Source organism: Abramis brama (assembly GCF_963993115.1).
Source record: "Abramis brama genome assembly, chromosome: 14".
Classification (NCBI taxonomy): Eukaryota; Metazoa; Chordata; class Actinopteri; order Cypriniformes; family Leuciscidae; genus Abramis; species Abramis brama.
This window is the reverse complement of record NC_139976.1, coordinates 14,609,135-14,753,313: the sequence shown is the minus strand read 5'-3', so window position 1 is coordinate 14,753,313 and position 144,179 is coordinate 14,609,135. Positions and strand designations below refer to the sequence as shown.

Sequence of the window (144,179 nt, the reverse complement as noted above, 5' to 3'; positions counted from 1 at the left end):
AAAAAAATATACAAAAAGCCTAAAATATATTGTTAATACAGAATTTAAAATATATTTACTTAAATATAGGAACTAACATTTTCTAATTAATGTTTTTTTAATAAATAAAAAAAACTGTCCAAATATATTTTTGATTAAGCACAATAAAAAGTTTATATGACTCATGCACTCTATTCTGAGTTTTCTAAAGTCAAATGATAGCTTTGTGTGAGGAACAGAATAAAATTTTAATCATTATTCCAGACTAAATTGAAAATTCAAAATGCACCTATGCTACAATTTTCTGTCATTATCATTTTTTAACAAACAAGTATCCATTACTTCAATGCGCTCATTGTTTCTGCCTTAAATTATTACATTGTTAAAATTAATAAATTTTTAGCTAACTGTACATTAGTACATTTCATCTAAACATAATGTACATTTCTGAAATACATAACTTAGACAGTTACCTCTGATAACATATCACTCTAAATTGTAATGTGGACTCGTGCATTTTCTGTAAAGCTGCTTTGAAACGATGTGTATTGTGAAAAGCGCTGTACAAATAAATGTGAATTGAATTGAATTGAAATTCATATGATTTATGAATGAATCATTAAGACCGGTTCTGTGAACTACACCAAATGATCTATAGAAAAGATCTCATTCAAAATAATAATAACTTTTTGTATTATTATTATTATTATTATTTGTCCTTTTTTAAGCTTAACAGACATGGTCGCTATGTATATATCTGCAAGAATATTCTTAGTAGCAGCTGTTAAGGTATCTACCTGTGTCTTTTGACACAATGTTTGGCCTTCAGAGTGTTCACTGAGATTTTTTAGATAATGCTAATTAGCCGCGCATTGTATATTAATCCATTATTCACAAAATCCTCAACCTCCTTATTGTTTAACTCTCCCACTGCCATCTATTTGACCTTCTTCGTCTCTCAGTTTCCACTGGAAATAAAGCCTTTTTAATAATGGAGATATCCTTCAGCAAGTTCCATTTTGTTCAAAGTAGCTTGAGAATGAAACGGCATTTATAAACCTTCTTTTTACGGCAAAGGCATGCGTCTTACAGCAGATACTTGATGGTGGGGTGAAGGGCTTATACCTCCACAGTGACACCGTAACGTGCTGAATGAAAGAGCTACAATGTAAAACTAGGCTTATCCTGTGGCAGGTTAGCAATTTGCATAGACCAGAAAATGGGATTTCATACCACATTAAGAAACAATGGCTGATGAGTTTCCGATGTGCGTATTTGTGTGCTCTCAAGAGAGCGAGAGGGGAAATCAGAGATTGTGGCTAATTTTATGCCTTGAATTCAGCAGTATCGCATCTTAATGTATTTGCTAATGTTAACCAGACAATTTCAGGGCTGCATTCACACAGCGGTCTTCGCAAAACTTGATAGTTTCCTATTGGTGTGCTGATCCACACTTCAGGCAAGCTGCCAGAGTATCTTATCTTTTAATGCCTTTGCCTGATCTTCCAATTAGCTATGCCACCTAATAGGCTAGTTTTGGGGGTCTGCGCTTGGGTGGGAAAAATTGGGGGTTGGATTCTGCGGTGGTCTGTGAATGAGTCTGGACTGATCTGGGGGATGGTTTTGGGGGGTCAGGGTTTCGTGATAGTTCTGCTTGAGAGGCTGTCTGAGGGTTTTTTTTTTTTTTGTGCTCAGGGCAGGGGCTGGGCTGTTTCCAGGTCGCCCCGTCTCAGGGCTGGCCGATAACAGAGCCTCAGCCCTTGAGTCCCCATTCTGCCTGTGTATTAACACTGCTTATCTGCTCTCCGATAGGGCTGTGTGCCATTTGCCTTTTGGAGGAATTAGCTTGTCTTCCCTGGCTAACCAGGCAGTGGTGATTAACCTTTCCACTGTTCAATATCCTCTCTGCTGTCTCCCTGTTCAGATTAGACCTGACATCATTACTGTAGGTATGACTCCAGAAATGAGCTGCTGCTAGTTTTGAGAGGGGGAGGGGGGGGGGATGCAAGTCTTGGAGGAAATCTGACCAAACATTTATTTCTCAAAGGCACTTTGCTCAAGTAAACACACACAGTTTTCAATCCAGCTGAGACTATAAATATTCAGCATCACTGAGCGCATAGCATCTTTATTTCACCTCCGCTGAATAAGTAATCAGACAGGCACAATTTGTCAATGTGACCCAACTGTCAATCACTTTTTCTCCATTAGTCAGTAATCCATTAACCAGCCCTCCCTCCCTGCAAGTGATTATTTGCTATTATTCAACAAATATCATAATACGTTTTTCACACACACCCCGAGGCACATCCACAAATCAATTATTTCCTCACAAAGACTTGAAAGTACTTAGCAAGATGCCTGACGGAAAAGCTGCGGGTTATATCAAATTGAACCTCTCATTTGTTTCTCTCACGCGCACACACAATCTCAGAGCATAATTAGCCAGTGCCCGCCGCGTTTGTTTGGCCCACTTTAATTCTGCCTGGCATATCTACGTTACTACAGAATAAACCGGCATACAAATACCATTGTTGGGGGTTTTAGGAGAATCAATAGAATGTAGGCAGTGAGTAGACAGAGTGGGTTCTCTCAGTCTGCTGTTGGCAGGAGATAAAGACCCAGGTTGAAATGTACCATGAGCAGATGCTCCCATTATTAACACCATACAAACAAAGCAACGTAACATGACGGTGACATTTGACGTGTGCAGCTAATTGGTAATATCATTATTGTCTTGTTCTTCGGCTCTCATTGGGAGGTACAGGAATTACCTTTGTGTGGCTGGAAGTGACATCTCACTTCACTATTCTTGATAGATATGCTTCTGCATAACTGTGTGCACAAGGGCGTTCGGCATCCTATCGAGAGTAAAAAAGACATGGATGAATGTCTCTTCTTGATATTTGAAATTTTGAAGAATGTTTCAGCTGTTTTTGTCCACACTCTAAAAACAAATGTGTTGGCTCAAAAAAGAAAAGAAACGAAAAGAATAAGGTTACACTTTATTTTAAGGTGTCCATGCATGTTACAGTGCAATTATACATTTAAGTAATATTACTGTAAGTGCATGCACCTTATGATTAGGGTTCAATTTGGGGTAGTTTATGCATGTTTATTGTTATTATATAGTAACTATACGTGTAACATATTATGTATGTAACAAGGACACTGTATAATAAAGTGTTACCAAAAATAAGTAAATAAAAAAGTTATGACATCTACTGAAATTACATATGTTTAACCAACAAACTACACTGAGTTAGAGGAACGAGCATAAACAAACTTTATTACTAAAAAAAATTAAGTTGTTCCAACTAATTTCAACATAATTAAGTGGTGGTCCTGAACCCAATGAATTTAATCTATTTCATTTCAAATTACCACCTAGCTTTCCACATCTCAAACAAGCATGATATTAATGGTCACTGGCATTAGCACAATCATTGCTCTTATGGTCAATGCAATACCATCATGTAGCCACCATCAACCTAACCACACTACTCTTCAGCAAAATGGTAACTAAAAAACTTTAACATCAGAAACTCTTTTAAATGTCAAACATAACAGCATTAAACACTAACAAGTCCGTCTTATCCAGTATATGCAAAGCATGGGATCTAGAAAGCCGCTGGCCAAATCAAGTTACAACAACTTTTTTAAATCAATAAATGCAGTTAATGTTTAAATTACACTATATTACGTTTATGTAATGATTAACATTGTGAACAAAGCACATCAAAATCAATAAATTAGATTTTTTAACTTGCAACCATGCATTTTTTTAAGTTTCTTTAGACTGCATTCAATCAAAGTCACTGCTGTCCGGTGTTGTTTTGGACAGCAGTGATTTTCACTGTTTGGACAAAAAAACACAGAAGAAACTAAAGTCAGTCATACATGTTTTGAGTAAACTATAATTTTAACTTTAAAAAAGCATTAAAAACACATTATTGCATTTCATTTTAAAGTGTTTTATTTTAACATTCGTTTAATGTGAACAGATGCTGTCCTTCGTCGCATCTATTTCGTAATAAGTTAAACTTACTTCAAAATTAGAGCAAGATAATAAAATATTGGTGTTACGTGGAACTTTATCTTGGCTCCCTAGAAAATTCTCCTTTCCACAACATCCTTCACCTCAGCTCCTCTGCGAATGAAACTTTCATGTGAATGTGTCAAAGCTCTCAGGATACCTGCCTATTTATATACAGCTCTGCCTGCACTGCAGACCCAGGTGAGACCTGCAGCCCTGAGGGAGTTCACTGCTGGAGAAATCTTTTGTTGATGTCCAAATAAGAGATGTTGCTAGAAAAATACACCATTGATGAGAGGAAAACCAATGAAATGACTTATAGTTACAGAATCCTCCCCCATTCAGCCTACTTGCCCTGATCGATGTCATTATGGAACATAAAAACTCCATTAGATACTACAGGAGCTCAAAAGATCACTTGCTAATGCAATCTGATTAATATTGCACATCATCTATGTGTTTTTAAGGACTGCTGTCTGCTGTAATTCAACATTATCAGCTGCTACATCATGATACCGAGGGAGAGATTTCTCTGCATTCTTCCTGCGATACACAGGAGCATGAAAAGTATGTCACCAACAAGACATGTCTTTCTAGCATGAAGGTACTGTACTTGTATGCTCATTATGTGCATGTCTGTATGGCTGAAGCTTAATGAAAGCTTAATGAAATCATTTCTAATGTGAAAGATCCACTTTGCATTTGTCTCCCTTTGTCGCATTGTGGTATCACTTACCCTTACTAACAATAGTCCAATCTATATAAAAGTATCGATATAGATTTATTTTATTCTGTATATACAAGCACACATTCCGTGCTGTCGTGATGGGGTTAAAAGGCAAAGATGCATATAGATTCTCGGGTAAATTAATGGTGGTTATAGGACTTGCTGACTCCGGTGTTATTGTATGGTCCTTGTGTGCTGACAAGATGTGTGTCTCAAGTATCTGTGACTGTGACAAACTTATTTTGTCTGTCTGTCTGGGAAGTTGTTCTTGCTCCATCTGTGGAGGATTTTTCCTCAAGAGCTCTCAAGATTCTCTGGGACAAAAGAGCCCAACAAACATATGCGCAGACTCACAAAACAATGGCAATGAACTGACTCATTACCTTCCCTCCCATATGCTCAGAGAATGAACGCTTGAGGAAATTATATAACTCTAGAAAAGTTTGTCACACTGCGGTAGCCAATAATACACTTAGGGTGTTTTACTTGAATCTGTGCCTTTCTATCTCCTTCAGCAAGAGGGGACCTGCAGGCAAGAGCTTCAGGCCAGCCCTCTAACAGGACAGATAACACTGTGGTCAATCAGTGCTTCATTAACATTACTAAAGGAGCCTCATTCAGGACTAATTGATTCAGGGGCTTATTTGCCTCAGCTGTAGGGCGTTGACTGCTGATATGTTTACGCTAGCTGGCTAAGAACAGGTCTCATGCTGAAAGAGACTAAACTCAAATAGTAACAGTGTGTATTGTGTAGCAGGAATTCTAGAATTTCTGACAAAAAAGAAAAAAAGAATGATAGTTCATTTCCATTAACTGTTCTCGTGCATTCGTTCTTCCACCAGATTGGACCATGCTGAATTACTCTACAGAGTTTCTTGTAATACTCAACATTGACACAACTTTGCTGAAATCACAATGCGAAACATGCTGTACTAAACCAGGATTTACCGGTGCAAGTCTGATTCCCGAATGATTGACTCTTGTGAACAGGTTCTTTTTAGTGAATCAAAAACATACAGCACAACCAGTGTGGTTTGAATGATTCTAATGAGTCAGGGTTTTTTAGTGAATCAAACACATACAGCTAACAACTGTGAGACACGGCCACTGACTGGTTGTATGTGAAAACGTGTATAAACACACACATTATGTATTTAGTCTGTAGCATTTTATAAAGATAATGGTAACACTTTATTTTGATGGTCCCTTTTGAACATGCTGTTGACTATAAGTAACTTTGCAACTATATGTCAACTAACTTTCATTGGAGTATACGTAGACTAAGTAGATTAAGAGTCTGCTTAATATCTGCTAACACTTTATTGTGATGGTCCTCCAACAGACACTCTACTGAAATTACTGAAAGTAATTTTGCAACTACATGTCAACTTAATCTAACCCTAACCCTACCAGTCTACTAATACTTAACTAACACTCTAATGAGAGTTAGTAGACATGTAGGTGCAGCGTTACTTATAGTCAACAGAACGTGTTAAAGGGACCATCAAAATAAAGTGAAACCAAGATAATAATCATTAATAATATATAAACAAAATAGTGTTTTAACATTTTGATATTGTAAATTATAAAGTTAAGGCCAGTTATTGTAATGTATTTAAAAGACTGCACTGTAGAAAGTTACACAATCAATAAGTTGTCAACATTTTTTACATCAAAACAAGCTGTTAAAATATTTTATTATTTATTTGATTAGTTATAATCAGATTCAACTAATTTTTTAAGTCAGTTTAATGTTTTTTAAGTTGAAATTACTAAAACATCAAAGTTGATTGTACTTAAAAATTTAAGGCAGCAACTTTTTTACAGTTTGTGTAAACGTACCTTTTCTGAAAATTATATAAAATGTATTATAATTTCTATAATTAATTTAAAACATATATCATAATTTATCAATGGAATTTCAAATATTTTTTTGCCTTAAAAGTACTAAAAGGTTTGTTTGGGAACCCAAATTTGAACATGAACTGGAAGTGTTAAATTCTTTATGATTCCTATCCCTCGTATTGTCTTTGTGTCTTGTATTTCTGCATGAGTTTCTAGAGCAAATTCGATTTTTGCCTTTATATTTAATGTCATTCATGCAGTTGAATAATTCAGGCAGGTTGTGTGTGATCGTTGACACAGTGACACTCATGACATCATATACTTGACGGCACATTCACTCTGGTCTCAAGGGCACCACATGTACACCTCGCTCCTGCCTTCCACATGAACAAGTGCATGAGTCCCAGTACCAGTGATATGTTGTAGCATTATCCGTATCCCACCGGAGTATGGTGGAATTCTCACCTCATATTTACGTCGCTTACCGCCAACAAGCTTGACTTGGCCCCTTTTGGCGTCAACAAACCTACTCAACGCCCATCCGCGTCCATTCCCCCCTTCCCCGTGACACTTTCGAGAGGTTTACACCAGTATTGTGATTCACTGACTCGAACTCTCTACCCCCTCTGAACAACTTTGGAGTACAGAGAGTGCGGTGGACTGTGAATAGTGGGAGAAGACAGCTCCCGGTGAGTCGTCTGTTATCGTCTCTTTGTCCTGGAATAGTCAGACAAGATGAGTCACTCCCTGACATTGCACACCTCTCAATGAATTCCCTCACACTGCGCTCTATGGCCAATGTTCTCACTGAGACTGCTGGCTGTTCATGCCTCTGTGTTTGGCCCGTTGAGTCAACGCCAGTATGATCTAGGAGAATAGACACGTGTGGCAGGCAGCTCTTTTCAGTCCAGAAATGTACCCAGTTGGTTGCTGGTGAATTATTTACATTAGCCAAGCAGAACATGGTGACCTAGAAGCTGGTGTAAGAGGCGGTAATTAAAATACTTGTTAGAAGTGTCTTGCATGGGGGAGGGCGAGGGGGTTGGAGGATAAAAGTGTGAGAGATGAACACCAATCTGATGTTTTCCTGTTTTATTTTAGCTTTGGACAGAACCTCACCATAAAGTTTAATATTTCATCACCTCCCCCCCCCTACTGTAGTCTCTTCTATGTCATTTCTCCAACTTGTTTTTGCTCACTTGCCAAGCTCACACTCAGATGTGGCAGGATAGCTGTGAATTCAGGTTCCTCACTATGAATGTCCAATCTGCCTCCTGCTATCCAAGGATCTGTCAGAGGAACGCAGTGTGAAGGTTGAGCTCTCTGGCACGGCAAGGTCAGTAAACTTTTACAATACTGTAAAGCATGAAAGTGGTATGAAATTGATAAACCGGATGACAGCCTTCAGTCTAAACTTGACATGCACCACTCCCTCTCTTTGTTTTCTTATAAATGATGCAATCAACCCTCGCTGCTTGGCTTTCACACCAGGAGACTGAAAGTGGTCAAATTGTCATCAGGTTCGAGGGGGGAAAAACAATTTATAAAAAGGCGAGTGCTGTTTAATACGTAAAGGACCTTTTGCTTTATATGGTAATGAATTTCAAATGTCTCCCTCACTTCAGGAGCAAGAGGCTGCGGTGAGGGCCTTACAGCTGTTTCGTGGAGATAATTGATTTTGGAATAGGCCGACAAGAGCGCGGGCAGGCGGGGTTGACGCTGCTCTACAGCGGGGTCCGAGCCAATTTCCGCAGGCCTCGTCCCTTTAATTACAACAGTGCTGGAGCGCAGGACATGGCAGCACTCTTCCTTGGGCAAATTAAACCCCCTCACCAGTCTTGGCTCTGCCCTCCCCCCGCCACACAGAGGCCTTATGAATGTTTCATGACTCTGCTTCTTTCTCCCGGCCTATCACTATGGCTGCCGGCAGCACTCCCGGTGCAGCTTCCTGTGACCTCCATGAGTGGCAAGGAAAGAGTTGTCATTGGTAAAGCTGAAGAAACAGACACAACAGAGTACCCCAAGTATTAATTTTAAATGCCCTGACCATCACAAATCAGCCTCGAAGAGAGGAAGAGGCAATCTCACATATTGAAATAGTCCAAAACACTTCTGAAATATACTAATAATCCTCCTTTTTATTCAAATTCCTTCTGTGTGATTAAGAAAATGGTCAATTTTCTTCTTTAGAATTGATTTAGATTGCAGCCCTGTTCTCTGAGGCTAGACAAGCACTTATGTTTGTTAACAATGTCTGTACAAGCATATTGCAGGTCTTGGGCTGATGCATATTGTTTTTGACTTGCAATGTTTATTTTTAACCTTTTCTCACAGATCTGTTGCTCACAGATTATTCATTATAAAAAGTGATGTGTTCTTTTGATTTGACTTTGATTTGACTTTTCAGGAGTTGATCTTCTGTGATCAACAGTGTTCAGCTGTGTATCGTGTCACATCCCCATGCCAAGGTATGTTACAACCCAATTTAGGACAAGTACCAGGTGTTTTCAAACTGGGGGCCACTAAGGTGTCTGCAAAACAAACATTTAGAGAGTTTTATGTCGTTTCTGTGGTCTCAGTTTATATTAGGTGTCTTTAACTACTATGTACTTAATTTAAAAAAAAAGAATAATAATAATAATTGTTAGGTACAATGTTGTGATGTGGCACAAATGTGCCAAACTTAAAGAACCACACTAAACAGTTTTGTGAGATCTTTATTTTGTGTTTATTTTACTTTAGTGGCAGTCACATGAAAGGTGCACATTCCATGGTGACTGTTATCAAAGTGGAACATACAAGGTGAAGTTAAACAAACAATGTTTTAATATTAATGTGCATGTCTCTTTGTCTTTCCGGTTCCTGGAAATGCCTAGTAGGCCGCGAACAGGAAACCGATTATATGTCATCCTGAAGGGGAGGAGTTGGTCTATTAAGAGTATTTAGACCCAAAGCTCATGAATGTTTATGTGTTTGTATTGTTTTCTAAGTGGTAATGTAACTGGTAAAGATAGACATTATCAATGTATAGTTGGTAAGGTTGCCAATACTTTGTGAACTATGAAATGTATAGTTAATTACTGATTACTAAAATTAAACATAAAAGAACAGATGAAATGTTTGGGGGAAAAAAAGGTGTTTGGTATCAGTAGCCAACTGTGTAACTTATTTTTCCCTTGAGTTTGTTTTGTTTGTTCTTTTGTGTTGTACCTTGAACAAATTCCTTTTGTTAGTATGTTTTCCTGCAGAATTTCTGAGTTAAACTTGGACTTGCAATGGACATTTTGCTTTGGACTGTGTTGCACCTTTTTGGAATTTGTGGCATCCTGAATAAACAAGAATTTTCCATGGACATTTCTGAAGTTTTTCCAGGTTTTTTTTGCTGCTTGTTTAGCCAACGCACTGACCATCCTACAACACATGTACTTATTGTGTTTATGTTGTATTGCAAAACAATTGTGCTGCTATTGAGGTGGGATACGGGTAAGGTTAGGGACAGGTGTGGTAGTCATGGCTTGGCTTCGCGAACGAAGATTCAGAAAGGTCATCCACATCTTCTACAGGCACGCTGGTGGCTGACGAGGCCTATGCGGGACGGGCAGGTCCTGCCACAATGACTGCAGGTAAAAGTCTGGTCCAGGATGGGTGCTGAGGGGACACGGTTCTTCCTTTTCCTTATGTCCTCCATGCTGGCCCTGCGGGTATCTTCAAAGAGGGAGGTGGCCTGATGGACTGTGCACCGTCAGGAGTCGCGATCAGCTGCTTGTGTTGCCCACTGACGGTGATCGATGCAGCAAGCAGTGAGGGACTTCTTCAGGGAGTCTTTGTACTGCTTTCGTGATGCCCCGATGTTGCGGTAGCCAGAGGACAGTTCCCCGTACAGCACAATCTTAGGTAGGCCACGCACCCAAAGTAGCTGAAATGGTGGACAGCCTTCAGTTCTGTTCGTTCGATGGAGATGCTTGGTGGATTGTACTCTTTTTGTGGTGCAGGCTGATGCAGAACTTCAGTCTTCTTCAAGCTGACTTCAAGACCGAAGATCTGAGCAGTTTTTGCGAAACAGGACGTGATTCGCTAGATCTGTGTGTGAGCAAGGAGGGCGGCATCATCAGCAAACAGCAGCTCCCGGATCAGTAGCTCCATGGTCCTCAGGTTGAACGGATGTATATGCCATCAGCGTCGTCAAGGTCCTCTGTGGTCTGCTGGAGCATCATGCTGAACAAAATGGTGAACAGTGAGAACAAGAACACAGCCCTGATTCACACTGTTTGCAATAGGGAAGGGCTGCGAGAGGTCGTTGCTATTTTCCAGAATTTTCCAAAGTCCCAGTCTGCTCACAGTATCAAATGCTTTTGTCAGATCCACAAAGGTGACGTACAGCGCTTTGTTTTGTTCCCGGCACTTCTCCTGAATCTGCCTCAGGACAAAATGTGGCTGTGGTTCCCCGGTTGGCTCTGAAGCCGCACTGTGTCTCTGGAAGGTGATCTTCTGCTATCGCGGGTACCAGTCGATTCAGCAGTACCCTTGCAGGGATTTTGCCGGCGACAGACAGAAGTGTTATGTCACGATAATTGGAACAGTCTGACTTCTCCCCTTTGTTCTTGTACAGAGTGATAATGACTGCATCACAGAGGTCTTGAGGGAGTTTTCCCTGCTCCCAGCAGCAGACGAAGAATTCATGGAGTTTGGTGTGCAGCGCTGGGCCTCCGTTCTTCCATACCTCAGGAAGGATGGCATCAACTCCTGCAGCTTTTCCACTCTTCAGCTGTTTAATGGCTTCCTCAGTCTCTTGTAATGTTGGTGCCACATCCAGTTCAGTTTTCACTATTTGTTGTGGAATGCGGTCAATTGCTGGTTCTTGGACTGAAAGGCTAGCATTGAAAAGGGTGTAGAAGTGTTCAGACCAGCGGTTCAGGATAGAGTCCTTTTAGGTGAGCAGTTCTTTTCCGTCTGGACTCCGCAGGGGCTCAGGATTTGGTACGCTTTTAGAGCTTCGTAGAATCCCCTGTAGTCACCAGTATCAGCGCAAAGCTGAGTTCTTACTGCGAGGTTGGTCCACCACTCATTCTGAATCTCTCAAAGCTTAGGCTCAGCCTAGCAAGTTCGTGTGCAATTAAAACAGATCGTCGCTCAGGTTGAGTGCTGTCAGCTGAGTCTAGCATGGTTCTGATGTCCCAGCATGCGAGTTTGAGTCGTGGGTATTTCCTTCTTGCCTGCGCGGAGGAGCTTTCAAGTGGAGTGCAGTGTGCGCGGAACTGACCCCACCCTTTATACCCGGGGTTCATCTGCCATGGCCTAGCAAGCTGGGACAGTGACAACGAGGTCCTCGGCCCGTTTTACATCAGAGTTCCCCTCTCCTAGGCAGATGGCCTGCTAAGGCTGAAGAGATCTGCCTTCCATGCTATTTCAAACCATAGCTGGTTGGTGGCCGGTGACTCCGTCGTGGGAGTTCATTCGCCCAGTGATGCAGTATAGACATCACCCCCTCACGCAGCTTAGCTCGCCAGCTGAAGCTGTGTACCGGGGTGTGGCACTAGGAGCCAGACGTAAGAGATTTAGGAGATGGATGAGGACCAGTGCTTCCATCCACTCAAAAGTTGAGTGCAGCTACCAGAAAACAAAGGTACTACCTCTACCCAGAGCTCCCTACACCCCAAAAGATACCCCAAAAAATACGAGTAAGGTTAAGGACAGGTGTGGTAGTATAGTTAGGTTTAAGGGTGTGTTAATCATGTAATTATAGATGTAATTGCAGAAAATAATTACAGCTGTAATTACATGCATTGTAATGCATGTATTTTCTAAATATAAGTACAATGGAAAAGCATGTTAAAATGCTGTTAAAAATGTGTGCATAAAGACACTGAATATAAAATATTTCTATTTTATTGTGCTTTCTGAAGACTGATTGGAAGTCATGAGATTAATCATGATTATTTTATCCTATTTACAGCCATAGAAACACGGTGACCTATTACTTTAATAATGTAGAAAAAGAGACACTACTGGTCATGAGTTTGGGTCTTTGAAAAAAAAAAGTTTTTGAAAGAACTCTCTTATCCAAGGCTTGATTTATTTGATTGAATAAATAAATAAATAAATAAATAAATACAGTATAGTAAAACAGTAATATTGTGAAATATTATTACAATTTAAAATAACTGACTATCCAGCAGCCAATATTCCAGTCTTCAGTGTCACATGATCTTTCAGAAATCCTTCTAATATGCGTGATTTGTGCTCAAGAAACATTTCTATTGTGAAAATTGAAAACAGTTGTGCTGTTTAATATTTTTTGTGGAAACTATGATACATTTTTTGCAGTGTTCTTTGATGGATGGAAAGTTCAAAAGAACCGCATTTATTTAAATAGAAAACTTTTGTAACATTATAAATGTTTTTACTGTGATTTTTGCGCAATTTCATGCATCCTTGCTGAGTAGAAGTATTAACTTTATATAAAAAACAAATCTTTCAGACTCAAAACTTTTAAATGGTAACAAGTTAAAGTTCAAGTTCACTTTATTTGTATAGCGCATTTACAACAGCCACTAGGCTGACCAAAGTGCTTTACAGAACAATCAGATTAAAAGATAGTAAGACCTGCATAACAACACATAAAACATAAGAGCAGCAAAGCTAAGCGAAACCTTAAAACAGGAGTGATAAAACAGTATCAGACTCAAATATAATTTAGTAAAACAGGAGTAGCAAAGCAGTGTCAGACTCAAATATAGAATGAAAAAAAAAAAAAAAAACAGGAGTAACAAAGCAGTATCAGACTCAAATGTGAATACAGGAGTGGCAAAACAGTATCAGATTCAAATATAAAGTAGTTAAACAGGAGTAGCAAAGCAGTATCAGACTCAAATATAGAATGGAAAGACAGTTATAACGTAACTGTCAACATACTACAAAGTAAATAATATAATTTTACATAAAGACATAAAAGCCAGTTTGAAAACAAAAATTTGGAAGACCCCTGATTTAAACTCTGAAAGAGCCATTGGGTTCCCATTATAATACTTGGCCAATACTATCTCAGCATCATTTATATAATAAACTATTTCTTTTTTCAAGACAATAAGTCAGCTCTTGTTTGACTCTCATTACAGCGTGACCTTTGGTGGCTTCAGCACTGCATTTCAACAAAGGACTGAGTGTGGAAGCCTGCCAAGCATGTTAAACGAGGAAGATCAGAGAAAAATTTCACAGACATGCATATGTTAAAAGCCATAATGATTATGTTAGCATTCCATATTCCATATTGATCTACACAGCATGCCTGGATCTGAAGATGAGGGGCTAAAACCTACAATCTCCACCCCAGGCTGTGTATATCGCAGCCCCCTTTTGTCCTGACTCGGCAGGCTTTAGTCTCGCTTCTGCTTGTCCTCAGAGACCCCACAAGGAGGAATCAGAAGGATTACCGTATACGCTGTTAATCGGACGAGACTCCATGAGGAGGTCCTCAAACAGACTATAAGCAGTACGTGCATCATGTTCACTAAAGACACGATAATTTTAAGTCAGCTCCTGAGTTAGAATTGGGACAGACCTTGACCTATCATTATTTTATAAGGCCCGGGACAGGGTTTGTGGTATTGGGGTGCATTTGTCCTTAGCTCTCCAAAATCAGCTTGTCTGAAGAGTGCATTTCCATGTAGATCCAGGCTGTGGTTTCCCTCAGCACTCCACCGACCTGCCTGACCTGAGCCAGCCGTCCTCTTGTCGTCTCAAGGCTTCTCCAGGAATACACACCGACTGAACGGTGAGCAGTCTGTCAGGTCTTTAAATACATATTTTAACAGAGTCCTAATGGGGGAGTCTGAATCAAAGAGCCACTGATACACTACTGTATCTCTTTTGCATCCGAATTCTGACCTTTTGTGATTTATAAGACTGAAGGGGACATTAATCAACTTGCATAATATTAATTACAGCCCCAATATAGACTGAAGGAGTGGTAAAGCACCACTTGTGTTAAATAGGCTACTATAAAGAACATGCTTCTGTCATTTGATTACAAGAAGCAGACGCACGAATTGAAGGGGGGAGGAATCGGTTAGTGGAAGGAAGAGGGGGCTGAGCTTTCAAAGAAATCATGCAGGGGGACTGCCTGTCGAGGTGGAATTGAATGTTTTTGCCGTTTAGCGACTGTTTAGCATTTAATTTCGCACGTGACACTTAATGAGCCCAGCCCTTGCTCTGATCTCTCGGTGCTAGCTGAATTGAGAATTAATTGCGTTCGTCCTCTCTCTCCCCCATATACTCTCTGCTCATGACTCCCGTTTTTAGTCTCCTTTTCGACTTTCTTGTTTAAGCCTACACACGCTGACCTCTTGTGGAGTGGCGCTCGTCCTGAAAGCAGGGATTGGTGCGTTCTGTCAATCCTGAGCTCTGTGTATTAGCATACGTGCGGTTTTTCCACCTGTGGAGTGGTTTATGAGTTCACCTCGATATATGGACCCCAGCACATCAGGCACATTATGGACTTAAAGCAACCATAATGAAGCTTGGACATATTCACTTAACTGTATATTAATAGAGAGACAGTAAATACAATGAATGTCATTGGCTTTGCTTTGTGAAACAGCTGGAGGCTCTTTGAAACATCGTCATTATTAAAGTCATCATGTAAACATCTCATCTTTAATTATGATGTGAATGGATTTAGTGCTTTGCGCAATACATCTGCTACCAGCATAAATTGGCATTAACACCCCTGAAATCTCGCCCAGCTGTTGTGCCACCTCTGTTTGATGTGTTTCCTGGTTAGTGGCAGTGTTTTTGTTCATTTATGTTATTTTTTATTACATCAGTCTTGAGCTCTGAGGTCATTCTTCACACTCATTTATAGCCTCCATGTTGGCATTCCACTGCGTACATCTATTATACACTAGTTTTGTGTTGAATGCCTTGACAAATTCAGTTCTTATTCCTCTGTGAAGCTTTTGTCTCTCACTTTTTTCTCCATTCTATTCATTTTGAGAAATGCTTGGTTTCATCTTCATTATAAAAATGCAAAAAGGTTCATACTCAGCAAGAGTTTATTAATCTCTCAGAAATCATAGGAATAATTAACTATTTCAGAGCAGATTGGTAAACATAGGCATATATCACTGTAATCATATAAATATTTCATATTTCAAAATGAAAATGTTGTGTTTTTTTATTACTTATTATCATATTGGTCCTTGTGACTTTATACCGTGTAACAAATTTTGAAGAATATTCTGGCCATTCATTTCAAAATATTATGAAAGCAAATGACCACTTGGGCTCCAAAATGACAGAGAAAAACACAACTGTAAAAGTATAATGATGGTGGTCAATCCTGCTCCTTCTGAAGCAATACTATAGCTTTGTGTGAAAGACGCACATTATTCATTACTCATTAATCTTGAGAGTTCATGAGAAGTAGTAGTAATGTTGATTTATGAACAAATCTTTCTCTTGAGTCACATCTGTTCAAGGAATCAGTTGATTCGGTTCACAAAATGGACTGAATGTTTCATTCACAAATCAAACTGATCCGATTTGCAAGTCCAACTGACAAACTAAATGATCGCCACAGTTTACAGCTAACTGGGTGAGATTTAAAATTTTGACTTTAAATTTGGGTTTTAAATGTACCGAAATCTGCTCCTCATACAATGCTAGTCATTAGAATTCCCTTTATGATGTAGTAGTATTCGGGCTTCCTTAAAATTGGATATTTGAGTTGACTAAACTTAAAATTTTAAGGCAGAACAAACACTTGTTCTTGTTTTTTTTTTTTTTTTGTTTTTTTTTTTTTTTTTTTACAGTGTACCAAGAGTAAATTTAAACGTGCTATTGGAAACAGAAGAGGATGAGGAGTGTTGCAGAAGGTTTATCAATAATGTTACTGATTTTAACATTTTTATTTTTTTTTTATCTTGGATATAATTTGTTTTGCATTAATTTTACAATAATCAAAATACTTTAATGTCTTTATTTGTTAAAAGAGAAAGCTGATAAACGCTTATATTACCTCAAAGTGCATGTGAATTTACATTCTTCAGTGTGTGAGAATTATTGCTCTTATGATGAACTTTAAAGGAAATTAAGGAAATGAGAAAATGAGAGAGAGAGAGAGAGAGAGAGAGAGAGAGAGAGAGAGAGAGAGAGAGAGAGAGAGAGAGAGAGAGCCTGTACTACAGTGCAAGGACAGGCAGGCTTTTGGCTCTTACTCATGACTGAGCAATAAACATGCCTGAAGCTTCAGTTTCAGGTGCAGATAAAAAAAAAAACTAATTGCATGGCATTGCCTTTACCCATTTATAAGACAGATTTTAGCATGGAAAAACCTCTTGACGCACACAGAATACATCTCGTTGGTGAAATCCATTGTCATATGGCCATTACCGCTATTAAACAAATTATGCTCTGAACCTTGGCCACATGGATCAAGGTAAACTGCACAGTACCATTAAGCAGCTTGTCCCAATGACAATACTGTTAAACACTGGTTTATGGGCCACTGTTGCAGAAAATCTCACTTCAGACAGGATGAGCTTATGTTTCTCTAAGTAGGCAGCCACAATTTACATTTGCAATGGCCCGGCCAGCCACGTTCAGGCCAGAACAGCATTTTTAAACAAAATAAGATTATCATAGTCACTTCTGATGAGAGGTTTGGATTAATAGCTTTGATTAATAGAATAGCTTTGACAAAGGAGGATTTATTCAATATCATTTTACCTCATTCTCACTAAAACACATGCGTGTGAGCCATATGCTACATGGATCAGTGTGAAATGACAATGGCAGATTAATCTCAGAATTACTGTAAACTGGTATTTTATCTCCGCTCAGTTCCAGCCTAACTTATAGTTTCGGAGAAATAAAAAGCATTGTCTTACTCTGTTGACTTTATATAGTATGTGTTTGCTTTTTGATCATGGTTTAATGTGCATGTGCCTAGTGTGCTTCAGACTAGAGGATTGGCTGGTGAAACAAGCAGGGCAGATATAATTATATGCAATAAATATTTTAAATGTGAACTGATGAATATGGTTGGTGGCTGTAGACAGCTGTCCAATATGAATGATTAATTTAGTGCCCAGGTAATGTCTTCTTATCCAGCAAAGCAAGTCACATTCAAACATTCAGATGGCTCAACATCTGCTCTGTGGGAGAGTATTAACACAAGGCAGTCTTTAATTAAATATGTATGGGGTATCTAAAATATGCCATGCAAATAACCTGTCAATTTTGATATCCCATCTATAACTCACTTCTCATTCTCTTCAGTGTTAATGCACGCTCTTGCATCTGCATACACAGTTTTTCTCAATTTTTCATTCACAGCATCTTTATTATGTTTATGTAAAATTTGTGATGTTTTCAAGGGCCATAGTTGTCAAGACTAAGGTATTAAGAATATTCAGCTTATTTGATTACATCTTTGGTACACAAAGCTACCTCTATTGAAGTGAAAAATTAAGAAATTAAAAACAAGCCTTTTGCCAACAGAGGCTGAACTTAGCCTTCAAATATGACTCGATTATAATTTATTCAGGCAAAACCAGAAGAAAAAAAGAGATATGTTTAAAATCAATTGAATTAAAAGCCTAATTCGTTTAAATGTCTGAAGGCCAGCTATCTATTCCTAGTTTAACCGTGGATGGGTGTTTGTTTAACTGTTGGTCTGCAGATTATGGTAGAATGACTCCTCCCGGCGTCAGAGCTAAAAGCTCAGCATTCTGTGAAGGTGAAGGGCGACTTGTTGAATATGTTGATACCTTGCCGTATTGATGCACAGCACGGAATAATTACGCTACAACGGAACTAATTTCACGAAGAACAAGTTCACCAGGCAAATTTACGTTTCGTGTTTATTTTGTAATTCTGCCACAGATTTGTAAGTGTTGTTAAGCCAACCCACACTGATAAGCTGCCTTATAAGCTTTACCGCGTGGATTATTAAGACTTCTCCACCGACGAAAATCCAAAAGTAATCGCAGATTAATTTTGTATCCTGTTATCTGTAACTTTATTAAATGGCTTTGACTGTCGACCTAATGAGTGTTTGCAAGTGTTTGTTTTTGGATGTGACCTTCCCCTTGACCGTATCATTTCAATGTCATTTCAAAATATGGCTATAGCCTACCTTAATATTTTGTTAGTATATTTTGTTGTGTGAGTGTGTGTTTGTTAGCTCAATTGGAAAACAACCAATCAAATAAAACTTTCAATATTTATTATCCAGATTTTAAAAAAAAATACACATTTAGGAAACTGTTGAAACATCAAATAATTATTTTTTTTCTGCATTCAAATGTTGGTATTTTGTTTTAAGTTGTGCTCCGCTAGTAGCTAATGCAGGACTGCATTGACCATAATATAGCCTACTAATCCTAAATGTACATCTTTCAGTCTCTTGCGTGCTCCTTAAAGCGCTTTGGTCAATTTTGTGCTCAGTTCGTGTGTAAATAGAGGTTCATATTTGCAGTAAACACGATATTCAACCAATTAACTAATCCTGATGAACAAAGACGTCTCGTTACTTGTCTACGGGGCGCGAGATTAGTGCTTTTGTTTGCAGTTATTATTATGCCAACACCTATAGCCTAGAAGATAATGTTTAAATCTTGCCTTGGAGCAATGCCGTTTTTAAAATCGTTCAAAACGCATAGGCCTATATTATAGCGCCAGTTTTTTTTTTTTTTTTTTTTTTTTACTAATAGCCAATTAATCACAAATGATAGCTTTGCAAACATCACCCCCCTTTTAACTGTACACATCCATCTTTAATGTAAGACTGTGGTGTGCCCACTGGAGAGAAGGCCATTAAGCGCTAAACCCCAGGATAAACAGACAATTAGGCCAAATGAATTAACTTGTTTGTGGCATTAATTACACGCTTTGTGCAAACAAAAAGCCTTGTGAAAAAATGTTATTTGACTCAGGCCTAACAAGCTGATCTCGTTTCCTCCTGATATTTGCCGTTTAAATTGATAAGGAGACAAAATAACTAATAGCCCAATAATTACACGGAATACGCATTATGTCAGGCTAATAAAAACGCGTTAAAATATATTTAAAAATAAAATAGAAAAAGTTAACAGTTACAGATTGAACAAAGAGCGTAGATGCTTCTGTAAAAGGCTAAATATTTTAAACATTGTACAAATAAGTGCAAAGTTTCTAGAGGATCGCAATTTCTTTTTTCTTTTTTTCAATGGATAAATTCTAGCCTTGGCTGTTTATTATGTTAACGCCTTTGTAATCGTAGTATTGTCTAGAAGAAGAAAAGAGTTGCACGTGCACTAATAACTGTAAGCTTTTTTTATTTATTTTTATTTAGCCTAATTTATAATTATTATAATATTTTTTTCACAAATTTAATTAAATAATTACATCACTCATTCTACGTTATATAAATATTTGGTAAGTAATTAAACGATGTGTTAGCCTATTTATTTGTTGACTAGCTCGCCAACTTTCACACCCATTCGCGGAAGCATACTCGCACTAATATAGCAATATTCTACCTATTAATCCTCCTACCGTCGAGTGAACTGGCGCGCCATTCGCCTGCTTGAAAACATCCCGCAGTGAGTGGCCAGTTCTGATTGGAGCGACGATAAAAACCCTGCGCGCAAAGCGAATGTGCAAGAAGGGCAGCGCGCACTGGCTAATGACGGGCAAGCTTGACAGTGATTGGCAGGGCTGCCATGACAACCACTGCACGACTCAGGGAAGACCAATAGAAAAGCGAAACAAAATGTTTCACCGTTGCACTCGAAGTTGATTAAGGGTAGATATTACGCGTTCGGTGGCACTGCAGCGATAGCAGCGCAAACACCACGTCAGTTTTGCCGTATTTTCCCCGTCTGTTTGTGTCTGTCCGGCGACTCCATGGTGTTCAGGTCTCCTTTAGAGCTTTATCCCTCACATATTTTCCTGCCCAATTTCGCGGATCGCCCTCTGCTTCTAGCGGGCAGCATTCCCAGAGCGAGGTCCCCGGAGGACTTACCAATGTTTCAACTGCCCACCCTAAACTTCTCGGCGGAACAGGTGGCCAGCGTGTGCGAGACGCTGGAGGAAACGGGGGACATCGAGAGACTCGGACGTTTCCTTTGGTCCTTGCCCGTGGCACCCGGAGCCTGCGATGCCATCAACAAGCACGAGTCCATCCAGCGAGCCCGAGCGGTGGTCGCATATCACACTGGAAGCTTCCGTGAATTGTATCACATTCTGGAAACCCACAAGTTCACTAAAGACTCTCATGGAAAGCTGCAAGCGATGTGGCTCGAGGCGCACTACCAAGAGGCAGAGAAGCTGCGCGGTCGTCCCCTCGGACCCGTTGATAAATACCGGGTCCGCAAGAAGTTCCCCTTGCCACGGACCATCTGGGATGGCGAACAGAAGACGCACTGTTTCAAGGAACGAACGCGCGGCTTGTTGAGGGAGTGGTACCTACAGGATCCTTACCCCAATCCGAGCAAGAAAAGGGAACTGGCACAAGCCACTGGACTGACTCCCACTCAAGTGGGCAATTGGTTTAAAAATCGGAGGCAAAGAGACAGGGCGGCAGCTGCCAAAAACAGGTCAGTTTAATGGTTTCGACTGAAATCGGGGAGGAAATAAAACTAATACTTGTGTTGATATAAATAAATAGACGGCATAAGCTGTCACCGAGTAATGATGAGCTCGATCTTGGTTAAAAGAAATCAAGCACATTTTTTTTTTCAGTTAGGCGATATAAATAAACAAAAGCAGCAGTTTGCTCTTGTTTTTTAGCATATAAGAAGTCCAGCCAATCTCTAAGACTGAATTGTTAAATCTTTAGAGAGAATTTTAAGGCGTTTTTTAAAATAAAAGAAGAGAAGTAAATGTGTAGCTCTTTGCTAATTAAGAAAAAGGAATTCATCAGTGATATATAAAGCAACAAAAATATTTCACATTTCTTTATGATTATTATGTTTTTATTTTTCCTCAGACACATTTAATTTCTTCACCTTATTTGTGAATAAACACATTTCATAGAAATATTAAAATACAAATAATATAAATATTGTTAATATAGGCCTATATATATATATATATATATATAGCATATATATATATATATAGGCCATACAGTTTTTTGAAACATGTATATTTGGCAGCGTATTGCTATATAGTGTTTTATTTAATTCACTGTAGGTTGTTTCAACACAAATTTGGGTCAAATATGGACAAACCTAGCCATTGGGTTAAATTGATTAATACAATTTTAACCCAATAGTTGAGTTTGTCCATATTTGCCCCAAATTTGGGTTAAAACAACCCAGCATTTTTTTAAAATGTTGCAACAAAAAAAATTTGACCAAATACAAACAGAAATTTTCATGTAGTGTAAACTGGTAAAATCAAACAGGCTTCATATATCAACTTCATGTATAAAATATAATTAAGGATGTCTAGAGCTCATAACAAGCAGTTCTGTTCACAAATAACACAATTTAAAAATATATATAAATGACCACTTCATAAACACAAACGCTTGTCTACAAATATAAACCACCTTATATAATCAGTGACTTGTGTAATTAAATCTATTTTTACTCTTATTGGTGTGATCCTCTCACATTTCATTGATCAAAATTCGGGTTTGTTATTATTAGAGAGTGTAACACGTCGAATATGCTACTTCAGTCTGTGACGTATGTAGGCTACTGAAAATGATGTTGCATAAATAATCTTAGTTTCTAAACACTTGTGTTTTTTAGGCTTCAGCATCACGGACTGGGTCAAAGCGGCCTGCGCTCCATGTCGGAGTCCGGGTGCACACCTCACAGCTCGGCCGAGTCCCCGTGCGCGGCCGCCAGTCCCACCACCAGCGTCTCCAGTATGAATGAACGAGGCGACGGCGGGACCATCCTCTCAGTTACAGACAGTGACTCTGATTTCGATGTATGATGCACCGTCAGACAAATATGGAACATTTTTGCCCAGAGAAAAATGAACTAGTGAGAAAATGTGGGCAACATGAGGACCGGCCATTTTGCCACCTTGTGTTTGACAAAAGCATGCTGTTTTTCCAGCGCTTCAACGGACTGACGCCCTTTCCTTTCATTTCCAAGGCCTACGCGACCATTTTGCATGTTCATTTGTGAATATTTTGCATTTTTAAAAGGCATTTATGAAGTGGAGTCGGAGAAAGTAGAACTCGATGCTCAAAGAAATGAGTGAACCGGAGAGGCAATTTTGTTATTTTGTGTTTATCAGACAATCGTTCAAGTCAAAAGCACCTTTATTCCCCATCGTCTTTTACTCGGCAGCAGATGTTCATACTAATTTTATCTCGAGATTTATATTGAATAGTCCATGTCTGATTCAAAGTTTTCCTTAGGTCTAGGCTTGTCTATATGCTTGTATATCGCAATTACGCCACTCTCTTTCCTGCAAATTTCTTTATGTTGTGTCCATAAAGCGTGAGTAACTGTCTGTTAAGTGCTTGGAGATTTTAAGTGTCTATTCATTATGCTCGTTTTTATACTGTAAATTGGTTAATGGCGCTGAAAACACAGTGTTATGGGTCACTTTTATGCAAATAAATATAATTTAATATAACGACTATCAGAATATTATTTGTTTATTTAACAAGTTGGCATTGTAGTATTATGTCAGAAAATACAGAAAAATTATATTCTGTACTTTAGTGTCTTGTTCGGGTTTTTTTTTTTTCAGGAGTGTGAATGTTTGTCTTACTTATCCTGAGCGAGAACATAATGCCATACAAATCGCACTCAAAAAAGAAAGAGGTGAAGAATAAGGGTTCTTTTTTTATTTGTTTAATTTTAAAAATGTTTCCGCATTTTTCTTATTAGTCTATTATTATTATTATTATTATTATTACGTTATTATTGTAGAATTGCACATTGGCGCAAACGGTTTTGAAATCACATGAATTTTATTTCCAGTATTAAATTAAATGGGAGAGCTTACAGCTTTCGTGTTGCCAGTGATTGTGCGTTTTTGATAATCGATAATTGTCGGAAATGTTTAGGTAGAGAGCAATAAAAATTATATAATAGTAAGCCTAAATCATAACAAATTTATGTTGGCTAATTTACGCCCGCTTCTTACTGTTGATGTAGGTTTGTTTTATAGTGTACAGCCTAAATAAATTGAAAAATGGACTAGTATTTTGTTGCAGTGTTACCTCACTGAAAAAAAAAAAATTGTTGGTTTAACTTAAAAAAAAAGAAGGCTAAATCTGCTTGCCTTAAAAATTTGAGTTCATTAAAATTAAGAATTTGAGTTAATACAATGAAGGAGACTGGTTTAATCAACAGAACTCGAAATAGTTGTTATCAGAAACATTAAGTTGATTTGACGAAAGAAAAAAAGTTGAGATAGCAAATCATGAAAATAATATTTTTATCATTGTTTTTAAAATAAAATAAAAATAATAAAAACAAAACAAATGTATTCTTAGGCTATACATCAGGCCATCTTAAGTCTACTAAAACCACATTACTTACACATTATTCCAAGGAACTTGTCACTTATCACCTCAATGTTCAATGTCGTCATTTATCTGCCTAATAGTGCCATCATTCAATTTCAGTCTTCTCTCTTACTACGACCATGAGGGTAAATAACAAGAGGATGGTTTGTTTGTAGTTTCCTAATAGCATTCCATATAAGAGAAAGAATGTGTCGTTTACTGTGAGAGGATTTCTGTTCCCTCTTCTCCCCTTTGATTTGATCGCTTAACTGAGCACAACTTTTTATTCGTGTTTATTCACGCGGCAGTTCCCCTTGACCTGGATTCATTGTGCTGCATGGAGCTGCGCTATAAAATAAACGCGACGCACCTCTTTAGCACACCAGAAGTGCAATTTAGTGCAATTTCAAGGTTACACTTAGGCTATTAAGTATAAACTTAACATGTTAATAGTGAAGTAAATGTAGTGAAAATGGACTAGTATTTTGTTACGTCACTGCAAAAAAAATTTTTTTTATATATATATATATATATATATATATATATATATATATATTGTTGGTTTAACTTTAAAAAAAGAAGGCTAAATCTTCTTGCCTTAAAATTTTGAGTTAATGCAATGAAGGAGACTGGTTTAATCAACAGAACTCCAAATAGTTGTTATCTGAAACATTAATTATTTAAGTTGATTTGACGAAAGAAATAAAAGTTGAGATAGCAAATCATGAAAATATTTTTTTTTTACAGTGTAACCTAAATCTGCTTAACAATGTTTGGTTAACTTGATTTAATAGCCTGTTATATTAATCAATTAATGAACCAACCAACCAATTAAGGGTAATTTGATGACATGTAATACATCTGTGTAAATAGTCTATGCGTAAAACACCTTTCAGCAACCACCCAAATCACAAGCTTGCCAAGTTACTTTAGCCTGAGGAAGCAATAGCAACAGTAGGCTACACCAATCGAGCTACTTCCGTTTAGATCATTATCAGACGGTAAGTCTACAAAACTTAAGTAGCCCTTGTCATTATCACCTATTATAGGTTTACAAACTTACCACAACACGTAATAACTAACTGAAGTGTTTGCTTGGGCCTACATTCTCTTTAACATAGCCTAGGTGAGAGTTGGAAAACATGGGGCGACAACAGAATAATGTTTGCGCCTGACTGAGGAACCTTAACAAACTAAGGATGAAAAACTAAACATAACAACACATTTTATAATTCGCACACTGACATGACAGTGAACGCGTCGGACCTTAAATGGATAGTTCACCCAAAAATGAAAATGTTGTTACGTAGCCTACACTGTAAAAAATGTTTTTTTGGTGAAGTAAATACTACTGAAAAAAAACAATGTAATTTACATGAAAAAATTAGTTCAGGCAAGAATTAAAAAAACGAAGTAAATTCCATATCAGTACTTAATTCAAGCGAGTAGAAATGAAAGCGTAAATATCAACTCAATAAAATTAAGTAAAAATTACTCAGCTTTTCTGATACTGGGGTTCCCATCATGCACTGGACCTTGAATAATTAATGAGGTTAATTTTTCACTGGTTTCCAGCTGTATTTACACTGTTTATCATTGCTTTTGTTCACTGTCAGAAATAGGGGTACAGTAGGAGTCCATTTCTGTCCCCCAAGGTACAATCTACACTAACGTACCCCATAGGGCTTAATATTGGACCTCAAGGTACATATATGTACCTTTTTGAGGGTCAAAAAGCATTAAAAGGTACATATATGTACCGTTTCTTTTAAAGGTTAAGGTACAATATTGTACCCTTGAGGGTACAGCCCCAGTGACAAGCCATTGTACCCCTAAAGGTACAATTATGTACTTTATTTTCTGTGAGTGTTGTCAGGATTAGTAACTTGCCATTTTGTGACATTTCGAGTAAATTTTCTGCTCAAAATGACACATTCAAACACAAAAACGATCCATCAAATGTTACCGTCATTGTGTATTGTCTACCAAGTATTGAGGTCTTTGCATTCACATGATGCTTAACATCTGACATGCTGTAGTATAAATTACTTAGATAATCTAAGTAAAGCACATACTATAAATGACTGGTATAATTCAATATTATTGTTTGAGTGAAATGTAATGCAAAGGAAATTTCAACTAAATCGATATTAATCAACCTTTTACTAGCCAAGTTAAAATTACTTATTTTCTGTGTTACTTTCACTTAACTAGGTTAAGTAAAGTTTACTTAATTCCATATTCCAAGTAAATTTAACTTAAAGATTTCTAATTAAAGCTACTGATAAATATGTTTAGGTTTTTACTTGGCAAATCTTTGTAAATTTACTAGCATTTTCTGAGTGAAAAAAGTTGCCTAGCTTTTTTCAAGTAAATCCTACTCCAATTTTTTTTCAGTGTACTCAACCTCAAGTTGATTTTTTTTTCTTTCTTCTGTTGAACACAAAAGAAGATATTTATTTATAGCCTATAAAGAATGCTGAAAAACACTATGGAGGTCAATGGCTATCGTCAACTGTCTGGTTACCAACATTCTTTAAAATATCTTCTTTTGTGTCCAACAGAAGAAAGAAACTCATACAGGTTTGGAACAACATGAGGGTGATTAAATGGTGACAACATTTCAATTTTGGGGTGAACTATCCCTTTAAATTTGCAAATGCAAATGAGACCGCGGCCTATCCGCACAGCTGCTCAGCAAAATAACGTTGAATGCTGATAAACAAGAATTAAGCTACAACGTTTTGTGACAGTTTTACATGTACCTCGATAAAGCACATGTGTGTTATGGAGTGACATGCATATTCTTTGTCATTAAGTAAATGTTTACTCAGGTCTTCGGCCCAAACATTCTCAGCTGAACACACGCTACACGGCGCACAAGACATTTTTAACAATCAAAACTGTCGAATGAAACAAATATATTAGACTATGAATTTGTTAGCAACATAGAAAGGAACTGTTTAAACAAGATGTAAAGCTTTACTAAGAGTAGGCTATAAATCGATAGACATGTCGTGAACTTGTCTTCCAGTAGAAAGCCTTTACATTCGTGTGCTTATGGCGCCATCATGTGGTGAATATTAGATAAAACAATCTAAAGGAAGCTGTAGAAATTTTAGTTTCTGTGTTTATTTACATGATTAATAAAGACTGTAGGCTATATATACTTAATTTAGCCTATCTATCTATAGCTAGTACATTATTATACAAGTAGCATATGTATAACCTATTAATGTAGGCTATAGCATATATTAAATACATATAGCGTAGGCTACAGTCTTTATTAATCATGTAAATAAACACAGAAACGGAATAATAATCTATTTTGTAGATATAGCTGCTTTGAAACAATCTCTATTGTATAATGTGCTATATAAATAAAGGTGACTGACTATAGTAATATTTACACTTTGTTATAACAAACCACGTTGTAACTTTGGCACCACAGTTATTTTACTTAAAACATAATTTTGTTTTTGTTTTAGTAGGTTGAAATTAGTGAAACTGTGAAGTCAATAGAGCCTTGAAAAAAAAATTAAATGTAGCCTATTGTTTGTAATGCAGATGTGGGCCTTTTTAAGGAAAATAGGCTATCGTGATTTATTCTCATTTAAGATGTTTTAAGAAACAGTTTAAAGATATTTAAATAAAATATACATATTTCCCCCTCGTTTTCACCTCTGCATAATTTATGCTTACTTTGATGCTAATTATAGTAACTAATTATAGATGAGATTTTCTTTATAGTGCAGTGCCTTCACAGGAAAACATGTGACCTTGTGATATTTGAATATTATTATTATTTCACAAACAAACTTACAAACAGTGAATAAATACATTTGTATGAGTGTTGTGTGCCTCACATTCTTTTTTTCTCTCATTCCTCCTCCCCTCCTCCCTTCTGGACAGGTTCAATTCTTCAATAGGCTAACCTGACATGTTGAATGTTGATAATATACAGTGCTTAAATCTGCTCTACTTTTTTCTTTCACCACTTTCAGAATGTATTTGAGCATTACAATTTCTAAAGCCCTGTTTTTCCAAAGTTATAATCATTTATTTTATTACCTTCCAGAAATAGCTTTCAGCGCCTCAATGATGGAGTTTAATTTTATTATAGCACACTAAAAAAATGCTAGGTTGTTTCAACCCATGTTTGGGTTAAAATATGGACAAGCACAACCCTTGGTTTATTTTATTTTTTAATTAAACAGTTTAAACCCAACCGTTGGGTTCGTCATATTTGACCCAAACATGGGTTGAAACAACCCAACATTTTTAGAGTGAGGGCTATTTCAAGTTATTTTGTGCTGGTTTGGGGAATCGTTATTCCTTTCTATAAAAACGTACGACAATAGTTAAGATGATCTCAGTAGTGATTTTCAACTTGATGGAACTTAGCAGGTTTAGGCTGCTTATAATGTCATACCGTCACCAATAGGCGGCAGTATATGTCCATAATTTCGGCTTCAACAAAACTATAGGCCTAACAAAATAGTGAAAAGTGAAAAACGTAAAGTTGCAAAAATAGCCTATTCTCTATAAAAAGTAAAAGTCAATTTGTATGCTATAGCTATACAGATTGTCTATTATAAACGGCTTTATTGCTGCCTTCGTTTTTAAAGTCAAAGTTGTGATAAAGTTGCATTCTGTAGCGATAAGTTAATTGCTCCTTTTTCGACCACGCTGAACTTGACTGAAGAAAAATGTACGAAGAACTTGTACAGAAGACAAATTATTGTGAGACGGAAATAAAATTGTTTTAAATAAAGATGTGTGAACAGGTGCCTATGTTTTTGGGATAGCACTGCACTTTATCAGATAATAAAGTTATGCTAAATTGAACATGGCCAGTCATGCCTTTTATCAAGAATATTATGTATGCAAAATGCAAACAAGAAAAAAAAAGAAAAGAATAGGTTTATTTAACCAAATGTGACAAAACGTCATGCGTTATAAAAGACCACCCAAGTTAAAGCGTTTTATTTGTTTGTTTTCTACCATAGGCCTATTGGCTACTGTATTAATGTTATGATGGTTGCATTTATTTAAATGCATTAATGAATCAGCAGAAGAGATTTTCCTCGAGGCTATTAATATTGACAAATAAAGTGCAGTGACCATAAATTAGACCACGAACATATTGTTCAACCGCAAGGACACAACACATTTTGACTTTATTAAATATATATTTTATTAGGTTATTTTATAGCTAGACATATCAAAAACTATCCCTTGATTACACTGAATTGTTACAATAATTTCTGATGGAAACATTGTTCTTGACGTATAGGACCATAATCGTCTGGTAGTTCTGGGAATTTGTTTGGCTAATGTCCTCTACTCTTGACTAATAAAATGTTTGGTATGATAACGAAGCTAGTAATTGGTGGGAGAGTCAAAGAAGCTGTGTTTTATTCCTTATGATCCAAGTTCCACCAGGCTGGCCGTCATGGTGTGGAGGAGGCCGTCGTGCATGGAGAAGTGATGGTGGCTCTGGGAGTCTGAGCCGCTGACGGGGATGATGGAGGCGCTGGGCCCGGGCGGAGGAGCAAAGCTGTGCAGGGGGGGCAGACCTGAACTGGGACCCATGAGGATGGCTGGACTCATGGAGCTGTGATCCGGAGTCGCCGCGGGAGATTTGTCATCCTCTGAACTTTCACATAGAGATTTGTTTTCGTGAGAGGTGAGTTGGTTGTGGCCGCTTGGATTTGCACCATCGTTTTCTCTGTTGGAGCAGATCATTCAAATTCGTTAGCAGGACGGCAGACACAAAAATAACCGCTTACGCTTGCACATACAAACACCTGGATTGTGCATAATTAAATGTAGCAAATAAAATGTATGATACTTTTATTTTTCAGCATTAGGGGGACATTATAGGCATTTTTGATTTTTAAGCAAAAGCTCTATTTAGGCTAAATTAATTATATGGACTATATTTAACAGTTAGTAATTATGTGATTGTGACAAGTCCGTCTTAAGCACCTTCTTTTGCTCCGTTTCTCGATACGGGAGTTGAGATTTTCAAATTACACATTTAAATCAGAAGATTTTAAAAGATTAATAGCCTAATATTAAATATCCTTATCTATATTTTAATAATAGGCTATAAAATGGCTAATATGAATAGGCTATTATTTGTATTTAGTTTTACTTTATTTTTTATAATTTTTTAGGCATAGTTATTTTGTGTGGTCAAATAATCACTTTTGCGTCACTCATTGATTAAAAATTCATAAATTTTCGTGCACTGATGTCATACAATTAAGAACTTTATAGAATGTTCTATTTGCGGTTATAGGCCTCCATATTTTCTAAAAGTCCAGTTGTTTTTAAAATTTTTGACATTCAAATTGTTAATTGATTGTCTTTATTAGCCTTTTTTTATTATTACCACCAAGAATGAATGTAATTTCTTTACATGTTTTACATATTGTATATGGCCATTGTAATTTTGCATATTGATTAGAAAGATATAACAGCTTGTTTAAAATCTTGAGCGTGATAGTGTTCTTCCTACCTTTCCTTTGCTTCTGCGGCACGATCCCTCTGCCTTCTGTTCTTGAACCAGTTGCTGACCTGCGTCGTGGTGAGGCCCGTGGCCTCGGCCAGTTCTCGCTTCTCTCTCGGAGAAGGATACGGGTTGTGAGTGTACCACTCTTTAAGCACACATCGGCTCTTCTCCTTAAAACAGTAGCTCGTCTCCTCTCCATCCCAAATGCTGCGAGGCAGCGGGAACTTTCTGCGCACTCGGTACTTTCCCACTGCGCCCAGAGGACGACCGCGCAATTTCTCCGCTTCGACGTAGTGAGCTTTCAGCCAGAGCTGTTGCAGTTTAGGGTGATTGTGCGGAGAAAACTGGGTACTCTCTAATACTTTGTAGAGCTCCCTGAAGTTGCCTCGATGGAAAGCAACCACGGCTTTCGCTTTCAATACGCTCTCGTTTTTGTGGAGGTGCTCACAAGCAGGTAAGGACCACAGAAAGCGTCCGAGACGTTCGATACTCCCACCTTGCTGAAGGACCTCGCAAACGCAGGCAACCTGCTCTTGGGTAAATCCAAAAGTTGGTGGCAAAGACATAGTTGAGGGCAATGGGATACTTGATGTCCTGTGCGTATCTCACCCACTCTTAACGTTGTTTTTTTAAGGTTATATCCACTTTGGAAACTCAAGCAATGAAGTTCCTCCAACTGAAGAGTTTCAGTTCTTGATGTACATTTTCCATGAAAAAAAGTCCAAAGTAAAAACAAAAGAAAAAACTAGCAGTTTGAGTGAGCGTGTTGCATTGCTCAATCACATTAGTTGCAATATCATGACGCGCTAATCATTCTTACGCGCTCTCGTTGTGCGCAATAGATTGTTTCCTCGACTGTCCTTAGCTATCAGCCCGCCCTCTGGTTATCATATCTCTTACAGACTCAATAGTGTGTAAGGACGGCTAGCGCATCCTCCTGGGGAATCATACGGGCAAGTGTGGAGAGAAGTTGTGTAGCAGAAACTGACCCTGCCTCTTGGATATAGAGTGGCGCTTGGATGACATGCACCTCGGGGGAAGGAGTGCGCGCAACACACTCCAAAAACAGACACCGCCGTGCTCTATTATAATCACAAAATAAGGGGAAATCTAGCTATAGCTACAGTGACATGTTTTTGTTATCATTAACAAAAAGTTTTGTGGGGATTCTGGGGAAACTACTGCCCTTTTGATATACTGTAGTTTCATTTCACCATCAGGCGAGGCATTAATACTGCATTTACGTCATTTTCTAAACTAATACGGAATCATAAATATATTAAAAGATTTGGGCAAATTTGCAAATATAAACATAATGTAAATTTGGGAAACAAAGTAAATCGGAGAAAACCATTTAAATATCTATGCGAATTAATGATTTTATTAGTAATGGATGGCTGGCACCAGAGGTTTGCTGGATTGATGTTTGTGACGAGAAGTCTCTGGTGTCGTGTATCTGACGAGTTATTTTGGAATGTAACGCGACTCCAGCGTACTTTTTCATATGGACATTGTAATTCTAGCATTTGGTTCCAGAGGGACACAGATATTTGGCTAAATCGTTTTATGGGGAGCTAATATATTCAGCTCTCACTGAGTCATGAAAATAATTTGATGTTAGTTTGCATATGAAAGCAAAACATATTAGGCCTTTTTAGATCGAATATGCAGCTCAGTGCTATTAATATATTTTATTGCTTTACAAAATATAGTAGTCATAAAACTATTACTGTAACTATTAATGCATTTTAAATGGAATTCACATCTTGAAATATAATGGTTCTCCACTGGTTATTTTAAGGTTCAGCAAAAAAAAAAAAAATCCTCATCAAGCACAAGTTTATTCATTTTATTCTTTGGTTCTATTGAGATTAAAAACATTTTTTGACGTTACATTATAGGTTCTTCAGATCAGTGTTAGAATAAAGGGTTTCTTTTTTATAACCTTAATTATAAGATTTATTTATTTATTTTTAAAATCAGAAGTAAATCAGAAATCTTTTTTAAGAAGCAGAAAAAGTAACCAGTAACCATATATCTCACATATCTTTATGCATTCAGAACAGTGGTCACGTATTTCCCATAAGTAAGCTACCTTTAAATTTGCATGGCATGTTTCACGTTTACATTGTGGCATAGGCTATTGTATTACGTATTTTACATGTCTTTTTGTAAAAAAATAAAAAATAAATCAACACCTATCTCAACAGCCCGCCGACACACATGCTCATACACACATGTGTATACACAGACGTAAAGGGTTGAGTTTTCAGTAAAAGGACCTGATTGATTATACATGGATGGGATCATTTTTCCAGTGAAGGGGAGGAGGTGTCTGAGCAGCCGTTAGCCAGTCTGAGACCGCCACAGCAGCAGAGATGGACGATGGAGGGCGTTCAGTAAGTGCCTTCAGCTCACAGCACGACAGAAGGAGTCAGTTCAAATCCATTTTGAAAGCCATTCTTTATTCAGGCGAGCTGCTTCACGCTAGCTTTGCTGTGTCATTCTAAACCCTGCATCAGAGACAGTGAGCCGAGCTTGGCTGCTGTCTGGGGCTCCAGCCTCTGACCTTGATGATGGAGAAGTGAGGAGATGATGGAGACGATGTTTGCCTGCTCTTAGCTCTTTAATGAACGAATTACTGTGCACAGATTGCCGGTTTCTCCTATAAGGATATCACCCAAAAATAAAACTTCTGTCATCTGCCTCATCTTCAAGTCGTTCCAAACCTGTATGACTTTATTTATTCTGCAGAACACAAAAGAAGACATTTTGAATATTTTCAACTGTTTCTGTCCATACAGTGAAAGTAAATGGGGTCCAGAACTACAATGGACGCCAGTGACTTATGGACAAAATGATTTTTTTCTTAATCTTCATACAGGTTTGGAACAACATGAAGGAGAGTAAATAATGATAAACTTCCCATTTTTGGGTGGACTATCCCTTTAAAGGTGAATCATTGTACTTAAAGGGATAGTTCACCCAAAAATGAAAATAAGCCCATGATTTACTCACCCTTAAGTCATCCTATGTGTATATGACATTCTTCTTTCAGACTAATACAATCTGAGTTATATTAAAACATGTCCTGGCTCTTCCAAGCTTTATAATGGCAGTGTTTCAGGGTTTATGTTTTGAAGTCAATAAAAGTGCATCTATCCATCATAAAAGTGCTATCCATCATAAAAGTGCTATCCATCATAAAAGTGCTCCACGCGGCTCCGGGGAGTTAATAAAGGCCTTCTGAAGTGAAGCGATGAATCTCTAACTTCGCGACCAGTTTTGTTTTGCTCTATCCTCTGCGCTTTCGCGTTCGTCACCGGAACTTACTCTACGCCTGCGTCCTTCGTCATACGCTGGAACGCCAGTCTCTCGTGAACGCACGTACGACAGTTCGAGGAAGTTAGAGATTACAGTTAAGTTTTAAATATGGATATTTTTCTTAAACAAACGCATCGCTTCACTTCAGAAGGCCTTTATTAACTAACCGGAGCCGTGTGGAGCACTTTTATGATGGATAGCACTTTTATGGACGTCAAAACAGAAACAGCCATTCACTGCCATTATAAAACTTGGAAGATCTAGGACATTTTTTTAATATAACTCCGACTGTATTCGTCTGAAAGAATTTACATTTTTGGGTGAACTATCCCTTTAAAGGGATTAAACCAAAAATAAAAATGTGTCATTTACTCATCCTCATGTTATTGCAAACCTGTATCACATCCTGTTTGACAGCAAAAAAAAAAAAAGAAGATACTTTGAAGAATGTTTCAACTGTTACAAGGAAAGTAAATTGGGTCCAAAACAACAATGGATGGAACCACTGATTTCCCTGTATGGACAAAACCATTTTGATTACCATGACTTCCATTGTATTCCATTTCTCTCAAAACATCTTCTTGTATATTCCACAGAAGAAAGAAAGTTAATTTTTGGGCGAACTATCCATTGAATTTCACTTTTCCATTACAGTGAAACCAGCTGACATTCTCTGATATATGCACCTTTTGATCATCATCCTTTATTTTTTATGAAAAAAAAATAAAAATACTGTATTAAACTTTCAAACTTTTCTTCTTTTAACAAAACAAATCTTGTTGCGTTACAGTAAAAGCATTTTACTCTGTGATTTGCCATCCAAGGAAATGCACATCCCCATCTGAACCGAAAGAGGAAGAAAGGGCAATCCAAGCAGCTCTCTGCACACACCTGCACCTGTCTAATGTTTCATGGGCCATGAGTGAGAAAGAGGTCTGCTAATCTGCCCACGCGGCTGGGCAGTGTTCGTTTTTCCTGGAGGCCCGTTGCTGACCATGCAGTGGCCTAAGCTTTTTTCTTTATTCAAATCAAGGCAGTTGTGTAGGGGGCCATGGGCAGAGACACCCAACACCCGGCAATCACACTGTCCTCCACTCACAGCGCACACTCTAAATGATTAATGAAGCTGGCTCACCTTCCCTCTCAGGAGGGACGCGAAACCTGATAGCGCCGGGAGAGGCTGCGCTCAGCCGCGCGCATGTGTGTGTGTGTGTGTGTAGAGCTCTAGGAGAAGACGTGTAGGGCCATAAGTTTCATCGGTGTTGTATGGTGGTTGACACAGAGAGAATTCACAGTAGTCTACCAATGACAATTTTGTAGAAGACGATGACTGGCTAGAAGCAATATTTGCTTTATAGTTTATATGTTCCACCAACACGTGCATCATTTCAAGCTTTAACACATAATCAGAGTATTGCGCCATTATCTAAGATGCTAAATCATGTCAGTGCTTGTTCTCTTTCTCTCTCACACACACTCTCCTTCTCTTGTCCTCTTGTGTGTTGGCCCCCTGGGTGATCAAGTTTCAGCCCTCTGTCCTCCTGGCAGGCAGAGGGATTAAATGTTCATGCATAGGGAAGTGACACCACCAGTGTCTGGGCAGGAACATGCTTCTCAGACTGTAATCAAAGCACTATCTTTCATTCTCCCTCTCTCGGTCTCATTTACTCACTCTTATATTTTTCTTACTCTTTCATATGCTTGTTTTGGATAATTTTCGGAACTATGAAAGATTATTAGCAATTTTATCCAATAAAAAAATTTCTTTGTCAAAAGATATAATCCCTGGTGTTGCTAATCCATACCAGTTACAGTAATGTTGTTATGGTGTTTAATGTGTTGAAACACCTGTGACATATAAATCTAATGCTGTCACAGATCTTATTAACAGCTGATCCTCCACATTCCCAAGTGTTTTATTGGGAATGTTGGCTTATAGCAGATGAGTAGCCTGGTCAGGAAATGACTCCCCTAATATTTCATATACATTTGAGGAATGCATCCATATGTGTGGTATAGAGTGTGCATTGTACATTTTCCAGTACAGCAAACTGAGCCCATACAAGTGTCACTGTAAAATTCTCTTTAAATGGGTTGATGACATGACACGCCATAACATCTTTTAATTACTTATCCTTTTATTTATTTTATTTTCCCCCCTAATAAAGTCAATTGAGTTTTGGTTCGTAGGTCAAGTCCTACAAAATGTATTGCCGCACAACCGCATACTAGCATACTACTCTTACTTTTTCTGCCATTAAGATATGATAATAGTATGGTTCCGAATTAAGCATACCTCCTGTTTCATTTCTGTCTATAAAATGTATTATTTATTTATTAATTTATTAATATTTATTTATTAATCCGATATACTTATAATTTTCCCAAACAATTTTTTCTAACTATTTCCAGGCTGTTCGAGAAAGAGAAAAAGCACTGACATGATTAAGCATTTAGATTCTTCAAATATTACTTGGTTAACCAAACAGACATGGCCGCCAGCAGCCAATCAAATTAGGCAGCTTATAATGTCAAATCTGAATGGCAGATATGTTTGTGGGTGTGGCCTATCTTGTAAGCATATTATTGCTAACAGCAATTTTTATTTAATTTAATTTTTTTTACAAAATCAGTCATTTATACAAATGGGAATAGGAAATGAAGGTCATAATAATAATGTTGTCCACCATAACAAATCATAACACATGCTTCAAAAATCAAAACAGTTCAAAATCTGTGGATTGACTTGTAGTAAAACAAAGACAAACAAAAAAATGCATGGAAATAGTTTCATAAAGTTTAATAAAGTCTGAAATAATGCAGTTTGACATGAAATCTTTGATCTCAAAAATACTTATAGATCATTAATTGTAATCTTACATTTAATTTGTCCTAATGATATTGAAAACATATGGCTATGTATTGAATGCATTATTGTCTAATTAAAAATAAAGAGACACAATTGAGTCTATTTAATTTTAATATATAATATGTGACCCTGGACCACAAAACAAGTGGTCACACAAGTGGCAACAGCCAACAATACATTGTATGGGTCAAAATTACAGATTTTTCTTTTATGCCAAAAATCATTAGGATATTAAGTAAAGATCATGTTTCATGAAGATATTTCCTACCGTAAATATATAAACAATATGTTTTTGTGAGTGGATGCAGCAAAATCGCGAACATAAATGGACAACTTTAAAGGTGATTTTCTCAATGTTTCGATTTTTTTGCACCTTCAGATTCCAGATTTTCAGATAGTTGTATCTCTGCCAAATATTGTCCTATCCTAACAAACCATGCATCAATGGAAAGCTTATTTATTCAGTTTCAGATGATGTATACATCTCAAATTCAAAAAAATTTACCCTTGTGACTGGTTTTGTGGTCCAGGGTCACATATATGTCTATTTTAATATAGGCCTTGAATAATAATTTCATAAAGATACATTTAAAGACTGTATCACCGTATGAGCAGTTGGTGCTTGAATTATTTCTTTTTTTTTTTCTTTTTTTTTTGGCAATTGTAATAAAACTGCCCTGATATTAGAGTGAGGGAAAAGCCTCATTAAAAAAAATACATTCTTGAAAAGAAAACCTTATTAAGTAGTTATCTTTTGTTTATATTTTGAGAAATGTGAAACGGCTTCTTGAACCAGAAAAAGGTTGGGACTTTTTTGTCCATCGGGAATTGATAGGATCGTTGTCATTTGCTAATTGCTGCGATCGTTTCATGTGAGTGACAGGTTGCTGGAGGGGAGGGATTGAAACTTGTCCGGCTGTCGGACAACCTTGTTGCCAAGCCCTTGTGTCGGCATACACGTCATCAAAGAAGAGATGTCATTGTGAGGGAAAGGGGACATTCATGTGTTTAAGATTACAAGGACACATCAATAAAAAACATTATGTTCATGGATAAATCATTTATATTAAATGCTGCAATATTCCATTAAAATAAGATTTGTCAATTTTGATTTCATGGTGACTTAAACAAATATAGTTTAACAAAACACAAAATCTGCTTTTTAATATATTTAAGGCTTTTAGATTCCAAATGAAATGGGTACGACCATCAAACTCATTTTGTCGAACCAACATGCAAATAATAAATAAGATCTTGACCAAAAATGTATGCACATCTTGATGAAAACAAATGTTGTGATGTTATTTCCATCAAGGGGTGCATCAATTTTTAGTCAAGATCTTGTATTGGCATTGCAAGAGTCAAGCACTCTGTAAAGTCTCCAGCACATCCCAAAGACATTCATTGAATTTAAGGTCTGGACTCAGAGGTGCCAATTCGTGTGAAAATGATTCTTCATGCTCCCTCTAAACCATTCTTTCACAATTTGAGCCTGATGAATCTTGACATTGTTATCCTGGAATATGGCCATGATGTGTCTTCCTACATGGTTGTTTAAGAAATGAAAAGCTACACACTCCATATGTATAACATGCTAGAAACATAATAATCACTGCAATAATGATCCAAAAGACTCTTTTTGCCTATTTAAATCCATACAGCGACTTTTTTTATTTGGCCGGGCAGTGTATTTTTAATTTATGATATTTTTAGGGTCATTACATTTAAACTTTTCTTGAAAATGGAATAAAGGTTTTGGTATAAAATCACACGAAAACAACATGAATGCAAACAGAATGCATTTCTAAGAACTTGGCACATGTGTTTTTAAAAAAAAAAAAAATTTAAAAAGATTTTCCATTTCTTTATCAGGGACTATTTAACTGTTTGTTTATTTGCCTGAATAATTACTTTTTAATACTTTAAATATGTGTACAGTTGGACAAGGATACATAGAGTGTATGGTGCGTGGCTGTCATCATTCCACTATAATTCCATCAAATAATTCAAGCAATAGATCTTTCGCATACAGTGATTACGGGAAACATATTTCATAACCACAAATACGAAGTTTGTTTTATGAAAAGTTTAATATTTCAAAAGAGCAGTCAGAGCCCAAAATCAACAAATTGTTACCATACGCTCTGTCTCTCAATAAAGCTGTCAAGAAAACATACTAACCCGACTAGAATAAGATGGAATGGAAGGAGTGATTGATGTCACTCTCCGTTCTGTTCTTGATCACCATTTGACCATTAATGACCAGTCCAAACCCAAAGATAACCTGTTTAAAGTGACCGGAACCTCCCTGTGTGATATCTCTTGTTGTTTGGGACTGTACTCTCAAAGAGCTTGTTCTGGTGTTATGAAGTGTTCTGTAAATATTTTGTAACCGTCTACCGTGCCAGTGAAACCATACACTTGCTACAATGTGGAAAACATTCTGACTACATACTCGTCTTCTGCTTGCCAGAGACTGAAAGCAGATCTTGGAACTCAGCGACAGGAATCAGTCCAGTTGACTGGGTCATCTGACCTGTTCTAAGGCAGCTGTCCCGCTCGCAAGCCGCTTTCCCCATGCTAAACAGGGGTCAACACATTTAACCATGAAGTTATGAGAGCAATTCGAGGAATAAGCAGAGAGAGGCTTTTGGGGAAATCTGTACATGACGCTTTTCGTGCCATCTGACCTTTCCGCAGTGACACTCTAACTGCTAATTCAAATACCAGCAGCATTTGCAAAGCCCCACAAATTGGCTCCATCAAACTTGGTCATGGAGGCATATAAATCACCAGCAGGGGCCTGTTTTTGGAGTCTGGCAGTGTAGACTGAGTGCACAGAGCTTTGTGCGTAAGATTAGGTCTGCATGCGATGCATGTCTGTGTGCGTGTATGTTTGAAGTTTGTAAGTCTAAACAAGGTTGTTAGGCTTGTGCTGATAGGTCTAAATGTGTGCTAATGATGATGTGTTAATGGAGGGTTGGGTTGATATTGACACTCTAAACCTGTGCTATTCCCAATGGACAAATGGTAGGATTTGACACTGTGTTTGGGGCGGTGCGTGTACGTATGTGTGTCTGTATATGTTTGCTGGTTTGTAAGTGTGTGTGTGCTCATTGTCAATGTCGCTGAGGTTCCTAAAAGCAGTTCTTTATTTGAGTAATGTAAATGAGCATCAAAAAAGCAATGAATAAAAAGTAAAAAATAAAAGTCCTGTATTTGAGTGAATATGTTTACATTCACACACGGTTATTTACAAGAGTTTCAACCGCATTCTGAAACCAAACTCACTGCTGTAAAGGACTCACAACTGCATTTTCTGCATTTTGTTGCTTGTTTTCAAGGGCAGTTTTAGTAAGCTTTATGGTCTGCGCGTTACTCAAATGCTATTGATAATTAATAGATGAACTGCAGGTTTCAGATGTGAAAATCCTATTCATTTTCTGCATCTGGGAATTGATTTTTACTATATAGCCTAACCTATAAATCTTTAAAGAAAGAGCTATTGAGAGCTATGAGATTGTGAACCGATGGTATCGTTGAAACCATCTGTCCATATTATAACATATTTAAAAACAAATCACATTTTACAGTGTAATTCTTGGTGAAATACTACATTACCCATGATTCTGCAAAGAATCTCCACCAATCAGATGAAGCCCTGCAAATGATATAATAGAATCAGTCTCCCTATGCTCTCAAAATACTTAAATATTTGTATATGCATAATTTGCAATAAATGTAAAATGTTGTTATACAAATATATATATATATATATTCATTGTAGTTCTTTCCCTCATTAAAGCCGTCTGATTTTCAAATACTTTTTGCTTCAAATCAAAGTTTATAGTGTTGTGATTCACCTAGCTGGTTGGTTTGGTTCATGGTTTAGAACTCTTTAACAATTTTTTTTTTTTTTTTTAAATCCCTATGGGGAAAAAATGGAATAGAATAGAATAGATAAAATGCTTCCAGAATTTCTCTGTTATAGCAGAAGAAAGGGGATTGACATTGGCTATACTCATTCACACAGTACTGACTCGAATACTGTATGTAAGCTGTTGTGTGAACAGGACAATTTCAGAGTAACATGAGGGCAGTGACATCTTTCCATCTAAACTTTCTACTTTCTTTAGGCCTATATATTTTATGAAAATGCACTCTGCGGATCCTTTTTTGTCTCATTTTCCATTCTTTACAGGGGATTTTTAATGCAAATACATTTGCATGGTTAGACTCATGGCTCCTAGTTGTGTTAGTTTGTGTGTTTTACACAAACAAAGGGTCTGCTGCTTTTAAAACACTATTTCCATACTCACGAACATTTCTCTGTGTCTTGTCTCACCAAATCTTGTGTGTTATTCGACCACCAGAAATGTGGGGGAGCATGTTTGTGGTGGCCTAATAACACGCAAGCTTTGGTGAGACAAGATAAATCCAATAAACACTACACTAGACTAAATGTAGATATTCATAATGTTATTTATTCATGCCTGTAAGTATAAGTCAAGAGAGAAGAGAGACTTGTATATGTAAAACCAGTGAAGTGATTTGTTATCAGTATCACTCATTATACCACAACTGAAACGTTCATTTAAATCAAATGATTTCGTATAGTGGTATACTCACACATAGCAATATACATTCATGAACACATAAAGAAGGTATTTTTGGCCCAGTCGGTTGAACTAAAACGAGTCCTCTGTAATACACGGGAAGAGTTTGGGGTGTATAGGTTTACAGTGTATGCCGCAGGCACATCCTCTCACTAATGTTACAATGCAATGTTATACCACTATTGTTCAGATCCAGAAAATGACACTTCCCTTAAGGGCATGAACATCAACTTACAGGCTCCACACAGCCCCACACCCCTCTTAAACCAACTTGATTTGGCTAAAACATAAAACTTTCTAAAGGACACTATAGCTCTCTTTTGCGCACACTGAGTAAGACTGTGGTTTCAAACAGTAAGCAAAACAACACATTAACTGTCGTACAGTGTATATTGTATTGTATATTGTATATTCAATTCAATTCAATTCACATGTATTTGTATAGCGCTTTTCACTAGACACATTGTTTCAAAGCAGCTTTACAGAAAATGCACAAGTCCACATAATTTAGAGTGATCTGTTATCAGAGATAACTCTCTCTAAGATATGTATTTCAGAAATGTACATATACAAATCACAGTTAGCTAAAAATGTATAAATTTAAACAATGTAATAATTTAAGGCAGAAACAATGAGCTCATTAAACCAATGAATACTTGTTTGTTAACAAATTATGTATTATTTATTATATGTGTTATTTCTTTTTTATGTATACTTGCTGTTTTCAATTGATCATTTTAATTAAAATGTTTATATTTCATAGTTTGACACATTTCGATATTTTAAACATTCATTTCATAACATTGTTTATGCAATGTATTTGTGTGTGTAGTAATGTAATAGTTTGTCATTAGTTTGTCAATAGTTTGTTATTAACCATTTCATGTTTTATGGTCATAATTTCCTAACATTATTTCTCTGTCAATGAATTTATGCCTCATCTGCTGCAGCCTTTCTGTGCAAGTAAACAGTAATTTTTTATATTATTTCTATTTGTATTTACAGTAAGTAAATACAGTCTGCACCTCCGCAGCTTCAGAAGCAGCATTATGGTGTAAAGCCGGAAATAGGCTCCTTACAGTATCTGATGATAGCCATTCAAATAATCTGCACCTGTTTTACATGTTTTGCAGCCCACAAAAAAGTACATGCATGCTAAAATTGCATTTAATTGAGTGGACACGTGTGGTAACCCAAGTGCGGGACCTTTCTCTTGGCCTTGGGTTCCCTTGACCTTTCCACAGTGGACACCTGTGTGGGCAGATTTGTTCACTTGAGGAGGAGCAAGGAGTGTGTTGTGAAAGAACCACACACTCCTGTGCAGCGAAGCCAGCTTTCCCCTCACAATGGCTGGAATTATCCAAATCAATACACCTTTGTGCACCTTAAGCAGAGAGGAACTAATGCCAGTCGAGGTCTCAGACTTTATTTGAAAGCTTTAAAGAGCAAGATCTTGCACATTTTAATAAATCTGTGGCTGGAATTATAAGAACCTTTTTGCCAATCAACGTTCAGATCTAATGCACCTAAACATGTGTGGAGAAATATAACATGTCAGACTGAAATGTTAATCAAGCTTTCAAAGACAACAATTCCCTTTGATCAAAGATATTCCTTGTGTTTTCTTTTACAGTCTAAGACTCAATACTCTGGTGCATCTTGATCCCACAACAACAAAGGATAGAATTAGTTTCATGGATACAAACTCATGAGTATATGTTACTAACCCAAAACAGAACAGTGGACGAAAGCAGCAGTGAAGTTCCGTTGTGCACTGATTTGCTAATCAGTGTGATATGAGTATGATTATAGCAGAATATGTGATTAAAGCAAGATTCTCTCTGTCTTCTGGAACATTTGTGTATTTTAGCAGAAAACTTCAAACTGCAGAAAGAATGTCTGAAAGATGAAATGGAAACTTGTTCTTTTTAGCTTCACCCTGGAAACAGTGCTTTGTACTGGAAAAATATATCTCTATTTTTCAAAAGCCATTCAATGCTTTAATAATTTAATTTTAGACTGATTTTATGTTCTGTTTTCATAAAGTTATACCGATGTTATAACTCTTAAATCGTTTGAAAATTGTTATCAAATTATTGAGGAAATGATTGCATGTTCCCATGCTAATGCCAATGGCTGAGTATCATCCATTTATCTATGCATTTGTGATGATGAATAAAGCTCAATACTCATTTTTAATCTCCCTTCTGGAGTCTGAGCCTAAATAAACACAGCACTACCCCCTGGATGGCTGGCATGGTACTGCAGCCATATGGTGAGGGCAGGGTGAGCCACCCAAGGGGGTTTGGCTATGCTGACATAGTCAGTCTAACTGCCTGCTTAGTCAGGAAGAAACTCTCTGACCTACATGTAAAGCAAACAATCACAGTTTGTTTATGTGTGCCATCACCATACCACAATAATAGACTGGCATGGAAAACAATTATTTAAATAAAGGTGTGGCGGTCTGATCAAACGGTTGTAAAGGAAAATAGTGGAAAATGTGGACAATACACATTTGGTAAGCAAAATTTCTCTCCATCCAGAAGAATTTTTTTTTCTCCATTGATGACCATTCAAAAGTATTACTCTTACTATTTCTTCCATAGAAAGATATGACAAAAAAATTGTAAGAGTAGTATGCAGTAGGCCTATGCGGTTCCGAGTTTGGCAGGAATGGGTAAATGCTGACTTGGCAATATGACCCTTCAAAAATCCAGGCTGCGAAAATATACGTCACATAGAATGTATGCATTTAATTATGTGTAAACCGAAGTATAATTTTGGCTTTAGAGCAGGGGTGGGGGAAACTCTGGCCCTCGAGATCCGCTTTCCTGCTGAATTTAGTTCAAACCCTAATTAAACATAGCCTCCCTGAACAAGCTAATCAAAATCTTCAGGATTACTAGAAAGCTACTGGCATGTGAGTTTGTTTAGGGTTCAAGGTAATCTCTGCATGCAGGAAAGTGGACCTCGAGGGCCAGAGTTTCCCATCCCTGCTTTAGAGGTCCTGATGTTCCACTTGGTAAACTGTAGCCTGAATCTATAGTGCCACCTATTGGAATAATATTCTCATGCATGTCTAAATCATATAATATCTGATCTCTTTGCTATAACTCAATATAGGTTTCCCTTTAACCCTTTAACTGTCACCCCCCTTTTTGAGAATGGACATTAAAATGCACTATTCAAGCTTAAATGGTTGTAATTCAAGAATGCTTTGGAGTATAGACTTAAGTTTGGTCTTGTTTTAAAGGGAAAACATAGCAGATTATTGCTGAAGTGAAAGCACTTAAAAAAATTAAAGTATGAAAAAGTTATGGAAGTTTAAATTTACATTAAATCAAATATAATTTATTTCATATTTTTATTTTATATAAAATATATATTTTACAAAATATGTTTTACAAAAAAATTACTATCAAATCAAAGCCATATATCTAACCAAGTTGTGTTCCAAATTTGAAGTTGATATCACAAAAATTGAAGTTCCCATGAGATTTTGTTTAGGCGAATTACCAAAAATAGCCACCGGGTGTCATTGAATTCCATTGAATTTAACTGTATGCATTCTACCATTACAAATTAATAAATTTCTGTCCAAATATCACTTCTGTCACAAAATATGGAACCTTGAGACTCAGACCTTTCTGACAATATGTGTTTTGTCAAGATTAGAAAATATTTTGATAATAAATTATGAAACATAATGATGCCCAAAAGGGGAGGAGCCTAATAAAATAATTTAGAGTACCGTTTCTATGGTAACACAATGTCCAATTTCAAAACACTTTTCACAGGATGAATTCTGAGATCGTAAGCTTTCAAATGATACCTAATTTATGATAACTACTAAAATATGTAATGTAATAAAAAAAGGCGATAAAAAAGATAATATTATATTTTAGAGGATAATATATATATTATACTTTTTAGAAGATAATATTATTTTATATTTTTTTATTGACAAATACTAGATTAAATGTTTTATTATGAACTTTTAGCATGAAAACCAAAAATTTCAATTATTAAAAGTGTGTGCGTCGACTTTTTGTGACAAAGGTCAGAACTCCTGTTATGATGTAGTTTTTTGAGGTGCGCTCTTGTCATAAATTCATCTATTAATGTTCCTGCATAAATTGTAACAAAAAACAGTGCTGAAATATCTATTAAGGAGCCTTAGACCTTTCCAACGATATATAGTTTGTCATGACTAGATTAGGATTTAATAGTAATATAGTGAAGTAAATTTAGTTTGCCCGTATACGGGCATTCTTTGTTGTTGTTGGGTGTGTTTTTTTTCCCTGTCATCTGTCAATTTGAAAATCCTGTTCTGATTTCTGTTTGCGTGCATGAATAATTAATGTAACGCTACATGTGTAGCTTTAATTTCCACCACTAGAGTTCACTAAATGACATAATTAGAATACTTTATGTTTCAAACAACTTTCTCTTGGAGTAGCTTAAATGAAAGACTTTGTGGCCACATGACACACAGTAGTTTCAAATAACTCAGTGTTGCTGTGTGATACAATTCCTGAATATCATTTTGTCATAAGGGACAGATATGCAACTGAAATGTTTTGATTTGGAGTAAGTCCCAGATGTTGTTATTTGTCTTATCAAAGTCAAGTAGCATGTGACATTTTGGAAATGCAAGTGATGTCTGGTTCACTATCTTTGTGGGGACTCTAGACATAATGATTTTTATACTGTACAAACTGAATATTCTATCCCCTTACACCCTACCCCTAAACCTACTTGGCACAGAAAACTTTCTGCATTTTTACATTAAAAAAAATTATATAATATAAATAAAAGACTCATGGGGCCTCCATCCCCATGAGTCTGTGTGCATTCAGAAACACACACACACACACACACACACACACACACACACACACACACACACACACACACACACACACACTTCAATGGTTCTTATAATCCTCATATTGCCATAAAAAGTGCAAACAAATATTCATGTGTGATCCTCAGGTAAAATTTGACTCACATTGAAAACCCTTTATTTATTATAGATTATTAAGTTTATTTTCAAAGTTCAAACACTTTTTACACAACTGACAAAAGACATTTTTTCTGGTTAACTTTAGGCATTTTATAATTTAGAATCTCAAATGAACACACACATATGATTTTTATACTACAAACCGTATATTCTATCCCCTTCACTAAACCTACCCCCAAGCCTACCCAAAAATATAATAATAATAAAAAAAAAATACATAAGAACGAGTCTAATTAAAATAGACTTAATTACAACCTACCATACACCCTTCCTTTAACAGACACTTTATAGCCTAGACATTTTTTGGTCCATATATGAACCAGGCTCTTAATCCAACCCTCTGTTTCCCCACGCTGCTGCTCCTCTGTCTGTACACACACGCTCCCCCATCCGGTGCAGAGTGGACGCGACGCGGCGCGGCTTAAATCATCTGACGTGTTTTGCGCATTTCCTGAACTGGCGCTTGAGCGCAGGGAGGGAGAGAGGGAGTGAGTGAGAGGGAGAGGGAGAAAGAGAGAGAGAGGGCGAACAGGGAGAAAGGCTGCAGCGCAGAAGACTATATGAGCGTGTAGCTCAAATGCTTTCGTCTTCTCAAATCAACAAAGAAAAGAAGCAGCTGAATATCTCGGCGAGTGGATGGCAATAGTCTCCGAGCGGTTCGTCAGCAGACTGGGAGAAGGAGGTATCCCAAACGCCTCTCCCACTCAACGCATACGGGGAAACGAATAGTACAAGACAAACCCTTCTGAAGACCATCACATTTGGGATATTTTCCTCTATATTATTGCCGATATTTTGCGTGCTGGACTCTTTCCTCTACTCAGCGCTATTCCACACGTAGGGAATCCGATTGTTTACGTATGCTTTCCCATTACGAGTAGAAACGGATCGTAAACAAACACAGGAGCCTCTGGTTTTGCATATCGCGTTTTTGCATCCTATTTGATTGTTCCGCTCAAATGAGAGAATCAGGTTGATCCGTGTAGTGGTTTGAGGAATTTAATCATCACAGCATCCATCTATATGTGCATGTATACTGATGACGTGATGACATCTATGGGTATAGCGACCCCCTGAATCAAAACCTAAAACCGTCTGTTCCTGCAAAGAAGCCAGCTGCATCTCACTTGAGCGTCATCATGGTGGTTTTTAATGGAGTGTTGAAGATCAAAGTTTGTGAGGCACTGGACCTGAAGCCCACTCCATGGTCGCTCCGACATGCAGTTGGACCAAAGACCCAGACCTTCCTACTGGACACGTACATTGCCCTCAACGTGGATGATTCACGTGTGGGCCAAACTTCTACCAAGCAAAAGACGAATAGTCCAGCTTGGAATGATGAGTTTGTAACGGAGGTTTATGATGGGAAGAGAATTGAACTGTCCGTCTTTCACGACGCGCCAATTGGCTATGATGACTTTGTGGCCAACTGCACTATACAGTTTGAGGACCTGCTGCAGAATGGCAGTAGGCACTTTGAAGATTGGGTATGTTTATCTCACAATTTATTGCATGATGTGTAATCACTTCAATCTGGCTCCTGGGGGCCCCTCAACACTACACATTTTGGGTGTCTTACTATTCTCTCACACAGGTTATGGAGCACTTCTAATGAGACATGATTGAGAAACACTGGTGTAATCTAGTGCAGTGGTTCTCAATCCCGGTCCTGAAGTAGCCCAGCACTGGACATAATGGTTGTCTACCTTTATTTATCACACCTGATATATATATAATCCGCTCATATTGCTGCACAAAGACCTAAAGCTGGTGTGGAGACATCCAAAAAGTCTTGCAGACTTCAAAAAAAAACAAAACACTGATCTGTTGTCTAGGCCATAATTTTCATCTGTTGTCTAGGCCATCATTTTCACAGGGACTGGTCGGTTTCGGATTCTCCTCAGCAAAGCCCCTTGTTTCCCAGCCTTCCTCACGGGTTCTCACGCTCTGGGGGTTTTCCCATTTTTTGACAAAACATGTTCTGCTGCTGTTGAATCCAGACCTACATTTACCATTTCCGTCAAGTGAAGCTGTTTTGCAAATTGCCTTCATGCCAGAGAAGGAAATAATCAATGCCCATTATGCAAGCTGTAAAACAAGTTTGACACAGTTTGCTAGATGTATACGTTACAACCTGTCATTTATCTGGCCATGTTTTCTGAAAAATGATGGTACCTGTAGGATAGCACTGCCATATAGACCTGAGTGTCTCACCTTGCCAGTCACCTTATTTTGGATTCTGACCACTTGGTAGAAATAGGCCCATTTAGAGCTCAATTCAATGGCTTTCATTAGAGTTTTAATAGTATTGGGCTCTTTTGTGTCTTCTCTTTTGAGTGTTTCTTTTCTAATGAAAATGACCCTTTTCTAATGAAAAGAAAGGCTAAATGCATTATAGATTGTAATATTGTTTGCAATTACATGCTATTGTGTGTTTTTATAGGGTGTATAACACACATAAAAACTTGTCATAATTGTTTTACAATAGTCTAAAAGTTGAATGTTTTGATGCTGCTGTGTTATAATGTGTTTCAGTGTCATGGAAAAATAGCCAGAGATTAATTTAGCATTCTAATCATGTCTGGAATTATGAGTTGGTCTGTTATATAATCTTCGTCCAGCTGAGAGGCTGCAGTGGGGAGTGCTTTGTATGTTTGGTCGTTAGACACCCAGGGAAAGGTCAGCATATATCGATTATGTCGCTGCATTGGTCAATCTTCCCCTCCTGTTGGCAACTCGCACTGTAAATGTGTTAGGCGAGAGAGTGAGAAGGAAATCAATTTAATCTCTGCATTCCCCCATCACGGCTTTGACGACCTGCCTAATCATAACACACCCTGAGCCCTCTGTCTCACCGTCAGCTCTTTATTTCACCTGTGTACTAAAGAGATTTGACAAGTAAAAAGTTGTTAACCCTTCCCAGAATTTTCCGCTTTTGCAAATATTGCTTCTTTCCAAATGCGAACCTTACAAATGCATTGTCACAAATGTATAGCCTAAGTTTTTTTTCTGTTAGACTGTTAGTCTGGTTTTGGCTGTTGAAAGGGGAATGTATTGCATTCACTATGCCAATGCCAATCATAAAAAAAAAAAAAACATGGCTCAACAAAAAGGGCATATGTTAATTATGGCAAATGCATCTGACATAATTGAAGCTGAACGTTTTGTCAGACTTCATAGCTGCAGATACGCTTGATAACAATGATTCAGACAGAAGCTCTGGTATGTCTAATTTTCCAGAGAGTCAGAGATGTACAATCTTCATCTGCCATGTCTTGTTTATGCAAATTAATAAAGCAAGAGTTTGCTTTCAAGAGACAAGTGACCGGAGACGGAGGGTAATCAGGGTTGTGCGCCATTCAAATTTGAATTGAGAATGTTTAAAAATCAATTCCTGAGCTGAAACAGAATTTGAGTTGAGGTGACATACATTTTAATTGAAATATTAAGAAGTACAATGCAAAGAAATTAATGTAACAGTATTTCTTTTCTAGAAAAGCAACTTAAACTAGTGGTTTGATAAAACCTTGTTTTAAAGTGTTTGAATGTAAAAAGCTTTGAAAGCCTGGAAATGTAGGTTTTTAGGCTTTGCAGAGATCGAGAATAACATTTAGATGGATAATACAGTAGTTAATAATATTAATTTAATTAACTTTTGTGGACTTTTCTTTTAACTGTAATTCAGTAAATTCCTCTTCCTGTCATTCCAGTTCAAATTTTAATTAAACTTCCTGTAGGATATGGTCAATTCAATTCAAATTCCAGCTCATGAATTGAAAGGAAGTCAGTTCTTTAATTCTGGATTTTACACAAACCTGTTGATGATGTGATATTTAATTTGTTGGAGCATTGTTTTTCTATTATATTGCATGGCGTATGATGTAATGAGCCTTAGGATGGAAACTTCCTGAAGTTTTTGGTGTTCTCTCGAATGAATAGAGGGTCAATATATCTGAAAAAGAAACCAAATGAGGCCATTTTTAGGAAGACAGTTGTTTCTTGGCTCGTCATTTGAGCAGCAGAGGCCGGAGCCAGACGTCTCCCGAGAAACCCACACTGTTCACGCAGTGGACTCACATCCAATGAGTTTCATCTGTACATTTACTCCCACTGTTACCCACACAGGTGGAGCTTTATTCTGCTTGGAACAAGGAGAGCATGCTTACTAATTTGGATAACCACCTCTACTTCAACAAACACATACAAACCCACAGAGAAACAGTAGCAGCAGTGTTACAAAACTGTTTAGGGAAAAAAGTAACCAAACAGGACCTCTAACCCTAAAGAAGACGCTATTGTGTCATGTTTGTTGCTTTACCACTTCTCTGTTGGGTTTCTGGCCTGTAATCGTTCCCCAATCATGTTGCGGTGGCCTGGTATGATGCAACACATTTTTCAGAAATTGCACCACTTTTGGACACGCACACCTTCTCTTAAGCTGATGGTTAGTTGGGTTTGAGTAAACGTGTTAGCTGTCTGTGTAGCTTTTAGCGGAAGAGGTAATTGGAGCCTGGTCTTTGTGGATAGTTCTCAGATACTACTAAGACACAGCCTCCCGTCTTTGTTGTGTAAGGGCAGGAACAGACTGAATAATTTACAACCCTTCCATCAGCCTCTTTATGGAATGTCTGACCCTGCAGAGATCACCCACAACACCCTTAGCTCAAGTTAGCAACAATCCCATTATCACCAGCGAAAGTGGCCCTTATCTTTAGATATCTCTGCCTTCAGTTACCAGCCTTTTACTGAGGGGTCATCTGTGGAGAGTTGGAGAAAGAGGGAGAACTTCTGTTGATCTTGTAGCCATTCATTCGCTCTTGTCTTTTTCGGGTTCATTCATTCTGCTTCCTCATATTGTCCTCCTCCTGCTATCCCTCTGCTTCCTTCATTTTCTCTCTACTGGGGTTCCTTCCCTTCCATCTTGTTGTCCGAACTATCCTTGTTAATTTCATAGATATTTATGCTCCTGAGATTATGTCCAGTCCATTACAAACCTGCTCCAAATGCTTAAAATACATTTCACTAGGAGTGTTGCTTTAGCCACAGATAATGAGCTTTAAAGGCCTGCAGTTTCCTTAATGTCTTTCCACTGCATTACAGCTTACATTACAGTTATCGATTGCACTCAGTATTTTACAGGTTTATGCCCAGCAGCTCTCTTTCCATTGTGTTTTCTTAAATGTTGGTGTTAGCTATACAGTTCTTCCTTGACATTGACATCATCTACCCTCACTTCTTCCTGGCCATTTGCGCAAATAGGCCAGGCTGAGGCTAAAACACCAACTGCTCCCCCTACTTGGCATACCGTTGCCAGAAGAACACATATCATCCTTTTGTCAAGCCAAAGCGCATCATAGCTGGGTGTTGATTGAGTTCTTTCCCATCAGCGTATTTATGCTTCTAGACTAAGGTGGCAACATGTCAACTTGCACAGACAGAAACCTTCTCACGTCAATCTGTTCATCGGTTCACAGTGTTTTTCATCAGTTCTCAAATCTCGGGATTTGAGGGGGAAGGGTGAATTGTGGGTAAGCAGGGATCAGTCCATCCAGCAGCACTAATTAATTTCATGAAAGGACTCGATGAGAGACCGGCGAAATGTCTTTATATGTTTGTTGTGTCTGTCCTCATTCGTTCATCTTGTGTAGTTTGGCTTGTGTGTGAGTGTGCTTTACAGTTTTGTGTGTCGCCGGCGGTTGTCTAGCTTTCACATGCTGCGTTGAGCTCTCGCCTGGGGCACATTGAGCATGCTTACAGTGAAAGGGAACAATACAGGTGACATATGAGATACTCTGGGCTGGCAAATATGCCTGATCTGCACCGCTATCTACATGACCCAGTTACACACACACTTATACTCTCAGGTCCACAGCTAAATACAGCACATATGTGAATATCTATCTTCTCTTTGTAGCTAGTGCTAATGGGTTTTAAACTTCTGACTTGTTGATCTTTAGTGTGGATTCAGGGGGAAGTTAATGTAGTACAAAAATTAGTGATGGAAAATGGGATCAATTCCAATGTGATGGATTTCACATTGATCTTAGAACTTTGAGGCCATTTCTCTTGGTTCCAGTGTTGGCATAGTTTTACGTTTTTACTTTTTGGACATAATTTAAGGTCCTTCATGGGGTCAGTACAATTCAAAAGTTTGGGGTCAAGATTGTTTTTTAGAAATTAATACTTTTATTCAGCAAGGACACATTAAATTGGTCAAATGTGACAGTAAAGACATTTATAATGTAACAAAAGTTGACTATTTTTAATAAATGCTGTTCTTTTGAACTTCCTATTCATCAAAGTTTCCACAAAAATATTAAACAGCAAGATACTAACAAAATGTTTCTTGAGCACCAAATCAGCATATTAGAATGATTTCTGTATGATCATGTGACACTGAAGACTGGAGTAATTCAGCTTTGCCATCACAGGAATAAATTATATTTTAATATATATTAAAATAGGAAACTTTAAAAAAAAATTGAACTGTAGTGTATATATTTCAAAATGAATTTCTAATTATCTTTTAGGCACTATAGGAGCATATTATGCTTGTTAATGTTACAAATTGAAGCTGCATTCCGTAACTTTTTTGGGTTAAAAATGATCCAAAATAAATTTTTGAGCAAGTACATAACCAGCCAGTGTTCAAAACTATTTCTTGCCTTAGCTTGATTCAAAACGGTAAGCTTGTAATAATGTTTTTAATTCCAGTGGTACTGGTGGATTTCCGCGGGAAATTCGAGCATGTCTTTGCGTCATTACGTCACATCTGTACACATAAAGAAGGCGTCTCGGCTAGAAGGCCATATTGTGTGTGAGGATGTTGGAGGTGGAGATTTATAGCCTTTTCTCACAGCACTTGATATAATTAAACGTATCAATTTGATGGCGCATCCAGAAAGGTTCAAACGACAATCACCAGTGACAACTGGAGATTCACCCGTTGTAAAATGACTTCGGAGTGGCAACAGAAAAAAAGAGACTGCAACCGGGCCCATGCGAAAACAAGGATAATATTAAGGGCATTAAATGTAGTCACGCTATGCTGATGTTGTTAATATTAACAATTTGAGAACAAAGTATAATTTGCACGGTTTGACGTGATAGGATAAGTGATCGTTAGATTTAATCAGTGCGATTTACTGCAATGTTTTTTTTCCCTTTAGTTGGTCAGAACAAAAGTGAATGTTACAGATTACATTTTCCGGTGAAAATTCTTATGTTGGTCATACTTCCAAAAAGTAGAATCTGTGATTCCGAATTACAGTATCCACACCGGCGCGGTGACTGACAGACGCACATTCTCTTCAAAACATTGGATTCATCTGCACTGTGCCGTGCCGAGGCACAAACCCACGTAAAGTTGATAATTCCGCGAATAACTGCAATTGTAGATTTCGAACAGAGATGGCGACAAAGAGGAAAAACTACGTACTGCAGCTTTAAATGTATTAGTATACATTTCTGCTGAAAAAATTAAAGAACTAAAGAAGTTCTCATATGGCCCACAGAGGGGCCAAAGTCTCCCATCATCACCATCATTATATCTGCAGTCATCTTCACTGCAGGAGCCCGCAACAGACTTGAATCCTCTCAGCACCCTGTTCACACTCTGCATGTGCACAAACACACACACACACACACACACACACACATACCAGTGTACCACAACCATCAGCGTGTGTGTGCATGCTCGCTTTATGCCTGAGATTAAATCAAAGTAATTCACACCTCATGATGTTTGAGACACAAAGGCTTGTAGTCTGTTCCTGTGCTCACAGTTACATGAGCGTTTTATCTCCAGATGGCTGTTTTCATTTTGTCTGGTCTCTTTTTGCGCTATTTACTAAATTAAAGCCGTGAAGCCCCCTCAGGACCCAGTGTTTATTCAAAGTGAATTCCAATCAGGCCTTCAAAGGTTCTCATTATTAGTCTGTATCATGAATAATGCACAATTAGCCCTGGTGTGGTGTCTTATTAGTAATTCATGGAGCTCTGAAGGTTTCACTCAGAGCCGGTGTGTTCACGCAGCTGAATGTACTCGTATGGCCACATTTGTGTGTGATTTCGAGTGTGAATGGGAGCCGTGCGTGCCGCTCAGCCGTCATGCTGAGGCTCTGCTGTTGACAGATGGACGTAGGAGGACTGTTGCTGAGCTCAAACTGTCTTAAAGAGAGGGTAAGAAAAGGATGAGGAGAGTATAAAGGAGGAGAGGGCGAAATTGAGGAGGAGTGGAAAGAAAGTGTTCCTCTGTTTAATCCTAGCAGAGAGATTCATTTAGAAATCAGTGGCACGTGTTTAAAACTTCTTAGACCTAGTTTTGATTTCCCAAGTGCACAGTTAGAAGTGTTTTCAGTCGCACACGGTATTTCTGTCTCTCTCTCCCACATCCCTACAGTGGGCTCTCCTATAGTCAAATCAACAGTCCTAATAGGACTAACAGCTTAATGTGATATCCTTGACCACAGCCTCATCCTTTCATATTTAGTTTTTAAAGAAACAGGCTGTTTTTTTTTTTCTATAGTCAGGAATGGATTGACGCATTACTTTTTATATTTAGTCCTGAGACGCGGATCCATAAATCGCAACCTCCTCCGTGTATACTGAATGTACAAGATAGAAATGCAGCATAAGCTGTCTTCCCAGTGCATCATAAAAACTAATTCAAACTTCATGTTTATATTGAAGGTTTAGTTTACCAAGAAATAAAAAATCCGACATTATTTACTCACCCTCATGTTGTTCCAAACCTGACTTTGTGAAACATAAAATAATATATTTTAAAAATGTCTGTTGTCTTTTTGCCCATGAAGTGAAATTTGATGATTTTCTAGTGATTTTCTTCCCCTGGCTGTCATATATGGATTTGGAACAACCTGAGGGTGAGTAAAGGCCCGTTCACACCAATGATGAGAACTATAACAATACGTTTTTTAATAATCGTTCTAATTCTATGAGAACAGTCCACACCCCAACTATAACGATATCAACACAGAGGAACAATCCATTGCAGTCATTTCAGAATGATTTCTTTTCCAACTGATCAATGATAAAAAAATTGACAGCCAATCAGAATCCATCTTTCTTAAAATACCTTAAGCATTTAAAACCGCAGATGATTTAAAGGGATCGTTCACCCAAAAATGAAAATTCTGTCATTAATTACTCACCCTCATGTCATTCTTCTTCAGAAACACAAATGAAGATCTTTTTGATGAAATCTGAGAGCTTTCTGTCCCTCCATAGACAGCTACGCAACTGCCACTTTGACGCTTAAAGTTCATAAAGAGATCGTAAAACTAATCCATAAGAATTGAGCGTTTTAGTATAAATTTTCTGAAGAGACTTGATCGATTTATATGATGAACAGATTGAATTTAGGCTTTTATTCATATATAAACATTCATCAACTCACACATCAGTTGTGGTAAACAGGTGCTCAAGCATGTTTGCTTGAAGTGCGAGAACCAATGAGGTTCATTCTCGTGTTACGCAGCACGTTTGAACTTCTGCAAGAGGTTTGTTCTCACGCGTCAAGCAGATAATGTTTGATTGAGCTTCTGTTTATGTTCACCGATCAGTGTTAAAATGTGAATAAAAGCCTAAATTCAATCTGTTCATCATATAAAGCAATCTCTTTATGAACTTTTTGAAGCATCAAAGTGTCAGTTGCGTAGCTGTCGACGGAGGGACAGAAAGCTCTCAGATTTCATCAAAAATATCTTCATTTGTGTTCCGAAGATGAACAAAAGTCTTATGGGCTTGGAACGACATGAGGGTGAGTAATTAATGACATAATAAGTGCATGCTTATAATAAACAGGACATTATCTTCTGTTGATGCTAATGTAGTTGTCGTTATAGTTCTCTTTATATTCATCGTTCTTGGTGTGGACTGGCCTTAAATGAATTAATTTTTTTTTTATTTTTTATCTGAAACCTGTTGTTTCAAAAACCTCAGTTTGTTTTTAGACCACTGAGCAGTGCTAAGCATTTTTCCATGGAGACGCGCATCTGGGAGAGCGTGAGCGGCATGTGTTCTCTGTGGCTTGTGGGTATCTGTTTGCACAGCGGTGATTAGAACCGAGAGAGGGCGAGTTAAGGCCAATGAGGGGTGCAAATTCAGGCACTGGAGGACAGTAACCAGAGCAAGAGTTTGTTTTCTTTGTGTTGTACTTGATATCCTTTCCGCATACACGCCACACTGGCATATACGCATGTGTGAAGCAACTGGTCCCGAAGTGATTTTTAGCAGATGTATGAAGTCAGTTCTCACAGGTGTCCTAACAAACTAACCACAGGTGTAGGTCATCACATTAACTATTGAAGATGTTCCACTAACATCCCAGGTACTTTCCAGAAACTGTACAAATACTTCTTGTTGCAACCTTGAACAATATAGTTGTATGTGTTGTTTTGTAATTTTGTGCTTTACAAACATGGAAAGGTATACTTGTGAGTACAACCTTGTCTCTGATAATTATCCTTACATTCCATACAGGATAAATTAAACTAGACACAAATGAGACAATTGTTTACATTCAGTAAGACAACTGATCTTTGTAATCGTTGTGGATAGTATTTCGCAAATAATTTGGTCTTTTGAACGAATTTGAGAAAAGTTCATATTGAAATTTGTAGGATTTGGTATCTTGGCAAATCTGGGTCTTTTAGAAAATCTGTGAGGCAGGAGTCTCTTCTGAGTATCTGTTTGTTCTCTATGTCCTTTAATGTCTGTCTAGGAGAAACAGTTGAGATATTAAAGCGATCTCATATGTGATATATCTTTTCTAAGGGGAGGGACAGTGAGACAGTGAGCCTCCTGAGCTGTGGGTGTGGACGAGGTTGAGCCACAGGGTGTTGCATAAGAGGAGCTGATTATGTCCCACAGCTTATCTCTGGGTTTATCCTCCCTTTCTCCCCATTCTCTCTCTCTCTCTCTCTCTCTCTCTCTCTCTCTCTCTCTCTCTCTCTCTCTCTCTCTCTCTCTCTCTCTCTCTCTCTCTCTCTCTTTGAATTTTCTCGTTTACTTCCCAGTTACGTTCTCATGACATCCATATGATGCCTTTAGTTTGACCCCCAGTAGCATCCACTGTTTTAATTGGTTTTGTGCATGCTACAGTGACTTGAGTGTACTTCAGTGTACTTAAATATGAGGCAGTGAACTACACATCCCATGAAGCATTGCAAATGATACTCCAATCAGAAACAACAGTGCAAAAGAATAAAACTATTGACCTATAGTGAGCTTAGTATGTAATTTATAATTATTAAAGCACTATTTTTGTAATGATAAATGAAGCTTACACAAAATAGGAATGTTTCTGCAAATATATTAGTAGTTATAAAAGCAAATTTGGGCTTTTTTAGAATTGATCAATTAGAATAATTTTTCAAAAGCAAAGTTGTGTGTATTCTATGCATTCTGTGTAGGTGTGAACAGTCAGTTATAGTGGTACATATATATGTGTATGAAAAAGGGGGAGCAAAAAGGACCGAAAGAGAGAGAAAGAGGAAGAAAGAAACAGCACAGAAAAAGATAAAGGCAGTAAGAAACAGTTTCTCTTTGCAAGTAATGTGATCTAACACTAGCAGTGCTGCTGTGCATTATTCAAAAGGGACAAATCAGTATTGATTGACAGACTGTTGTACATCTGTCTGCACTGTGTGTGTGTGTCTGTGTGTGTGTGTGTTTTCTTCACTTGTTCACTGTATAAAAGCTATATTTCTTAAATGTTATCAGTATAATATACATGGTTGGCATGTATGCTTTTGACAACCTTCTGACACAAATTCAGCAGACAGATTAACTACAGTTTGTCCAGTCTCAGTAAGCAAGAGGTTTTAAAGTAATGCACTAATCCACTGTGGGGTGAGGAAGTCTGAGACCACGTTTAAAATTCATCTCATTTAAACCTAGAAATTAAAGTTAATTTATTTATTTATTTATTTATAAATAGAAAAATGTAAAACAAAGAAATGTTATGACTTAAAATTATTTAGATTAGAATTATTCTGTTCTATTTCTGGGTCACTTATTAAATAATAAATGGAACTTTTATTTGTTCTAATGCTGGAAAAAAAATTGTTGGTGATATAATTGTATTACATATTTTATAACTGCAGTTTCACTAGTGATCTCAAACTTTTGGGCCCCATTATATTTTTACAATTCAGATGTCATTAAAATGCAGTTAATGCAACTTTTTAGACTTTTTTGCCCCAGTTTTACTGAGAAAGATATTTAATAGCAGCATCTTTTGAGCCATATAAGAGAGACTGGTATCATGCCACAGGCTCTGTTTCTTTCACATGAGTTCTTCTCTTGTCATTTTTGGCCTTGTCTCAAATGATGTACGTGACATAGACTTTGCTTGCCTGCATTTGCACATGCAAGTAAAGACAACAAAATTGTTTTTCATTTGTCATTTTAGGATTCAGCTGATGCTTATAAGCAACCCTGTATCTCTGCAGATAGAACCAAAAATGATTTCCTTTTGTCTTGGTCCCCAGTAAAAAAAAAAAAGAAAAAAAAAAAGAAAAAAAAAAAAAATATATATATATACAGTGAGGAAAATAAGTATTTGAACACCCTGCTATTTTGCAAGTTCTCCCACTTAGAAATCATGGAGGGGTCTGAAATTGTCATCGTAGGTGCATGTCCACTGTGAGAGACATAATCTAAAAAAAAAAAAATCCAGAAATCACAATGTATGATTTTTTAACTATTTATTTGTATGATACAGCTGCAAATAAGTATTTGAACACCTGAGAAAATCAATGTTAATATTTGGTACAGTAGCCTTTGTTTGCAATTACAGAGGTCAAACGTTTCCTGTAGTTTTTCACCAGGTTTGCACACACTGCAGGAGGGATTTTGGCCCACTCCTCCACACAGATCTTCTCTAGATCAGTCAGGTTTCTGGGCTGTCGCTGAGAAACACGGAGTTTGAGCACCCTCCAAAGATTCTCTATTGGGTTTAGGTCTGGAGACTGGCTAGGCCACGCCAGAACCTTGATATGCTTCTTACAGAGCCACTCCTTGGTTATCCTGGCTGTGTGCTTCGGGTCATTGTCATGTTGGAAGACCCAGCCTCGACCCATCTTCAGTGCTCTAAATAAGGGAAGGAGGTTGTTCCCCAAAATCTCGCAATACATGGCCCCGGTCATCCTCTCCTTAATACAGTGCAGTCGCCCTGTCCCATGTGCAGAAAAACACCCCCAAAGCATGATGCTACCACCCCCATGCTTCACAGTAGGGATGGTGTTCTTGGGATGGTACTCATCATTCTTCTTCCTCCAAACACGTTTAGTGGAATTATGACCAAAAAGTTCTATTTTGGTCTCATCTGACCACATGACTTTCTCCCATGACTCCTCTGGATCATCCAAATGGTCATTGGCAAACTTAAGACGGGCCTTGACATGTGCTGGTTTAAGCAGGGGAACCTTCCGTGCCATGCATGATTTCAAACCATGACGTCTTAGTGTATTACCAACAGTAACCTTGGAAACGGTGGTCCCAGCTCTTTTCAGGTCATTGACCAGCTCCTCCCGTGTAGTTCTGGGCTGATTTCTCACCTTTCTTAGGATCATTGAGACCCCACAAGGTGAGATCTTGCATGGAGCCCCAGTCCGAGGGAGATTGACAGTCATGTTTAGCTTCTTCCATTTTCTAATGATTGCTCCAACACTGGACCTTTTTTCACCAAGCTGCTTGGCAATTTCCCCGTAGCCCTTTCCAGCCTTGTGGAGGTGTACAATTTTGTCTCTAGTGTCTTTGGACAGCTCTTTGGTCTTGGCCATGTTAGTAGTTGGATTCCTACTGATTGTATGGGGTGGACAGGTGTCTTTATGCAGCTAACGACCTCAAACAGGTGCATCTCATTTAGGATAATAAATGGAGTGGAGGTGGACATTTTAAAGGCAGACTAACAGGTCTTTGTTATATATATATGAAGAGTTCAGATGCAAAAGCCTCTAAGTGCCATCTGAAATTTTCTTCTAGAATGATCTTTTTTATCAAGCTTGTATATTTAAATTCAGTAATTTCACTTAAATGGCAATGAAAAATACCTATTCATTGTCATTTAAGCGAAATTACTGAACTTAAATATACAAGCTTGATAAAAGTGATCATTCCATAAGAAGATTTCAGATGGCACTTGGAGGCTTTTGCATCTGAACTCTTCATATATAATATACATGTCATATATATTTACATGTCTTTAAAACAAAAATTTTAATAAAGATTTTTTCTCTTTTTGTTCCTCATGCCAATGGCAAATTGGTTTTATGCATAAATATCATAAAATTTTATTAGATTTACAGTGTGGTAAAAAAAAAACAACAAAAAAACAACTCATTAAAGGGGTCATCGGATGCCCATTTTCCACAAGTCGGTATGATTCTTTAGGGTCTTCGTGTACAGTTTGTAACATACTTTGGTTAAAATCCCTCAATGGTTGTGTAAAACAACACCCTTTTTACCTCCTCAAAAATAGCTCTGTTCACAGCGACCCGTTTCGGTGCATGTCTCTTTAAATGATAATGAGCAACTTCTCTCCCCACCCCTCTCTTCCATGGGCTGTCTTGTTGTGTCAAGTGCTGCTTTGGCTGACATTATTCAAATGGCTGAGGGTGGAAATATGCTAATACGGGACAGTCCGTCAGTGGTTGTGGGCGGGGCATGAGCAATATGACATCATACTGCTCAGAAAATCCCAATGGCTTGATTATTGAGAGTGTTGAAAAAAAAGGAGTGAATGGATTTTTTTCATTGTATTGTGGTTGTGTCCACACACTGCAAAGACACATTTATTTGCAAACACCATATAAAAGTGAATTTTGCATTCGATGACCCCTTGAAGTAAATCTTAACTTAAATTTTAAATCTTTAAAGATTTTAACTTAAAATCTTATAAAAAAAAATTACTGGAGCAAAAGACTAAAAATATTGATTTAAAATTGAAAAACATTGTTTTAAGCATAAATCTAACATAATTAGTAACGTTTATACTTAAATCAAGAACAACTATTTGCAAATGGAACAAGAAAAATAAAGTTTAGGGAAAAAGTTGAAAAAGTCTTTGAAGGATGTTTAGACATTGTTTGCTGGAAAACTAGACAAAAATCTTTTTAAAGAAAATGTGCGCCTTGATGACTTTAACTAGACTGCCGTCTGCAGTCTGTCCTGACAGCAGCTTTGGAAAGAGCTTTCATACACACATACACGACCAGCAAAGCTGCCTTGCCAACATTGTTTAGCAAAGCATGATACTGGTTTCCTGGAGAGTGTCATCGGGGAGACTAGAACACACCGCTCTATCCTTGCACGTTCACACTCACACACATGCAGTGGCCTTTCCTTCCTCTGCTAAATTTAGTGGCCGTTGCACCTCAGAAACAAACACACTCAAGGAGGCTGCTGTTGTGTTGAATGGAATCTCGTGACATCACAGGAAGGGGGGGTGGGGGGGGACTGAATAACAGACATGTCATCACCCTGTTAGCATTTCAGATGACATCACCAGTGGTTCTGCAGTCGTAACTTTCGTCTTACAGTGATTTAAAGGGATAGTTCACTCAAAAATGAAAATTCTGATGTCATCCCAAACCCATAAGCCTTTGGTTAATCTTCCAAACACAAATTTAGGTATTTTTAATGAAGTCTGAGAGTTTGTGTCCCTCCATTGAAAGTCCAGGTAACAAAAACCTAAGATATATAAAGTTGTCATAAAACGAATCAATATGAATTGAGTGATTTAATCCAAGTCTTGTGAAGAGATACAATCGCTTTATATGATGAACAGACTTAAAGGGATAGTTCACCCAAAAATGACAATTAGCCCATGATTTACTCACCCTCTAATCCTATCCCTATCCTAGGTGTATATGACATTCTTCTTTCAGACAAATACAATCAGAGTTATATTGAAAAATGTCCTGGCTCTTCCAAACGTTTCCAAGGGTGGACTATTTTTCATTTGTGGGTGAACTGTTCCTTTAATTTATGTTTTTATTTACATAAGGACACACAAGCTTCCATGTTTGCCGAATGTGATTGTGCTCTTATGTATGTGTGTCGATCATTGTTTAGATGTAAATAAAAGCCTAAATTAAATCTGTTCATCATATAAAGTGATTTTAGCTCTTCACAAAATGACTTTTTCGAAGATTAACCAAAGTCTTGATAATGACTGGATTTTTATTTTTGGTTGAACTATCCCTTAAAAGCTATTGATTATAATTTCATCTGATGACTGCAGGTAGATGGCCTGATGTGTTCGAGAGGGCAGTTTTGAGAGTGCGACACGACAGGCTCGGTTTTCGAAAGTGCAGCAAATTTTGATGATTTCATCAGGAATTAAAGGGATAAATCAGGTTTTTCCCCTTAGCTTAGAGAGCAGGTAGCCTGGAAATCCAGACCCAAATCTGAAAGATTAAGGGTCTGGCATCGACTAATGAAAATCGCCCAGCTCGAGGGGCGGCACCAAGCATGCATTTGAAAATCTCACTGCACGCAATTGGATAATACTACGACCAATCACAACAATAAGCCCTATACGCTTAGCTACCAGCGGAGCTAACTGGTAGATTAGACTCTTGCAAAACAGCAAAAACGTTCTTCTTGCAAAGGAACGATTCGAGCGCCGTCTTCTGTTCCTCTAAAGCCAAGTCTAACTCGTTCATTATAGCGGCCAAAGCCGTTTCAAACAACTGGTGTTCATCCATAGCCATCTTGCAATGTTTACTAATGACTTTGACGTCGCAGTGCTGTCGTCATCTGTTTAGCTCGCCTCTGGCCCACCTATGTCAGATAACCCGATGTGATTGGTGCAGCTCGGATACAAGGGCATATTTAATGAGCATCATTACTTGACAGCAGAGTAACTCGCTGAGCAAATTCAGTTTGTGCTCTCGCGAGAACTCTGGATTTCCAGGGTAGAGAGTAGGTTAAACTTAAGGCAAAACGACAGAACCGCAACCTCCACGGCACAAACTGTGACTGAATCTGGGCGAACGAAATCTGTTCTGCTGCAGAGCTTGTGCTGTTCTTCATGTCCTAATTCCTGTTTTCAGGAAGAGGACCGGTAGTGCTGATCTGGCACCGGGTCCGCAGTGTCCCTGACGATCTAGATCACTGTGAAGAGAAAAATAAAACGGGCCTCCTATTTTGAGACTCTCTATGAATGCAGCTCGATATCTCTCTCTCTCCGACACCTCCATCCACCTCCACATATGCACCGCAGGGCCCGTATTTTTTCTCTCTCTCTCTCTCTCTCTCTCTCTCTCTCTGCATAATAAGCTTAAGCAGTGGTTTCCTGACATTGTGGATCTGGTGCCTCTCCCAGCTCCTCTCCCCCACGCGGAGTTGATGGAGAGTGGGCGTCGAATCTCGGCTAGGCGTCGAGCCCATGTGGGGTCTGCGTGGGTCGCTCGGGGATGTGCTGCACTGGCAGGAAATTGTTTGAAAAGGAATTATAAAACCGAAGCAGTTTCCCTGCCAACTCTCTGCCACCCTCCATCCTTAGAGACAACAAAAAGAGGCAGAGAGCAGGAAGTTAGTGAGCGCGTGTGCGAGGGGCCCATCCCTGTAGAGAGAGTTTCACAGAGGGAATCTATTACTGGGATCGTGAACTTTGGCATCAGCTGATAAAAGTAAAGGTGATGTTGAATTGAGATGTTTACGGAGCGTGTTCACAAAGTCAGTGGATAATGTGCTTCTGGATGAATTCGTCTTCCTTTCGTGCTGAGATGCTGTCCTCTAATTGGTTTCTTTTGTGTTTCCTCTCTACAGATCGACTTGGAGCCTGAGGGGAAAGTGTACGTCATCATTGATCTGTCGGGATCCTCCAGTGAAGGTGAGACTCTTGAGTCCACAGCAGATTAACACAAGAAGTTGACAGAATTGTATGTGTATGTTTTTTTTTTGTTAAATAATTATACACTAACATTCAAAAGTTTGGGGTCGTTCAACGGAAATGAATCCTTTTATTCCACAAGAACACATTAAATTGATCAAAACTGACATTTATAATGTTAATAAAAAAATGTATCACAGTTTCTACAAAATTATTAAGTGCAACTGTTTTTAAATTGATAATAATAAGACATTTGTCTTGATAAAATAAAATGTATTCAGTGCCATATCAGAATTATATCAGCATATCAGAATGATTTCTAAAGGAACATGTGACACTGGAGTAATGATGCTGAAAATTCAGCTTTGCCATCACAGGAATAAATTACTAATTAAAATATATTAAAATAGAAATTAGTTTAATTTAATTCAACTGAATTTATTTTAAATTGCATTAATATTTCACAATATTACTAAATAAATAAAGAAATGCAGCCTTGGTGAGCATAAAAGTCTCAAAAGTAATCTGAAGGTAATATATAAAATGCTTGAATATTTAGTTTAATTTTATGTTAAACAGACTAATGTTAAGTAAAATGAATTAAAATGAAACAAGTATTTACTCAATATAAAAGGAAATCGGCATCCAAAGACAAAAACTGTAAATAAAAGAAAAAAAATGAACATTTATTTTGTGCTATCATTGACAACTGAATAGTAATGATCTGAGAACTGGTTTGTCTGTCCTGATGGTGGGCGTTTGATAGATTCATGAAATCCTCTTGGTTTTGTTATACATCATTAGTGCATCAAGAGAAAGGCCTGTGCCAAGATACTTATGAGAGGAAGTGTGTGTGTGTGTGTGTGTGTGTGTGTGTGTGTGTGTGTGTGTGGAAAGAAGCCGTGTCCATTAGGGAAATCCCACACTTTAACTCTTTGTGTGTGTGTGTGTGTGTGTGTGTGTGTGTGTGTGTGTGTGTGTGTGTGTGTGTGTGTGTGTGTGTGTGTGTGTGTGTGTGTGTGTGTGTGTGTGTGTGTGTGTGTGTGCGGGGGCTGAAGCTGTTCTTTCCTGGGTGTGTATCGAACATATGTTCTGAGATCCCACTCACAGACCTGAGGCTGGTGCTGGGAGATGCCTTTCTCCAGTTGAGGTTAACTAATGATGCAGACTCAAATCAGAAATGTTGGACTGTGATTCAGGAATAGCTTTGATTCCCCACTCCGGTTATAAATGACTGGATGCATTAATGGAGATGATCATGACAGATAATCTTCACTGAATAACAATTCAATCAAAATTCTGACAAAGGAGTGTTCCTGTGTTTTAAAGGGGATAGTTCACCCAAAAATGAAAATTCTGTTATCATTTACTCAAAACCATATGACTTTTGGTAACACTTTACAATAAGGTTTCATAAGTTAACATAATGTATTAACTAACAATTAATACAATATTTGATACAGTATTTATTCATCTTTGTTAATGTTAGTTAATAAAAAATACAGTTGTTCATTGCTTTATGTTAGTTCACTGTGCATTAGCTAATGGTAACATATACAACTTTTGATTTTAATAATGTATTAGTAAATGTTGAAATTAACATTAATTTAGATTAATAAATGCTTTAGAAGGATTGTTCAGTCTTAATTCATGTTAAGTAGTTAACTTATGTTAACTAATGAAACCTTATTGTAAAGTGTTACTGACTTTTTTTTTCCTATTGAGCAACTGCAAATCACATTTTGACGTGTGTATATTCCAACTTGGCAGATCAGTCCATGTTGCACAAGGTTTGACGTCAAGGATATCAAAAGCAAATGAGATGCATACATTTCAGGAAATCGGGATTTTGAAGTCAAGTCATGCTATGCGAATTTGATAATGGTATCATAATTTGTGCTGTTTTAGCTACAGTTGAAAAGTGCAATGCCTGTATCCAGAATTTCTTAGCTCTTTTGTTCAATTTATGGTCAAGACTACAGTCACCATTTTTTCCCATTCATATGTATAAGAGTGAACCATCTCTGCCTTTTACAGTCTGTTTTTAACACAAAGTTACTATATTGTATGTTTTCAGAAAACTTTGAACCAAGGAATCATATATGGACATAATACTGTTATGATTTTTTTTTTTTGTAGCTTAACTGCACTTTTATGACAAATAATAATGGTCTGCTAAATTAGCTAAAAAAAATTAAAAAAAAGTAAACCATACAGATTTGGAATGACATGAGGGTGAGTAAATGATGACCACATATTTGTTTTAGATATAACTAGCTCTATTAAAGCATGAATCATTCTTTTCATTTGACAGATTATTGGTGTTTCGACACACTATGAGCTGTGATAATAGACCTGCAAATGTGTACGTTTACGCACAAATGTAAGGAGCAACAAACAACAACACAGCGCCCACACAAAGGCACATCCACACACACTCTCAACAGAAAATAAAATGCACACATTCAAGCTCTGTGTCTAAATAATAGTTGTGTTGTCTGGATGTTGCGTTAATCACAGGCCTCTTTTCAAAGGTGTCAGTAAACTGAGGATGAGCTTGGCTGGAGATCACTTAATTCTAGCGTCTCCGTGCAAACAGTCAGTTAGTGCTAATGTGCGACTTTGCTCTGGGCATAAATGAGAGCTCAGCATCCCTCCGGTTTATATCCAGTGGTCTGAGCAAAGCCTTGTTCTGTATTATTGTACATACATCTATTGATCTCTAGTTGATCTTTCATATTGATCCAAAGCACTGCTTGTTCTGACCTGCCTGGGTGGGGTGAGTTGACATGCATGAGAATCCCAACAACAAAAAGAAAGATCAGGTCAGTCCAGTATATTAGTAGAGACTGACAAAATATCAATAGATATGCACACTCTAAAGAACTCCCAGAATGTATCAAAAAGCCCTTTCAAAAAAAGAAAAAGAAAAAACCTTTTAAAAAGCTCCCTATTAGATCATGAGTTGGGTTGGGAACCAATAGTAATAATAATTTTTTACATTTATATAGTGCTTTTCTCGTCACTCAAAGCACTTTACATCTCCACCTGGATGATTCAACGGCAGCCATAGTGCGCCAGAACGCCCACCACACACTGGCTTATTGGTGGAGAGTGATGAAGCCAGTCAGTATATATGGGGATGATTAGGAGGCCATGATGATGGACAGAGGCCACTGGGCAAATTTGGCCTGAATGCCGGGGTTACACCCCTACTCTTTTTCAAAAGAAATCCTGGGATTTTTTGTGACCACAGAGAGTCAAGACCTTGGTTTAACGTCTCATTTGAAGGACGGCGCTTTTTGACAGTATAGTGTCCCCGTGACTATAATGGGGTGTTAGGACCCACAAAGACAACAGGGTGAGCACCCCCTGCTGTGAGACAATCAAGAACCAGTTCTAATTAAGAACATTTAAAGAAGCACATTATTTTCTTGTTCTCTTCTGGTAATGGTTCGGAAGTGCCTTGGAAGTTGGAACGTGCAGCTTTGTATGATGCGTTGACACACACGCGTTCAGGAAGCTATTGAATGGCTCCTCCCCCTTTTCAAATAGCCAATAGCATTTAGTTTACCTCACAGACTGCAAGTCGTACTTGACAGCACCATGGAAGCGAATCCGAGCGCTGGTGATATGTTGGATTCAATAGTAGAGGTGTGAATAAAGTCTAGCCATTTCACTCCTAACTCATGTGCAGTTGGAAAACGGATTAAAACTCGAGCGTTTGAGCAACCGAACACACATCTCCAACCCATATTGCTCCGTGACGTGTCAGTGGTCGCTTTGGCCAGGTGGTATTTATAGCACAGGGAGTGGGACGCTTTATATTCTAGAGAGCATTTGATTGGACAGGAGATGTGATGAGAAGCTGAAGTCCGCGGTGATGTCATAAAAATCCGTGATCCATTTTAGTGGAAGTGAGAGACTGTAAGTTTTGAATGCTTATATCTCCTAAATGCGAAATTTTTCATTGTTTTGGAGCAAACCATCTTATTCATAACCTCAGATTAACATTTAACAGATTAATACTAAAAGCTAAAAAACTTACATTTTGATTTCAGGGGGTCTTTAAGTGAAAGACTCTTCTGAACGTTTCTTTTTAATGAATCACACATACATACTTGTGAATAAGTTGGAGCGGTTTCTCAATCATCAATCTCAATCTTTAATCTCTTTAAATTCTGATTGTCTGCGTTGTTTCCATCGTTCATCAGCTGGAAAATATTGTTCTGAAAGGGATTCAACTGTTATTGTTCCTCTGTGTCTTTATCGTTGCAGCTGTGAAGTGGACCTCCCTATTCTCACAGAAGGTATATTGTATATTGTTCTTGAGGCTCTTGAGACCTAAATCGGTGTATTTTATGGCGTGTAAACTAAGATACAGTTTATCAGTGGTGTTATATAAGGATAAAGGAATGAAGTATGCTACCACATTTGGTTTCTTTGTTGATTTGAACAAAGAACAAATTTGAAATGATCCCAGCATTTGGCAACACAATTGCATTTCTGTTTTTCAAAATTTCCTTCCTCAAATTCAAAAGAATAATTAATGGAATGGAATTTTAAAGAACCAGATTTTGGTTTGTACAAAAATTTTTTGTACAAATCCCTCCTCATGACCTTTGATCTTTGCTGCTATGCATCCACAAACTGATCCAATCAATGAGTATTACACACAAACTCACACACAGGAAAGATGCTCTTTAGATGTGAAGGACAGTTGAGCTATTTTCAGTGGTACCTCAAGCTACGCAGACCAGAATAGCTCAGGCACTGCAGCGTCCTTGCTTTCTGTAAAATTACCCACGTTCCTACCTGCCTGACCCACGTCCCACTAGGGTGTGTTATGACCAATTCAGAACACGAATTTTCATTGCTGTTTACAGACTGCGCTGGCCACAGATGTTTCATTTGGATAAATGAAATATATTTCTGTCTGTTCCACTGCCTGAGTGCATTTATATACACATAAATCTTGAGATATTGAAAAGAAAATTGGAGCAATAAAGTATCCCGACTCCCACCTGCTTTGCGTAAGTTTGTCCCTTTTGCCGTTATCAGCTCACCCTTCTGATGTGAGGTGACAGACGCTGTGCTTCTATCTTTACCCTCCTCTATTTATAGTGATCCTCTCATCAGCCAAATGTATTCCTCCTTTCTCAGGATTCTGACTCATCCCACCGTTCAATACATTTAACCATATTAAAGGATAACCAACACAGGTTGATAAAAGGAATAAGTAGGAAGTGTGTGTGTGTATGTGTGTGTATTTGGCTTGGTAAACCCTACATTATGGGGACAAAATGTCCCACAAAGATGGCAATAGCAGAAATTCTTGTTTTTGTGGGGACATTGTTTGGTCCCCATTAAGGGAAAAAAGCTTATAAATCATACTAAGTGATGTTGTTTGAAAATGTAAAAATGCAGAAAGTTTTCTGTGATGGGTAGGTTTAGGGGTAGGGGTAGGGTTAGTGTAAGTGTATAAAATATACAGTTTGTACAGTATCAAAATCATTATGTCTATGGAAAGTCCTCATAAAACATGAAAACAGTGTGTGTGTGTGTGTGTGTGTGTGTGTGTGTGTGTGTGTGTGTGTGTGTGTGTGTGTGTGTGTGTGTGTGTGTGTGTGTGTGTGTGTGTGTGTGTGTGTGTGTGTGTGTGTGTGTGTGTGTGTGTGTGTGTGTGTGTGTGCAGGGGCGTCGGACTGGGGGTAAAACCAGTACTGATTACCAGGGCCCCAAGGAGAGAGAGGGCCCTTGAAAAGTCTGGAATATATTTTATTTGGAACATGGGGGCCCATCAGGACTGCCTATACATAGGGCCCGGGATCTTGTGCTACGCCCCTGTGTGTGTGTGTGTGTCTGTCTGTCTGTGTGTGTGTCTGTGTGTGTGTTTACCCCTACGGAGTGGAAACGTTTTTGTCAGGTGCAGCATGTCAGTTGTTCAGGATTTACTGTCTGAAAATAGCAGGTGGGACTGAGCCATGGATTAACAGACAGACAGACAGACATACACACACCTTATACTGTAGGTGAGACAAAACAATGGCGGCATGTGAGAAAGTTTATATAAAACATATTTATACACTACTGTTCAAAGTTTTGGTCTGTAAGATTTTTTTTAAAGGAATTCATATATTTTTTTCCACAAAGATGCCTTAAATTGATCAAAAGTGACAGCAGGGCATTTATAATGTTACAAAATATTTTTATTTTAAATGCTGTTCTTTAGAACTTTCTGTTCAATCCTGAAAAAAATTATCACAATTTCCCACAAAAATAGTAATCGTCTCAACTGTTTTCAACATTGATAATGTTTCTTTAGCAATGAATCAGCATGACTGGAGTAATGATCAAATCAAAAAAAGGAATAAATTACATTTTCTATTTCACAATATTACTGTTTTTACTGTATTTTATGATCAAATAAATTCAGCCTTGGTGAGAATAAGAGACTTCTTTCAAAAACATAAAATATTTTACCCAGATCTGTTGTGTTAGATTATGGCAGTAGTAACCTAAATGTAAAAAAGGTGAAATGACCCAAATAAATCAATATACACCAATATGTATCCAATATTGAGTGGTACTGATAAATTAAAATATCTCAGATAACCATTATGCTACTTATATATTGTGTATCCCTAGTTTAAAAGGCTGAACACTTTATAAACACATAAAAAACTATTCTATTTAGTTCAAGTCACATTTATTTGTATAGCGCTTTTCACAATACATTTAGTTTCAAAGCAGCTTTACACAAAATGCATGAATCCACATTACAATTTAGAGTAATCTGTTATCAGAAGTGACTGTGTCCATGTATTTCAGAAATGTACATATACAAATCATGCAGTTAACTAACAGTGTAGTAATTTAAGGCAGAAACAATGAGCTCATTGAAGTAATTATTACAAGTTGTGAACATAATGATTACAATACATAGACAATGTAGCATTGGTGCATGTTGATTCAAAGTTTGCATCATCTAAAGTCCTTGACAGAGTTTGAGTCATCTTCACAGTGATGTGCATTCATAGCAATACGAAAAAGACCAAATATTGCCACAGCTGTCCTCTAACAAACCCTTTAACCCCATTTCTGTCCATCTTCTTCTTGATTGGCTGTCCCCGTCCACTTCCTGTTCATCCTACACTTGAACTTTCTCCCAGGGTTCATGTGTTCACCGCTCAGTGAGTGTCAGCATTTGGCTGCTTACCATGCAAATATATGCAGGGCTGCTAGGAGAGGTGGTATTGGCTATTTTTATATTTTTCTTAATGAGTTTCTGTGTCTGAGGCTTCAGTGCACTAAATGTTCCCTTCCATGTTGTCTCCTTCTCTCTTCAACTTCCCCACTCCTCCCTTAAAATCCATGTTGAGGGGATCTTCTGCGGTCGCTGCGTGTGTTTGTTCAGCGGGGCGGCCCAGGCTCTGAGATGGTTTAGATTAAAGGGGTTGCCATGGAAACGAGCCTGTGCGCTCACACTTATAGATGGATAGAGTGGGTGAGAGGTCTGAGAGCAGGAGAGAAAGAAAGAGAGATGGAGTAAAGGGTGAAAGAGTGGACAAGGTCATAATCTGAGCAATGACATTGCCGTTGTGAAGACTTTTCAGATTAGTTAGCATAACCTCGCACGGATATTTGTCATTCAAATCCAGCTCGGTATGTGCGGCATTATGAAAACTCGATATTATGTTCGATAATATCTGTTCTAGGTGTTGGGGCTCTGACTCACTGGTGATCTTAATGTATTTCCCTTCCTGCGATCAAGGACCCTCAACGGAATAATCTGCAATCATTTTGTTAGAGAGATAGAGTCATGTGACAGATGGCTAGTTAGATAACATCTCAGATTACTACGTCACTGCGGCTCAGTAATACTGTAGGACAGTGATATCACCTGCCAAGCTTACCAGATACAACACTCTTGTGACTCAAATACACGACTGAAGGAATCTTTCATACATCCATAGTGAAAGTACACCTTTCAAAAGTTTGGGGTCAGTTTCAGTGTTGATAATATACAACATAACCGTTATTATAACATTTTCAGGATTCCTAGATGGATAGAAAATTCAAAAGAACAGCATTTATTTGAAATGGAAATCTTTTGTAACATTATAAAAGTCGTTACTGCCACTTTTGATCAATTTAAGGCATCCTTACTCAATAAAAGTAGGCTATTTTAAAAAAAGAGAAAAGAAAATAAAGGTCTGACTCCAAACTTTTGAACAGTAGTGTATTCTGTATTCCTTATTTAATTGGATGATGGTGCTCTTTGTGTACGTTGCAGCCACTTATTGTGAAAATTACACACGACTCAAGTTTTAAGCATTTCTAAGCATATTTATTTTGCCGCCTATATTAAAAGGCTACTCTATTCACACAGCAGGAGAGTAGCTGCAAGTACACTTGCAGTGTGTTGAGCCTATTTTTGCTGTCCGTTGTGCGCTGAACTAATAATTGAAAATACTCTTAACCTATTCATTAACACAATCTTTTACTACATATGCTTTTATGAAGCAACATAAAGTACTGGAGTGAACTGCTCACACTCAATACAGGTTACGTGCACATTGACAAGCACAAAGAGCAGTTTCTCTTCAGTTAATCTGACTGAGTCCAGATGATTTTATAACAGATTATAGCTTTTGCAATTTGGGGTTTGAGTTCCATTCTGTGTTGATTAATTACTGTGCGCTTGGTTCACCATCTCATGTAAATTACATTTCGCAACAATCAATTTGTAATAACTCTGAAAGACCAAGTTATCATGTATTTCTTTTAAAGGGCACCTATTATGCCCCTTTTTACAAGATGTAATATTGGTCTTGGGTGTCCCCAGAATGTATTTGTGAAGTTTCAGCACAAAATACCCCACAGTTAATTTATTATAACCATTTGAAAATGTCATTTTTGGGGTCTGTTTTAAAAAGAGCAGGGCTGCGTTCAGCCCCGACAAAACGTTGCACAAAGTTTTTTAAACAGAAACGGTGATGCGTTGAACACACTGTTCTGATGACGCAAGAGTTGCAACTATGGCAGCTGAGAAGGCCATTCTTTGTGTTCTTGTGAATAATTTTCGGAGCCTGATGAAGTCGGTATAAATATGTGTTTATTAATGCTACAAAATATGCCCGATGTTACAGTTACTGCACTTGCCGCCCAGAACAAAAGAGAACATCCCAATCGAGTGAAGGGATTGCTGAAACTGAAATGGAAGCACACATCTTACCTAATTGAGACTAAAACACATCTATTTAGCCTCACATACTGACTTTATTTGTAGTTCATACTGTTTTAATACCCTGTATTTTATTTCTCATTTTTAGGAAAAGCACTTAATTACCATTGTTTATTTCTATACCAAATGTCATACACTTGCAATGAAGCTAAAAATATAAACAACTACATCATTATGTTGATATCCTATATTTTTACAATAAAACTTACGACAAACATGTCTTCTAATATCCTCAGTTGTTGCGTATACCGAGCTGCATCGAACACATTTGTAAATTACTTTCCTTGAACCCATTGTGCGAGTTCACTTTAATACCGCATGCTTTATATACATGTTGCTGCTGATTGGACTGCAGTTCTGACACACCCACCAAACAAGAGAAAACGTATCTCAAACCCCGTTGCACACCGGTGCACGCCGTTTCCAGGAAAAATGACGTTCAACCCGGAAACCGTAGCAAAACGTTGCGCACCGTTTTGAACTTGAACGTGCCCCTGTTTTGGTGTGTACCACCTTAAATGTAAATGAGCTGCATATCCCCGCCCTGCTGGACCCAGATGATGAAGAGAGAAGTTTTTTTTTTTTTTTCTTAAGTACAAACGAAATTATATTTATGCCAGGGGTGCTGTTGCGTCATGTTGACATTACTTGTCGTACAGGTGCTTATGTGGCAAATGTGAGAAGATGGCTATACAGAACCAGAAAACATATGCTGCAGCCTGCAGGGAGATAGACGTTTATATACTGTCTATGGAGATAGAGCAGACCTTAATTTATTTACATTTGTAATTGCTGCAAAAAATGATACGTGACATAAAACTGTCTGACGTTGTTTGTTGAGACATCCTATGACGACGACAATAAATAGCTTTAGACGCATTTGTTGTTGAACTGGCTGACATCGATTGAAATGACTATTTGCTCAAAAATCATAAAATACACTTAAGTTACTTCTTCTGGAGGTGACGCTGGATCGCGAACAGTAGGCAACGATCCACACTTGAGGATTAACTTTAACCCTCGTTCACTAAACAGTCAGTCAGAAAATGATTCGTGCAAACATAAACGTATTTAGGAAGTTTAAGTGGCGCCTTTTCTTCATAAATAAAATCCATCCGCTGCGTTTTCTGTGGCTCTGATGTCAGTGAAGACTACTATGTCCATTCTTACATCCCACAACAGAACACCTACACTTCTTAGGAGACATTACCGGCTGTCGCTGAAACAATGGAGGATGGTGTACAGATCACCGAGGGCGGGGTCTATGCCAAAACCAGATTGTCAATCAAACCACGTCGGTGGGGCTTGGGGGAGGGGGAGGGGATACACCGCTCTACAGTAATTTGAAAGTGATTGCAGTACCAGTTTTGGCCACAATCTTACATACGGTTCCTTTAATAACTGCTATAAATCATACATGAAATGCATGTTACCTAATAGCCTAAATAACTTGAGTCTCTAACACGCCTGTTGAAAAGACCAGCATCGCCAACATACAGTGTGTTGTGTTTTGTTCTGCAGCATGGGTTGCTGGTATGCTGTTGTAAAGGCTTCGGAACAGTTTAACCACACTTTAAAACCGAATGAAATGAAACTGAAATGTGTTCATTCACTCAAATTTTACTGAAACCAAAAAATTAAAAATATCACACATCACTCAAGCTTGCTGAATCACATAATAGCTTTAATATGCAATGTTTCGTACTATATATTTAAAGGTATTTTATATTTCTATATATATATATATATATATATATATACATTACTTGAATATTATACTTAAAGGTAGGGTATGGGATTTGCAAAACGGCCGGCAGATTTTGAAAATACACAACTCAAATGGTCCTACCTTCTTTCCTCCATTGCTGGCCCTGATTCCACCCATTCATGTGGAGGGAGGGGGATGGAGGGAGGGGGATAGGGGGATAGGGGGATGGGGGGAGGGGGGTATGGTACGACCGTTTGATTGACCAACTTACTGTCCAATGATTCTAGGTGGTCTTGGAAATGATTGGCTGGAGTTTTTCGAGTCCTGAAAACATCCTGCAAAGTTTTAAATCTGAAAGTTCACCGTATATAAAGTTATTGTCTTTCAAAAGTAAGAGTCGACTCTGAGTCAATGAAATTAATCGTTTTTTTTAAAAGAGTCATAAGCCGTTTCGTTGTGACGTCAAGGCGAAACATTAGCATATTGCCCACCCACTTATTGGGCGCGCAGACACCATGGAAAACTTGAACCTCAAACCTGCAGCTGATTCCTGTGGATACTGGATAGCAGCACCATGTCGAGAAGATGCTGTGTCTACAATGTGAAAGTAAAGCCAGTTTTTTTTACTGCCCAAGGACGAGCATGTGAAGAATCAGTGGTTAAAATTAACCACAATATTACAGCAGTATAATCCTAAACTTTTGCTTTGTTCCCTTTATTTTACTGACGACTGCTTCTCAAATCAATGCAGGATTCGCAAACCACTTGCTCTTGAAAGATGGTGTTCAAAATACTTAGTTTTGAGTTTTACATTGTGTAGGTCTCCTCATTGTTTGTTACTGTCTTTAGTTTACGGTGTAGGAAGCCTCAGGACACGTCACGCAAAGCTGACATTATGTCAATGGGTGTTTTTGTTTTCGACGCAAGCGCTGTACACGGTAAACCAATCACAACAGACAGAGCTGTCTGGCCAATCAGAGCAGAGTAGCTTGCGGAAAGGAGGGATTTAGAGAGATTGATTCATCTGACGAGTCGTTTGAGAATCATTGAAAATGTGGTGATGTACAAATGTATATTATGAGGAAATTAAACAGTTTTTTTTACCTTTGATGCATGTAGGAGACTCCAAAACAACATAAGGAAACTTTAAAATAGCATAATAGGGGCACTTTAAGTGTTATTTTGTGTGTTTTTGCAATATATTAATATTTGGGAGATATGTGTTAGTGTTTAATGTTCCTTTTATGTTGGGATTTATAGGGGTTTCTGTTATTTTGCAGTTTTGAATGGATTACCATTGTGGTAAAAGAGTAGAGCCTGTTATTAGGTCAAGGATCGGCAGTAAAACTTTTAAAAGACTATTTATGCTTTATGTTGCTTAACTGTGTACATGCAAGTCTATAGTGATAGTATCTTTTATACAATAGCACATATAGTTAACTGCAAAAGATTTGAGTTAACATGATGTTGAAGCATTCAAACTGTATGAATTAGCTTGGACAATATTTCAATTAAATTGCAATGAGCATGTTTATGTAGTACAAAATCAACATTTAAAGTTAATTTTGCCAGAATGTTTTGCCAACTTATTACGGTTTACAGCGCAGCAAACTTTCCTTGGTCAGCCAGTTTCAATAGAAAGAAGGTTACGGTGGCCCACCAGTTAGACTACCACAAAACTAGCACTAACCAGTTTGCACCAGCATGCTCTTTTCCGGCGGTTGCTATCAATCTGCACTATTTGTCCAGCTCAACTCTTTAAACTTTACCTGGGATGATTAAATTGAAAGTTGTGTGGCTCATCTGCCACTCATTGATCAATCTGAAAGTATGGAACTGACTGTCATTGAGTTATAAGCAGATTTGGAATCTCTCTCTCTCTATCCCTCTTTTTCTGATTGATGCCATTTTAATTGGTCCCATGCTGTGCTCTGGCTGGATTGGAGAGTGCTTGTGGGTGGCGTGTCTGGGGCTGAAGTGGCATTGGCGTGGGTGGAGGCTGCCCCAAGCTCCTCTTGGCTGTCTGACCGTGGGCGAATACAACCGTTCAGCTCAAACTCTCATCAGCTCAGCCTTCCACAAGCCAATCAGGAGAATAGTGGTGAAATATACACACATTAAAAAAGAGTAACACAGAGTTGTGGAAGGATGAAAAGGAGAGACCGTGGTTTAGTGGAGCGCACGTGCGCATCGTCCCTGATCACCATGGACACAGTCACTAGGGAAAGTGTTCATGCATTCTCACCTGCTGCATGTCATGAGACCTGAATGAGAGAGATAATGATTGTAAAGGTGCATGTCTACTGTACACCTTCATCACATCTCTTTTACATGTTTCTGATCTGAACTTCCTACAAAATGTCCCTATAAAGACGGCAATGGACATTTTTTGGTACCCATGAGGAAAACAGCTTTTAAATCATACTAAATGATATAAAATGTAAAAATTTAAAAAGTTTTCTGTGATGGTAGGTTTATGGTTAGGGGACAGAATTTACAGTTTGTACAGTATAAAAATCATTATGTCTATGGAACTATATATACATAATGATGACGCCATATTATAGATGTGTCATCACATTTGAAAATTAACCGCGATTCAAGTGTGTGCCAAACCGTGAGTGAAGAATATAACCCCAAATATATTTAATATATAATTATTTCATGTTGCTAAGCTAACATGACATAAAATAGAAGTTCTACTAAAATAAAAATCTGTCGCTTTGTCCATTGTTTTGGGTGAACTTTTTCACTGAGCTTGCCACTGTCTATTCTAGGTTTGTCTTCTCTGTGAAAGATACATGTGATGCTGCCTTGGTCAAAATCTCTAAAGAAAGCATCATTTTGCTGCATAACTGCCTTCATGTTGGGCCTATGATGGCTTAAAATGCTGTCTAGTTAGTCAGCACGCTAGGTTTTAAAACAGAACTATTGATTTCCTCCCTGCCTCATGTTCATGTCAAATTAAATACGGTGACTAGATCTATAAAGTGAATACAGAGAGTATGAACTCCACTGTTATCATGTCTTCTCTTTCAGCGTGTCTGTGTGTGGTATACTAAGGTGAACAGTGTTGTGCTGGGAGGTATAGGTGTGTTCTGGTTAAGCCCTGCTTTTTGAGCAGATGGATAATGTATTATGTAAGCACATCTATCCCACTAATGGCCCTTTTAGCTGCCACGCTGTTCTCCTGAGCAGCTGCCCGCTCCAGAAGACAGGACGCTCTCTGATATCAGACAAAACAAGCACACAACTTGCCTCAGGAGCACCCTGACATGAGACAGAACTCGGATACACACAGACTTTCACGCACACTCTTACCGATTTGTCCCCCAGGATGCTTGCAATGGTAATTGTGCTGAGCCTAGTCGCTCTATGGGGGCTGCTTGCCACCCTATGGGGATTCTTAGCTGTAATCACACCTCTGCAGCAGCTCCTCTTACAGACAGCGTTAAAATAATGCAGCCCACACATACGCTGCTGTACTGAAAGACAAGAAGTGTGGGAGGAGTTGGATGACAAGTTTATTGGAACCAAACAACCGGGAGAAACTACTCTCTTTCAAGGAAACCACTCTCTCCCTCACACTCATTGACGGACACAGGGCACATTATGGACACCGCCACAACACACGTAGTGATGTGAATGTAATTTTGCAGTTGTTTGTCTGATGAAGGAACGCTGTCCCCCTCAAAGGCATCACCTGACTGCTGGAATGCATGGAGCCGTGGTGGTGGGTCACATGGTTGGTCAGGTGGTCCTCGGCCGCCGTTTTCTCTCATGATCAACACACTTACACAATTACTGCAGCCCTCAAATGGGGCAAAGTGAGGGGAAGAGTTGCTTGAGAATCAATGATGTGTTTGTTCACTTTCTCTGCTGGCTGGGTTAACCTTAGATCATGAGGCTTCTTGAGGAGCGTTCTGTTTGGTGGTGGCCAGGGTTCTAGTGTGTGGATATGTGTGCGATTTATCTTTGATGGAGAGCGTAAGGTGACGTGTAATGGCAAAACAGAAGCGCAAAAATAATGATTGTTCTCAAACAGGTTCCCACATGTCTGCTATTGGTTGAACTAACAGGTAGCTCCGCCCCATGCTCACACCATTGGTTGAACCAATTTTACTATGTCAGGCTGGTGGTGATATATGAAAAAATGGCATAGACAGTAGAAGTATAAATTAATTTCATTGAAAAATTCAATTCAATAGAAGTCTCTTATGCTCACCAAAGCTGCATTTATTTGGTCAAAAATACAGTAAAGTATATTGTAAAATTATTACAATTTAAAATAATGGTTATATGTATTTTTATATATTTAATATATTATGTTAATGTAGTTTTTTTTCTGCTATGGAAAGCAGCCATTACTTCAACTTGTGTTGTGTGATCCTTCTGAAATCATTCTAATGCTGACTCAGTTATCAAGCTAAATTTTGAATTATTATCAATGTGGAAAACAGTTGCTGCTTTATATTTTTTTAAGGATTCTTTGACAATTAGAAAGTTCAAAAGAACAGCATTTGTTTGAAATAGAAATCTTTTGTAACAATATAATTGTCTTTATTGTAACCTTTTATCAGTTAATGTGTTCTTGCTGAAAAAAGTAATTATTAATAAAAAAAAAGTAGTGTAGCAATTTTATTTTCCCGTTAGATATCTTTATAATCCACACAAATGTAATATAAAAGGAGAACTAGAAATTGTGCAATATTCTGATGAATGTGTTATGAGTGATGATAAACTAAACATAAAATAAAAAATAAAATTCACCTGCATCCAACACACTTATATTCAACTAACTTATTGTTAAATGTCATTTTATTTTGCAGCTGCATCATCCAATGAAAATGAGGAGAGAGTGTTCCGTGAGCGGATGCGTCCACGAAAACGTCAGGGGGCGGTTCGGAGGCGTGTCCATCAGGTTAACGGTCACAAGTTTATGGCCACCTACCTGAGACAGCCCACCTACTGCTCCCACTGCAGAGATTTCATCTGGTAAGAGAAGATGCGTGTTGCTCCTCACCTGTAGCCCTGTATGTCATCTACAATAGCTACTTCTATACAGGACTACCTTTATTATAAGGTCCTTTTCAGATATATAAAAGGTTTATGTCATTTTCAAAGGCGAAACCTGATGCTAATCACAGGCACTCCTCCTCCTGATTACAACAAAGGAGTTTGTGTAATGAATATTAATATTGAAAGCAAATTAGATCCACTGTCCTTTGTGCCAGTGCGGGGGGCATTTTATAGATTAGACAGATGTTTATTTTTATCTCTGCAAACATTTCCTCCCAGTAGTAATAACTGTTCAGTCTAACTATTTGCATACCTAGTGCATCCCTGTGGCTATACACAATGCTGCTTGTTGCCACTGATAGAATCCGCTATAGAGATTTGAGTTGTAGCACAACCCACCCTCTGCTGGTCGGAAACAGAACTGCTCAATCCTGCTGTGTGTCAGAGTTGTTTAACACATTTATTTCTCTGTGGTTCTGCAGGGGTGTGTTGGGGAAACAGGGGTATCAGTGTCAGGGTGAGTAAGACGCCCTTCTCTTATGTACAGTGATAGTAAAATCAATTATAATATTTCCTGGTTTGTTTGATCTTTATTTTTAAATATCTAATGGAAAAAAGTGGTAACACTTTACAATAAGGTCCCTTCAGTTAAATTTCTGTTAATGCATTATTTAACTAAATAAATAACAATGAGCAATACATTTGTTTAAGTATTTATTAATCTTTGTCAATGTTAGGTAATAAAAATATACAACTTTCCATAGTTAGTTTATGTTAGCTCAGGTCCATTAAATAATATTAACAAAGATGACTTTTGATTTTAAATGGTTCGTTAACCCAAAAATGAAAATTATGTCATTAATTCCTCACGCTCATGTCATTCCAAGCCCGTAGGACTTTCGTTTTTTTTTAATCAAACTTTTTTAATTAAATCTAAGAGATTTCTGTCCCTCCATTGACAGTCTACGCAACTACCACTTTGATGCTTCAAACAGTTCATAAAGAGATCGTAAAAATAATCCATATGAATTGAGCGTTTTAGTCTAAATTTTCTGAAGAGACTCGGTTGCTTTATATGATGAACAGATTGAATTTAGGCTCAAGCTTCTTCTCGGATGTCAAGCCGGTTCGGTTGAGCTTCTGTTCATTTTCGCTGATCAATATCAGTTTATCATATAAAGCGATTGTGTCTCTACAGAAAATTTGGAATAATCAGCTCAATTCATATGGATTAGTTTTACTATCTTTTTATGAACTTTTTGAAGGGACAGAATAAAAAATAATATCTTCATTTGTGTTCCGACGATGAACGAAAGTCTTACGGGTTTGGAACTACATGAGGGTGAGCAATTAATGCTAGAATTTTTCATTTTGGTTGAACTAACCCTTTAATAATGTATTAGTAAATGTTGAAATTTAGATTAAGATACATTCTTTTGAAGTATTTTTCATGGTTAGTTCATGTTAACTAATGTAACCTTATTGTAAAGTGTTACCGAAGTAAACTTTTTGCCTATTCCTTAAATCTCTCAGTGTGTACCTGCGTGGTCCATAAGAGATGCCATGAGCTCATCATAACAAAATGTGCTGGCTTGAAGAAACAGGAAGACACTCCTGAAGAGGTCAGTTCTACTTTTCTCTCAAAAGACTGAGCTATGTTTGAGTTGGCGTACTAGTACTAGTTTTCAGATTATTTTATGAATTACTACATTTGCCAAAATGTTGACAATTATCACAACAGAAAATACAGCGAGGAATACGACGTGGCTAACTTGACCTTCATTTTACAGTGTGAAGCCACAATTCTTCTCTCTTTCTTGTAATATTTACAAACAATTTTGTTTCAATCAAAATTATTTAGGTGATAGCATCACACATAAGATAATTGTACTGTAGTAAGGTCATGATGATTGTTTTAAATGTTAAAGATTGATGCATAATATGTAATGATACACATAGTTTTTTTTTTTTCAATTGTAGGCAGCACACTGTACAGTGTATGCTAGTTTTCTAAACACAGCTCATGCAATGCTGTTTTAGTATCATTTTTCTACTATTATAGTATTTATTTGTTTTTGTTTTTGTTTTTTATTTTATTTTAAATTTATATTTGAAGTTTTCTTTTTAATTTTAGTTTAAGGTTTAGTCATTTTTTTGTTTTTAATTTATTTTTATTCCAGTTTTAGTTTTAGTATAATTATAGTCCTTCAGCTTAAACTTATTTTATTTAAGGTTTTAATTCATTCTAATCTTTAAATGTAATAATACAAATATTATTTTATTTCAGCTTTATTTAAATTAACATCAATTATGATTTAAGGCCCAGGCACCAATGGTGCGAAAACTCAGCTTATATTATTAAAACCACATTGTTATTAAGGTAACACTTTACAATGAGGTTTAATTTGTTAACATTAGTTAACTATGTTAGTTGATATAAACTAACAGTGGACAATACTTCTGCAGCATTTATCGATCTTATTTAATGCTAATCTCAACATTTGCTAATATATTATTAAAATCTAACTTTTGTATCTGTTAACATTAGTTAATGCACTAACATGAACGTTTTTATTAACAAAAGTTAATAAATGCTGTAAATATATATTGCTCACTGTTAGTTTATGTAAGTTAATGCATGAACTAATGGTAACAAATGAGACCTTGTTGTAAAGTGTTACCATTAATAGTTGTATGTTTTAGTTAACAATACCAACATTGAGCGCATGTTCCTAAAACTACTGAACCTGCTCAGGATTTCCTCAGCAGAGAGATCAGTTGAATTGTGGGTATCGTGGCATGAATGATGTTTTGTTTTTACAGGTTGGCTCCCAGCGCTTCAGTGTAAACATTCCACACATGTTCAGCATTCACAATTACAAAGTCCCCACCTTCTGTGACCACTGCGGCTCCTTGCTTTGGGGACTGATGCGGCAAGGCCTGCAGTGCAAAGGCAAGCGTTGCAGATACCAGTGATGAATGATTTGTGATCAAACATCTGCTTTTGTTGCCATATATTCATTTATCTTCCTGTCTGTTTTCAGCCTGTAAAATGAATGTCCATCGGCGTTGTGAAAGTAATGTAGCTCCTAGCTGTGGTGTCGATGCCAGAAAAATTGCTAAAGTGCTTGCTGATCTCGGGGTGACGCCAGACAAAATCTCCAACAGTACCCAACGCAGGAAAAAGGTGAGTAGAATTAAATATCTGGCCAGATGGAACATGGGTCGATGCAAAAACTAAATGATGACTTTATAAGCAGAGGAATAAAAGAAATAAAAGTATGACCACTTTAAATAATGATGCAGTAAAATGAGGCCAGTGATGATTGTGACAGTTATGTAAAGGATTAGGACATTAAAATATTAAAAACCATTAGCAGTAATATTAAAAAAAATGTTTTCTCTTCAGTTGACTCCAGGGCAGGACCCTCAGCAATCCACGACAGAAGCCCCTTCATCAGAGGAGTCTGACCGATGCAAATCAGCTCCAACTTCACCCTGCGACCAGGGTACAGAATTACACAAACTCTCTTACACATACTCTGCAATCTTACTCTTTCACTATTACACATTCATCATTTATTTGCATAATTAAAGGGTTAGTTCACCCAAAAATGAATATTTAATAAATTAACTGAATATTTTTTTTCCCTCATGTTTTTCTGAACCTGTATGATCCCCCACTGTGGAATACAAAAGAAGACATTTTTAGGAATGTGCTGGATGCCCTTCAATTGTTCAATTATTTCAATTATTTCTATTATTTTCTGATTACAATGAAAGGAAACTGGAGCTTCCAAGCTTCAAAAGTGATTTAGGAATATTTCACCCAAAAATTGAAATTATCCCTCAAGCCTTCTTATGTGTACATGACTTTCTTCTTTCAGCTGAACACAATCAGTGTTATATTAAAAAATATCCTGGCTCTTCTCAGCTTTGTAATGGCATTGAATAAAGCCTGAGTTTTTGAAGCTCCAAAAGCGCATCCATCCATCATAAAAGTAATCCATATGACGCCAGTGTGTTAATAAATGCCTTCTGAAGCGAAGCGGTTAGTTTTTGTTAGAAAAATATCCATATTTAAAACTATATAAACTATAATCATTGGCTTCCGACTATGGCTGTAAACATGTTACTGAGAAAGTCGAATTCCGGCGGAAGGGTGACCTCTGACCCGACGTATGACAAAGGCGAAGCTTAGGTGAGAATTGAGAAATGTGGAAGCGCAGAGAATAGAGCGAAACAAAACACCGGTCATGAATTAGAAGTCTAAAAGAGAAAATGTCAGAGGATTACAATATAAGAGAAGAGGAGCTACATCCTATGTCATAGTTCCGCCAGAACTCGACTTTCTCAGTAACACATGTACGGCTGTTGCCAGAAGCCAGTGATTATAGTTTATACATTTTAAACATGGATATTTTTCTTACAAAACCCCATCGCTTCACTTCACAAGTTGTATATTAACCTGAAATCTAAAGTCTTTGGCTGAAATTCAGGTAATGGGGCTTTTGTTTCTAACACATGCTGTAAAGCAGTAGACCAATCACAACCGACTGGGCCATCTGACCAATCAGAGCAGAGTAGGCTCCCGGAAAGGTGGGGTTAAGAGAGAACGAGTCCTTGATCAAACTGTTTCAGACACTGTGAGAAAAGAGGTGATGATGCAATATATATTATGAGAAAATTAAAGGATGCGTGTAAATCTATTGTAGGAGACCTTCAAAATAAAAGTAAGAGCATAATAGGGGCACTTTGAAATGTTTCCATGTGTTTTATGGAAGAAAGAAACTCATACAGGTTTAGAGTGCGAGTAAATGATAACAGATTTGTCATTTTTGAAAGAATTATTCCTTTAAGTCTCATGTTGTTTTTGTCTGTCTGTAGCAGAGCTTGCAGAACTGGAGAGTATCCGCAAGGCCCTGTCATTTGGCCAGGAGCACAAGTCTTCCTCCTCTTCCTCGAGCAGCGGCGTTCAGAGCACAACGACCGAGAGCCGGGAGAATGGAGATGTGAAGACCGTACAGACGAAGAGAATGAGTCTCACGGACTTCTCGTTCATCAAAGTGCTGGGCAAAGGCAGCTTCGGCAAGGTGAGGGTCACGAATCGGTGCTTTTCAGTTTTAGCGTATGAAAACAAATCAACATCTTCACATTGCCCTCTCCGCGCTGTAGGTGATGCTGGCTGAGCTGAAAGGCTCAGATGAAGTTTACGCCGTGAAAGTTTTGAAAAAAGACGTCATCCTTCAAGATGATGATGTGGACTGCACTTTGACAGAGAAACGCATTCTGGCCCTGGCTAGAAAACATCCCTATCTGACTCAGCTTTTCTGCTGCTTCCAGACGAAGGTAAAACAGTCACTAAATCAAAACCCTGATTCTCTCTAATCTAGACATTTCAAGTCATTTTTTCTTCTTATCAGATTAAACACTTAAGTACTGCAGTCTTCCTAATGTCACCTTCATGATGTTCCAAACCCAGTATACTTTCTTTCTACTGTGAAACTGTGATTTTCGACTTAATGTCCACCTGTTGTCCATAGAATGAAAGTGGATGGAATCACACTGTCAATCTCTAAAATACAGCTTTATACAATGATTCATTGTAGCTTAATTTGACTTGCATGATACATAGCTACAGTATGTGTGAGGAGCAGACCAAGTAAATGATGACAAATGGTGAGCTATTTCTTTAAAAAAAATAAAATAAAAAAAAAAAAAACGTTGAATTTGTCATGAACTAACAATACATAATAGCTTTTATTAGTCTAGGTTAATGTTAATTTGTATATTCACCATTCAAACTTTTGAGGTCGGAAAGATTTTTGAATGTTTTTGTCTCTTCTGCTCACCAAGGCTGCATTAATTCGATCAAAAATACAGTAATATTGTGAAATATTTTTACAGTTTAGATTAACTTTTTATTTTAATATTTCTATTTTAATCAAAAGCTGAAATTTCAGCAGCCATTCCTCAAATCTTCGAAGTCACATGATCCTTAAGAAATCATTCTAATATGCTGATATAAATATATAACAATAGTGCATACTAAGTATGTTTTAACATTTCAAGTTCATGACACCTAATGCATTAACCAGTGATCTCAAATTGAAACATATTGTGAAATATCATGTGAAAAATCTTAAACTATTTTCACAGTCCAGCAGATGGCAGAGCCACACAGGATTGATCAGGATTTAGAATAACAGAAGTTGTCCAGGAGGTGGCAGTCTGACCTCTTTCTGACACCCGTGTATCACAATGTGGTTTGAGGTTGACAGTCCAGTATAAAAAGAACGTGAGAAGTCAAATGAGGTTATGAAACTTTTAACAAGCTTAGCAATTATAAGTGGTTCATGATAAATGCAAGTTTTATTTTCTAAGTTAAAAAAAGAAAATAGTTCGAAAAAATAGTTGAAAAATAGCCGTCCAATAAGTTCACAATGCTGGTTACTACTTTTAATTTTGTTTAATCACCCAGGGTTCCCAAACTTCTGCACACGATTGTATTTGCGGATAGGGAAGGCAAGTTGAAGTGGTATGGTTCTATCAATGAACTGTGCCCATTAAAGACTGACATCCTTTTCACTAGGGCTTTTATCGCTTTCATCATCGGTCTCTTCTCTATTTTGCACTTTCACTTCTTTCCGTCTCTTGTTCAGCTTCCCCTCCCATGCCCCAGTTACACTCACAGTGATATCTAGTGTCCTCGTTTCTCTTTTTCACTCTTCGACTACCACCCACTGTATCTCCCTTCTCATTCGCCCGCATCTGAGAACACAGGACAAACTGACGGAGGGCAACAAAGCAAGAAATGCAAAGAAAGAAGGGTTGGAGGCGGTAGTAGTGCGGGAAAGGGGCAGAAAGAAGAAGGAAGACATGATTTGGGAGGGAAGAGGAGTCGTGTACTCTTTTTGAACTGCTGCCTCTGGTTTTAATCAGCTTTGGGATCGCAGCCATATTCTTATCAACTGTAATTACGCTGCAGAAATGTAAATAACATTACACAACTGTTTCTGATGAGGCCTGTTGGGACCATGGGTAGACAGGCTCCTGCACAGAGAAAATAGCCAAAAGAAGGGGCCCTGTAGAAAGACAGTGAGGAGGATTTTGGAACATGGAAAGTCTAAATGATTGCCTGAGAAAAAGAAAGAAGGAGGGGAAGATAGTTAGCTTATGCTGGAGAATTAACTGGGACTATTATATTATATTATATTATATTATATTATATTATATTATATTATACTGTATTATATTATATTATGTTATTCAACGTAATATATTATATTATTTAAAACTTAACATCAGTTTTAATTTAAAAATATTTTTTAAAGGATTCTAGCCTATACTGATTAATAAATATGAATGACTATTATATTATATTATAATATATTATTTTATTTAAAACTTAACATCTGTTTTAATGTAAAATATATTTTTATGACTATTATATTATATTATATTATATTATATTATATTATATTATATTATATTATAAAAACTTAAGCTCTAAGACTTATAAAATAAAATAAAGAATTCTAGCCTATTGATTATTAACACATGAATAATGACATTATGGGCCCTATCTTGCACCCAGCGCAATTGACTTTGTACACCGACGCATGTATCATTCCTATTTTGCACCCACGCACAGCGGACTTTTCCCTCCACAGACACACGTCGGTAAATTAGGGAATGAACTTGCGCTCCCGTGGGCGGTTCAGCGAAAAGAGGAGGCGTGTTCCAGCGCAAACGTTCCCTGGTGCTATTTTGCAGGTTTAGAAAACAATTCCGCCACTGACCAGGAAAAACCTAGTCTAAAGTCAGTGGCGCATTGCGCATGTTATTCATATGCTATTTTAAGGGCGCATGCTTGGCCATAATCAATGTAGCGTGTGGACAACGCGCATACACTTTGATTCTCTCATCTACACAGAAGCAGCAGTTTTCATTTTTGCAAATCATAGACTACATTATTACAAGGAAAAATATTAACATACGAGGGAAGTCATTGTTGTGTCAATGAAGATGTGAAAAAATAGGCATAAATCTAGCTTACACATTTACCCAAATTATCATACGCCTGTTTAACCAAAGCTAATTTGGGTGGGTTTCTCCCATCCCCAATGTCACTTCTCTGTCTTTTATCCCGCAAGAGTCCTTTATCCCGCCGGTATAATAGCAACAGCGCCCAAGACCCGCCCACAAAGTTACAGTTACTTGCGTTTCGCGTTTGATACTTGCGTTTCAGATCATTAAAATAGGGCCCTATATCATATTACGATCTTAACTTAAGTTAAACATACAACATACATTTTATATATATATATATACAGTGAGGAAAATAAGTATTTGAACACCCTGCTATTTTGCAAGTTCTCCCACTTAGAAATCATGGAGGGGTCTGAAATTGTCATCGTAGGTGCATGTCCACTGTGAGAGACATAATCTAAAAAAAAAAAATCCAGAAATCACAATGTATGATTTTTTTAAACTATTTATTTGTATGATACAGCTGCAAATAAGTATTTGAACACCTGAGAAAATCAATGTTAATATTTGGTACAGTAGCCTTTGTTTGCAATTACAGAGGTCAAACGTTTCCTGTAGTTTTTCACCAGGTTTGCACACACTGCAGGAGGGATTTTGGCCCACTCCACACAGATCTTCTCTAGATCAGTCAGGTTTCTGGGCTGTCGCTGAGAAACACGGAGTTTGAGCTCCCTCCAAAGATTCTCTATTGGGTTTAGGTCTGGAGACTGGCTAGGCCACGCCAGAACCTTGATATGCTTCTTACAGAGCCACTCCTTGGTTATCCTGGCTGTGTGCTTCGGGTCATTGTCATGTTGGAAGACCCAGCCTCGACCCATCTTCAATGCTCTAACTGAGGGAAGGAGGTTGTTCCCCAAAATCTCGCAATACATGGCCCCGGTCATCCTCTCCTTAATACAGTGCAGTCGCCCTGTCCCATGTGCAGAAAAACACCCCCAAAGCATGATGCTACCACCCCCATGCTTCACAGTAGGGATGGTGTTCTTGGGATGGTACTCATCATTCTTCTTCCTCCAAACACGTTTAGTGGAATTATGACCAAAAAGTTCTATTTTGGTCTCATCTGACCACATGACTTTCTCCCATGACTCCTCTGGATCATCCAAATGGTCATTGGCAAACTTAAGACGGGCCTTGACATGTGCTGGTTTAAGCAGGGGAACCTTCCGTGCCATGCATGATTTCAAACCATGACGTCTTAGTGTATTACCAACAGTAACCTTGGAAACGGTGGTCCCAGCTCTTTTCAGGTCATTGACCAGCTCCTCCCGTGTAGTTCTGGGCTGATTTCTCACCTTTCTTAGGATCATTGAGACCCCACGAGGTGAGATCTTGCATGGAGCCCCAGTCCGAGGGAGATTGACAGTCATGTTTAGCTTCTTCCATTTTCTAATGATTGCTCCAACAGTGGACCTTTATTCACCAAGCTGCTTGGCAATTTCCCCATAGTCCTTTCCAGCCTTGTGGAGGTGTACAATTTTGTCTCTAGTGTCTTTGGACAGCTCTTTGGTCTTGGCCATGTTAGTAGTTGGATTCTTACTGATTGTATGGGGTGGACAGGTGTTTTTATGCAGCTAACGACCTCAAACAGGTGCATCTAATTTAGGATAATAAATGGAGTGGAGGTGGACATTTTAAAGACAGACTAACAGGTCTTTGAGGGTCAGAATTCTAGCTGATAGACAGGTGTTCAAATACTGAAAGTGACATCTTTCCATCTAAACTACTTTCCATCTAAACTACTTTCTTCTTCTTTAGGCCTAAATATTTTATGAAAATGAACTCTGCGGATCCTTTTTCGTCTCATTTTCCTTTTTTTTACCTAACAGGGGATTTTTAATGCAAATACATTTGCATGGCTAGACTCATGGCTCGTAGTTGTGTTAGTTTGTGTGTTTTACACAAACAAAGGGTCTGCTGCTTTTAAAACACTATTTCCATACTCACGCACATTTCTCTGTGTCTTGTCTCACCAAATCTTGTGTGTTATTCGACCACCAGAAATGTGGGGGAGCATGTTTGTGGTGGCCTAATAACACGCAAGCTTTGGTGAGACAAGATAAATTCAATAAACACTACACTAGACTGACCAAATGTAGATATTCATAACGTTATTTATTCATGCCTACATACTAGTATAAGTCAAGAGAGAAGAGATGACAGACTTGTATATGTAAAACCAGTGAAGTGATTTGTTATCAGTATCACTCATTAGGTCACAACTGAAATGTTCAGCCTACTGATTATTATATTGTATTATATTATATTATATTATATTATATTATATTATATTATATTATATTATATTATGTTATATTATATTATATTTATTATATTAAAATATAAATATATATTATATTAAAATTCTGTCACAGATTACTCGCATAAACATTACAAAATATTTTGCCTAAGCTCATGTAGGATTGGGGTATGACATGATATAGCTTAAAATTATTATGTGAGTGATGATGTGAGTGAGTATTCTTATATTGCTAGGTTCATTTTAATGAATCATTTTGCATAACTTCCCAACATCTAGAAATAGTGTACTGCTATAACTTCTAAACATAAGTGAGTTAGAAGAATTAGATCAGTAGACATTGAAAATGGCTCTGTCTTGACTTGTGGTTTGTTATGGTTATGGACAGTGTGTTAGTGACTCCATTCCCAGCTGAGGACAGACACAGATGAGGTCATTAACACAGCTCACTATCTCTAGCACTGGCGTAACCCAGAAACCCTCATATGCTTCCCTCCGCTACTGTGAAGCAAGACTCAAGTGAGTTCAGTGAACCTGTGCCCTGATGATTTAGAAGATTTAGAACATGTAGTCTTGCTCTGTGTGTCTAAACAGTATGAAACTGCAGATACTTTTAAATACAGATGCACTGCAAACAATTACCGAGGTGAAGACCCAAGATCTAGATTACGTCAATGCTTTTAAGATCTCTTGCTCTTATTCTCTCTCTCTTTAATTTCAAAGTTGTCTTTATTAGGGCAAAATGTGAACTATATTTCTAGACATGCAGTTTCAGATTACTCTCTTTTTGTCAAATTTCAGATTTGTGTCATTGTCTTATACGCCGAGTGTCTGGTCTCATGTGTTCTCTCTGCAATTAAATGGGTGATTTGAGCACACGTCTTGCTTCTCTCTTTCTCTTTCTCTCTTCCTCTTTTTCCAGAGTAAATTGATGAGTTGAATTCGCTCTCAAAACTCTGAACAATGTTGTATTGCAGCCAGACCTGAGCTCATATTTCTCCTGCACGAAAACATCTTTCCTTCCATCTTTTGCTTTTTCTTAGTCCGTCTCTTTGTCTGCATTGCTCTCCGTTCGAACCTTTTTTTTTTCTTTTTTTTTACACCTATCTGTTAGACTGCTGGCTCTGAACATCTTTATTTCTGTAAACTGTCAGTGCATCTAATTCACAATTCTTTTAAAACGTCTTGATCTTTATTTGAAAGAATTAAAGAGCAGTTTTATGTCTATCCTTGTATTGTTCAACTAGTTGATATTAGAAAAGTAATTAGTAATGCAGTACTTTTTAGAGAGAGTAATTAGCACAGTAATCTAATCACATTGTTGAAGAAGCTAGTAATTAATAGGTTTCCATTAACAGTCATAAATTACTGTCACACCCTAATGGCTTACTAGGGAAATGCTTGTTTTGTACAATTCAAACAATTTCTATACACACAATACCATTAAAATTCTGGGGCTGATTCCCAGGATTTTTTTTTTTAATGTTTTTTGGTCCCACTTTATTATATTAGTCGTCTTTAACTACTGTGGTTTAACGTTTAAATTCATCAGGTGATAACTGGTATTTATTTTGCACATACATGTTTAAAGTGTAGTTATATTTTTTAAAAATACCTGCATGTAAGTATAGCTGTAATTAATTGTAATAAATTTTATATATATATATATATATATTAAAAAGTCATTTATTCCTGTCATGGCAAAGTTTAATTTCCTCCAGAAATCTTTCTAATATGCTGATTTGGTGCTCAAGAAATATTTCTTCTAATTATCAATGTTGAAAAATATTTTTTTCAGGATACTTGTATGCATTTATTTGAAATTGAAATCTTTTGTCACATTATAAAATCTTTACTGTAACTTTTAGATCAATTGAATGCATCCTTGCTGAATAAAACGGTAGTGTAATAATGATTAACATTTTAGAATTACCGCTCATTTGACTATTGCCGCATTCAGTAGCACTGCAGAACGTACAGTACAGCTGTATTCCGACACGGATTTGTTGAAGTTGTTGAGTTGTGTATGTGTCTATAGGCTTTCAATAATGCAGATTACAGGTCTTATCATGTTTGTGTACTGTATGTCTGTTTGGTGTTTTCAGCACCGGTTTGTCAGAAGCGTCCTGCACCTGCAGTCTTTAGAAAATAAGCCATTGAAAATGTCTTTCATAACATGTTATATAAGCATGGATGAGACTAAACAGACGTTTCCTTACACCACCCGTCTATCGCAGCATGACAGAGAACTGCCCTGCATAACACACACATTTCAGATGCAACGATACACTGTTCTTTTCTACATTCATGAGTCATGACACGATATCGAAAAGTCGTCTTGTGTCCCCTTTTAAGCTAACAAAACAGAGCCAGTTTTGACTAACCCAAACGGGGCTGTGCTGCGTCCACTATCTTCCAATCGGGGCTGCTGTCTTGTGGTCCAACCCAAACGGAAGAAACTATTTGTTCATTTCTAATTAGGGGCAGGAAATGTTTGTTCATATTGGATTGGGTGGGCCTCCTTCAGATTTCTTGGCACATTTACACAAACTATTTAAGCATCCTGTTTAAATTCCTCCTCTCTGAATGAACAAAATACACAAGTGGGCTTTTGTACACTTACATAAGATAACGTTATTCATCAAAAGTCATGGCTTAAAACAATTTGTGTCAGTCAGGCAATGTTGAATATGTCAGTGCGATATTTCTGGCGGCACTTCATTATGTATTCTGAATTAAATACCAACCACCACTTCACTATTAAGGTTCATTTAATATATCTATATTCTGATTGATTTAGCTATTATTGTCATTAACCTCTCTGCATAATGCTTAAGAAGTATGGCTACAATAATATTGGCACAAAATAATAAGGTCCTTTCATGAAAGTACTTTAAAACTCTGATTCGTTCAAATTTCTTCAAATTCAAACCTAATGTTTATATATACCTCAAATCATGTGGCATACTATGTGATATATGCTTTTACATTTATAAGACTTAAAAACAACAATAAAATGTTTAAAAAAATCGAACCAAATTAATCAACAAAGTGTGAGGGACCTTATTTACATCTAAAGTATAGACACTTGAAAGTCAGAGCTTTTAACTTGAGCAAATAAGAAACCCTCTTCAATCTCAAATCCTACACTTTTGCATATGAATACCACCTACAACAGTCTAGAATGATGTTGTTGACATTTGCACTGGCAAGCATCACTTCTGTACTGTGCAATTGTTGAATACTGTAAATAAAGTATAGTGATTCAGGAGAACTAAGGAGAATCAGCTATTACAACCAATTAACTCAAAGACGGTACAGGACAAAGAACTAAGGAGAACTCAGGGCTTAAATACATGGAGTAATGAGGAAACTAATTAAACAACAGGCGAACGAAAGCAGTAACTAACAAACTAGTGAACTATTGACAGAGAATATAGGCAAACAGAAACTGAACAGAAACAGGACATACACGTTACAGATAAGAGATTAAGGGCCAGATTAACTGACAGCTTGTCTCAGCGCAAACCCTCTTTTGGCGTTAAAAAAACTACTGTCAGGATTCACTAAAGGCACGCAGTGAAAAATTAGCAATGATAAGGCGACTGACCTTATTGCATATACATTTGTAGGAGTTTCCCTTTCTGATGCAAAATTTATGGGAGGGAGAGTATTTAAACAAGTCATGCAATGTGATTTACTTAGGTTTGTGGTAGTTAATGAGATTGATTTACTGGTATTTGTGCCATTATTAACACCCAAATAAAGCATATTTTAAACCATTTTTTTGTCAAAATGGAAATGAGCTACACTCCACTACCATCTGCGCTTTTATGGGATCGCGGTTTAACGCTAATTTGCCCTGTTTGGTAAATCTGGCCCTAAGTGATTATTTAGCAAAGAATAAAATATATGATTTGATATGATGTATTTTACCTTAAACAAAGACTTACAGTAATTGTGTTGTGTGTGTGTTTTTATGTTTTGTTTCCTTATAATCCATTGACCTTTGCTTAGCATAGCTAAGTGTGAGTGGGTGTGTGTGAAACTTTTTGGACCAATGATGTCCTACAATGTTCTTAAATGGCATGCTTAGTCTCCAGATTTAAATCTCATTGAAAATCTTTGGTGGGATTCTAAGAGAGCAGTGGCAACATGGAAACCAAAGATTATCAGTGATCTGAAAGCTTTTGCGCATGAGGTATGGGCTAAGATTCCACTAGAGAGGTGACAGAAGCTTTAATGCACTTAGAGGCAACATTTATTGGAGGTTATAAAAAGTATGTTTTGGGGTTGTTTAGAGACATTTTTAAACAGAGTAACTTAACATTCTCAGAATTACACAAATGTGTATTAATAAACTTTCTATGATAGTTTACTGATACCTTAGTTGAAGTGTTTTCATAAAATGTAATCGAAGACTATAGATATACAAAGACAGTGCGGGCGCACTCCTATTATTTATGAATGGGAGAAACTGCAATGCATAATATGGCAGAATAAGTCCCGCCTTCTAAATAAAAGAGCCAATCTCTAATTGGCAAAGTCATTGCGTCACTGCAGCTGCCGTTAGAAGCTCCGGTTCCCATGTAATCCAGAGACTCACGCTTAGGACTTTTTTAGCGCTATTTGAGGGTAGGAAACAACATTTATAGCACAATTCATGTCAGATTTTGTTGCTGATTTGAAATATGTTACTTAAAGCTACACTGTGTAGGATTTTCTCCCATCTAGCGGTGAAATTGTTTATGACTACCAACTGAATATTACTTTCTAGCCCCTCCCATTCCGAGGGCTTTTTAACTCCTACGGTGGACGTATTATTTCAAATCTGCCGGCAGTCGCGAGTAATCTCCCCCTCGCATTTGTCATTTGCCACTGAGTGTCAAAACGCGAAAGGTGAAGCTTGAATTTCCAGGTATGTCCCTCTTTGGCTAATGTATTTTCAAGATGGAGGCGCAACATGACTGCCGCCATTCGAACGACTCGCTCGTATGTATTCTAAATGGCAGATCCTACGCTTATAAGAATACTTAATTAGTTGGTAGAAGTAATTACACATTAATGAGCACAAATCATTTTGAAAGAACAAAGTGTTTTTTGCCAAGAATCAACTTAAAAAATTACACAGTGTAAATTTAAATGTGAGTTCTGCAAGCTGTTTTTGAGTTTTCAGTATGCCCCCATTCAAATAGATATGACTTGTTCTTGGGTGCCCGAAATAGTTGCCCAGAGGCATTGCACATATGGCTGTGAACAGAGTGAACAGACTTTCCTTGAAAGGGACTTTGATTTACTTTACAACAGCAGAACGTTTTTCTGGTCAGGGGTGTTGAGTAATTTGAAATTTGACAACTTTTTGGGGGATGTTGAATAAGTGGTAAATAACTGCTAAAATATGGTAATTTTATATCATATTTATTATAATATTTTGAAAAACATAAAAGTCTATGAAAAGTCGCCATGGACAGTTGATAGCCGGTTAAACTTTAAACTGCATGATTTCATGTAGCTTTACTGGAAATGCATTTCTTTGAATTGGGGACTTGTGTTGTTTTATTGTAAGGGCAATATAAAAGATGTATCTCAACTTCCTGATCATAAACTACGTGGATAAATAGATCAATGGATTATGATAAGAAGTGTATACGGTTTTTATATTGATATGCCTATTTCCTAATTTATTGGAAGGGAACACGAGAATCCCAAACTTTCTTTTCATGTTTCCTTATTAGAGTTACATTACAAGAAATGTTTCTTACTGTCAGAATGTGAGCTTCATTTTATCATCAAAGTGCCTGTGCTAGAATTATTTTATGTTTTTTGTGTTTTCTGGTGATTATATAAGCAAATTTGCTTTGTTGTCTGTTGGCGGGTTGCATTGCTTAACTGTTATCCGGACAGCTATATGTGAAACTGCAACAGGATTAACAGTGAAACTGTAGATAATTTAAAATCACGCTAATACTGGGTGTGGAGTCCTGTTCTATGAAAATGAACTATCTTTTTTGTCTTCTTTCTCATTCTCTCTCTATCTCTGCAGGATCGATTGTTCTTTGTTATGGAGTATGTAAACGGAGGAGACCTGATGTTTCAGATCCAGCGCTCACGAAAGTTTGATGAAGCTCGTTCCCGTTTCTACGCAGCTGAGGTCACATCAGCACTTATGTTCCTGCACCAACACGGCGTCATCTACAGGTATACTCACACAGAGTAGAAGTCAACAGGAAATGTTATTCAGAGCCTGTTTTACTTTTATAATGTGTCATTTTTATGAATGATTGATGAGTTTTATGAGATAGATTTTCAATGGGAAATAATATAGGGCAGGACTCAATTTTATCAATCAAAAAACTACTGGATTGTGAAAAGTATAGGTATTGCATACCAAAATGGAGCCAGGTGGTTTAGACATTTTGATTGAAAAAAAATTTGTAACACTTTAGTCTAGGGTCCCATTCTCATTGTTAATTGTTTTATTTGCATGCATATTACTAGAATTTAAGCTGTTTATTAGTGCTTATAAAGCACATAATAATGCCTTATTTTGCATGACCATATTCTACATCCCTTAATCCTACCCAATACCTAAACTTAACAACTACCTTACTAACTATTAATAAGCAGTAATTAGGAGTTTATTGAGGCAAACGTTGTAGTTAATAGTTTGTTAATAGTGAGAATTGGACCCTAAACTAAAGTGTGACCAAAAAATTAATAAATGTGTAATAAACATTAATATTTAATAATAACGATAACAGCAATAATACATTGTTGTTGTTGTTGTTGCTTACATATGGCTGTCTCTGCATATTAAGCTATGGTATGAACAGCCATTTTGACAAAACAAAAGTGCACAAAAAGTGCACACTTCACCTTAAACGTTAACATGAAAAAATCACAATTGACCCTTTGTATGTTCTTAATGCCCATTTATTTTCCTGGTCTCAAAATTGACTATATTATTTCATGTTACATTTCTTGGTGACACTAGCTGTGTAAAAATGGCACACTTTAAAGACACACATCATGCTAACTGGCACTCTAAAGACTTTAAATGCTTGTTTTTGTTCAAACTCTGAGGTAGATGCTAATCCCATTTGACCCTGGAGAGTTAGAAAAAGATCACGCCATTGTCTCTGTAGCATTTAGTATCAGCTAACCTCCCTCAATGAAATAAAGTCACCATTCAGGCCAGAGCAGCTTTCATTCTCCCCAGGGACAGCCGAAGATACAGTGTATACTGTGGGCTGACTTCATCTCTGAGCTCTTGATACAGTTCAGATTTTTTGAACAGAGGCTGATAAGATGAAACAACTGTGAAAAGTCTCAAAGGACTAATCCACAACCTTTTGTCAGGGTCTGCACGAGAAGCCCCCTCATTTTCTTAACATTTCTTTATTCATACACACTCACCCATTCTAATATTCACAACACACACACACACACACACACACACACACACACACACACAAACACAAACACTACGTTCATAAAGCAACAAATACAGTTGTAAGTCTTGTTTAAAGGGATAAAAATGGCAAGATACAGTTGTCAGTCTTGTTTAGAGTGATAAAATGGCAAAACATTTGTTAGTCTTGTTTAAAGTGATAAATATGCCGAAATACAGTTGTCAGTCTTGTTTAGAGTGATAAATATGGCAAAATACAGTTGTAAGTCTTGTTTGGAGAGATTAATATGGCAAAATACAGTTGTCAGTCTTGTTTAGAGTGATAAATATGGCAAAATACACTTGCCAGTCTTGTTTGGAGTTATAAATATGGCAAAATACAGTTGCCAGTCTTGTTTGGAGTGATAAATATGGCAAAATACAGTTGTAAGTCTTGTTTGGAGTGATAAATATGGCAAAATACAGTTGTAAGTCTTGTTTAGAGAGATAAATATGGCAAAATACAGTTGTAAGTCTTGTTTGGAGATAAATATGGCAAAACACAGTTGTCCGTCTTGTTTAGAGTGATAAATATGGCAAAATACAGTTGTAAGTCTTGTTTGGAGTGATAAATATGGCAAAATACAGTTGTCCGTCTTGTTTGGAGTGATAAATATGGCAAAATACAGTTGTAAGTCTTGTTTAGAGAGATAAATATGGCAAAATACAGTTGTAAGTCTTGTTTAGAGAGATAAATATGGCAAAATACAGTTGTAAGTCTTGTTTGGAGATAAATATGGCAAAACACAGTTGTCCGTCTTGTTTAGAGTGATAAATATGGCAAAATACAGTTGTAAGTCTTGTTTGGAGTGATAAATATGGCAAAATACAGTTGTCCGTCTTGTTTGGAGTGATAAATATGGCAAAATACAGTTGTAAGTCTTGTTTAGAGAGATAAATATGGCAAAATACAGTTGTCAGTCTTGTTTGGAGTGATAAATATGGCAAAATACAGTTGCCAGTCTTGTTTGGAGTGATAAATATGGCAAAATACAGTTGTAAGTCTTGTTTAGAGAGATAAATATGGCAAAATACAGTTGTACTGTAAGTCTTGTTGATAAATATGGCAAAATACAGTTGCCAGTCTTGTTTAGAGAGATAAATATGGCAAAATACAGTTGTAAGTCTTGTTCAGAGTGATAAATATGGCAAAATACAGTTGTAAGTCTTGTTTACAGAGATAAATATGGCAAAATACAGTTGTAAGTCTTGTTTAGAGTGATAAATATGGCAAAATATAGTTGTCCGTCTTGTTTGGAGTGATAAATATGGCAAAATACAGTTGCCAGTCTTGTTTAGAGAGATAAATATGGCAAAATACAGTTGTAAGTCTTGTTTGGAGTGATAAATATGGCAAAATACAGTTCACAAAGTGAACCGAATACATTATTCAATACGCTTTTGTCTGCTCTCATATGCACAGGACAATTTGAGAGTCACACCTGTTGATAAATACTGTTGTCAATCCCAAACATTTACTGTGTGAAGTTGTGAATGTAGCCAAACACATTAATTCTTTCCCAGGGACAAACTTGTATGCATGTATATGCAAAATCCCGCTGTCTTTCTGTCTGTTTATCACGCAATCAGACTTACAAGCAAAAATATCCACTGGAAGCTGAATAGATAGGCTGCGATGGATCACATGACACGAGAAAAGCACAAAAAGCAATATTTCTTATCCTCAGCTTGGGTAGACACTGTAGTACTGTGATAATCCTACTGCTGACTGCTGCAAGATACAAGAGGTCAAACTACACACAACCCCCTTTGAGACAGTCGTAATTTTTGCAGTACTAAAGCCCCTATCTCCTATCACTTAACTATGTTATCCTGTCAAAGGTGCTTGCCATATCAGTGTGCTGATGTTTGTATTGATTATTCTAGTCTGGTAAAGTGTTTTAAGTCCATAAATGTAAGTGATCTGTCAATGTCCATCTCCTTCTGCAGGTTTTGTTAATAGTAGTTATCCAAACATACATCCGACAAATGGTTGCAGGAATAGCAGTAAGTTCCCCAAAGTATTGATGATTGAATCTTTCCATATTTGTGGATTGTAATTTATTAGGTTTTGTAAGTGTCACTGTAAAATGTGTAGATGGTTTTACATGATAGATCTGGCCTCGGGGAAGCGCTGAGGAATGTAAATGGAGGTGGGATGATTTAGTGGATTAGAGCACCTTTCTGATGAATTCGAGGCCTCTTTATCCCCCAGCAACACCAATTAGGTGTTAGGAATTATCTCCACCTTTTCTCTCCAGCTCATCTTTTTTTTCTTGAGGAGTAAAATTGGGGAGAATATCAAAAAAATATACTGTACACTTCTAATTTGTATAAGCACTGAGTGTACACTTCTAAGGATATCAGTTTGATGTTTGAGATGTGTATAAGATCAAATGTGTCAAGAAGTTCCTTTTATTATTTTCTATCCCATTTCTCAGAGAGACAGAGCTTCTGCTTATACAGTGTATTGGCTACAGTTCAAAAGCAAAACAGTAGATTGTTTTTCACGTAAAGACATTTATATTGTTAGAAAAGATTTAAAGTACAATAAAAGTAAATGTTTTCACAACTGTTTTCGACATTGATATTAAGAAATGTTTCTTGAGAATGAAATCAGCATATTAGAATGATTTCTGAAGAATCATGTGACACTGAAGACTGACGGACGGACGGAAAGACCGATAGCAACTACAAAACACAACTTTTTTGTTTGTCTTCCATACAGACTTGCGGTCTGATTAAGCCCGTAAACCATTCAGTTTCTCAGCTTCAACTCACTTTACTTTCTCTCTCTGTTCATGAATGTTTATCGGAGATTTCTTTTTTGACTGAATGTTGATCAGTTGCAGAGCCTCATGATGAAGTGATGAGGGACTCTATGGAAAAATCACTCCACAAACAAAGGGAACACAGGAAGGCATTTCAATAGGGCCTAATTATATGTGTACATGCACATGTGTGTATGTGCGGGAGTCCATGCATTATGGCATGTGTACGTGTGTGTGCAATTGTCTACTGGAGCTCAAAGGAAGTGTGGAAGTCAAATCCAAAAGGGGTCCAAAAGTCCACTTATTAAATTAGTGAGCTAGAAATAGAATTTCTTTGTTTTATAATATTTTGTCTATATTCCTTATCTATTTATTATAATATTTGTATTTTTTAAGACTTATGATTAGATTAGTGCCTTGCAAAAGAATTCGTACCCCTTCATTTTTTTTCACATTTTATGTTGCTACTTTAAACTACTTTAAATTACTTTTTTTTCACATCAATCTACACTCCATACACCATAATGACAGAGCAAAAAACAACATTGCAAAAAAAAAATTGAATGAAAAACTGAAATGAGTACATTGTAAGTACGTATTAAGTAATCTGAAGGTATTATTTTCAACCATAGATAAGGTACTGAGTCTGTCTATTAATTATTTTCCTTCCCCGTCTAAGGATCTGGATCTGAGTTTTTTAAAATATTTTATTGATAAGGTTGTTCTTATTCGGTCGAATATTGTGCCTGTAGGCAATGTTGTAGCCGATATAATGAATCCTTTTTGTTGTTAAGTAAATTTAAATCTATTACATTAGCTCAGTTGGAAAATGTAATAATGCATTTAAGCCGACTACCTCACTCTATGACGTTCTCCCGTCGCCATTGTTTAAAGAGGTTGTAGATACTATTGGTCCCAGTATATTATTGATTATCAATAGTAGTTTATTTTATGGAACTGTACCATCAGGGTTTAAGCATGCTGTTATTGAGCCAGTTAAAAAAAAAAAAAAAAAAAAATTGGATTCACATGATTTAAAAAAATTCAGACCTATTTCGAAATTGCCTTTTATGAATAAGATCTTAGAGTAAGTTGTCCATAATCAACTTACAGACTTCTTGACTGTAAATAACATAATGGATATTTTTTCAGTCTGGATTTAGGACCAAACATAGCACAGAATCAGCATTATTAAAGGTTACAAATTATATTTTGTTAAGTATTGACTCCAGGAAAAGTGTTGTCTTTATAATGTTAGATTTAAGTGCAGCCTTTGATACTCTAGATCACGCAATTTTAATAGACCGCCTTAGAGATTATGTAGGGATCAATGGTGTAGCCCTTAAGTGGCTTTCCTCTTATGTGCATGATAGGACATGCTCTGTTAAAATTGGAAACTATGTCTCTGCATCCGCTGTTATTTCTTGGGGTGTTCCTCAAGGATCAATCCTTGGTCCGACTCTGTTCTCATTATATATGTTACCCCTGGGGTCCATTTTTAAGCAGCATAATATTACCTATCACTTGTATGCTGATGATTTACAACTGTACTTTCCTTTGGAGTGTGATGGCTGTGCATCTTTTACAAATTTTTACAAGTGCTTGACTGAGGTAAAGGGATGGCTAGCAAATCATTTTTTATTATACCTCACTCTATGACGATTTCATTAAATGAGGATAAGACTGAGTTTATTATGTTTGGGAACAAGGAGCTTGGGAATGGTCTGGCTGGAAATAATGGACTATTGTCCAACAATATGCAAAGTTATGTAAAGAACCTTCTGAAATATGCTTTGATCGTCAAGTTAACAGCGTTGTGAAATCATCTTTTTTTCAGTTAGGAAAACTGTCTAAACTGAAACCAATCCTTTCGTACAAGAACTTGAGGAATGTTTTGCATGCCTTTGTTTCAACCTGGTTAGACTATTGTAATGCTCTTTATCTAGGCATAAGTGAATCACTGGTTACTCGTCTTCAGCGTGTCCAAAATGCTGCAGCGAGATTCTTAACAAATACCAGAAAATGGGAGTTGAGTTGAGTTGAGCTGAGTTGAGTTGAGCTGAGAATTTGTACCCTTAGTACTTTGAAGCAACTTTACAGCCGCAAATCTTTTTGGGTATGATACTGCAAACTTCGCACATCTGTATTTGGTGATTTTCTGCCATTCTTCTCCTCAGATCCTCTCAAGCTCTGTCAGGTTGGATGGGAACCATTGGTGGACAGCCATTTTCAGGTGTTTCCAGAGATGTTCGATTGGGTTCAAGCCCAGGTTCTGTCTAGGCCACTCAAGGACATTTACAGAGTTGTCCATAAGCCACTCTTGCATTGTCTTAGCTGTGTGCTTAGGGTCATTGTCCTGTTGGGAGGTGAACCTTCTGCCCTGTCCAGACAAGGTTTTCATTAAGGCTATCTCTATATTTGCTGCATTGAGTTTTCCTTCTACCCTGACGAGTCCCCTAGTCTCTGCCGCTAAAAAACACCCCCACAGCATGATGCTTCTACCACACACTTTACTGTTGAGATGGTATTGTGCAGGTGATGAGCAGTGCCTGGTTTCCTCCATACATGAAGCTTGGAACTGAGGTTCATCAGACCAGAGAGTTTGAGAGAATCCTTTAGGTGACTTTTTGCAAATTCCAAGTGGGGTTTCATGTGTCTTCACCGAGGAAAGGATTGAGTCTGGCCACTCTGCCATAAAGCCCATGTAAGTGGATTGTTGCAACAATGTTTGAGTTTCTCCCATCTCCATATATGATCATGGAGCTCAACTAGAGTGACCATCAGCTTCTTGGTCACCACTCTAACCAAGTCCCTTCTCCATTGATTCCTCAGTTTGGCAAGGAGGCCAGCTCTAAGAAGAGTCCTACTTGTTCACATCTTCTTCCATTAAGGATTATGGAGGGTACATGATTCTGTGAACCTTCAATGCAGGAGAGTTCTTCCCCAGATCTGTGTCTTGACAGAATCATTTCTCTGAGCTCTACCGGCAGTTCTTTTGACCTCGTGGCTTGGTGTTTGCACTGATATGCATTTTCAGCTGTTAGACCTTTTAATGAGAGGTGTGTGCCTTTCCAAATCATACCCATTCAATTGAATTTGCACAGGTTAACTCCACTCAAAATGTAGTGTCATCTTCTTGATGTGGGGAAAAAAAGCAATTTAAAGTAGTTTATAACAAGGCAGCAATATAACAAAATGTAAAAATAAATAAATAAATAAAGAGGTATGAATACTTCCACGAGGCACTTTTTTAAATTTAAAGGTCCAATCCGCTAATTGCTATTGGCTATTGTCATGTTAAGTGCCTATCTCTAAAATCACTCCAACCTTAATGGTTGCTGTCAAAAATAGAACAGTTGCATAAACCTGGGCTGTCCGCCCTCATGTCGGAACATTGCCTCACGAAAAGATTTGTGCTTGAATGATGCCAGCAAAGAAATGTTGACATTTTTTTGCCAATCAACCATCAAAGATCAGGCCTGTTTGGCTCTCGTGTGCCATCTTTGTCCTGTAAGGCTTTATTGAACTGTTGACACACAAAACGCACTTATGAACTCAATTTATTTGATACGGTGTAAAATAAAGTAAAAACAGTTATATTTTGAAACATATTCTTAAATATATTATTCATATCATATAAGTGTACTTACATTGGACATTAAATTAACTTGAGCTTCCTTACGAATGCATGTCTTTATTCTCTTTACTTGACTAGTATCATAAAATACAATAGCTCATATTTCAGTATGATAGACATGTTTTATGGGAGTATGTGAATCCTTATCTTCGAAGTGTTTAAATGGATGCACAACTGATGTGTGTTGATCTACACCCTGGCTTCTGTATTTCTCAATATAACCACATACACATATAAACACACAGTGTTATCGAGAGGTCATTGTATGCTCTGGCACCCACATTTCTCTCCGCAAACCCTTCCTGCTCCACCTCCCTCATTAAAGGTATCTATTAGATAGAGCATGGCAGGAGCTTATTGGCTGTACACATCCCCTCAGTCTCAGTCACTCACCTTTTGAAGCCATGCTACCTGTGAAGAAGGGACAGATGCATTGGCAAGACTAATATAACAATGGCTCTACACATTCTTACACAAGCTAGAGTGGACTATTCTCAGGTGAATAGTACACTGATATAAGACTCCTCTATGGCTCATTAACTGCAATCTGAGGAAGGCACATATCACAGAGAGATCATGAACCACGCTCTGATCCGTCTGAAGAGACGTCTTCAGATGTATTGCAGCATTCTTTATCAGTGCAATCTACCCAGATGCTAGAATTATGGGGTGTAAAAAGTAGAGAGAGATATATTTAAGTTATCATGTCAAAATTGTACTGAACTCAAGTGTCAAGCCAGCTTTGTGAGGTTTTTCACTTTAAATTCAGTAGCAACTGATTTTATAGTTGTTTGACTTTAGGTGTGGTGTGCAGGTAGTATATAGGTTGGATATAGACTGAACACCATCCATGTCAAGTTAGTTTGTCTTCAATGATGGTTAGAATTATTGTTTTAGGTAAATGTTGTGATAACTGTTGCAAACTGTTCAAAAGATGAATGGCCATAGCTGAGGCATTTTACATAGAAATATATTTAGTCATGCTAAGCTGAAAATATGTATTTTTAAGGGCAAAATGGAATTGTAAGGAAGGAGTATAAATATATTATTTACGTCCCTGCCGGCGCATCAGTGTCTTTGTGGACCACAATGGAGTCGTTTCATTCGTGGGATTGACTTGAGCATGCAGTCACCAGGCTTGACTGGGTCTTTTTCTGTATTGTTAGTTCTTGTCTTTATTTTGCTCTGACACACTGAGAAAACAGGATTTATCAGGCATGACAATCAGATTAGTTCCTCTGAACATTCCAGCATGATTTCAGGTTCCAGCTAGTTTGTTCAGGGGTATGTACTGTAACACACATACATGTGTGTACATGAAGAGGTACTGTACATGTATGTTGTGAGATATGCATATCACTTCACATATTTTGATCATCAGCAAACCTGTAACAGTGCATATTTGACCATCTGAAACTATGCAGTCAATGCTCTTATTCACTTGACTGACATGGTCGGCATGTCTCAAATGACATGTCAAACTGTCATGTGACCCCCCCCCCCCCATACAGTGTATTTAATGTTTCTACATGTTTAAAATGTCCTTTGACACTGAATGCTCTCAGCCAGATTCCAGTGACTGTGTCCTGGCTGACATGTACTAGGGTCTCATCCTTTAACCTTTAAAATGGCATTACAAAATCTACACCCCTCTCTATGTGTAGTTTGTTTCCACTCTGCAGCACGGAGCACAAACTTCCCCCTGTGCAAAACAAACTACCTGCGCCGGGACAAGTCTCTGCAATCGCTGCGATTCAGATATCATCATTGTGTGCATGCTCATCCTGAGGTGCTTGGCACATCTCTAGAGTCTACTGTAACACTCGGCAGAGTTATCATGTCCTTTGGCTTGTTACGTACAGAAATCAGCAAATTAGATTGATTTCTTGTGACATGAGTAATGACTACTCAAAATTCAAGTTGGTCATTACAGGAATAATTTACATTTTGAAATATATTAATAGAAAACTGTTATTTTAACTTAACTAGAATTTCACAGAATTAGTTTTTACTACATTTTTGGTCAAATAAATGTTGCTTTTGTAAGGAGCATAAGAGTCAGAATCATTAAACAGTTTTACAGACCCCAAAGTTTTGAACAGTATTGTCCATGTTCATGAATGGTTAAAGTAAATGAAAGTATGGGGATGAATTTCCATTCAAATTTTAAATAATCATAATAATTCCCATTATTTTCAGTGGTGATGGTTGTTTGATTCTCATTATTGTAACAGCATTTTTTTCTGTTTTGCAATAAATTAAATTATATTCTGCATTACAGAAATTAGATCTTTTTGCATTATCTAATGTGAATTGGGGAGATATATGATTAAATGAGCTAATATAATAGATATCAGCCATGCCATGCTAACTTGTCGGGAAGTGGAATAAATAATGCTCCCAGTTTGGCTAAATTTTAACAATGGGGAAAAAGGTGGTCAAATGGGGGTTCCTCTATGAGGAACTAAAGGTTGAGTGACTAAAGGTTTCTCTATAGCAACTTGACAATGCCAGATGTCAATTTCAATGGTGCTAGGTGAGGAAATCTTGGGCTAAGGAAAATTTGAAACATGTATTGTTCTCTGATGAGTCTACCTTCTATGTGTTTCCCACTTCCGGGAGAGTTACAGTTAAGCCCCAAAGAAGCTTACCACCCTGGCCGTTGCATGCCCAGAGTGAATCACAGGGGTGGATCAGTGATGGTTTGGGCTACAACATCATGGCATTCCCTATTGTGCTTGTTGGGCACATCACCGCCAAGGACTACCAAACCATAATGGAGGACCATGTGCACCTAATGGTTCAAACACGGGGTTCCGTGTATCAGCATGATAATGCACCAATACACACAGCAAGACTTGTGACAGAATGGTTTGATGAACATGAAAGTGAAGTTGAACATCTCCCATGTCCTGCACAGTCACCAGATCTAAATATTTTTGAGTCACTTTGGGGTATTTTGGAGGAACCAGTCAGAAAACATTTTCCTCCACCAGCATCACCTAGTGACCTGGCCACTGCTCTGAAAGAGGAATGGCTCAAAATCCCTCGGTCACTCGGTCACCCTCGGACTTGTATCTGTCATTCCCAAGATTAATTGATGCTGTATTGGCCTAAAAGATAAAAGATAGCCTGGCTCCGTTTGGGTTTGCGGTATATTCTTGGGTTTTCTCCGCCAAATTTTTACTGGGTTAATCAGCGAACAGAGGGAGTGACTGAGAACGATGACGTTGAGGTTGTGCGCTAGTTTGAGTTGTAGGGTTACGTCACGACCAAACGTTAGCGATTGATTATGGCAGATCCAGAGTGGCTCTGGGCAGATCCAATAGTTTTAAACATCAACAGAGTACCCGCCTTCAAGGAAGTTAACGCTTGTCGATGGAGAGTGGCCAGACACTCTGCACAAATGAAATGTACGAGAGTCTGGTAGGACCAGGCTATCAAAAAGAGGCCCTACACCATATTAATAAATTATTGTGGTCTAAAACCAGGTGTTTCGGGTTCATTGTCCAACCCCTGTGTGTGTGTGTGTGTGTGTGTGTGTGTGTGTGTGTGTGTGTGTGTGTGTAAATGAGGGTTCAGAATGTTGATGTGCATGTTGTGAAGGGGCAGTTTTTAACAGTTCACCTGAGGCTGCTGTCATATTTACCTACACAAATGTTCTGCCCTGAACACTCCCAACACCTATACTTATCTCCATCTCAGGAATGGAGCAGAGAACAGCTTGAGCTATAAATCCGGCCCAGTGCTATATATTAGTGTTGTAAAGGTCTACAGAAAGGTCAGGCCCTCAAGGTCCCATAGATCAGTTATCAGCTTACTGTCTAACAGGTGTGTCGACCCCTTCACACCACCATTTTAAACAGCCTGGCAATTTATAAAAGAGTTTAAACAAAGCATACAAAAATGTGAAATATGGTCTAATTGTTTTTTTTACCCCTCCATCACTCCAGAGATCTGAAGCTGGATAACATTCTTTTGGACGCTGAAGGCCACTGTAAACTCGCTGACTTTGGCATGTGCAAAGAGGGCATTCTGAACGGGGTCACGACCACCACCTTCTGCGGGACCCCTGACTACATCGCACCTGAGGTACAACTAGTAAATCATAATAGACAAAAACAGCAGCTGAGGTGTTTGACATTATTTTTAACCTCATTATTGCGTTCTTCTCGTTCAGATCCTGCAGGAGTTGGAGTACGGCCCATCTGTGGATTGGTGGGCTCTGGGTGTCCTCATGTACGAAATGATGGCCGGCCAGCCTCCGTTTGAAGCTGACAACGAGGACGACCTTTTTGAGTCCATCCTCCACGATGACGTGCTTTACCCCGTGTGGCTCAGTAAAGAAGCCGTCAGCATTCTGAAATCTGTAAGCGGCCCATTTCTTGAAATCTACTCATTTGTTTGTGTGTGTGGGTTTGTGGTTGGCCCATTTATCATTTCTTTTTCAACGTCTGTTCAGAATCTTTTCTCTTCCTGCAGTGCATTGAGCTCCACTATATGGTCATGCACCTGGCTGCAATTTCCCTCAGACCTCTCCAACCTTCCTCTGTTCATTTTCCTCCCTTTTGTTCCTCATTCATCCCTCTGTTCTGGTACATTTACCTCTGACTTACAAATACACTAATTTTGTGGCATATTTGAAAAACTTTGACTGGATATTATGTGATTGCACCAAAAATTCCAGAAAAGGCTTTAGCAACATAACCTGAAAGGTGTTGTAAGCTGTTTTAGCCGCTTTGCTAATTTCCACCAGTGAATTAGCCCATTCAAAGCAAAACCGCATGGCCTCTCAGCAAAACCCCGCCCTCCAAAGACATGTCCTCCAACCTGATGTCAGCAAACATGCATAATGATTGACAGGCAGAGAGTGTTTCTGATTGGCTAGGTTTTTGAGTAACACTTTATAATAAGGTTGATACATAGGTATCATGAACTAACAATAAACAAGTTAACAACCAACATTTTTTGTATATACTGTTGCTTACACTTCATTATACACTTTATTGTACACGTTATTATATAACATAATTAATAACAATTATTTCTCATTTTAAATACTATACATAATTGTAAATTATATATATATATATATATATATATATATATATATATATATATATATATATATATTTATTTATTTATTATATATTTTATATTTATTTTTATGTTAATTTTTATTTTAATACTGTAATATATTATATATTGTTCAAATCTTATTGTAAAGCGTTACTTTTTTTGTATTTTGCTAAAAAGGTTGTTGTTTCCATTTTTATTTTTCCATTTTTGCTGTTAGAAAGACAATTGTGATTTCTTCAGGACTTTTTTCAGTGATGTCTGCCTTGCATTGCATGTGTGGAATCGTTTACAGCTCCTTACACACACTGTTCATATTTACCACTTCTTTATGAATTATGTAAAATGACATTTATTCCCTTTCCTCAGTTCATGACAAAGAACCCGGGTAAGCGTCTGGGCTGTGTGGTGACCCAGGGGCTGGAGGAAGCCATCAAAGTCCATCCCTTCTTCAGAGAGATCGACTGGGTCCTGCTGGAGCAGAGGAGGGTCAAGCCCCCCTTTAAACCTCGCATTGTAAGCATACATGCTTTCTCCTACATTGAACTCAATCCTGTAAGCTCACACATTTCTATCAAGCATGACACTTGCAATGGCAAGGTTATGGGTTCGATTCCCAGGGAAAGCAAGGACTGATAGAAATGTTCTTTATAACCTTGAATGTAATGTAAGTCACTTTGGATAAAAGTATCTGTGGCTACTCAATTTATGTCAAATGTAAATATAAATCACAAAATGCTTTTTATGACACGCCGCCACAACACGACTTTTTTTTTCTGCTAAATGTTCTGATACAGCATGTGCACATTGACTTTATCTCTCATGTTCCTCTGTCTTTACTGTCTGTGGTCTAGACTGAAAGTCGGATGCCACAACGGCGCTTCTCGACTTCTGCTTTCCCATGGTGGGGGGAAGGGCTGGTGGTGTTGTGTGTATGCGCGCATGTGTATATGTACACAAGTGGGTGCTTTAGATCGAAAGGTCACAGAAAGGTTGAGAAAAAACGCGACCGCCACTTGCTCTCTTGCCCTCTGAGTAACTTTGAGCTGGTGTTCTGTCACCACATAGGCTTACCAGCAACTCTCTACATTTATATACGCACCTGTGGCTTTTAACTGAAAGACAATTTATTAGAACAGCACCTGGGTCAAAATATGATTGATTGAAGAGTTAGTTCACCCAAAAAAGAAATGTCTGTCATTAATTACTCATTTCAAACAGTCAGTTTGGTCATTCCAAACCCGTAAGACCTTGAAGATGAAGATATTTTTTATGAAATCAAATTTCTGAACCAGCTATAGGCAACAACGTCATTGCAACTTTTAAGGCCCATAAAGCTGGTAAAGACATTGTTAAAATAGTCCATGTGACTTCTGTGGTTCAACCTTAATGTTACGAAGCGATGAGAATTCGTTTTGTGTGTAAAAAACTAACAAAAATAACAACTTTATTCAACAATTTCTCCATGCTGACGCAGGAGTTGGCCAATAACGAGTACGGTTGAACTTTCGTTTACAGTTGATCTGCTCAATGTATGTGCATAGATCGATGTTGCATGTGAATACAAGCCTAAATTAAAACTGCTCCTTTTATAAAGTTATAGTGTTTCTTCAGAAAATTGTGATTAAACTGCAATTAATATGGATTATTTTTATGATCTTTTGGAGGGACAGAAAAGTATTATTTGTGTTTCGAAGATGAACAGAAGTCTTGTGGGTTTTGAACGACATGAGGATGAGTAAATGATGACAGAATAAAAAAATTTGAGTGAGCAATGCCTTTAAAGTTGAACCTCAGAATACCTTCATACAACCATGTATCTATCTCTCTCTTTTGCTATAGAAAACCAAGCGCGATGTGAATAACTTCGACCAGGACTTCACTCGCGAGGATCCAGTGCTCACGCCAGTCGACGATGCAATCATCAAACAAATCAACCAGGATGAATTCAAGGGCTTCTCCTACTTCGGAGAGGAAGCTTTGTCTTAAAGCCCAACCTGGCATCTGTCAGCTTAAATAGAAGTTAAACACACCCACAAACACTCAAAAACCCACATCGCATCGCAATACATGAACACACAATCCACAGATGCGCTGAAGATGGGGCTCATACCAGACCAGAGCAGAACGGCCAGTCCCCGTGGTTCACTTCCCCTTTACTGCTGTTTTTGCTCTTTTATTCTTCTCTATATCTCCAAAAAAAGAAAAAAAGTACTGCATATGGATCTCATCCCAGGCCTCAACGAGTTTGACAACCAATCAGAAAACGAATGTTCTCCAGAGCCCAAGAAGGAAGGGTTGGAACGCACTACCTTAAACCAAAATTGACCATACCAATGATTGTACTACCATTTCGGACACTGGTTGGGTTTTGGTAATCCCCTGATGGAAAGGTTGTGCCCTTGAGGAAGAATTTACCCAGCATACGTGACAATGAGACATTCTGTGCTGTGCAGTCAAATGCCTTTTTGTGTATTCAGGTGACATTTTGGGAGCAATTTTATAAAATATACAAAGACATTTGTAGTATATATATATTCCATCACAGTGTTTTCAAGGTTCATTAGGAATGATAACCTGCTGTATATGGGTTGTGTTACGAAGTGTCGGCCTGAGTAGGTGTGTGCATGACGTGTATGTGTCCGTGTGCATGTGTTTGCATGAGTGAGAGCGAGAGGCCTTTGCCCTCCTGAAGCTCTACAGGTGTTTTCATGTTGTTTTGCAATTGCTTTTCATTTGTAAAGACTGTGGTGTGTGTGCGTGTGTGCGTGCGTGTGTGTGTGTGTGTGCGCGCCGTGTCCCACCGCTATGCATAAGATGGTATAGTTGTGGGAAGACAAACGTTTTGTACAGAACGTAACATGTACATAGTATTCGCTCCAAAAGCCCGTGAAAGCTTCTTAGAATAGGCAGTTGTTTGCATGGTCTTGCAAATTGTGTCGTTATTGAGTAGCATCAGTTTATGGAAAGACAAACATGTTTTTGATATCTATGTGCAATACCCTGAACACATTTCCCCTCAATTCTTTTAGAATTTTTCTGTTGTTTTTTTCTCGTGCGTGCTGATTTTCTCGTGTTCCATAGGTTAGAGCTTCACCAAAGGCTTTCTTGCTCTCTCTCTCTCTCTCTCTCTCTCTCTCTCTCTCTCTCATGCTACTCTCTGCCATTCTGGTGTACATAGTTTTCTGAATTACATAAGCTGTGGAATGTAGTGGAAAATGTGTACGCTCTTAATTTATTCAATTTACATGTAGCTACGCTTCCTTTTTGTGTCAACAATTCAATCGTTTATTTTTGTTACTTTATTTCAGGCAATTAAGCCTTGTTACACACCTCCGTAGATCTTTCAAACTATTCAGTCTCGTTTAAAAAATTTGTGAACCCCCTGTATTTGTGCAATGTGAAAGGCTCTAAAGAAGAGGTGAACTAAACGAAAAGGGTACATTTCAGGCGTACTAATTAAAACCTTCTGGAATGTGATGACTTTTGCTTTAGCAATTCAATGGCGATCTGAAGATGTGTTTTATTGTTCTTTTAAAAGTGGTTGCTGACTTTAAATGTTTATTTCCGTCTGAAGTTTATTTTTGTTTCAAAATGTTCCATTGCTTTTTTTAACCATGTCTGTGGGTTGATTATGGTAGCTAGGTCAATGTTGCCGATTGTCTTTGAAGCCTTTTCTCTCGCAGGCACCTTCCTGTCTGTCGCCCTCACTGTATCATGCCAAATGTCTCGTTCAGCTTTATTTTCTCCCGTCGTTTCCTTTTAAAGTGTAAAGGAGTTAACTTGATGTATAGGATGCATCCATGGTCTGTCTTCAAAGTCAAAACAATAAATAAACTAAGAATTACCTCTTAAAATAAGTGCAAAGATTTCTCTGGCTGAGTATTGAATATTTGCGCATACAGTATTAAAATACATAAATGTTCATATGTATGATAGTTCTGTATTACATACATCTGGTATTGGACTTTAGTTTCTGTATGGTGAAGCTTCATGTGCACAGAGGTATTTCTTTTCTGGATACACTAGCGTTATCTCATTGTAAGCATTTTACTATGTGCCAAATGTACTGTCATCTAAAGGATGTGAATGTTTTGTTTAACCTATTAAACCCTAAGACGTATGAAAAATGCTGTGTTCTGTTGTGATATGTTGAAAGAGTATTATGTGCACACACCCATAGCAAGGAAACAGAATGGTAGAATTGCAAAAGAAAAATATGTGAGTAGAGATTACTTGTAAGTCTAAAACTGTAATAATGTCCTCACAAATATAGTGAAACATTAAAAAAAAAGACTTGTAAGGACATTTTAAGTGTATTATTATTATTACATTTTTTAATATATTTTTTGTTGAATGATTCACAAATCAGCCAAGTCATGTGTTGCTTTAAATCTGCTGAACCCAACAGGTTTCTCAGAGGGTTTTGAGTTCAACAATTCTCACCAAAAACAGTGTCAATGAGATGTTCTCGCCAATATGGTGAAACCAACATGCATATGTGTGCATTTTTGCAATAGGTGTGATGTAAGCAGTTCAATAGTCATTTTAAAAAAAAGGCCTGGCAACGCTTAGAGATGCAGACTTTTCAAAATATGTGGCTTTCTCTAACCGTTCTGATACACTCTTAAAAATAAACCATTTTGATACACTCTTAAAAATAAAGGTTCTTTATTGGCATTGATGGTTCCATGGTTCTTTAGATTATTAAAAGGTTCTTCAGAAAACAAAATTTCTTTTTAGAACTGATAACTGAAAGGTTCTTTAAGGGGGCTCAAAATGGTTCTATCTATGTGCTGTGAAACCCCCTTTTGGAACATTCATTTTTGAGTGTATGTTTTCCATCAGCTACGTGGGTCCTACGTGGTTTAAGTCCTAACAGGGTTAAATGGGATCGATTACATGTTTGTTTACATACTGGTAGAAGCCTGTCTTATTAAAAGGGAATGGCTCCAGGACAGAGTTGAACTTAAGTCAAATTTGATCCAATTAAGTCCTACTCCTGGAAAAGACGCTCTACATTATTTTTCCATGGTCGACGGTCATGTTTGCTTGTTTATCCACGTTTAAAGATTAATATTCAGCCCTGGTGAACTTTCGCTCATTTTGGATCCATCTTGGACACTTAACATTGGATTGCCGTTGTCTGTTTAATACGCGACTCTGAAATTGAACTTTTTCACGGCCAAATGCGCCAAGAACTCGCGGAGCGCGCATGACGCGTGACTGGGAAACCAGAGTCTCGGGATCGCGCGCTGGAAGGCAGCCGCTAGATGAGAAGTGCACCAATCAGTTCGCGCAATAGTGCTGATAGCACGCGCAACACAGGAGTGGCGCTCACGAGCTCTTTACCAGCGTCCGGTCAGTCAGTGTCACTGGAAAGCTAGTGCGATCCTCGGCAGTGTTCTGAGACTGCACTAACTGCTCCGGTCATTACTGGAAATGTCATGAGAATGGACATTACGAAAACTAAATAAAGGCATTTGTGAGAATAATACGCGTTTTTCTTCTTTCGGAAAAGTTAAGTGAATTCATTATACGCAGGACAAGGTTGTCTTCAGCATTGGCGCATCATGACAGCCGAGAGAGAGAAAAAAAGGTAAGTCGCAATAAATCATTTTATTACTGCTTGAACTATCAGTTATGAATTTACTTTTGTTGTTTACTTTAATTTGATATTCTCAGCTGAGATTTGCAATAATACTTGCACCAGAGCGAAACAAACTGCTGTTTTAGCCACATATCGAATTAAAGGATTCTTAATCTCACTGGTGTTGTATTTGAACTGATATTTGCCCTCCTTTATATATATAACATTAAACATAATCTCCCCCTTAATTTTAGTTTCTCAAGACTTTGATATTGGAGAGGTCCGCGCAGAACCTATTTTTGGCTCGCTTTTAATAATGGACTCATATTATGGCTTGAAAAGTTATTAAAATGTCATCACCAGAGTTGCATTGCTACTAAGAAATAACAACGAATGACACACTCGATGTATCTCAGTATGCCTACGGGTTAAAAAAGATTAGATACAAATAATTATGTTGCAATCATGGTTGGACATGTTCAAAATACATTCATTATATAAAACAAAACAGTTTTTTAAACAAATTGATCCTCAGAGACTGTCAGACTGAGAATAAAAATAACTAATAAATAACTACCTGTTGAATTTAAATATCATACTCTGAAAAATATTTTATAATAAGCATTCGTTTCTTTGTTTTCATCCATCTTCTTTTCTGTAATTTTTACTGGTTTCATGAATTTCTAGCTCAATTTTCTTATTTAGTAATTCAATTCAAAGTGGTCAAAAGAGTGCACTGAACTTAAAAAATGAAGGCAGCAATTAAACAAAATTTTACAATCTTTTTTAAATATTCAGATTTATTTCAGAATTGTAGCTATTGTGGTATTTTCTCTAACCTGAGTAACATAATTGTTAACAGTTTTAAAAATCTTCATTGTGTTTGTTCTTTTGCAATATATTGAAAACAGTTTACAGTACAATCCGTTTGGACAATCATGCTAAATTTAGACGAAAAGGTCAATATGAAGTAGTGCAAACATTATGAAAAAGTGTTTTGTCTGTCTTTTTAGTCTGTAATTCACCAACTACTTCTGATAATATCTTTGTCAGTTTGATCTTAACTATTACACTAATACATACATAATTAGCAATAAATAATACATGTATTTATTGCTGTTTTCCAAACACATTTGGGATCAAATTCACATGACCTAATTAAATCCCATTTCAATATTCTACTCAGACACTGAACCCTCTCTTTCACTGTCCCATCCTCCGGTCACACAAATGTCTTTATCCTCCAAGACACAAACCCATATAAGAATATCTATCAGTTGTCAAAAATATGCATTTGTTGCTCGGTGTAAATTGTGACTTGGTGATCTGCTTGGATGACATTTTAAATTCAGATATTACCAGATAGTAAAATAAACCAGCACCGGCTCTCTGATGCTAAGGCATATTGAAGATGGTTATATGTTCCTCCATGTGTTTCTTGCTGGCTTGTTAACAGAAAGGTAATGTTCCAATTGAAACTGAGTTGATCAGATCAGGGCTCACCTCTCTTTTTAATATGGACAGCGCGAACAGGCCATGATGTGTCCCTGCTCTGGTTGCTTCCATCACTTTATCCGATTCTTATCTCTTATCTGGTTTGTTTAACTTGCTCTACGAGTTTCATTAGCACTGTGATTTACTGTGATGTGTTTTGTAATTGGTGCCAGTGGGGTAATGTAATCATTTAACTCTGCTGTTTTAATGACATACATCAAAGCTTGGCTGCACAGAAGCAATTTGCAATATAATACATACGCAATCGGATCATTCTGACACCCATGGGTTCAGTTATCATATTGTGTTTAACACTGATTCATTCATTGGTTTATTAGTTGGCAAACTAAAGGTTGGCCATCTCTTTGAGGTTTGGGAAAATAGGATTATCTGTAGTGAATGGCTGCTCTGTACAGTCTGGCTTTTGGCTTTCTGTGAACTCTGGCCTAATCTGGTTGCAGAGAGAGAGATAAAGGGAGGAATGGGTTCACGTCGGCCTGCTAATCACATGATCTGCTCCCTTTGACAGGTTTTGCTTTGGTTGTACGTGAAGACGCCCGAGGCAATAGGTGATAGTTGCAGCTATCTTGCCATTGTGTTTGCAAGGTCGTTAGGAGTCGTGATGGCTCTTTAGATCCTTTGCTGAAATACATTTTCGTGTCATACCTGTTGAGAGTCTGATTGACACTTTTAATGTAAAGAACACTGCATGTTGAGAACAGGCGGGAGGGGCTACATAGCTGTCGGTCTTGTTATTTTGTTCTAGTAATTCCACAAAAGGTGAAAAGATTGTAAAAGAGGGGATAAAGAAGTGAAAACGGCCAGCAGGCCTCTGTCTTCAGGCTATACCTTGACCTGTAGCGCATCTCTAATTCAGAAGTTATTTAGCCAGCTAATGTCGAAATCGTTTGCAGCGTAACTGGGGGTTGAGGTCAGCAGCTGGACTGTGTGGGAACAGAACTCAGTAGCCTAGTAGAGGGCAGAGGACACAACTCCCCTTCATTTGAGAGATTGAATCCAGTCTGAATGAGGCCAAAGGGTTTGTAATAACTACATCTCAGCAGAGAGATAAACCTTTACGCTCAGCTCACATCCAAGGGCTGTTTGGGCAGTGTAGATCTGGATTGTTTTACTGAAAAAATAAGTTAGGACTCGGAGTTCACACATTAGGTGATGGTTTCTGATTTCAGCTGGCTGTGAGAGAAATGTTTCTATATGGTTTAAAAACAATGGTCAGTAATGTAATGGTCAGATATGTTTTTGTTATTATAGATCAAGTCTAACATGTTATGGGCAATATGCATAATGCTGATGGGTTTTTTAAGCATGTTAACTCTCAACAGGTAGGTTACATCGATATGTCAGTAAAGGTGGCGACAAGTGACAGTCTTAGTCAATGTTATCAAACCCATATTGAGCAATCTCTATCAGTCAATCTATATTATTCACTCAACAGATTCATTCGGACCACTGATTTATTCAGGAATAAAACAAATAGCTTATGACTACTGTCTTTATGAGCGAGTCACTGAATTGTTTACTCAACCGATTAGTTTAAAATACCGATTTTTTTAGAACTGAACTTAGCTATGGTGTCTTCTTGCAGATGTGCAGAAGTTTATTCTGTTTTGACTTCATTAGTAAATTACTATTTTCGTTGATGTACATAAATTGTCTATAAAATGAAAGTTACTACAAACTTCTAGTTTGTTGAACTTGCTCTTGCTTGTGTGATATTGATTACTTATTATAGCTTTGTTCAGTTATGAAATGTGAAACAAGTGACATTTCTGGCATTGATAGGTGTAACTGCTTTCAAACTCAAGAGATCCACCTGGGTTCTCTGAAAAAAAAATTAGTTTCTATTTTAGTATAATGTTGTCTGGTGGTGTAACGATCACCAGTGAGAGTGCCTGGGATAACCATCAGAGGGCACTCCGACCCGGACAATCACCACACATCCACATACTCCATTCCCCATAATCCTTTGCCCAGACCATCATCCATTATCACATTCACCTGCGTCTCATTATCCTGTTCAGATCACACTATAAAAGCCTGGTTCAATCTGTTAGTCTCAGCAAAGTCTTGTATGTGTCTCACTGCAGCGTTTTTGTATCCTGTTTCTTCCATGTCTTGGTCCTCTTGATTCTCTGCCTGTTCCCTTGCATTTCTCTCTTTGCCTCAGCCTTGATCTTTTATTACTTGCTTGGATTGTTTGTTTGTGTATGACCCTTGTCTGTTATTTGGATTACGTCTTTGGATTACCCTGTTCAATAAATACTGCATTTGGATCCTCAACCTTCTTGTTTGTGACCGGTGGGTTCATGATTTTCAATGCATATCAGACTATCAGAATTAGGGAACAATGAGCAACGTGCAAACAAACTGATGCATTGTGCAAATTTTGTAGTGAGCATCATTTTAAAACATAAAGCATATAAAAATTGTGCATATGCAATATCAATAATATGTTATCTCGTGTGCTGTAGTTAAATTAAAATGGCCTGCTATTAAGAAAATGTCCTTGACATATGATTGACACTTGCATGAATTTAAGATTTGGATAGTTTCCAGGAAATGATAAGAAATGAAATCATTTCATTAGTGTTTTACTGCGTAGTTCTCTATAGCTGTAAATTAATTGTATAATTGATTGTATAAGCGCTCGAGCTTTGGAAGGAAGCCCCCCCCCCCACCCCCCCCCCCCCCCACACACACACACACACACAAATGAATGTATTGAACATGTGAACTCTGTATGAGTCTGCATTATCTTTCCCCATTTATTTAACCATTGTGTCTGTATTTTTAGAGCTGCACTTGATTTCTGCTTGTCAAAACCTGATGAGGTTTCATATATGGCTGGAGACAGAAGGCAGTAACTGTTTGGGTTGAAATGGAAGTTGCCATTCCTCATTTAGCCCTGAGAAAAAGCAGACAGAAAATTCATGTTTAATTCCCATTGGTTTGATCTCTGAGTAAAAACAATCAGCCATTTTCTGTGAGAAGTATCCATAGTTACTATTACAATGACAATTTTTTTTCTGAAAATGGGGGTAGTGGAAGGGCATAAAGGGGGCATGTTGTGGTTGCCAAATATGCTGCCGTATAATAGAGGGCTGATTATCGCATTCCTGCACCCCCGCACTGTGCTGTGCACATTTTACAAACACTCCCAGAGCCGGGGAATGGGGGACCCACACTGGGAGGCAGCTACTGGAATTACACCACTAGATCCTGGTCTCCCACAGACACTGAAACTTAGTGCTGCATACAGACCATGTGTCATGTGTTGGTATCTGTGTTAGTGTGTTGTTATGTGATGCATTAGAGCACTTGTGGTGTTTCGCCAACAAACAGTGCTGTGGCTTGGTTTTTGTTTTGAGGGCACAGTGCACTGTGGCACACCGCACTCAGAGGCCATTGAGAGTTCACTTCTCTGTGCCACACTCTCTTTCACACACTGGCAAGCCACAAACCGCAGAAATCTTTCACCTGGCAAGATAAACGTTCGTGCATTTTTGTTTTCCTTTCACTCTCATTTTTACATTTTCAACTTTGGGTGATTATTCCTTTAAGCTGTACGGTTATAGATAGAATGCTATATAGACTAATTTATTGAAGTAGGCCTATATGCTGCATTACTTTTTGTCAACTCATACACTACCATTGAAAAGTTTACAAAATATCTACAAAGTCTACAATCTACTAAATATTTCTATTTCTTTTAAACTTTCTGTTCATCAAAGAATCATGATTTTTTTTTATCATGGTTTCCACAAAGTATTAAGCAGCACCACTGTTTTCAGAATGAATAATAATAATAAATATTGTTTAGCATCAAATTAGCATATTAGAATGATTTCTGAAAGATCATGTGACACTGAAACCTGGAGTAATGATGCTGAAAATTCAGCTTTGCATCACAGGAATTAATTTCATCTTAAAATATATTAAAGTAGAAAACTGTTACTTTAAATTGTAAGCATAATTCACAATATTACTGTTTTTTACTGTATTTGTGATGAAATAAATGCAGCCTAGGTAAGCAGAATAGACTTCTTTCAAAACTATTTAAAAAATCTTACCAACCCCAAACTTTTGAACTGTAGTGTACTTGACTGTCAGGTTATACTGTATAACATGCACTAACAAGCTCAAGATAGACATCTGCATGAGCCTGGCCCTGTGACCTAACCTGACCTGACCCAGCCCCATTTGACTGGTACTGTATTTAATTTATTGTGTCAAATTTTAAGAACAAACTATTCTTGAACCTGTAATGACTCAGTTTTTTTCCTCTGCAAGTGAGTAAAATAAACCCTGATGCACTGATTCTCACAGGTGTGGTTTTTGCAATGCTTTTGCTTTGACTCAAAGAGTCAAAGCAAAAGCAAAAAATAAACTATTATTTTAAATAATAGTTTATTTTTATTAAAATGGACCCAAACTTGTCCCAAAATCTGGCAGTTTGTAAACCTGGGCTGAGATTAAGAAGCACTTTTGCCAATTTTTGTTTGGTCTAAAAGTAATTTTTAATATTTATGAACATTTACCTTTGCACAGCCGAATTTCATGGGTGAAATCCAATCATTTCAATCTTAATCCGTGCAATCTGGTATTTCACATGAGGACGGAAACATTTTTACCTCACAGATTTTGCATCAGGTTCAAGTTTGGTGAACTTTGGCACACGAATTTGCCATGTTGACCAATAAAAAGCTGCTTGGTTTAGAAGTGACCCCTGCATGACCAGTGCTTAATTTTTTGTTAATAGACAATAGACTTTCTTTTCCCACAAAGTTTCCCTATTGTGACTGCGCCAACAAAAAGACAATCTTCAATCAGAGTTAAAGTTCATTGTAAATAATATATAAATAAATAATGTAATGTACAGTTAATGTATGTGAGTATACACTCACCTAAATGATTATTAGGAACACCTGTTCAATTTCTCATTAATGCAATTATCTAATCAACCAATCACATGGCAGTTGCTTCAATGCATTTAGGGGTGTGGTCCTGGTCAAGACAATCTGCTGAACTCCAAACTGAATGTCAGAATGGGAGAGAAAGGTGATTTAAGCAATTTTGAGCGTGGCATGGTTGTTTGTGCCAGACGGGCCGGTCTGAGTATTTCACAATCTGCTCAGTTACTGGGATTTTCACGCACAACCATTTCTAGGGTTTACAAAGAATGGTGTGAAAAGGGAAAAACATCCAGTATGCGGCAGTCCTGTGGGCGAAAATGCCTTGTTGATGCTAGAGGTCAGAGGAGAATGGGCCGACTGATTCAAGCTGATAGAAGAGCAACTTTGACTGAAATAACAACTCGTTACAACCGAGGTATGCAGCAAAGCATTTGTGAAGCCACAACACGCACAACCTTGAGGCGGATGGGCTACAACAGCAGAAGACCCTACCGGGTACCACTCATCTCCACTACAAATAGGAAAAAGAGGCTACAATTTGCACAAGCTCACCAAAATTGGACAGTTGAAGACTGGAAAAATGTTGCCTGGTCTGATGAGTCTCGATTTCTGTTGAGACATTCAGATGGTAGAGTCAGAATTTGGCGTAAACAGAATGAGAACATGGATCCATCATGCCTTGTTACCACTGTGCAGGTTGGTGGTGGTGGTGTAATAGTGTGGGAGATGTTTTCTTGGCACACTTTAGGCCCCTTAGTGCCAATTGGGCATCGTTTAAATGCCACGGCTTACCTGAGTATTGTTTCTGACCATGTCCATCCCTTTATGACCACCATGTACCCATCCTCTGATGGCTACTTCCAGCAGGATAATGCACCATGTCACAAAGCTTGAATCATTTCAAATTGGTTTCTTGAACATGACAATGAGTTCACTGTACTAAAATGGCCCCCACAGTCACCAGATCTCAACCCAATAGAGTATCTTTGGGATGTGGTGGAACGGGAGCTTCGTGCCCTGGATGTGCATCCCACAAATCTCCATCAACTGCAAGATGCTATCCTATCAATATGGGCCAATATTTCTAAAGAATGCTTTCAGCACCTTGTTGAATCAATGCCACGTAGAATTAAGGCAGTACTGAAGGCGAAAGGGGGTCAAACACAGTATTAGTATGGTGTTCCTAATAATCCTTTAGGTGAGTGTATATCTCTCTAATCACCAATTTAAAAACGTCGACTGCACACAGTATCTAAGCTGAAGCTCAGCCAATAGGCTATGTTGTTTTCATCAGCCTCCTCTGTTTTCCAGGCATCCTTCAGAAAGGCGCAAGGAAAAGTCTCGTGACGCAGCACGCAGCAGGCGCAGTAAAGAGACGGAGGTGTTCTATGAGCTGGCCCATCAGCTGCCGTTACCCCACAGCATCAGCTCTCACCTGGACAAAGCCTCTATCATGAGACTAGCTATCAGCTTTCTGCGCACACACAAACTCTTCAACTCAGGTACACAGCTACACAAATATTTTTGTGCATATTCTATCCGTTGGATTTTCATTGGATTTGCGTATTGTTGTTGTTGCTTTTGTTATTTTGCTTGTACAATTTTCCAAATTTTGGCTTATGTTTTTGATGGTCAACATCGTGATTTTGAAAAACATTAACAAACGTGCTGGTGAGGATGTTTAATAGGAAGTTCTGTATGTTGTCACCTTGGTAGCTGCTTTACATATTGTCGTAAAAAAATGGTTGTATATATTATTTGCAAATTTACAGTAGCTGCTGTTCAAAAGTTTGGGGTCTGTAAGATTTTTTTATGTTTTTGAGAGAAGTTTGCATTTATTTGATCAAAAATACAGTAAAATAGTGAAATATTACGACAATTTATTGTTATTTTTATTGTCATTTATTTATCATTATCATTCATCATTATGTCGTTTTCAGTGTCACATGATCCTTCAGAAATCACTCTGATCCGGTGCTTAAGAAACATTATCAATGTTGAAAACAGTTGTGCTGTTTAGTATTTTTGTGAAAACAGTGATACATTTTTCTCAAAAGAACAACATGTTATCTTTGTTAATATTCTACATGTCTGTCACTTTTAATCAATTTAATGCATCCATGCTGAACAAAAGTAACCCCAAACTTTTGAGCTGTAGTTCATGTCTGTCCAAATCTGCGTTTGGAGGTGTCTTCATTTGGAAGGATATTTAGAAATAAAGTAATGTTGTTTTATACTAAGAAATGGGTTCAGGTTAGTTTGTAGTTATTATAATTAGCTTTTCATAAACACCGTAGAGGTCTGTGGTGTGTCTTCATTTAGACAGCTAAGTAAACATGTTTATGTGTCAGTGAAGTCGGGGTGGGTAGGTCTATGATATGTCCTGTACTCCTTAATATATACAATAAGAAATGCAGGAAGACAGACAAAGAGCACTGCACATTGTTTCCAGACTCCAGTCCTGACGCACATACATGTGTACAGTATGTGTGCATGTCTCTGAGAGAGGGGGATTAAACAATGAAAAGGGAAGAGATGGAATCTGGTGTGTGATGTGGAAGTGGGTGGGGGAAGATCGATGTGTGTGGAGAAACGGGGACAAAGAGAGATAGCGAGATGTGGAGTAATTAGGGGCTGCTATGGTATTGTTTTCTATGAACACTGTACAGTGAATTCTTCTCACACTCTTTTCTTAGCCACAATAATCTCTGTGTTGGCGCCTTGCAGGTCTGCCTGTGATATCTGACGTGCTGTACAGTGTCCGTCTGGATGTTCTGTTTTATTCTTTGACTCTTGATACTGTAGGTCACTAGATTATAAAACTAGAAGCTGTATAAACTGATATGTTCATTATTGAGGTGTGAGGATGCATTGTCATATCACTTATAGGTGTTAAAGAGATTGGCCCTGTCCTAAATGGCACACTTCATATGCACTTGCATCTTGTGGACTTACAATGGCTGCTGCGTGTGTGTGTCCCTTAAGTCCACAAGACCGTAGGCCGTCTCCCATTTGTGTCCCATTTGTCATTGTAGGTTTCAGAAGGGTGCTCGATGCGCACTTTAGCCTGAGCATGCAAGCTCCCCTGCGGACTTATACCCGACAGTCAAAGTGACATTACGTCAAATCTTAGAGGAAGATTGTGAGGGCTTAGGGTTCCGTTTGGGACAGGGCTGTTATGATTCTCATCTAAACCATATATCAGTCGTAATCTTTCTGCCATAATGAACTTACCTGAAAAGGAGTCATTGGGGCATCATATTATATCCTGAATTACTAGCAAAGTCCTTCTGAAGATGTGAATCTTTGAACCCTCATTAGCAAATGGCCCAGGACAGAAAAGCCAAAGAGGATAATCTCCTGTCAAAATGAAAAATCACAACTCATATCTCTTTAACAACTGATTGACCAAGATGAAATTGGGAGCAAATGGAGACTTGTAATCAAATTTCCAGCTTCTCTTTTGTGTCTCATTTTCAAACGGCTCAGTTTTCAATAGAAGGTTCTGTAAAGGACAATTCAACAGTATTAGATTAGTAATAGAAGACGATTGTCTCTTATAGGGAAGACAATTCACAAATGATAGTAGTAAACATGTCAATTGTGTCTCCTAGATCGCAATGAGCTTAAATGAAGAGCAAATGGACACTTTTGCCAAGTCTCCTGCTAATCAGATTTTCTGAAAATTTCACAAATTGTTCTCAAATTTTAATGAGCTCAAACATTTAAAATCAAATTCTTCCAAGACCAATTGATATGAGCTAGCCAGATTAAATGCATTGCCCCATGGTCTTACTGTAAATAATCATATTACTTACACTATCACTCAAAAGTTGGGGGTTAGTAAACATTTTTTTGAAAGATGTTTCTTATTTTCACCAATGCTGCATTTATTTATTATCAGTAAAAGAGTATTATTGTGAAATATTATTGCAATTTACTGTAAAATAACTGTTTTCTATTTTAATATATTTTAAAGTGATATTTATTGTGTGATGGCAAAGCTTAATTTTCAGCATCATTACTCCAGTCTTCAGTGTCACATGATCCTTCAGAATCAATGAAAACCATTTATGAATGTCTTTACCATCACTTTTGATTAATTGAATGTGTCCTTGCTGTTTTTTTGTTTTTTTATTAGTTAAAAAAAAGACAAACTGACCTCAAACTTTTGAACTTAAACGAACCTAAACTAAACATACTGTAACTTCCTGAGACATGAAAGAGCAAGCCTGTCAGAGAACCTTGTTTACAACCAGAGGCATAAATGATACTAATAGAGATGGACAGAGGCTGAAAATTCTGAGTTCTTGGGTTTGGCTGAGAGCCAGAGAAGTAAGACATAACAGTGAAGTATTTATAGCAGCAGAACGAATGCAGCGGGGCTTGAGGTGGGAGCGCAGACATGGACCGCCTGCTGATACCTAAACGCACAATGCAGACAGTGCTGATGTCTGAGCAGGGTCAAAGCCTCAGCGCTCAGGACCTCAGTGCCTGATCTGAATGAGTATGGGAGGAGGTCTTATCTGCAGGGAAGCAGACATGAAACTCACAGCATGGAGCCTCGCTTTAATTATTTTTTTAAGTTGTTGACTCTTTTCATGGCATTGTGTACCTCAAACATCCCCTCTACTGATCAGCTGAATAGCTCATTTTTATTCCATGTTACTGTGTGAATTACTTTTTAATTAAATTTGGGATGTTTACTTTTTTTTTGTGAAGCAAAATGGTACAGGATATGAGTCTAAGTGTGTGATTGTGCCTTAACATTAGATTTGGAATTGTTTTCATAATTTGCCAGTGTAAATTACAAAAAAAGACCCGATTTTACACTGTACAGACGCACATACTAAGTTGTCTTGTCTTTTGTCCCAGGCCACACAGTGCAACAAACCCGGTACCAGGATGACAGCCAGATGGACAGTCTATATCTGAAGTCTCTGGAAGGCTTTGTTGCTGTGGTAACATCAGATGGGGACATGATATTCCTTTCAGAAAACGTCAGTAAATTTATGGGCCTTACGCAGGTGAGTCTCACCTCATTTCCTTTATTCTTTCAGAAGAAAAGCTTCAATTCTTTATTCTTAAAGAGAAAACCTGTAAAAGCCTTCTGTTACTTCATTGAGCATTTCATTTTACTTGCCTCACAAAATGTTATCAGGTGGAACTGACAGGCCACAGCATCTTTGACTTCACTCACCCCTGCGATCATGAAGAAATTCGAGAGAATCTCAGCGTCAAATCAGGTGAGCATTTTTTTGGATACACTGTTACCTTTAAAACCAAAATGGCTGATTCTCCTAGTCCTCTTTATCTCTGGGTGTAATTTGCCATGAAGATGTCCTTTTCTGATTGCACTTATCGCAGTCAGGATGTTACATTTTGTACATTCCTGTGATGGTTCGTGTGAAGACAAATCCACTTTTTTTTTGTTTTTTCGTTTTTGTACAGTCCAGCCTGTAGTCTCGTCTGTAAAGCCTTGGGGGCTATATTTTTTCAAACCAGTGTTCGGAAAGTTCGTTTGTACGGTTTTTGTTTCTGTAAAAGCTTCTATCTATCTATCTATCTATGGCTAAAACATTTGGGGGAAATTTTAATTGTAATTTTTCTGATATATATACACACACACACACACACACACACACACACACATACACACACACACACACACACACACACACACACGTACACACACACACACGTGCACACACACACACACACACACACACACGTACACACACACACACGTGCACACACACACGTGCACACACACACACACGTGCACACACACACACACACACACACATACACACACAAACACACACTATATATATATATATATATATATAATATTTGTATAATTATTTTTTTAAAGAACTCCATGTTTTCTGTGTTTGTTTGTAGGACTGCACAATTTGGACAAAAAATATTGTTCAAATTATGTATCAATTTGAATATAATTCAATAATAATTATTATTATTATTTTATTAATAATAAATAATATTATTAAATAAAATAAGAACTAATTTACTATTGTAATAATATTATTTCACTGTCAAATAAAATAATAATTATTTGATTTTACAGTACGACTGTAAAATAAATACAGTCATATGAGCTGGACTAATCCATTGCCATAAACAAGGGGAATTGTTTTACTCAGTTTTATTATTTTCATTCGTTCATTTTGTTTAATTCAATAATTTACATATAAAAAAGATGTTTGGCTTTAAAAAGAATTCTGGACTTATTATTCAATTTTTTTAGACGATGACAGGAATTCAGCAGACTTGATTTGAATAGTTTCAGTGCTAAACATGGCTTTGTGAATTTTATACTTTCATGTCATTTATTGGCACCAAACTTTGTGTGAACTCTGGCCCAAGTTTCTATAAATTACCATTTCTGTTGCTATCATATAAGCAGTGTGTTTGCACACAGACACACACTCATAATGACAGTAAGTGGGCCTTTCCCACAGCACATGTTCCTCCTCCTCTTGTTTTATCTGTCTCTCACTGTCTCTTCCTCTAATCTTTCACGAGCCTGTCACCTGACCTGTTTAGAGCTGCTTAGAGCAAATTATGTAATTTTCTTGCCATTTCATTGGCCACTTGGAGATAATTCCTATGCAATAGCCCATAGAGCTCAATATACTGTAGTTAAGGTTTCGACAGACTGCTTCAGCTTCGGTTGAACTTTGCACCTGGCATCCACGACCCACTGACAGAGCAAAGTCCTCTGAATGTGCTAGAAAAAAAGCTTTATGGCCAGCACAATGGTCAATTATAAATACAAAAAAGATTTTTAAGTATATATCTTAAGAGGTGTTTAATTGGCAGGACCTGTGTATGGCAGAAGAGGTAAAGACATGAGCACAGGCAGAGATTTCTTTATGAGGATGAAGTGTACGGTCACCAACAGAGGTCGCACTGTGAACCTTAAATCAGCCAGCTGGAAGGTAAGAATGCATAAGCATATCATAAAGCTTCATGCGGCGTACAGGTGCATGTGCTGTCATGTAAAACATTGTGTCGCCGCTCTGTCTTTCAGGTGCTGCATTGCACGGGGCATCTGCAAGTGTGCAGCAGCCGACCCCCTCAAGTCCTGTGTGGGTTTTCGGAGCCACCCCTCACATGCGTCACTTTGCTGTGTGCGCCGATCCCACACCCCTCTAATATCGACACACCTCTCGACAGCAAGACGTTCATGAGCAGACACAGTATGGACATGAAGTTTATCTACTGCGATGAGAGGCAAGGGACTTCTGTAATTAGAGTGTGAATGCACATGTGTATGTGTGTTTGTCTATATGTGTGTGCGCATGTACAGTGGGCCCAAAATATATCTGAAGCTCTAAACACAATACACAGTGTCTGATGTATTTCCTATTGAGACAGGACTTTTGTGTAGAATAAAAAAAAAATGTAGACATTAATTTATTAGCCACAGACATTTTTTACATTCATTTACAGCCATTAATCATGATTTGCAGGTGGTTTTAGAGGGAGGGACATACTCAGAGATTCTAGAGAGCATTTGATTGGACAAATATCAATGTAGTTCAGGATGAGTCATACTGTGTTTATTTTCTGATAGATTATGTGTTTGTATCTGCTTACACTTGTATGCTACCATTCAAAAGTTTGGGGTCAGTTTTATTTGATTTATTTATTGTTAATATACATTTTTAATCAAATAAATGCAGCCTTGGTGAGCATTAAATCCTTCTTTCAAAAACATAATCTTACTGACCACAAACCTTTGAAAGGTAATGTCATTTTGTGAACATTTAGGAGTACAGTAGCATATGGATCGCCACACATGGACTATCAAAGCTCTCATTTAGATTTCATTGAAGATCACTGTATCTTTGGTAAACAGTGCTGTTTTTCATTTTGCGCTTATGTTGAGTGCATGTAAGCAACATTAGTGAGCTAATATGTGTGTTTCAAAGGTCACTATTGGGAACTCTTATCCTAATCCTGTTGTGCTACTACCTGTATTGTTATCAGTGTGTGGTAAGGGAGAGTGATTATGAGCTTTTCTTGCTACATTTCTTGAAAGCTCCTAAGGGGCACAATTGACTTCTCTAACAAATCTTGCATAACAAACCAATTTGTCCCCTGGCAATATGGGGCCGGGGCTGCTCTGAGTGCCTGGTCACCCATCTGTACACTGCAATGGGTGTGTTGTGGAGAAGGTTAACAGCTGAGGTCAGATATTTGCATGCTTCCATTTAATGGAGCTTATTATTGACCGCACGGAGTTCATTAAAAGCCCATACTAGAAAAGGAAATGAGAGGAGGCTACTCCAGAGAAAAACTGGAGGTTCAAATAGAAGAAAAATAACAATTGCATGGGTTTGAATGGAGTATTCAACATCACACAAAAAATGATGTGGTGAAGATATTAAGCATTGCAACAAATGCGTTTGTGTTTCAATCTAGCATTTGCTACAGTGCTTCAAACCCAAAAGAGGATGTGGCCTTTGTCTTTTGGAGGCACTGTGTTGATACGTGTGTGCTGTTCTGTTCTGTCTTTTAATCCAGCAAACAGACATCAAAGATAATGATCAGACAGACCAAGTACGACTCTTTTGCACAAGAGATTTATAGCTCCAATAAATAAGGGTCCTGCTTGTAATCATTTGTTCTCACTAAGCTAAGCAGAGAGTTTACACTGGCTCCCAGCAGCACAAGTTTGATTGCTTTCACTAGATGTAATCAACAGTCATGAATCTTGGTCAATGATGGCTTCAGTGCTTTAATTCAATCACACTTTGTTTTGACGGTTCCATTAGTTTTATTCTTGACTTCTCTTTGTGTTTCAGAATCAGCAGCTTGATTGGATACCGACCAGAGGAACTTCTTGGCCGTTCGATGTATGAGTTTTGCCATGCTTTGGATTCTGAAAGCATGACAAAGAGCCACCAAAATCGTGAGTACCTGTCTACATCCAACTAAAACAAAGCCAGGAACCACAAAAACATTAAAAGTCGGATTTTGTGTGGTCCTTTTCTGTTTATACATGAAACAGTTAAACAGATTTGAATTGGAGATGCCAGTCTGAACAAAGCCATAAAGCAAACAAAGTGTTTGATCCATTCTCTTTACCTCCATTTCCTGCACTGGATCAAACACACCAGAAACAACGCAGTAGCTTATTGTGTGAATACCGTTTTGGCTAATTTACCTATCTTTTAAGCAATCTTGACTTCGTCCTGAAATGACTCACAGTCTGGAACAGAACCATGCCTCTCATCTCTGTCCATGGGTAAACTACGTGAGTTCAAAACCTTGAAGACCTGTGGTGTTCCCATGGGCTTGATGACTGAGGGAAACAGATGTCCCGCCGGGCTCCAGGAATTGTTGAGGGATATTTATAAACTGAATGGTTGTTGCATTGCATTATTTATTTGCTTAGCAGATGCCGTAGACTACGTTTAATGTTTTCGGCCACTTTACTTTGGCCTCCTATCTTAAACCTACCATATAGTTCTAACCTTAAAGACTATTTGGAAAAAAAAACTACATTTTGTAGTGCATTTTTATATATGGAAGCCCATTTTCATTCGTAAGAAGAAAAAACGTGCTTTGGTAAATCATAATTTTGAGATAAAAAGTCACATGACCTAATTACGAGATAAAAAGTTAAATTTATAACATAAAACCTTTAAAAGGCATAACTTAGTATGTCATATGTATGGCTTTATCCCATAATTTTGACTTTTTATCTTATATTTACGCATTTTTAATCTCATAACTATGATTTACCAAAGCATAATTTATTTTCTTATGTGATGGAAATGGGCTTTCATTGTTATGTAAATCCATAGCTATGTTTTATTGATTACTTATTGATTTATTTACATTATTTATATTTTTAATGTATTATCTCAGGCATAAGCAGTGCATCAACTTTTTATTTTACAGGTGCAATGAGATTAGTTCCCTCACATACAATAGCTTGCAGTTTCATCCTAAACCACTAAATGAATCCACTGTTTACAAATGCTCCTGTCAAATCTTGTTTTGAATGTGATTTGCTTTTTGTATATTTAGAGGACACTGATTTGATTGTTGTTGCCACATTGAGGCTGAGTAGATGGCCTGAATCCCATTATATGTCCTTTGACTTCATCTATAACAACCCAAAAGCTCTCAGATTTGCTCCTTTAGGATGGCCCACCTGATTAGCTAGTGCATTAGCGGCTAACAAGCCTTTGAAGTGTGCAGCACCTCTGTTCTGGTTCCTCTGATGTCTTTAATCCAGATCAGTGCTCTGGTATTCTTCACTAGCCTCTTCCAGTGATAAGTACCTGGAGTATTACCTAATAGTAAGATCTTTTGATTTGAAAAATGACTACACTTACATGATATGCAGTAATGGACCTTATTCAAAGGCTGTATTAGGTGTAAGCTATTTACATGGTGTTACATTTTAAAACTATTCAGTAACACTTTACAATAAGATCTCCTCTGTTAACATTAACTAACATGAACTAACAGTGAGCAATATATTCTTGCAGCATTTATTAAACTTTGTTAATGTTAGTTAATTAAAATGTTCATGTTCGTTCATAGTACATTAGCTAATGTTAACATATATGTCTAACTTTTGATCTTAAAGATGTATTAGTAAATGCTGAGATTAACATGAACTAAGATTAATAAATACTGTAAGAAGTATTGTTTACATGATGCGGAGCCTATCCCAAATAATGTCTAACAAGGAAATAATTAATTTGCCACTTATGTTACAAAACACTGTAAAAACACAGAGTTGTATTATAGTTAGATTTACTTTTATAATCCATCTATTACTCCAGATCTGAATATGGCCATTGAAATTAATGCAATCATGCTGTTCAATTGCAGTGCTTATTCTGAGTATTGTCATATTAGTTGAATGCATGTACGTAAATGTCCTGGCTACACACACACATATACTATATGAAACTATTTAATAAAAGTTTAATTAATTAAAAATTGTGTTATTTAAATTATTTAAAATGTTTGTTACATTTAAAAATGAAATAATAACTTATTATTAGATGCCTGTCCAATGGAATTTTTAACTTGATTATCAACTGATGAAAAAATCTATTTGGCATAAATATAGTGTATCCATTTATTATTAGTTACATTTAACAGTTTAGGCCATTCCCTCTTTTTCTGTGTTCTTCTTCAGTTTGTAATAAGGGTCAAGTGGTGAGTGGCCAGTACAGAATGCTAGCGAAGCACGGGGGCTACGTTTGGGTGGAGACCCAGGCAACCGTCATCTACAACAACCGCAACTCCCAACCACAGTGCATCATCTGCATCAATTACGTCCTGAGGTACTGTATTAAACGATTATATTAAATGGTGATATTGATACTTATGGTACTGTTCTCACACTGTTGTTGTATTTCAGTTCTGTTGAGGAGCAGTCCCTCATCTTCTCCCTGGATCAGACTGAGGCTCTCTTCAAGCCTTACCACATGCGTAGCATGGGAGAACTGTTCAGCCAGGGTGGAGCTTCCTCCGTTTCAGAAGCTCAGGACATTCTTTTCACTAAGTTAAAGGAGGAGCCTGAGGAGTTAGCTCAGTTAGCACCCATGCCAGGAGACGCCATCATCGCCCTGGACTTTGGTCAGAGCGCCACCCGGCACTACTTTAACCATTACCCCTACAATACCTTCACCCTCTTCACATCCTCAACCCCCGATTACAAAACTACTCCCATCCTGCATGCATGAACTCTTACTCCTTCCCTTGGCTCTCCTTATTCTACCTCACAATCACAACCACACACATACACTGCCCAGGTCATAAGTTGCGGCAGACGTTGTTGTACTGTAGCTTAGTGGCACTGTAGCTTGGCTTTGCTGCAGGGTACGCAATATGTGACAAAAATAAAAGAAAGCTGAATCTTTCTGCTCCACAGCACATGAGCATCTTATGGCTTAGCGTTGGCTTTAGCATAAACAATTTTGTATTATTAAAAATACAGTTTTTGTTTGTTCGTTTTTTTATAATAAAAGTAAATGATATTTCAACATCACCTGTGTTTTTGAAGGTTTACCAATGACAGCTGGCAGTGTTTGTGTGTTTATTACCCTCACCACGGGGCTATAATGGGTATACTAATTTCACTTTTCATCACAATGCATGTCTTTACAAGTAAAACCACTGCATGTAATGGAAATCACCACCTAGTGACACTTTCAACAGTTTTAATTGTTTTTGGTGATGGCTGAGGTTGTTTTTAACATCCTAATTAATTATGTTACCATTTATTCTCATGTAACTCGCACTCTGAAAATGAGCCAGATCATAGTCAGCACTAAACTTTTTGCACATTGTGTTGTTTAAGGTGTGTACTGTATATCCACTGTTAGTTGATCTTCCATTGCTCCATTACTATATGTAGTAATTCTATGATACTGCATCTCATTTCAGTTATTTTTTATCCCACATGTTGAACTGTGACGTCAGAGGCATTGTTTGACTTGTGTCACGTCCAATGCATTTGCAGAAAGGCCAGAGTTTGAAGAACCTTCTTACTTCTCCAAGTCCACCAAGCTTCCTGTGGTGGGACCATCATGGGTTGTAGACACGCCACCTGATGGCAGTCCTGATAGAAGCCTGCCCAGCATTCCCTCCACCTTCACCGTACGCCAGGCGCCTCCTGCGGGCAATTGCACGCCCTGTACCACACCCTGCTTGAGTGGCTGCAGCAGTAGTTCTACAGTACGTCCCATCCCCATCTGTGACACCAAGGACATTATCGTCCTGTTTTTCAAAAACAGTCATTTAGTTTCCATGGTCATTTATGTTGCTGTACCTTTAAGATTTCTAAATTCAAAACAATTTAAAATTGAAACAGTATGTTTTCATAGTACATTGAAATCTCAGAAGATCAAGGAAAATTGGTTTTCTCCTAACATGACCTTTTTAAATAGTGACGTAATTATGATTTGTTTTACATGTTGGTGTTTAAGTGGTTTAATGTGTTTGTCTGCAGCCTAGCAGTCCAGTAGATTACTGTGGCAGTGGAGAGAGTGATCTGAAGGTGGAACTGACAGAGAAGCTATTTGCTCCTGAATCTGTAGCAACAAATCCCACAGACTCCCAGGTGAGTGAGGCATTTCATCCGTAATAGTTCAGATGACATCCAGATTCTACACAGTTTCAGTCATAGTCTTTGTCTTTTGATTTATCCTTTATCCTTTTGTCATATTCATAAATTTAGACAATTTTACTCTATTTGATTACAATGAAATATAACTTAAGTAAACAGTAAATTATAACAGACCATTCTTTAACAATGTGAGTTGCACATTATGACTAGCTTGTAAGTTCAAGTTCACCTGTTCATTCACTTCAATGCCTGTGCAGATGCAAGACGTACAGTAATATTACATTTACTTTGTGGAGATGGCTGATTAGTCACATATACACTACTACATATTTAATTAAAAAGAAATTAATACTTTTATTCAGCAAGGACACATTAAATGGGTCAAAAGTGACAGTAAAGAATTTTACAATGTTATAAAAAAAAAAAATTATATAATAATATATAATGATATATCAGCTCTTTCACCCCAATTCCTGGCATACTTATTACTGATTTGTTCAGAATTTTTCTTTTTGCATTGCAAGAATTTTTTTTCTCATCAAGTGCTTTAAATGAATATTTGGTTGACATGATATCTAACTGTGTGCAGTTGGACGTGAGCGATCTGGACCTGGAGACTCTTGCTCCATACATCCCAATGGACGATGAGGACTTCCAGCTGCACCCCGTTTGTCTGGAGGAGCCGGCGCCTGACACAAGTCCAGGCCTGAGCAAAGCCCTCCAGCACAGCTTCAGCAGTGTAGCTGACCTCTTCCAGCCCCTGAGTCCATTCCCTCCTGACAACAAGAGCAGTCCTCACACGTGTCCAGACACGGCTCATGTGCAGCCTTTCCAAACCGCACCAAACGTCCCACTCTCTTCTGAAGAGGGTAGACAGAGTCTTCAGTGGTCCCCTGACCCACCCTCACAATATCAACGCACAGATATTAGATGCATGGATGACGGAAACACAACAGATCCAGGACAAACATGCAGTTTCACTGCTGTACTGCCACAGCAAAGGTGAATAGAGTTCATCATTCCCTAACACATGCATTTTATTTTGCAATACATGAACTAGGCATCAATGATTAACTAGATTAGGATTTAGTGCAAGTCAAGCAGACAGCTGAATGGGATTTTTAAAACTTTTTGATGAAAGTGCAACCAAATATAAAGGCAGCTATATATTTTTATGCATAAAGACCCATTTATACTCTGTGAGAAAATTGCAATTTATTTATTTTTTATATATTTTCATAGCAATTAAGCCAAAAGAATTTAAAATATTATCTGGAAAATGTACTTTGTTTTAAATTGCATTGTTCGATATACAACAAAAGAGACTTTTGAGTTCAATTAAAATTACTTTGTATAGCAATTTCCACAATTAAAACATTGTTCCAAAGCTTTACAGAGAATACTGTTTTGATGAAGATTAATTCTTTTTTCTAACCTGTGAACCCTAGTTTGAAAACCCCTGCTTTAGAACAAACACCTAATCAGAAAATTTTAAGGAATTTCAATGCATTCCTGCCCTGTACATACACTAATGTTCAAACATTTTTGAAAGTCTCTTTTGCGCACCAAGGCTGCATTTATTTTATTAAAAAAAAAAACAACAACATAAAAACAGCTATTGCACTGTAAAAAAAAAAAAGTTGACTTAACTTAAAATTATAAGGCAACTTGCTGCATAGATTTTTTTGAGTTGACTCAACTAAAACATCTCTATAGTTGAGTTGACTCAACTATAACATCTCCAGTTGAGTAAACTCTATTAGTTGAGTCAACTCAAAAAATCTGTGCAGCAAGTTGCCTTATAATTTTAAGTTGTCAACTTTTCTTTTTTTACAGTGTGTGAAATATTATTACAATTTAAATAACTGTTTTCTATTTGAATGTATTTTAAAATTAGATTTATTACTGTGATCACAAAGCTGAATTTTCATTATTTGACAAAGCTGTCTCCCATTCATAGTAAAATGAGTACACTGTCTGTGTAAATCTAAAGTCTTTGATTTAATGCAACTATTAACTATTAAAACTATTATTTAGTGTACAATATAACTATTGGACAGTAGTGCACTATAACAAGGGTCATAATGTTCATTGATGGATTTATTTTTTTCTTGCTATTTTTAGGTTTTTTGAGAGCTTTGCCCCTGTACAGAAAGGCATGAGCATGGGACAGATCGCTCTCCACAACAACTTCAAACGGAAGCGGCCGTCAGAGTTCGGTTTGTCATGCTCTTTCCCCGATATTCCAAAGGTAAGTTCTCAGATCTCAATATAGACTAATGTAAATGAGTGAAGTTTATATAGTGAAACCAAAGACGGAATATCAACTTAACATGCTGGTACCGCCTCACAAGTCTACAGATGGAATGCGAAAAAGGATGAAGACGATGAACGTCGACAGCTGTGCATTCTCTGTCAGAAAGTCTCTCAGCACGAGTGTGCTCACAGGTACATCAGCTGTCTCTCTCTTTCTATCTTTAGTTGTTTTCCAGTGTTTCAATACCCAAATTTACACACTCTGTTGGTCCTTCTTCGTAGACAAACTTCCATGCATGCAAAGTGGATTGGTTGCTTTTCACGGCTGCAGTCAATCTCTCAAAGGGACCTCAGAGGATCTCAAACAGCATTTCACAGAGTCATTCTGCTCTCCCAGTAACAGACAATACCACATGATGCCTTCACACAAACACTCAGGTCAGTCACCAGCCCTTACAGCACAAACCAAAATATTACCAACACTTCAACAGTGACAAATATTTTTCCAACATGATTCATATCTTGGCAGCATCGAAGGGATCATTGAAATAAAATAACAGTTAAATCATTTTATTATTTACGCACCCTCATATCATTCTAAACCTGTATGACATTTTTGTTCAGAATGTTCACGCCAAACCGTTCAATAGTTTGGGGTTGGTACATTTTTTAAATGTTTTTGAAAGACGTCTGTTCTGCTAACCAAGGCTGCATTTATTTGATGAAAAATACAGCAAAAACAGTAATATTGTGAAATATTATTACAATTCAAAATAACTTTGAAAAATCCATTTTATTAAATTTTAAAATGTAATTTATTCCTGTGATGGCAAAGCTGGATTTTAAGCAGCCATTACTCAATGTCACATGATCCCTCAGAAATCATTCTGATATGCTGATTTGCTGCTCAGGTAACATTGCTTCTTTTTGCGGAAACAAAATGTATTTTGATGTATGAAATAGAAATAAAAAAGCATTTATTTGAAATACATTTTACGTTTACATTTAATCATTTAGCAGACGCTTTTATCCAAAGCGACCTTATAAATCTTTTGTATCATTACTGTCTTTACTGTCACTTTTGACCGGTTTAATAGGTCCTTGTTGAAAATCCTTGTGTATATATTCCAAATTTCGGAAGTTATTTGTGTGAAGATCAGACCCGAATTGGACCAATTGTGTCGTTATCTATGTGACATTTGAGTTACAGTTCTCTTTTATTTTTTGACAGGCATGATAAGTCAACTGTTGGGCCCATCCTTTGACTCGTACTGTCTGCCACAGCTGACACGATATGACTGCGAGGTAAACGTGCCTCTACAGGGAAACTTGCATTTGCTTCAGGGCAGTGACCTCCTGAGAGCCTTGGACCAGATCAAGTAGACCCAGAGCTTCTTCAGCGATCCATTCACCCAATGCTTTTTCATCCCATCTTTGTCTGTATATGCTGTTGTCTTGTATGCATGTATTATCAGCCTTTATTTAGACCTATTTGTACATTTTCCTTTAACATCTGTGTGATATTTTAATATATATTTGAAAAATCTGATTGTTACTTGTTTAGAATGTGTTCGGACGTACCACGTTCTGTGCTACTGTCTCAGACTCTAATATTGTCTTGTGCCTTCAGATGCTAAGTGTTCTTAACATTTATGGTCAGATTTGCCAGATTCACTGTTGCAGATTTTGCTATGTATATGAATAACAACTAACTAGAGCATAATACAGAATATAATATTATATATAGCATAAAATAATGGTAGTTTAATTTGTAACTTATTCATTCAGCTTGGTATACAAATACTGTGTTTATATAAGTGAAAGAGAGTTAAATGTTTTGCGAAAACTATTGCCTTAAATATTTGCTTCGAATTTGTACCAGCAACAAATGTGGCTTAAAACCGCGTCTCTCGGAAATGTGTCTGTTTAGAACATTATTAGTGGAATCGTATGCCTCAACTATCCCCTCAACACAATCATAATGAGAAAAATGCTGTAATAAATGTATAGTTTCTGTCATTTAAAGCACTTTATTTTAAAAGATGCAAATGGAAGACCAAAATGAAAAAGCCCCAGTATAGTGGTATGTCTTGGCCGTCTTCTCAGGCCCACCAAACACTAACCCTACTCTATAATAGCTTTTTTCTTTAATAACTGAATTGTAAATTCAAAATATTATTTTCTTATACAAACATATATTGTGTCTACATTAGATGAGGTTAGAGTTCTATGCTCCGGATCTCTGTAACACGTGAAAAAATGTTTGTATTTGGTGTTCAGAAGTGCCTTGGTACTTGGTCTTGTCTACCTATCAGTAGACAGAGATGAATCTGTAGCTTTCTCATTTACAGTACATATCTAATATATACGGTTATTCGATTTTGTATTGTGTATCACCTTCTTGTGATACATTGGGGTTTCTGTGTGTTTCTTAACAAAATATATAAAGCTAATTTTATCATAGTTTTCAATAGAGTCTGTGATTGTTTGTTCTCAGGATAGTCATTTAAAGTAACAAGCATTTGTTTGTAGCATTAAAAGATATGAAAGATTGCATTGTCTAAAGCAAATTAAAACGTAAATGGTGCTACTTGCATATCATTCTCAGCTTATTTCCATCCTCACCTTTCACCCTTCTTTTATGAACATAGATCTGAACTTAAATGGTTGTAATTCATTAATGCTTTGCAATACAGACCTAAGGTTGGTCTCTTTAAAGAAGACTCTGAAGTGGAAGCAGCTTCAAAATTTACTGTAAAACAAATTTAACTAAAGATTTTTTTTTATTTCATACAAAATATATATCTATAAAAATATCTGAACTCTAAAATTGCTAGAAAATCAAAGCCATTTATCTAACCAAGTTGTGTTCCAAATTTAAAGTACTGTTTATATGCAAAGCAGTGTTAAATTACAGGATGAAATTGGAGTGTTTAAGCTTTCAAATGATACCTAATTTTATTAGTAAAAATATGTTTATCACTTTGCTTTATTGTTTCAATAATCTCCTAGTTTGCCAAGTTCTGTTGTTATTATTGTATGGCTTTTATTTATATAAATTTTGAGAGATACAGTATCTGCTCAATCTTCCCACTGCTGCTGTTCTTATAGACTTCCACTGACTGACCACACACACACACACTCACACGTTCAAACAAATGAACATCTGCATTCAGAGCTGGATTATGGACCTGGGCTGCGTGAAACTCAAAGGTATTGTGAGCTAAGTTGATCGTAGAGGCCAATGATTACGATGGTTGATGAATTCATAATGCTATATAGGCTTACGATGCTTTGGGGAAATGACACACTGGTCAGTGAGCCTCATATAGATACAGTATGAGTAACTGTAGTATTAAATTAGTGATTTTAAAGTATATTGGGGGAAACGGTAATAAATTGATGTTTATTAGACCTTTATGCAGCATAATATTATGCAGCAATATTTACTATATGTATAAATGTAAAAGAATTAACAGCAAATTTACATTATCATTGCACCTTATGCATATTCACCCTTACTTATGGGAGTTTAAGAATGTTCAAGCAAACCAAAAGAAATGGCAGGAGATACAGAAAATTAACTTGTTTTTAATGACATAACAATTATGGAACATTCCGATCCAGGCCTCTGTATCCCACAAGACCATGATACTGTTGGCCACAAACAAATGTGTGGCGCCAAAATACACAAACGACCATATAAGGGATAAATATTTAAACACTGAACAGGCACACACTTCCTATCAACTGCTTCTGGGAGTCGAGGAAACCTGAGAGAATTGATAAAACAAAAATATACAGGCTGCATGAAATTGATAGGTGTTGTGTGGATCAAGGACGCACTCTTAAAAATAATGGTTCTTTATTGGCGCCATATGGTTCCATGAAGTAGGCTACCTTCCTATTGCACAAAAGGTTCTTTATAGCGGAAAAAGTATCTTCAGATTATTAATGTGTTTGGATTATTAAAATGTTTTTCACACAATAAAATTGTTCTTTTTAGAACATTTCACTGAAAGGTTCTTTGAGGAAACCCAAAATGGTTCTTATATGGCATCATTGTGAAAACCCCCTTTTGGAACACTTATTTTTAAGAGCGCAGGTGGGAATTCAGTGGGATAATTTGAGTAAGAGATGAGAGTAAGATGTGTAAGATCCTTACATTTAGATGCTGACTACACTGTAAAAAATTTAACCGTGATTTTTACGGTAAAAAAACGGCAGCTGTGGTTGCCAGAATTTTACCGTCAAAAATACGGTAGCAACCTGTTATTGGTTTTACAGACTTAACTTAAAATTTACAGTAATAAACCATATTTTATTATCTGATATAATGTGAATTTACCGTCCTATTGAAGTATTAATATCTGTTTTGTACCATTGTAATGCACTGATAACCACCAATCACAGCAGTGATGATAGTCACATGATCAATCAAAGCTCATCACAAGCAGCTCTTCCACAAGAAAGTTAATACTATAGAAGCTGCATAGTGTCATTCACACAAACATTAATGTAACATAAAACCCTAATGTACATAACTGATTAGAAAAAACGAAAAAAACTATGAAGAAACATAGTTATTTCAACAAAAATACATCAAATGTGAAGTGTCACACAGGGAATTGTGGAAATGTCAATTTACGGTTTTTCACTGTAAATTATACAATGAGTTGTTCTTTTTCACTTTCAAAAACTGTAAATTTAACGGTATTTTACAGTAGAATTACATTAAATGTACCATTAGATCTATCACAGTTATTTACCGTATATAGTACGGAAACTTTCTGTTAACCAATTAACAGTTTTTCACTGTAGCATTTTTAGTCTTTTACCGTTAAAATTACGATAATTTTTTACAGTGTACCTCAGAAAGGTATAGCATCATGATGTTGAAAGGCTGCAGCTTGGATGTCACACAGTTCAGAATAAACAGACTGGCTTGTATGGATTTGGATGTGTGGACCTGGATGCGTGAGGAGTTTCTATAGGTATGCTATACTCACATAAGATAAGGGTTATTATTAGAAACCAAAGAATTGTGTTCATTTGTAGCTGAGAAACAAAAAAAGAGAAGAATTGAAATATCATACAATTTTGTGACTATTGAGATGTTGTTTTTCAAGGATGGCTTTGTGCGTCCATGCTACAACCACAATAAAAGGCATTGTGTTTATGTCTATCTGAGAAACAAAAAATGTAAAAGAATGGAAATATTATCATAATTTTGAGGGCAAGAAACAATCTGATTGCAAGAACACTGGCACACTTTCAGAGAGGAAGTTTCCACAATGTGATGAGGTTAAAAGTGAGTGATTTTGTTTAATATTGCCCATATGAAGTCAGCAATATGTATCCAGTAATTGTTCCAGTGTGACAATAGATGTTTCATAACCTAAATCACGTCACTGATGCAATATGTTACTATTGGGGTCAAACTTAAATATTATGTAACTAGTTCCATGTGGTTCCTAGAAATCTTTCTAGCCATTAATCAAAATAATCTGGGTAAACCATGCAGGCAAATCCTTTATATTTATATAAGTCTTTCAAAAACACCATAACTTTGCCTGCAATTAAATATTAAATTAGCTTTTTTTAATCATTTCACCCTAATGTTTAACCATGTATCTTACCTTATTCTGTTTTTTTTTTTTTATGGTTATTTATTTGCTATGAGTAAATAAATATATAGTAACACACTATTTTTATTTTGTGCATTTTTATCTACATTTTGTAGAGTACAGGTACATTTTGTGCTCTATAACAATAAAGGTTTCAAATTAATTATTAAACATTGCATCAAGGATAGTTATTTTTTAACTTTGTTGTTGATTTGTTAAAGCACCTCTTGCCCACATAAAACTTGTATCTGAGAGCATATAACATAAAATAACAGAAGTGAGGCTGATAGACTGTTTGTCAAACTTGTTTATTTTTGCTATGCAAATAAATAGCGTTTTCTCATGAAAGATGCAGATGGAAGCCAAGCAGCATTATTCCCAAGAGCCTTTTAGAGCCTCCCATAATGTGCAGGGTCTTAGTGGCAGACCATTATTTTCCATGGAGAAGGGAAACACAAATAAGGAAGAGTCAATAGATCATTAGAGTAATGCCACAATCAAGAACTGTAGTCACTCAGAATTAGGCCTATGTAATAAAATGTACATCTAACAGTTCGTTTAAATTAGACCTATTAGAAATAAGGTTTAAGAATAGCCACTTAGGGTGTTAATATGGCATCCTAAATCATTTTCATGTTTATTATAGTTTCTCAAGTTGAGTTAGCTTATATGTTTAACATTATTGGAAAATAATGAAATAACCATTGTTCGCTTATTAATAGAAACATTGCGTAAGAGTATGTCTTGCATCATCTTTGCGTTATGCTGTAACACAATGACCTTTTGGACAGTATGATTTCCACAGAGGAATAATCTAAATAAATATGTTTGAGTTATGTTTCCGGGGTATTCAGAGTGCACCATTTTGTGAGGCTTTTTTTTTTTTTTTTTTTTTTATGTTAGTTTGGTGGATAGATGGGGGGAATTAACGTTAGTCTGCCGTTGGTCATAGTTCTCAAGGTGCAACAGGGTGTTGTGCCGTTTTGCAACTTGACCTGACGGCGACCTTCATGCAGGTTCTACCTGAATACCAGAGACGAAGAAGAGTAAGATTTCAGCTGTGATTTGTAAAACAGGAACGAGACGACGTAGAACTGTTATTCAGCTACATTGCAAACATTGCATTCGACATTCTCTGTTGCTAACATAGTGACTGATTCGAGACCAGTGACTCGTGTCCGCCAGGCAGATGCATTGAACTTTATGCAAAAACTCAAACCACAATAACCACCATTTCCGGCTGTAAGGCACACGACTGGAGCTTTCTCGTGGGAACTTGTTCGACACTTTACCTCTTGACTTTCTCATATTCACACACTTCTGTGTGGCTGTCTAGATGTGTGTTCATCACGAAACCTCTACTGTCTCCTCTGCATGTAGCCTAGTCATGTAAAACACCATTCAAAACACCAGGACATGACATTTGTGGAAATGCAAAAAAATATCAAAATCTTTATTTTTTATCAGAATAATTATCAGTTCAGCATAGTTACAGGCAGCCTATAATAGGCTATAATGTGAACTGGTTTAAGAGGTTGTAAAATTATAAAGCGAATGAGCGAGGGGAAATTTGAATGAACCTGAATGAAGAAAATTAGGCTAGCCTACATGAAAACATTCACATGAAATACACATAATCTCAAGATGGTTT

At 37.4% G+C, this 144,179-nt stretch overlaps 4 protein-coding genes and 1 long non-coding RNA gene across 6 annotated transcripts; 4 read left to right on the top strand and 1 right to left on the bottom strand.

The window, feature by feature from the left end:
• Window positions 1-8,132: 8,132 nt before the first annotated feature.
• LOC311095604 lies at window positions 8,133-9,928 on the top strand. The gene is made up of 3 exons (XR_014608873.1): window positions 8,133-8,574; window positions 8,995-9,055; window positions 9,464-9,928. It is a non-coding gene; the product is annotated as an uncharacterized lncRNA (long non-coding RNA).
• A 9,371-nt stretch (window positions 9,929-19,299) lies between these two features.
• On the top strand, window positions 19,300-23,174 carry six3b (SIX homeobox 3b). The gene is made up of 2 exons (XM_084134881.1): window positions 19,300-21,166; window positions 22,331-23,174. The coding sequence occupies exons 1-2, from the start codon at window positions 20,475-20,477 to the stop codon at window positions 22,518-22,520; spliced, it is 882 nt and encodes a 293-aa protein (XP_083991007.1). The 5' UTR covers window positions 19,300-20,474; the 3' UTR covers window positions 22,521-23,174.
• Window positions 23,175-29,230: 6,056 nt separating this feature from the next.
• On the bottom strand, window positions 29,231-31,550 carry six2b (SIX homeobox 2b). Its single transcript, XM_084134371.1, has 2 exons — window positions 30,581-31,550; window positions 29,231-29,785 (listed from the first exon to the last, which is right to left on the bottom strand). The coding sequence occupies exons 1-2, from the start codon at window positions 31,138-31,140 to the stop codon at window positions 29,479-29,481; spliced, it is 867 nt and encodes a 288-aa protein (XP_083990497.1). The 5' UTR covers window positions 31,141-31,550; the 3' UTR covers window positions 29,231-29,478.
• A 15,335-nt stretch (window positions 31,551-46,885) lies between these two features.
• prkcea (protein kinase C, epsilon a) lies at window positions 46,886-113,628 on the top strand. Of its 2 annotated transcripts, none has more exons than XM_084135455.1 (15): window positions 46,886-47,899; window positions 64,215-64,278; window positions 80,063-80,228; window positions 80,735-80,769; window positions 81,786-81,874; window positions 83,076-83,205; window positions 83,297-83,439; window positions 83,662-83,761; window positions 85,143-85,345; window positions 85,428-85,601; window positions 96,608-96,762; window positions 108,376-108,514; window positions 108,603-108,791; window positions 109,868-110,014; window positions 111,341-113,628. In XM_084135455.1, exons 1-15 carry the CDS (start codon window positions 47,552-47,554, stop codon window positions 111,485-111,487), a joined length of 2,229 nt encoding a protein of 742 aa, XP_083991581.1. In that variant the 5' UTR covers window positions 46,886-47,551; the 3' UTR covers window positions 111,488-113,628. The 2 variants fall into 2 exon arrangements, with proteins under 2 accessions (XP_083991581.1, XP_083991580.1); XM_084135454.1 differs by having other exon boundaries at window positions 85,140-85,345.
• A 1,166-nt stretch (window positions 113,629-114,794) lies between these two features.
• On the top strand, window positions 114,795-139,488 carry epas1a (endothelial PAS domain protein 1a). The gene is made up of 16 exons (XM_084134811.1): window positions 114,795-115,097; window positions 122,828-123,018; window positions 126,392-126,543; window positions 126,678-126,762; window positions 128,360-128,478; window positions 128,571-128,773; window positions 130,351-130,457; window positions 132,711-132,858; window positions 132,936-133,153; window positions 134,040-134,254; window positions 134,529-134,639; window positions 135,235-135,647; window positions 136,770-136,896; window positions 137,000-137,093; window positions 137,184-137,339; window positions 138,133-139,488. Exons 1-16 carry the CDS (start codon window positions 115,072-115,074, stop codon window positions 138,282-138,284), a joined length of 2,517 nt encoding a protein of 838 aa, XP_083990937.1. The 5' UTR covers window positions 114,795-115,071; the 3' UTR covers window positions 138,285-139,488.
• The last annotated feature ends 4,691 nt before the right edge of the window (window positions 139,489-144,179 follow it).

Bases quoted from the DNA above. Each gene is read 5' to 3' on its own strand.
- six3b (XM_084134881.1), top strand. From the start codon at position 20,475: ATGGTGTTCAGGTCTCCTTTAGAGCTTTATCCCTCACATATTTTCCTG. The intron at 21,167-22,330 runs GTCAGTTTAATG...TGTGTTTTTTAG, and splicing joins GCGGCAGCTGCCAAAAACAG to GCTTCAGCATCACGGACTGG.
- six2b (XM_084134371.1), bottom strand. From the start codon at position 31,140: ATGTCTTTGCCACCAACTTTTGGATTTACCCAAGAGCAGGTTGCCTGC. The intron at 29,786-30,580 runs GTAGGAAGAACA...CTGCTCCAACAG, and splicing joins GCCGCAGAAGCAAAGGAAAG to AGAAAACGATGGTGCAAATC.
- prkcea (XM_084135454.1), top strand. From the start codon at position 47,552: ATGGTGGTTTTTAATGGAGTGTTGAAGATCAAAGTTTGTGAGGCACTG. The intron at 81,875-83,075 runs GTCAGTTCTACT...TTGTTTTTACAG, and splicing joins AGGAAGACACTCCTGAAGAG to GTTGGCTCCCAGCGCTTCAG. The intron at 83,440-83,661 runs GTGAGTAGAATT...TTTTCTCTTCAG, and splicing joins GTACCCAACGCAGGAAAAAG to TTGACTCCAGGGCAGGACCC.
- epas1a (XM_084134811.1), top strand. From the start codon at position 115,072: ATGACAGCCGAGAGAGAGAAAAAAAG. The intron at 126,544-126,677 runs GTGAGTCTCACC...AAATGTTATCAG, and splicing joins AATTTATGGGCCTTACGCAG to GTGGAACTGACAGGCCACAG. The intron at 136,897-136,999 runs GTAAGTTCTCAG...CCGCCTCACAAG, and splicing joins CTTTCCCCGATATTCCAAAG to TCTACAGATGGAATGCGAAA.